At 44.1% G+C, this 110,902-nt stretch overlaps 1 protein-coding gene across 1 annotated transcript; it reads right to left on the reverse strand.

Moving 5' to 3' along the window:
* Positions 1 to 6,563: 6,563 nt before the first annotated feature.
* On the reverse strand, positions 6,564 to 110,125 carry XPR1 (xenotropic and polytropic retrovirus receptor 1). The gene is made up of 15 exons (XM_014874744.2): positions 109,954 to 110,125; positions 102,987 to 103,038; positions 43,215 to 43,316; positions 36,735 to 36,958; positions 33,037 to 33,186; positions 32,408 to 32,491; positions 31,841 to 31,922; positions 28,820 to 29,007; positions 28,411 to 28,590; positions 24,413 to 24,578; positions 22,532 to 22,723; positions 10,393 to 10,559; positions 9,983 to 10,122; positions 9,056 to 9,277; positions 6,564 to 7,415 (listed from the first exon to the last, which is right to left on the reverse strand). Exons 1-15 carry the CDS (start codon positions 110,020 to 110,022, stop codon positions 7,355 to 7,357), a joined length of 2,079 nt encoding a protein of 692 aa, XP_014730230.1. The 5' UTR covers positions 110,023 to 110,125; the 3' UTR covers positions 6,564 to 7,354.
* Between the last annotated feature and the right edge of the window lie 777 nt (positions 110,126 to 110,902).

Genomic DNA, 110,902 nt, shown 5'->3' on the forward strand with positions numbered 1-110,902 from the left:
GGCGGGATACGAGGGCTGTCCTTACCCCCGGAGCAGCATCGGGAGAGGGCTGGGAAGAAGGAGAAGAAAGCGGAAGAAGGGAAGGAAGCAGGGGAGGGAAAAAAAGAAATTAAAAAAAAAAAACGGCCAAACCAGCAAATCCCGGCCCCTCCAGCCGAGCCCGAGCTCAGCCGCTTGGCTGGGCTGTGGGGCCGTGGCTGGCCCTGCCTCCCGTCCCGGCCTCCTCCTCCTCCTCCTCCTCCTCCTCCTGCTCTCCGCGCACCCCACGCCGGGGCACCCGGCCAAAGCCGGCCCCGGACCGCCCGGTCCCCGCACTGGGGACAGGGGGTGACCCCGCGCTGCCACCCAGGGAACTCCGCAGGAGGGGAACCCAGCAGCCCGGGACAGAGGGATCCCTTGGCCGTCTCTCGTTCCAAAGGAATGTCCTTTGTCTGGGCTGCGGGTTGGGAAGGCGGCGGAGCGAGGCCGGGCCGCCTCCCCGGTGCCGAGGGGGCTGCGCCGCACCCGCGGGATGGGGCCGGTGCTCCCGGGGCCGGGGGGATTTCTCCAGCAGCAAAGCCCGCCGGCTCTCGGCACCTTCCTGTGAGCATCACACGTTTGCAGCTGTGCTGAATTCTCCTGCTTTCCGGATGCCAAATCCCGCTTGGACCCACGGCGAGCCAGGGCCGTGCCATCTCCAGGCAGCAGGGCGGTGGGAGCCGAGCTCGGTGCATCCATCCACATCCCTACCCCTAAACCCGGCATGCGACACGTGCCTGCTCACCACGCACCCCATCCTAACCCCCCTCCCTCCCCCCGAGGCCCCACCACGCAGGAGGAGGGTCCCGGGTGGGCAGTGCTTACCTAGAGGTGCCAGGGCTGCCGTCCCCAGGGGCACCAGGGGTCTGAGGGGGCCCGGGGAGTCCCGGCCCCGCTCCGGCTGCCGCTTTAAGCTGTGGCTTTTGATATTCGTGATTGGTTTCATAATCCCGATCAAAAGGAAATCACCAGGATTATGAAATTGTTTTAATCCTTCTGGCTCTGGCCGCACCGGCCCCTGCCAGCACGAGCAGCAAGAAATCACTTTTATCTTCTTAAAATGTCCCCGGCCCTGGGTGGCCCTGGGGCCCTCATCAGAGCCAAACCTGAGCCCAAGGGCTTCCCACTCCACAGAGGTGACTCCATGCGGGACAGACCGAGCATCTTCCCTTGGCTGCTTCCAGGCAGGAAGGGCCAGCTGAGAGCTTTGTGTGGAAGAGCCCAGGGGAGAGGAACCATCCTCACCCTGTCCCCCAGCACTGTGACAACCAGGACCCATCCTTACCTGCAGGCCATTCCAGAAAGGGATCCTGGCTCCTTTGCCTGGGCTGTGGAGGTGACACACACCTGAGAGACGTCCCTATCGAGCTGGGGTGAGGTGCCAAAGCAAGGAGGGCTCCTGCCACCAGCCCGGGAATGCCAGCAGGGAGCCGTGGCTGGGATTAAACCTCCGGGAAGCGGCTGCTGTGAGCAGCAACAGGCTTAGAGTGATTTCAAGGCACTGGGCTCTCTTCTGGAGGGAGATTGATTGCAAGAGGCAATGAAGAGATTTAAAGAGCAAAATAAAAGCACAGACCCCAAACAACCCCAGGCTGGGCTGCTCAGCCTCAGGTCACCCACTGTGCTGGCAGGACACCACCTCGGACTGGAGATGGGCTGGAGAGAGGCAACCAAGGGCTCCCAAAAGGACCATGAGCCTTTGGCCAGCACAGCACAGTCTGGGCAGGAGGTTTTTTCCCGTGGCATGTTGGGTGTGAGCCCCTCCTGCCCACCTCCAACCCTCCTCAGACATCTCCCTCCTCCAAGCACCTCTGCCTCCTCCCAGGACATGGATGTCCTCCACCTCCAGCCACCAGCGACATCCCACAGCTCCCAAGACAGCAAGAGCAGCAGGAGCCAATGCTCCGTGGGTGAATGCGGCACAGGGGTGGGACTTGGGAAGACACACACACAGACCAGGGACAAAAGAGCCGTCAGATCATTGGAAAACAAAGAGCTTGTAATAATGAAAAAAGGACAGATTTTGTAACCAATCACTTTTTCCTTTGAAAAAACACAATCACAGTAACTTTGCTTTATACAACCACCTAGAAACTATGAAACAGTATCACATTGTGCAGTATTTTTTTTAAACCTACTTATCAAGAAGGGAATTCCACACTTCAAAAATTATATCCATTTGGGGAGGAAGGAGGAGACAGCTAATAGCGCAGTCACAGATACATCATGAGTCCAAGCAAGCAGCAATTCTTTGTCCTCACCTTTTCCACTGAGCCAAAACAGAAGAGTGGAGAAGGGGATAGCAAAAGAGAAAGGAGGGGGGAAGAAAGAAAGCACCCACAGAGGACTAATCACACTCCATAATTACTTTTGACATCTACAGGGCTTCATAAAGATCATTTAGACCAACACAGCAGGGAGGGGGAGAGGAAGGCGGCAGCGGGACCTGGGGGGAACTTTGGCATTTCCACCCTGGGCCCCTTCCAAGCGCCGATCCTTCGCCACGAGGACCTACGGGGTGGAGAGGTCATCGCGAGTTCTACCAGGATGCCCAATTTCTCCTCTGGAGTGAAGAGTTTGCAATTTGGTTTACAGAGCTTGAGGGACTGTCAGGCAGCAGGGCACCTTGCCAGGCAGGGCCAGTGCCTCTTGCCCACTGAGCCATGGCTGTGCCAGGGCCGGGGCAGCCTTGGGCTCCCACTGGGAGCAGGGCTGGGGTGTCAGCATCGGGGTGCTCCTCATGTTGTGTCCCTTTCCCGGGGTGTTGCAGCAGGGATCGAAGCCCCCAGGGATGGTGACACACCAGTTTAGCCCACGGTGGCAGCAGGGGACACTTGCCCCAAGGTGCAGAGTTTGGGGCTGGGGTCATGTAAAGGAGGCAAGGTTTGATGAGGTGACAGCCACTGAGCCCAGCCGTGACTGCTGCAGAGGTACCACAGGGATTTCCCACTCTTCCCCCAGGAGCCCCAGCCCCTCTTTTCCAAGGAGACAAAACAATCCATTTGCCTTCTGGAATAAAAATGTAAATTAAAAAAAAAAACAAACAATGTTTAAGGCAGAAGATCACCTTGCCCCTGCTAGTGCAAAGCAGAAGGGCAGAAGAGAGAAGGGAGGACATGGAGCTGGGATGCAGCATGTGAGCAAAGTGGCTTTTGTGTCCCCAACTTGCCAAGCCATATCCCAGCCCTGGGACACTTCCCAGCACATGGCTTGACACTGGGGACACAGCCCCCAAAGCCCAGAGAGCAGAGCATGGCAGCATCCCTGCAGGACAAGGCCAAATCTACTTGGCCGTTCAAAACACAGCAAAGGCTTCACACTGTCTCCACTGCTCGTTGGAAGTAAAATCCCCAGGGATTGTTATCTCCTGAACCAGGAACATGCTTTCCCTCCCTGTCTGCCACACTGGCCTTGGAGCTGAGTGCCAGCACAGAGGCAGAACAAACAGCACAAGCGTTTTTGGGGAAGTAGGAACAGCAGGATCCAACTCTGCTGAGATTTCCACCAGAGATCTCTCCCATTCCAAGATATTTGTGCTGAAGGCTGCTGCCGGTTGACCCCTTTTATTGGAATCAAACAGCAAAGACACTTGAGAGAATGAGGAGGGCCAGGAGCAGGGTTAGGAAAGGTGCTGGATGAACACTTTTTTTAGTTGACTTTGGGAATGCACCTGATGAGAGAGGTAGGAGCTCGTTGGATACATACAGGCTGCAGCCAGGAGTGCTGCAAATGCATTTCTTTTAAAATGTGGTGGGACAGCATTGGTTCTCATTGGAGAAGCTCCCACTCCTGCTTGCCAAGTCCAAAGATCCCAATCCTGCCCTGCTGTCCTATCAGGAACACACCCATGGCACATGGCATTGCCCAGCCCCAGCACAGGGACCTGGTGTTTCTGGTGACACCATCCCAAAGCCACATGGGGAAGCCAGCCAGCAAATAAACTCTGGATGCTGCAACACCTCACCCCCTGCAACCCCCAAATCCCCAGAGGAGCGGCAGGATGGAAAGCAGGAGGGAATCAGCATGGAGAAGCAAGTTCAAAGGGAACCTCCAAAAGTCACAAATGCCACAGTGTGGCATCTCCTCTCAGACTGCACCATCCTAATGGGTTTCACCAGACCAAAACAGCTCCACACCATCCTCGGAGCTGTCAAACTCAACCTCTACTGAATCACGAGGCACAGCCCAACACCTGAAAGCCAGAGCTTGAAGACCTTCCTCAGCTTCCCCTTCCCATCCAGCTGCATCCCAACAACTAAAGCCCTGGATAAACCCCTCACCCTCAGCTCCTTTTAAGGCTGCTCTGTCCTTCTGGAATGCCACCACGCTGCTCTCCCTACAGGAGTGTTTTCAAGCACCCATGAGCAAAGCCCAGTTCAGGAAATGAAGCCAGCCTGGGAATGTCCCCACTCCCCTCGCTCCTGCTGCTCCCAAGGAGCGACAGGGCTATTTTCTCTCACCATCTGTTCTGTTTCATTAGGTCTCCCTTTATTGGCCAGATGTTCTCGTAGATGTGGAGCCATCCTGGCTTTAGTGCTCGCTCTCAGGAGGAATCTGCATGCCCGGTTTCTCAGAAATCTCTGGGAGGGAGGGAACAGGCAGACCCAGGGCTGGGAGCTAGGAGCCTTTAAAAGCCACACTTCTGGGAATTCAGGCTGCTTTCCCCTGAGACAGCATCTTCAGTGCCAAAACGGACAATGTTTTATTTTAGGAGATAATGTTTGCTCGTCATAGTATGCCACCTCCTTTTTTTTTTTTCCCCCTTACTTCTCCTGCCAGCAAAGACAGAAAAAGGGAAAGAGCAGAGCAAGGAACAGAGCAGATGGACACACTGAATTCTTGCTTCCCATAAGGATTTGGGTAAACTACAGAATAAGAATTTACTCACTTGCACCCCAACCCTCCCCAGCATGTTGGGAAGCAGAGGGTTGGACGGTGCAGCAGCAGGATGGACAGATGGACACAGGCCACCCAGCCATGCCCTGCCCTCCCCAGCCCAGCTGTGGAAGGCAGAGTGCTCCCAGGGAACAGCATCACTTCCAAATCACAGAACCATGGAATGGTTTGGCTTGGAAGACACCTTAAGGATGATATAGTTCCAACCCCTTGCCAAGGGCAGGGACACCCTCCATTAAACCAAATTGCTCACCATGTCTCTCTGTATTTTTAATTTCCCTCTGAAAAGAGGATAATTACCAGTAAAGCTCAGATTCTTTGCATAAAAAACCCACTTGCTTAAGTAACACCCAGTGATGTTACTTGATTTGAATGAATCCAAATAATTTTGGACTGCCTCCCTTCCAGTGCAGCTGCCCTCCCCTAACCTCCCCAGGCAGGGATGGCTCCATTCCCCACTGCTGGAAATACTTCCACATGGTTTGGACATGGCACCAATGCAAATTAGGAACCTGAAATACTTTAAGGGGCTTTATAACCCAGACTCCACTTCCATGCGAATGGGAATGCTCCATTTTAAGTATGAACTGACCTAAGGGAGGTAAAGACAGGAATCCAGGGGAGATGGAGAGCACAGTCCTAGCTCATCTGGCTCTGCTCCCATCAGAGCAGCTCCACACAGAGGAAGATGAGAGGAGCAGCACCACAACGGGGCTTTAATCTATTTCCAATTAAATGAAGAGAACCAAGTTGCCTTCTTCAGCAAGAGCAAGAGGCACAGCAGGCAAACTGAGGAAATGCAACACACCAGCCATGGGAGACACTGTGCTGGTTAAGGGAAACAACCACCAAACAGCCACTGAGGAGAGATTCCTGCAATTCCATTGCCAAAACTGTCACCAGCCAGGGGAGGCTCCTCCTTCGGGAGTTTGACCCTTCCCTTGCAGACCCACAGGAACAAGGTGTGCCAAGGGAAGGATGAGAGGGCTCTGAGGCCTCCATGGCTCCCTCCCAGGAGGGAGGGGAGACCAACAAGGCCATTGAATTCACATCTCCCTTCCAACATAACTTGCTCAGTTGTCTACTTAAGTCTGCTCGAATATCCTGAACTGGGAGAATGAGATGAGCCAAGGGGCAGACCACCAGGACAGTGCCCAACAGAGGCTTTCTGCTAAACCAGAAACCACAGAAGAGCAGTTCTCCATCTCACCTTCCCCATCAGATGGGCACACAGTTCTTTCCATGCTCCGTGAAACACACCCTACTATTCCTAAGCCCCAGCCTGATGAACGCCCTGTGCCATGAGAATTGTCACCTCCTCGCCTTGTCCCACTTTGCTGGGCTGCTGGAGAACTCAAAAGCTCCTTGCTCGGACTGAGATGCCCTCATGACACATCTAAGGCTTGGAAAAGTACTTTTTGATCTGGAGACTGAAGTTCCAAAGCCTTTGTTCACGCAGTGTTTTATGCTGTTGGTGGGAACCAACTCTCCTCTCCTTAGGATCATCTGCACTACTTTCACACGTGGAGAAGTTGGCTTTGAACCAGCACAAGAGACATGCCCAGAAGCAGTAGCAGCAACTAAAAAAATATCAGAAAGAGTAACTTTGGTTTAAAATAAAATTGAAAAGAAGTAAAAGAGAGAGAAGGTACACACAGGTGCAAGTTGTCTCACAAGAGGGGTATTTGCAGGGGCATCACCCCACAACCCTGGAGTTGGAGATCTACATTCCCCACTTTGTTTTACCATTACAACCTTCATTGCACAGGACTCAAAATCACTCTCATATGGTTGTTAACTTTCATAAATAATGTGAAAACTATATGCAACAGATACATCATATTTCCAAAAAATTATAAGAAAAGTTACATCAAATTAAAAAGTAGCTTCATGAATGAAGATACTGCTCTAAGTGCACTTTCCCTGCAAGTGCAGCCAGTGCCTCAGCGCTGGATATGAAGGAAAAAAACAACTGGAAAAAAAAAACAAAACCAACCAAAACAAATCCGATTTAAAAAGTCCGGTTTCAACCAGTCAAAACCGGGCCAAGCAGAAACCGAGCGTGCTCTCGGCACTGTCCCATGAGGGAGTCCCTACGATGCTTCGTTATCCAGATAAGGTTTGTATGTCCTTGTTGAGACTGTAAACAATCCTTCTTTCCTGAACTGTCCTCTTTATTGGCAAAAGAAAGTAAAATATTTTATTTTTTTGTTTGTTTGTTTGTTTGTTTAAAATAGAACATTAAAATTAACCCAGAAGAAAAGAAACAAAACACAGTGAGCTTGTTGGAGTCCATAGGATCTGGTCTGGAAGAGCTCGGAAAACGTGTTCAGTGTTTTCTCCTGTTTTCAGCTGGATCTGTACCAGAGCTCGGGTTACTTGGGGAAGAGGGAAACAGAAGGAGAAAACAAAGGATGTGGAATAAGAGAACGTGGCCATCTCATGTGTTCACTTCGTTTGCTAGGTCCTCTATCAATACCTTTGTGTCAGAAGCCTTGGACCTGGAAAAAAACAAAACACAGAACACTTACTGGGGAGAAGGAATTCCTGGAATGACAGCAGACAAACCCACAGTGAAAAAAGGGAAAAAATGCCTTTCTTATGCAGAGGGGGAATAAACAACCTACTGGAACTGTTTCACACCCTCCCACTCTCCCTGACAATAGCAGAGCCTTGTAAAGATGCCCCAGCTGTCCCTGAGCATCCTCCTGTGGCACTGCCCACTGCACACCATGCTGGGCACACTCTGCCCATGGCCAGTGTCACCTGCCAGGCTGGGACACGGCTGAGGACACAGCACTGCCGGGTGTGGAGCAGCCGCCCAGCCCTCCCCACACAACTCCACCAAACCCTTGCAGGATCCAGAGGAATGTTCCTGCCCCACCTCCCGCTGGGCTGCAGGAAGAACAGGAAGTTCTTTAGGGATATGCCTGGCACATCTCCACTGACTGCATGGCTGAGGGGTAAATGGGCATGGCTGGAGGGAATTCCACCAGGCTTTGGCCCACATTCCCTTTGTATAACATTTTTCAGTCTCTAGCAGCCACCCCAAGGCTGTTGGTATTGGTCCCATCCGTGCAGGCATAAGAGCCAAGCACAGCCCTGGGGCCAGAGCACACCCTCCTCCTCCCACCCCTCCCATGCAGTGCTGCAGGGATTGCACAACACTCCTGACCCGCTGTGCCTCAGCATCCCTGAGGAGCCTGGGCTTGTTCCCTGGCCAAAGGGCAGGAGGGACACACACAGGCACTGCAGGGAAAACACACAGTGGGCAGGTTCAGGGGCTGGGGTGCAGGACGGGGAAACGTCTGGGGTGCAAGAATGACGGGTGGGAAGAAAAAGTGCAGGGGTTTGGATTTGAGAGAGGAAGGAGTCTGAGATCTTATGTATGAACCTTAACCAAAGAAAAACTGGAATCATACAGAATCATAGAATAGTTTGGGTTGGAAGGGACCTTAAAGATCATCTGGTTCCAACCCTCTTGCCACAGGCAGGGATACCACTCACTAGACTTCACTGCTCAGGGCCAAATCCAGCCTGGCCTTGAACACTTCCAGGGATGGGGCAGCCACAACTTCCCTGGGCAACCTGTGCCAGGGCCTCATCACCTTCACAGAGAAGAATTTCTTCTTAATATCTAATCTAACCCTGTCCTTTGTCAGTTTAAAACCATTGCCCCTTCTGTCACTGCGAGGTATAAAGAGTCCCTCTCCCCCTTTTTCACAAGAGGGAGATTTTTTCACAAAATGTGTGGTTGAGGGGAACCTCTCCTCCAGTTTGCATTTATAACCTCTGTCAGACTATTTCTGCAGGAGGAGAAGCTTGTAAAAAGGGAACTCCCTTTTCTGATGGTTTATCAGAACCCCAATATGTGTAAATTAGTGGGGTTAATGGATTAATCCTGTGGCAGAGAGAGGCACTCGTTTACTAATTGGACCTGTCCTCGCTTTGAAGACTGGGCTGAAATATTTGCAGGATTCCCAGTGCACGGTTCCCAGTGCAGGAATCCCAGTGCAGGAATCCCAGTGCAGGGGTCCCAGTGCAGGGGTCCCAGTGCAGGAATCCCAGTGCATGGATCCCAGTGCAGCGTTCCCAGCAGGCACGAAGAGCAGCAGCAGCAGGGCAGGGTTTGTGAACGTACTGTGAGGCGAGGCGAGGCCTGCGCAGGGACACGCTCAGGCTGCGCTTCCACTGCTTGTTCTTGCGGCGGTTCCGGACGCCGTCCTCCTGGTCCATCATCTGGTCCAGGAGCGTCAGGTCGTCGGCGTTGAGCGGAGCCACCGAGATGTCCCTGACGGCGCGGAACTCGCCGCAGTTGTTCAGGTGCTCGTTCTCCAGACGGAAGAAGTTCCACACAAACCGCCTGCACGGAGAGGAAAAGGGGGAATTTCCAACCGAGCTCACCTTGTACAGGCATTTCCTGCGCTGGGCAAAGCACTGGGGTCTGCACCTGGAGGAACAGCCAGTGACCAACGGCAGCACCTGCTGCAACATCTGGAGAACAACATTCCCTATCCTAATGCTGACAGCCCTAATATGGACAGCACGGAGGTACCAAGCATTACGAGCCGAAGGCCACCTCCAGGATCTATGTGAGTGAGGGTCAGCTTCAAGTTCTTCCCAGGAAGCTGTGAGGGTGGGTTTCCAGCTACAGAAAAGGTGTTTAAAGGTCCTGGAACCTTGAAGGATCCAAATCGATGATGCAAGAATACAAATTAGCATTTGGAAAAGAAGCAGAGGTTTGAAAATCGGAAACTTGAGGATCTGGAAATTTCAAGGAGAAATTTGGTAAAAAACTAACCCCTCAAGATTATGTCACAGTTCAGAAAGAACTGCAAACTCAATGTGAAGGACTCAGCTCCACACTGTGGCAGAGCCCCCTACCCCCTTTCTTTACTCAGCACCCCGTTTGGATTAAATATTCCTGTTAATCCTGGTCTCCTTGAAATAAAAACCAGCATATTCCTCATCCAAGGATCCAGGCGCTTCCCCCTCCATGCTGATGGTACAGCAGAAAAATGTGAAAATAAATCCAAGAGAAATGAGCTGCTCAGCCCAGCAGTCTTACCGGAACACCTCGAGTGGGGCAAACACAGTAGAAATTATGTCCGCAGCGTAGGGAAAGATCTGCATGGAAGTGAGGGAGATCTGGATGGTCCACGCAAAACGCAGGATGACGTCCTCTACAATGGCACAATAGTAGTATGCCTGAGGAGCAACAAGAACAAAACAGCTCAACAAACATCTTCTGCACCAAAAAGACCTCATCAGGTCTTTGGGAAGCTACAGAATCTGCTGCTCAAATGCAAGCAAAACCAACAGAAATTATGCTTGGAAACAAATCAGCTCTACTGCTGGAAAATCCCAGCCTGTAGCTTTGGAATGCTCTGGTGGCCAACTGCAAAATGCTCTGAACTCAGCAAGTTTGGTTAGAATGTCACAAGCCTGTCCTAAGGGAAGAGCAGGCTGCATACGCACTTTCTGTGGGTAGACAATTCCTTCTCGGAGAAAGGTATTTTCACCAGCATTTTTGTCAAAGAGACCCCAGTCCATCTTCAGGTCCCAAATGAGGGTATAGCAAGAGCTGATGAAACAGAAGATAATCCACAGGTAGAAGAACACTTGGGTGTCACTGTGGTTTTTAGCTGGAAAAGAGAAGAACAACATACTTCTGTAGAACTGAGAGCACATCCCTTCTTAAAACAGCTACAAGCTGCCTCATTTGAGCAGTGGAAATCACCTGTTTTCTCCAAGTTCTGGGAATATACATTAAATACTAATCTGAGCCAAACCAAAAGCCTTAGCAGGACCTGCTTTATATTGTTATACAAATTCCACTTTCATCTCATTCAACTTTCAGCACTTGGCATTGAAATTTACATTAACATTTGGAACAGGCTCCCAGGGAAGTGGTCACAGTCCCAAGCCTGCCAGAGCTCAGGAAGCGTTTGGGGAACACCCTGAGGCACATGGGGATTCTTGGGGATGGTCCTGTGCCGGGCCAGGAGCCGGACTCGAGGATCCCTTGTGGGTTCCAACCCAGCGTGTTCCATGATTTTAATTTCCCTGGACTTGTGGCAGGGCTGCCGTTCTGGCTCTGAACAGCAGGTGGAAGCTGAGGGCCACATTTCGCAAAGGACGTGGGCTTGTACAAAGGATACAGCACTGAGAGCTCAGATAGGAGGGTTTGGTAAGAAAATATTTGCGTTTGTATTAACACAACAACTGCGAATTAGTGCACTAAAAGCCTGAAGAGCATGGGCAGTACAGGAATTACCACCAGCCATTTCAGAGCTTGTGGTGGGGCAAGGGAAAAGGCAGCAGTACATTAAAATGTACAAATCCTAAAGCAGGCTCTGTATGGAGTTTTAAATACCCATATAGAGCTCTTCTTCCAAAACAGGAAACTGTGGGCCCACCATCTGCTCACCTGGGGATAGGTTTTTCCAACCAAATTGTTTCCCACTCCCCCCGAAAGGTTATACTGCTCTCAATTCGGCTACAGTTCCCTACATCAGCTGGCTGGGGAAAAACAAACAGAGCTGGTAAGTTCTGTTTGCTTTTGAAAAGCTGGCTCAAAAAATTCATGCAAATAAAACACATGATGATGCTTCGGAAGGCTGAGACATTTTGCACTTGGCTGGTAGCAGGAATCTCTCCTTTCTGTGCAGTCTCAGCAATTGCTCATTCACCGATTCCCTCTAACAAAGCAAAGAACATTTCCAGTACAAAAAGATGTTTTCAGCCCGAGCCCAACACCATACCACATGACAGCACCTTTTCCTATACATGTAGCTTTAAAACAACGGAATCCCCGTAGCTGATCAGCCAGGGAGCAACAGGACAATTTGCCCTCTCCTTCCTTCTGTATTTCTAGCAATTACGATCTAAATGTAACGCGGCAATCCGATAAAATTAATGGAGGTGAAAATGAGAGTACATTCCTCCCATTACGCCTTTCAGGCTTCCTGGACATGATGTGCAGGATATAGGTCAAACCCACACGCTCCTTCCCCTCTCGAAACACCCCCCTAAGGCAAACCTCTGAACGCCACTCATGCAGCAAAGCCTGTTTCGCACCTGCTGCTGCAGGAAAAGGACACGGGATCGCTGCAGCTCCCAGGTCCGAGCAGCTTCCTCGCTTTGGGGCAAGGCTGGAAGCCTCTGAGCACAGCCCACACCCTGAGCGTGACCAAGACACGGGTCTAACATCGCATTCCTGGTCCCTGCAGAGCCGTGACGTCAGCCGGGAGCAGCGCTCACGGATGCCCAGGTACCTCAAACGCTGCTGCTGCCTGGAAACAGCCTCTCCCGGGCTATTTTTAACGTGCAGCTGCCCACAGAAAGGGACACAGGTGAGGATTTTGGAGCTTAGCGATGAGGGCTGCACTGCCAGGTTTTCAGTCCCCCCACCGCAGCTCCTCCAAAGCCTCCACAACATTATTTCAGGAAGAAAAGGCAGATAGTGACATTCGGTGACTCATGAGACACTAAGCCTGTTATTTCCAGCATTATTTTTAGCTCATTAGATCTCCATGTTTAGTTCCCATTACCAGACCCTAAAGGAAAATTCAGAGGCAGCTCAAGGGTTGTATGTGCTTTCAAAGCACCTAAAATGCTTCAAAACACCCTGTGAGGCTGCAGTGCTTCCTCTCACCTTAGGCTTGAAAGTTACATCATGCTGCTTTGGGTTGGGCTCCTTTTTTTTTTTCCCTTAAGGACAGAATTAAAATAAACTGAGTATTATTCCACACCTTCGTGGTGAAGGCAGTGCAGCCAGCACCATCCATTGCACCCCTGGCCTGAGTCATGTCCTGCAGGAGCAGGCAGAAGTGCAGGGAAACATTGCTTTGGGCAAAGGGCAGCTCCTTTGGAGTTCTGTGGTCATGGAGGGGCTGGTCTGTCCCCTGATTATCATCTCCAAGCACACAAGGGTGAACAAAACTCTATCTTAAGTTGGCAATTACAGAGGAAAGAAAGGGACTTCAAAGGTTCTGACTGCTTAAACCTAAATCCCAGAATGTTCAGGTTGGAAGGGACACTTGGTCCAAACTCTCTGCTCAAGCAGGGCCATCCCAGAGCACGTGGCACAGGTTCTTGTCAGCAATTCCAGAAAGGAGAACTGGGAAGGAAAAGGCCCAAGTCAGAAATTTAATCTCACCAATCTCAAAAGGATGTGCTTGCTTTCAGTTAAGTTATCCCGGGCTCAGTTCCCCTCTCCCTGCCTCTGTCTTTGCAGCAGCCTTTTTCAGTGGCACCTGGGGTCAACACTGCTGGCCCCTTGCTCCTGCTCCCTTTCTCACCAACCAGCTCTGCAATGCATTCAGCTCATGGAAAAATTCATTAAAAATCCAAATCGCTCCCTGGTAAAATGCCCTAATCAGAACTGGCCTATTGTCTTCATTCTTGGCCTCCAAGTCTTCCTTTAATCACTTATCCTCCTTTTCCTCCTGCCTGCAGTTCTGTTTGATACCTTCCTTCCTTCTGTCCTCATTGGTATTCAGCTGGTGTGCAGAAATATGTTACTGCTCCAGGCAAGCAATTATAGCTGGGTCTCTCCTGGCTGGTCCTAGCAGCCCTCTTCACTGCTGCTCAGGGGGAGAGAAAATCAAGGCATTCATATTCTGCCCAGAGGCTCCATCAACTCCTGGCCTGCCGGTTTTCCAGGAGCAATACAGAGCTCTGCATATTTATGATGATGTCAGGGTCTATTTAAGCAGGAACTGTTTCATCCTATGTGTTTTTTCTTTGTTTAATGAGGTGCTAGGAAACACCAAAAACCATGAGAGAGGGAGAGAGTCTCTGGATGAGAGCAGCACTCTGGACACCTGGCAGATCTCAACCTCTCCAGGAAGGAAAAAAAGAGGAAGTTTTCAATGCCCCATGGCACCAGTGACATCCCCCCAACACAGGCACAAAGGACCTTCCTATTCCATGCTCCAAAGGGCACCACCACGGAACAACTTCCTGAGCTGCTGTTATTCAAAGCAGCACGTGCAGGACCAAACAGCACCAGCAAAAAACCTCTGAAGCTGCAGGTGCAGCTCTAAGCCTGAGGATGGGCTGATTTCAGTGCTCACATTGCCATGTCTGCAGCTTGGAGGTGTGCAGTTATGTCAGAGGCTGAGTCCACAATTCCTGGCTGCCTCCACTTGCCACAAAGCCTGTGGGAAGCAGTTTGCAGCCTTCACCACAGAATTTCCATTAGCATCCTCAGTTTACCCTATAATATGCAATTCCAGCAGATCCTCTGCACAAATACACCTCAAATTGCTCCAGAAGGTCAACTAGATAAATAATGGATGGCTTCCACCTTTGAACTGAAGCTGTGAATAGCCACAGTCCCAGAAAAACAGCCAAAGGCACCTGAAGCAGCAGAATTTACTGCCTGCAAAAACTGCTGATAGGCAATATCCTGGATCCCCAAACCAGCCCCAGGGCCACAGCATCTGACTGGCATTGTAAGGGAACACTGCTCTGCAGAATTTACAGCCCCTTCGAAGCACAGGCAGGAGAAAAGGTTGCTTTCCATCAAAGAGAGACAGCGAGTGCTCTCCCGAAAGCTGTTAATATTGACTTTACCTCCAAAGAATACTATCTGTTTACCCTGCTGAATTATTCTGGGGAATGTAAACACTATATAGTATTCAACACAGCAAAAATCAATGCCATGTATTATTGAAGGGCTAGATAAGAGCACAATGGCCCTCGATAAGCATTCCTGGCGTGCCACCCACCGTGGGTTGTGCGGATTGGGAGTGCTCTGATAAAAGCTGGAGGAAGCAGGAGGTTATCAGGCAACACAGCCAGGTAAGCCCTGCTACACAGAACACTGACTACTCTGCCAACCAGCTCTCGGTCCAGGCTTGCCAAAGCCAGCCTCCATCACAGATTTAAGCAGAAGCAAAGCACAAATGTATTTAGTGTGCAAGGCAGGCACGGCTCTGAGCAGGCCTAGGGATGGTGTGTGCCCATTAACTCCATCCCAGCACACCACAGAGCAGGGTGACAGCCAGAAGTGACTTATCTACATAAGGACTGCCATCAGAGTGACATCCCCAAGCATTTGTCTAACACCTCAGTGCTCGAAGCACAGCATTACCTTTCCCCTCAGTAATTAGATATCTTAATGAGCGGGTAGCGCTGCCTTTCTGCCCAGCCAGCACGTCCTGCTGTTTAGCACTGATCAATGGCAGAGCCAGGACATGACAGGGGACTTAATGCAGTTAAAAGGCAAAAATAACCCACAGGAGGACACGCAGGACTCGCCATCATGTGCTGATGGGCTCTGCTGAACACCTCCATAAGAACCTTCCCTTGGATTGTGCAAACCTCTGCAATCGCCTCCAGGCACAATTTAAACAAACCAGCAGCAAAGAACTGCCAAGAGGCAACATCTCATACCTTCTTCTAGCTAAAAGTCTACATTGGTACAGTAGGGAAATCCCCAAATCGTGTTTGGATTAAAAACTCTCTGCAGGTTTGCGTTGGTTTATGTCTAATTTCAAGACACGGCAGCAAGCTCCTGGCTTGTACCTCACAAACTGACAAGTGTGATTTAACTGCAAACAGGAGGAAGCATATCAGTTGTGGCTGAGATTTGAGCTGGTTCTTTTCTGGTGCCTTCTGCAGCTTTTGAGAAGTGTTCTTACGGAAAGTTTAATTGCTACCTTGAGAAGGATGGGGTTTCCAATCAAAGCATTTGCCAGAAGTCTCACTAATAAGAATATCAGGATTCACAATCAGAAATTAATAGCATGGTAATCAGGGCCTTTGACGGACAGTTTGGGGATGGAGTCACAATGTCATCTGCTACCTCTATAGTGCTTTGACATCCAACAGCAGATTCTTACCAAATTTACTTCTTTCAAAAGCAAAAGAGAAAAACTGTTAGATTATTACATCTCCTACATTTCTGCACTACCACAGACTCCAGACCTGTATGTATCTGACAGGAATACTGCTTGTAATGAAGCCACTTGCTTCTCTTAAAACGTTCCATTAAAAAAAGGTCAGACTTCCCCCCCTTAAGTGCTTGTGAAATCAAGTATCAGTAGGTCACCCTTTTTACTTACACCTCCTTCATTAGCATTCCCATTTCCCCAGCCACCTTTAACACAAAGGCATAATAAGTGACACAACAGTACTCTTGGTCCAGTTCCCAAATCCCAGCAATTAATCCCCATCTCCTCTCAGCTGAGAAAGCAAACCACGGATCAGGGAGCCGTGGGGTGCTGAGGTCACCACCATGTCCCACTTGACATCTGCAGACCTACAAAGCACGGCAAGGCTTCCCAGTGGGATTTTATGCCTCATTTGAGCACAGGGAGTTGCCGAAATCACTCTGAATTCCCATTCCCGGGCTCCCCACCGAGCAGGGGCTGCTGTCTCTGCTTTCCCTCCCCGCTCACTTACCGGCACCTCCGCCCTGGCCAGGCTGCTCCTGCCGCAGCATCCCCGGGATGCTCCTCGCTCCTCCCGGCTCCACCCCAAGCACCATCCCTGGGATGGGTGTCAGCAACCAGCTGAGCTAACAGGAAACCTGGAGAAACCAGGGAGCCACAGAGCCCCACGTCAAAGCCGTGAGGAGGTCAGAGGGCAGGATAAGAAATGTTTGCCCACGGCAATGCCTCCCCAATTCCTCACTAATGACACTGCTGCCGCTCTGATGGAAAGGATCAGAAAGACTGCCTAATGAACACAACTCATTACTGGAGGCCTCCTGGGCACGGCATGACAGGGTTTCAGACAAAAACTCATCCTAGCTCACAGCGATGTGACAGACGGTGCATGTTTTGGCTCTGAATAATCATCCTGGTGGAGCTGCCAGCGTACTGTGCTAAGGGAAGGCATGTGAAAACGGCAAGTATTAAGAAAGAAGCCAGTTAATCCCATTACAAAGTTTGTTTTACTTCAAGAGGTCAACCCAAGCACTCTATAAGGCTCTTGTGACACCTAAATCAAATGCTGACAGCTCTTTCGGCGCTGAGGCAGAAGGGGAAAGACAGGAGGTCCTGTACCAACACAGAAGTGAGGGAATAGGATCTCACAAATGCTACTTGTTTCATTCTTTTGTGTTTTTTTTTTTTAATTTTGTGCTTACAGAAATTCCACATGTTCGCTTATTTTGCTCTGCCTCACCCCTAAAAATGAAATAATCTCAGCTGGGGGACTATACACTCTTGCACTGATGTCATTTTAGGTCTCACATCACCTCATTGTCTCCTGCTGCAAGCATGTAGGATCACAGTGCTTTATTGTCCCACCTACCAGCAGCCTCACTGCACGGGGGCTGCAACCTGCAGCTTCTAACACAGGAATGACAAGAGCTAAGTGACACAACCCACCGCCCACAGAGCTCAGGTGCAGCCAGGTACCTCCTAGGGGCACAGCAGGATGTCACCCCAGCCTGTGCCCCATCCTGCTGTGCATCTCCATCCCTCCCCTGGAAGGCAGAGCCCTCCCCAGGGCCCTGCATGGGAGAAACAGTAATCTGCTCCAGTCTGATGTGGTGTCACTGCTCTGGTCACCGTGATTAACGAGGAGTGGGTGGCAGGTAGGAGACCTGGGAATCTGCATGTTCCAAAAGCAGCACATTTCCCATTCATCTTCCTCTGGTCACACCTGGTTGAACGTCTCTATCAATAAGGGATGGTCCAACACCTTCCTGCAAAAGCCATGAATCGCAGGATGGCTCTTGCCTTGACACTCCACATCTCTATTCCTTGGCCCTTTTCTCTTAGGGCTGCCTTTAAAAATCGTAAATTAGACATTACTGCAGAGAAGCCTGCTTCTGAAGTGATGGGGAGAGCACAGACAGAAGCACAGCTCTTCAGAGACAGCCCTATGTAGTTAACTTCCATATTTTTAATTACTGTCAATTTCCTGGGCTGTTTACTGAGAAAGTGTATGGCAGTTCCATTATCTTAGACTGACCTAGGGTTCTCCAGGGCACCCCAAGCCAATGACAATTGGTGTTCAGCAGGGTCATTTGGAGTACCTGGAAAAATCATGGGAGCAGGATGGAAGAGGAGATGCTTACTCAAGTTTCCAGGCTACATGGATTAACTCTGGAATAACTCAGAGGTTAATAAATAGCAGGATACTATTCAGACCATAAGGATTTAATTGAATAAGGTGTGTGAATCAAACTGACAATGTCCATAAACCATCCTGCCTTTCAGTTAAAGGATAAAATTCCACACAGCCAATAGCAAGCTAAAAAAAAAAAAAAAAAAAACAAACAGAAAAAACAGTCACACTAAACCAGTAAATCCCAAAAAACCAAGAAAATTATGAAAGAAAGGCACTCAACAATCTCAGTTCTTCAAGCACAAAAGCCAAATCTGTATTTTGGTATTTCCAATGACACCATGTGAGTAAGCTGCATCGAGGTGAGAGAAAACTGTCAGCAGCAAAACCACAATGTCTCATTTTAAAACGTAAAAAGTTGGAGCATAAATCATGACTAAAGCTTTGTAAGCGACCAGCACTCCTTGATTAATACAACAGTTTCTTAGAAGAGCTGAACACCTAAATATAACAACTCTATTCTACACAGCCTGAGCCAGGTCTGAGTGAGGAGTGAAACCAAAGCTGGCTATTCCAGAGATGCCAGTGTGCCTTCTTTAATGCAAGCACAATTTAGACAAGTAGGGATGCCCTTCTCTGGGATCCCCTTGGTGTAAGGAGGACAGGGACCTGCTGGAGTGAGTCCAGGGGAGGCCATGAAGATGCTCAGGGATATGAAGCACTCTGCTGTGGGGACAGACAGAGAGCTGGGAGCGTTCAGCTTGGTAAGGTATCCAGATGGCTCTGGTGAAACCTTAGAGACCCTTCCAGTGCCTGAAGGGACTCAAAGAGAGCTGTAGAGGAACTTTGGACAAGGGTCCAGAGTGACAGGACAAAGGGGATACGGCTCCAAACTGACAGAGGGTAGGATTAGATTAGATGTTATGAAGAAGTTCCTCCCTGTGAGGGTAGTGAGACCCTGGAACAGGTTGTCCAGAGAAGCTGTGGAACACGCCCCTAGAAGTGTTCAGGGCCAGGCTGGAGGGGTTTGGAGCAACCTGGGATAGTGTAAAGTATCCCTGCCCATGGCACGGGGTTGGAACTCCATCATCTTTAAAGGTCTCTTCCAAGCCGAACCACTCTATGATTCTACAAATGCTGTGATAAGCTGGACTGAAGTGGGAGCTGCTTTACTGGTGCACCCGTCCAGCAAAGCACATCTGCTTTTGGCAGAGTGAAAACACAGCAGAAAGCAGCTGCGTGTCAAAACAACGCCACACTCGAGGTGAATATTCCACAGCAGGCTTGGGCTTAATCATCTGCTTCCCCAGCAGCATGCAGGTTTCCGTAGGGATTAAATAAGGCAATGTAATACTCTGTTGGCTGGCTCTGGGGAAAGCTACTCAGCACTGGCAGGGAACTTAATGCCAGCACTGAGCTCCTTAGTGCAAGGCAAGGCTGGGGAGGAAGGGGACAGAGCGGGGCAGCACCCCGCTTGCCAGGCAGCTTCAAGTTACAGCCATGCCTCATTTGCCTGAGCAAATGCACCCCGCAGCACTATATTTACAGAGCACGGCCTTTGCTTCCCATTCCTTTGGGACAGATAAAAATACTGAGAATTCCTCCTCTGGGAACTCAGCAACAGTTGTCCTTGTGTTGTTGCTGTCATCCCTGAAACGTGGCTGTGTTTGTGAGCTGTGCTGGAGTCTGCACTCGTCTATGCCACCACTGCTTGCTCCAGTGTTAAGTTCTGGGGTAGCTCCTCTCCAATTTGCTTCACTAGTCCCAATGATACCTGAATATCAAGATGACAGCTTGGAGTTACCCCTGTAAAGCTGGTCTGGTCCCAGACCAACAGCATTGCAAGTTTTGGAGCAAAAACCTAACAGAATTCACTTTGCTGTCTTAGCAGTCTGACATCCAAACAGCAATTAGCAGAGAAAATTGCAGCCTGCATCTAAATCCAAGGGAAGGAAAGTAAAGAAATGGCTTCTCTGAGGGAAGAAAGACTCGGAATTATGCACTGCCTGAGCAATATGAATTATTAAACAGGGAGACTTCAGGGAAACAGACACTTGCCAAGACCCCACAGTACATGGTGCTACTGGGGGGGGATCCTTCACTACAGGAGGTTTGGAGTAGGGAATACCATGCAAGACTAGAACAGAAACATCACTTAAACATAAAAAGGTGGCATTTGTACACTTGTTTAGTTTGAGTTGTTTTCCAGCAGCATTCACAGGAAAACACAGAGTGCTGTCAGTGCACTGTGTATGGATTAGCTGCTTTCCACACCAGCAAACCCTCCCAGCCACACAGTCCATCTTCACACTGCTGGCAGGCACCAGCTAAAACAGAGCAGCTACACACGATCCAGTGTTCAAATGAAGGGAGGAAGATGAGACTTCTCAGAGGGCTGTGATGTCCCAGGCCTCCCGAGTAGAGAACAGGCACTGGTGTCCATTACCTGACATCCCAAGGAAAGGACAGGGATTGCCCTCTTCTCGTGGCAGCCAAAAGCTGTCATTCCAGAGGCTAAGTCATAGGCTTGCAAGCACAGGCATGGAAGACAGTTTAAATAAAACTCTTGATACCACAGCAATTAATAGGTTCGTTACTGAAATTTGGAGCAGGTCTGAGGAGAAAGGATCTTGACCAGTTTGACACCTGTTTTGGGCAGCACTTTCTTTGGAACACAGCTCCTCTCAACAGATGTTTAGGAGGTAAGAGAGGGGTGTTTGCTATCTTTGGGCAGACACAGAGAAGGTGTGGGTGAGCAGCACATCTATTTTCAACAGTAGCATCACAACAGCTTGATGACAGACCATCTGATTCCAAGTTCCAAACAAACTGGCAATCTATGCAAAGCACTTCGATAAAATTGGCTTCTTAACAGGTACAGCACACTAGAAAGTGTGCTTATGGCAGGATAGGAACAGGCCTACAGGCCTGAGGGAACATACCCAGGGCTTTAGGCAGCCCTCTGAAAAGCCCAGCACAGTGATATTTACAAATCTGTGCTAACGTGTAATTTCCAAAGGCCACGAAGCCTCCAAAATTTTTTTTTTATGCCATTGACAAAACTAGACAGACAAAAGCTGGGAGTCAAGAACGTCTCACAGCAACTGGAACAAGGCTCATAAACACCTCATTACAGCCCACTCCGTGCCAGACTGGGAAAGGGGACACCAGTTATGTGTGGCAGCAACCAGAACCGGGGTAGCAACATCGGTGCAGATCAAAAACTTCAAGGGCGGTGGGAAGAGGTCAAACTCTTCAACAGGACATTTTGACAGAGGTTGGTTTTCCTCCTGCCTCCAACCCTAGCCCAGCTGAAGGCTCTGGCAATGTGTCCCCCCCGAGGGAGGCAGAAGCATTAGTCAGCCTCCCCAGCGCAGCTCCGGCTACAGAAGATGTAAGCAGTGACTCTGGAGCCAGGCACTCTGCCCGTGCCTCGTCTCAGGCTCTGGCAGTGGTGACTAACTGGACTGCAGGGCTGCAGAATGTCACTGAGCAAACAACTTACAACAGCAACGAGCTTCAGGGACGTGGCAGCAGGGAGGAGATGCACAGGGGATGCTCCCAGAGGATGTTCCCACACCGGCTCTCTGTGCAGCCCTGGACACAGAGCCCAAATCCCAGCCTTCAGCCAGCTTGGGCCACTGCCCCTCCCTGCCATTAAAATGCAAGGCCTGACAAACATCATCAGTGTGACTCCGGGCTACTACGTCAAAACAGACATTTCTTGGCCATGGGAAGGCTCCTAACAACCCTGCCACCCCTCCAAAAAGCCCAGCATGTTAACTAGAATCATGCCTTCAACACTTCTCCCTGCCTCACCACGGGAATATTCCAGGCTAAGTAATTGCTCACGACTGTGTGTGGTTGCTAATTCCTGGATATATAGAAGTGAGATATTCTCAAACGAAAGAATACAGCTTTTACAGCTTCAGAACAATGAAAGGCAGGGCGACTGCCTGAAGTGCAGAAACTAAAAGCTTTTTCCTTCAGAACAAGAGTAGAATCGAGTAATTGTCGTTTCCAGGGAGATGAGAAACTTCAGGGATCAGAGCTCAATCTGCAGTTAAATGGATTGGAAACAACTCCTTACCAGCTGCAGAAAAAACATGGATAGAATCACACAGGAAAATCAGAGAGAGCATTTTTTCCTGGCACTGTGCACATGCCTTCACATTAAGGAATGATGGACCGATTATTTAGATGATCCAGGTTAAATATTCATTAATGTTAAGGGAGAAGTATTTGCTGTGCTATCCCTTTCCTCATATATCTTCCTCCCATTCACTTCCCTTCACAGTAAAACCTGACAGGTATTCCAGCTTTCAAAAGAGAAACCTAAAAATTCCCTCCCCTGCTCCCTAAGTGCAATTCTAAGCAGATCAAGGATGTGAAAACCACCTAAAATAAGATCTTAAAACACTCTTTACAAGCTGGGCAGGCCCCTGCCTTTCCCCAGAGATGTCTCCCAGGTGCCAAAACACAAGAAGCTCACGCTTCAACGGGACTGAAGCCAGACTCTGAGCTTCTCTCACGTAAAAAAAGCAAACTCCAGGAGCTGCAAAGGATTCTCCAAAATCACCAGTACCTTTGTGAGTGCTGTAGAGGGCTGCAAATGTCACCACGAAGAAGGTGGTGGAATATTTTCCAGCGTTAACCAGATGAAAGGCCCGTTTGTTATCGCGGTAACGGCGCAGGCACTGGATGAATCGCAACCAAGCAGGGATGCACTGGACAACTGCTCTCACTCCGTAGGAGTAGCTGTTACAAATCTGATTATCTGCAAGAAAAACAGGAGTTGAAGCTGTTATGGCAAAGAGTCACTAAGTTTAAGAACTACTATTTTTTTCCTGTCTGCAATATCATTTTATGGTTCCCCATCAACAGCTGGTACTGAGGCACACAAACAGCAAGAAGCCCAAAGTATCCTGAAGCTCAATATTCCATTTTGGAAGTGTTCAGGTGACACGACATCAGTAACACATCCAGACAGATCACAATCTAACTCCCTCAGTCCTGCCAGTATAACTAAGATGCAAGATTAGAAATCATCTATTTTTAAATGTGCTCAGTGCTGTTGGCGGTACTGTGAATAATCAAATTAAGGATGGAATTACAAAAGGTCTTTGACGCCGGATTTTTGTGCATAAATGGGAGAGCACTTAGAAACCCTGCAGGACAACTCTAAAAGATTACTTTGCCCAAGACGCCCTCGACCCGTTTTCCTTGTGCATTGTAATAGGGAAAAACATATTTCAGTATAGGACTGGGTTTGGCATTTTTTGCTCTGTTTTTTAAAAAGCAAAGCCAAGGCACAGTCTGGCTTCAAAAACTGGAATGAGAAGCAACCACACCATGCCATTGTGTTCCCTCCTCCATGTTTGAAAGTCTTCTTTTTATTAAGGCAGCGACCAGAAAACCCTCAGCTTTTCCTGGAACTCCCCAAGAACTCCATATTCTTCTGCTGTCTCACTCAGCACATCTAAACCGAACACCCTGTTGCCTAACGTTCATTTGTTTCTTATTCACACTAAGGGAGACACATTATTAGCTGATAATTACCCCAAGACACCGTGTTATCATTCCACTGCTCATACTGGAAGAGGACAAATTGTTATGCACACAGTTGCTTTATGTATTTGAATTTTATTTTTAATAAGTAAATATTTGGCTGCTCGCAACGCTGTCTTTTAAAATGAAGGGAAAGATCAGACAGATTGGAAGAACAAAGTGAACACTGATGCTTATTGAAGCATACAGCAAATTCTCTCAGCAAGTGTCAAAACCATCAGACAATGCAATTTGCCAAAAGTCACTGCTTAAAATGGAAAGTCAACAGCCCCATCCGTGAGGAGACAGGTACTGCTTTGCCACTGGGAAGGCCAAAGTCAAAATTCACATTCCAGCTCTGTGTTCCTTCTGGCTAGAAAAGACGACAGACTCTGGACAACCCTGGCAGAGCAGCATCAACTCAAATCGAATAAGAGGTGGCCCTAAGGAGCTTCTCCATCCTCTCTTGCTTCAGGGTACTGTGATGGAGCCTGTAAGACCCAGGATACAGCAGAGAAAGCTGTGCTTAACAAGCTCAGGAGTCTCATGATGAGCAACAGGAAGAGGCTAATATAAGAAGCAAATACATGCTTAAACTACTATGAAATAAAACAACAATGCCAGGAAAATGGGTTTCTCTTTCCAATCAGGAGCGCTGTGTCTAAATTCTTTGATGGATATTCACATCAGGCCAAATGACTGGATTAGGAAATGAACACTGATGTGAAATTCCATTTCTCTGGATGGAAGTAAGAAAGAGGAGACTCTCTCTAATGCCATGTTTACAAGAAATGCCAATTATTTTAGTTTCCTGTACTATTAATAATCCTACTTAAAACAGACAATTAGGAAGTTGCTTGGCTCAGTGCTTCTCAGGTCATTTTGACCACATTCCCAGGGCTCATCAGCATTACTCTACCTGTATCTGCCAGAAGTCCAGCATTGTCCTCCCACTGAACCTCAAAGCTGTAGAAGCAGATCATGTATTCCAAATCCATAAGTATCATGACCAGGCTGTTGAGCTGATCAGCCAGCCAGAAATCTGCGAAGCCTACCTTGTGGAAGGGAGCAGTGAATACCCGAAACTGTCAGGAAAAACAAAGCAGGAATAATTCATGGCTGTGTCAAAGGTATCCAAATGCAGTGGCAGCACATCACAGAACTGAACAAATATGGAAATAACAGAAACACTTGAAGATTTATTGCTGACCTTTTGCTCCTGCTGACAAAAAAGGATAACTGTCTCCTCACTTTCAGTACAAAGAACATTCCTGCTTTCCTGCTCCTGTATGCATACATGCCTGTGCCCACCCAGCATTTTGTTTTTTACTGGCAGAACAGCCCAGTCTCCTACAACCAAGCTCTTTCCCAGAAAGTCCCAGTCTCCATTTAAGAGCTCTACACAGCTCCATTTCTCTCGTTGCCCCTCACTTTGATCAGCACTTTCTTTCAGCACTTACATCCTGTCTATTGACATCTTCCACACTTACCTTTCCCCTCACGCTTAATGTCACTTGGATTTAGACTCTCAGACTTGGTTTACTTAACCTCACGAGCAGTTCTTTGGTGTTAGAAGTTGTGGCCAGTGAGGATTGTTACCGAGTCTGCCAATGCCTCCAGCAGGGAAAGGGTTAAAGAAAGGGCAGAGGAAATCCTATTGCCTGTCAGCTGGACTCCTCCTCAATCCCAGTCCACTTTCCCTCTAAGCCTGAACAGCAGTTTGCTCCTTCCAAAGCAGACAGTTTTCTGCTCCATTACCTTTGATTACCCCCTCCCTACCCGGTTAGTTATAGTTACTAATGGCCAATTTCTCACAGAGACAGCACCAGCGCCATCCGGTCATTCCAGGATTTATGAACCTTTAAATTAATGAAAGCACAAGCTAACACTGATCTTTTATACTGTTCTCCTTATTAACCTGAGGGGTGCACAGCTTCAGAAGCCCAGGAAAGGACTGACACATTGCCATCAGCCTGTAATGCAGATTTAAGGCTCTGCTCCTAAAATTTCAAAGCCAAATAGGGGATTAAGAGTTAGTGCCATGAAGCAGATATGGATCTTGACCCAGAATGCTCCATGCTCATGTTGGATGGCACTTATTCCCAAGGATCAAACAAGGCCAGCCTTTAGGGAGGACCGTCTTCAAAGATGCCCAACTGCAGAACAGCTTCTGCAGAGGTCAAAGACCACACACCAGCCTTCCCTTGCAAAAGCTCTTTCCTCCCTTTTCCCAACACTCCCTGATACTATCTTTATCTGTTTCATCGTACACCATTGTTTTGTCCATGAACAAAGACTAGCTAAGCAAATGAAATGTGAAAACAGATTTACAGACAGATGTCCCTGAAAAGAAAAACAGATCAGAAAACAAGAAATAATAATATTCTTGTTATTTAATTTAAGAAGAGGTATTTCAGCACTGCCAGGTGACAGCATCAAACTTTTAAGAGAGGAGAAGTTTTCCACCTACAGGTTACAGCTGAGGAGGAGGCAGCAGATAGATCCACGACATCCACTGGCATCTGAGTCAGCCTTCCTTCAGAAGCTGAGCCACCATCTGAACCCTCCCAGTGCCATGTGCCAGGCACTGTGGCTTCTGCCTGCTGCCCAGGCACAGCTGGAGCAGCAGCCCCGATTCCAGGGGGTGCTGGCAGTGGAGGTACCACAGCCACCTCCTCGCTTACCAGCTGAGAAGTGTCTGCAACATCCTCCAGATAAGGAGAAAGTCATAAAACACCAGAAGCTGGAGCTGCACTCACTTTCAATAACCAGCTGCAATTCTCTATTAACAATTCCACAGCCTGAGCGCAGACTTCCTGGTGCTGATCCCTGCACTTTTAATTCATGCTGAGATGCCAGATATCTGAGCTGAACACTTCCTAGCTTGTCACCTCTCAGAGCCGGGCTCCCTGCTCTCGTGTGGCCACTCAGCTCCTGCAGAGAGCGTGGGCACAGGGACATTCCCTGTGCTCGGATCCCATTCCTCCCGGCAAGCTGCTCTCCCCAGCCTACACAGGGGCACTCAGGGGCTTCTCATCTGGCAGCAAAGGCACAAAGAATGCTCACCTAAGCACACAGGCAAGAAAGCAGAGCCTGGCAGGGGAATTAGACTTTACTACATGCTAAATAACTTCTCACTCAGAGGAAGATCAATTCTGGTGCCAATTGCCATCCCTCAGGGATTAGCACAAGAGATCCCACCCTCAACAAGCAGTTGATCACAGGAGGAGGCAGGAAGCCTCCTAGATCCATGAGGAAATGCTACAACTCAAGAATACCCTTGATTTGGTTCCAGAAAAATGGAAAGTGCCAGTAATACTCTGCTACACCTGATATGTCAGATTTTGTTTGGGCTGGAAATGAAACATATGAAGCATGTGAAGAAAAATGCTCAAACATAATTTTGTGTGAGGAGCACAGTTCTCAGGTTTGGTAGAAAGTGTTTACAAGGGCATTTAGTGACAGGATAAGGGGGAATGGCTTAAAACTGATAGAGAGTAGGTTTAGATTAGATATTAGGAAGAAATTCTTCCCTGTGAGGGTGGTAAGGCCCTGGACCAGAGAAGCTGTGGCTGCCCCATCCCTGGAGTGTCCAAGGCCAGGTTGGACGGGGCTCAGAGCAACGTGGGGATCATGGAAAATGTCCCTGCCTTTGGCAGAGGGGTTGGAACTCAATGATCTTTAAGGTCCCTTCCAACACAGGCCATTCCATGATCCTACAACTCTACCTCAGACTGCAGCATAGTCTGGAGATCACTGGGACAGGGCAGGAGCTGCAAACAACCTAGCAGCTCTGTGGAGGCTGAGAATCTCACCCTGGTGAGATATTAAGGTAAATTAGCACAGATATTGCTCATGTTGCTAAAGCACATCCAATGCTTCCCCTCGCACCTGGGGACAGCAGTCAGACTAATGAGGCTTGGGACTAAAGGCACCTCTGTGAGGGATGGCTGAATGCTGGAAGGCACAAAAGAAGAAGCTGTGGTAGCAGCAAGCCAGCAAATCAAATAACAGAGGTGAGCACACAGAGGTTAATTCACTGTGTGTATACCTGCACGCACGGCCTCAAAGCATGACGCTGTGTCTCATCTTTGCCGTGTTCCAGATAAAGTTAATTGTTTTAATTGGCATTAAAATTATTCTATGAAGAAAACCAGCCAGCCAAACCCTCTTCTGCCCAAAGCTCTCCGAGCAGTGCCAGCAAGAAGAAGGTATCAGGGGAAGCAGCTTGATTAAAGCCAATTTAAAAGGGTGCACAGGGTGGGGAAGAGCATATGAAACAGCCATTTGGGAACAAACTCATGAGTCACCCAGCAAGTCTGAAAAGTGTTCTTTCAGAGCTCCCACCTATAACTGGAACACTGAAGGAGCACACATATTTACATTGAATTTACCAGACTTATCTTACAGGAAAATAAAGAGCTCAGTCTCAAAGAGTTGGTTTAAGAGCGCAAACGAAAAACCCCACCCATGAACATAATTTTATAGGCAGTAACATTTCCCAAGGCTCTCTCTCCATCAGTTAACCCTCTCAACGTTGGCACTATCCCAAATGTGCTGAGGAGCATCCATGCAGCCTTGCCTTAGAGCACTGGACCTCTAATCAACCTGCTTCACTAGGTTAAGGAATAAACAGCAAAGACATCCAAGGTTTTCCACACGTGCAAAGTTTGTAAGCAGCTATCTATAGGACAGTTAACTGGTACAGGAGGCAGAATATGCCTCTGCAAACCCATCCTCAAAAACTATCTGCAGTCAACACCTGATCAGGTCTGCTCTGTGAATCACCATGGTATAAGCATCCCCCAGCATCCCTTTTTCCTGAGGGTTAGTGACACTTGTATACACTTCACAGCTACTGCTCAGCCACAACATTTAAAAAAAAAAATATTTATTTCAACCACCTTTGACACTTACCAATAGTTTGAGCAGCCAAAAACGGGACTTGTAATATAAGGTTTTTGTAGGGTTGATGAGAAAAAGCAACATGAAGCCGTACAAGATGAGTGGGTTCACCTGCATGGGGATGTAGGTGAATTTACCATATATACATGCCAGCAGGCTCAGGCACCACAAAACGCCCAGGAAACCAGCAATCTGCAGGAAAAAAAAAAACCACACAGACACCTAATGAAAACACAGCCCTGAAACCTACAATGTGTTCTCATTAGAAGGAAAGGGAGAGCAGTGCTCAATCCTGTAATCTAATCAGACTTCAGCAACTTCCTCTTCTAATTGTATTAGGAGTCCTTGCCAGGAAACGGCGCAGGATTTATCCTGCTGATCCCCAGCATGGCTCAGCCACTCTAAAACCCCTCCTGTTCACCTCAAAGAGATGTTGATGGGACAAGTTGCTGCGGGGATTGAGTTCAAAGATGAGGACGTGGTTGACTCCAGCCTGTCTCCAGCCATACGTGTTGATACCCAGGAGAAAGAGGAATTCTATCAGGAGAAAGCCACCTCGATAGATTCTCACCAGTGGCCACACATTTGGTCCATCTATAAAAGCCACACCTGGCAAAGACAAAAAAAAAAGAGGAAGGATTTTAGGGACAACAGAGGTCGTCTCACAAAGCAAGGTTTCATCTTGGTTCTCAGATGTTTGGCTGTACCCTGAGAAAACAGGGTACACGTGTACACAACTGCATGTTCCAGCAAGTGGAGGACTTTGTGCCTAGCCTGTCATAAGATTTAGGAGTATTCTAGGGAAAATTCCCTTTCCAGCTGCTGTAATCGAGTCATTAACAGCGTCCCTGCCTCACACTACAGGCACAAGGGACAGCACCAGCATAAATCTGACTAGAGGCACTTAAATATTCAGTTATACAGAGATGAAATCCCAACAGACAGATACACAAACACTTCAGTTCCCCACAAAACCAAGAGGAACCATTTACAGCATTTAAAACAATGCTAAACCCTCCTAATCACCCAACTCAGTACAATGGTAATGCAATACATATTCATGGCCAGCATTACAACACCCAGCCCCACCCAAACAGAAATCCCAGCACCAGGCAGCAGCGCTGGAAAGTCTGTTGCTTCCTTTTCAGGGCTTTGGAAACAACTGTGCTTCATTTCAAACAATGAAGATCCTTATCCAGCAGCAGCTTTCTCCAGCATAAACCTCTTTGCAAAGGACTGTCTCACCTGGTCACTAGACACAGGTTCGATGAGAAAAGCATAAATAAAATACAGTTATTCAACCCTCAGTTTTAGTTTCATTGAGTTTCTCACCCACACGCTTTCTAAGAGGGGTAAAAGAAAGAACGTGCACTTTATAGAATTGAGGCTGAGAATTTATTCCCACAGATCTGCCTAAATTACAGCCCCAAGTTTTTCAAACTTTTTCTCAGAGAAAGCAAATCCACAGGGAATTTCATGTGTTCAGCATCTACACTTTATACTATATAACTTACACAGAAAAAGCTGTGCAAGAAACAATGACTCCAGAACTGCTGCTTTAAATTTAAAACTTAAGACTCTTGGATTCAGGCAAAACAGAGTCAACTTTTAGACAGAAATGACACACCCCAAAAAAAGCTGAAAGAAATGAGTCTTAAATGTGGAATTGTAAGAAAATATTTTCAAATTTTTACCTGAAAACCAAGGGAAATTACAAAATGGGTAAGGTTGGAATGAACCACAAAGGGTCATCTGGTCAAAACTCCAAACAGGGCAGAGTAGCCCCAAAAATACTGACTAAGAAGTGAAAATATCCCTGGTGACAAGTCTAATGGCAGCCTAAATCTCAAACAAGAGCAGGACCACAGTAAGGGCATGAGATTTTGCATGAAACATTGCAGGTTTCTGGTTAATAAAGTGAATGCACATTTCTGTGAAATTCCAACCTCACTTATACACTAGCTTGACACCTAAGGAAGCCCATAGAGAATTTGTCCTCTTTAGGGTGACACCCTCCTGGGATCCACTTGTAGCTTTGCAGCCTTTAACAGACCCCAAGTGATGATGAACTCATCTCTGTAAAATGATGCTGTGGTTTTCAAATCAGGCAGTGCAGCACTGGGTTACTGACAGAAGCCATGTTCTGTTTCACAAATTCTCCTCATAGAACACTAAAATCCTATCTTAGCTGATCAGATCACAGAAACAATTCGGCAACAGCAGCCAAGAGGCTAGCAAAGCATGAGCCAATTAAAAACACCCACTTTGCACTTGGAATCCAGGTTTTTGCCCAGTATCTGCAGTAACGTTCAGCTATCAGATCATGCTTGCTGACATAACACACCTATTACCCACACTGGGTTACCCACACCTGCTTTAGAGATATAATCATTTTTATTAATTCCTTCTCACAACTGCGTCACTTTTTCATTCTTAGCACCGAGAGGGAAAGCAAACACAACTGGCTTCAATCATATTTGCATCTCACACAGAGATCAAACGTTTAAGCAACAGAAACGATGAATAAAGAACAGTTTCTACATATTAAACAACCCCTTCATGCAGACAGGTCAACTTCATGCCTCTACCATGGGAAGACCAAACGGGGAACACTGCAATCAGCTCCTCAAACAGAGGCATTTTATCCCAAGAGATGGCTGGATCCAATTACAGAAACATCAGATTAAAAATTCTTTTAAGTCATAAAAACACAGACATGGGCTTTCCCTAACATAAGAGCTCGTAAGTTGATTTGTTAAGCCTTTTCCTTTGTACTGCTTAAGCAAGTTACAACACTCCAGAAATCACACACACAATTAGTAAAGCTGCTTGTGATTAAGCTCTGTGTCTGGATCTGCAGCACTAACGTGGCTCTTACTCTAATCAGGGGCCAAACTCAGAAGGCACAAATCAGAATAAAGCCAGGGCCTGAGAGATGCACCCATTAATTGTAGCTTTTAAACAATTTTACAAACAACTGCCAATAAGAAAAAGCCAGTTAATTCCATTAGCAGATTCCAGTGTTGAAATCCTAGGAATGTCCATATGAATTCCCGATTTCCATCCCGAGTGGCATCTGGTCACATGGCTCTGTGTCTGGTGGTCTTTTCTTTAGGGAGTCAATACCATGCAAAGCTCAAGTTCTACAAGCACCTATTTCAAGGTGGGCACGGGTTGTGTGTTCCCAGAATGACAACAAAAATCTGTTTTTACACATAGACGTTGCACCCTCAGAATATCCCTCCAAAGATAAGGAGGAAATCAGAAGAAAAGGATTTTTGTGCTCAAAATTCACATATACAACAAGAAAAAAACCACAACCTACTGCTGAGCAGAAGTAGTAGCTCACACCAATGTGATATGGCTCTGATTTAACCCAGAGCATCCAGGCCCTCCCTAAGTGAGGAGAATACACCAAACCAAGGCATGGCAGGACACCTACCTGAAAGTATGACTGTGACATTCAGTGCAATGAACAACCCGCAGAACAATCCAACCCTGAATGTAGTCCAGGCTGGTACAGGCTGTGAACAAAGCCATGGCAGAATTAAGGTGAGGTAAACAGGTTATCAGCACAGTCAGATTAATGTGCAGAGCAAACTTAAAATCAGAAACACAAGCTCCTGATCCCTGATTCTGATTGCACTCTTGCTCTTGAAGTGAGTTTCTTTTAAAACTGAAAATGCTGTGTAATATTCTTGGCATCTTGAAACAGAGCTTGGGCATCTCAGTGCCCCCTGAAAAATATTCCAGACCACACAAACACTAAGCATATGCTTTTATTAGCACAAATTTCCTTTTACCATTATCTCCTCCCTTCATTACCTTGTCTGTATGCATTAGGAGTAGTAACCTATTTCCAAACCTTCCGGAACTAAAGCAGATTATCTGGCCCTGCCCCATGCATGCTCACATCAATTATTTCCCCTGTTTTGTTCAGATGTTGAATCTGATTTGGCACCCTGACAAGTTGGAGGAGCAGCTTTGCTCCACAGCCCTCATGTCTCACCTGAGCTGCTCCTAAGGGTGGAACACGCAAACGTTTCATTGCCTTCTGTCTGTCTCCATCTTCCAACTCGTTGGTCACCACTTCCTAAGGAGACAGAGACACTGAAGTTCATCTGAAGGATGAGCACGTGGTAAAACCAAAACTAAAGGCTGGTTTCCATGTAATAGGTGAGCCCTGGCCCAGTGCTCTTTTAATACAAAGACATGAAAAGCTGACCATGCTGCACCGAGTTCCTTCATGGCAGAAGTTAAGGTTCCACTAGGCTTTGCCAAGGGAAAAACGACCAGCTGAAGAGAACATACCTATATTTATGTAAGCAGTGCCAGAAGTCAGTGGCATTTCAAAATCAATTATTAGCCATCTTGGTTGTAAATACAAGCTATAGAGAGGGCAAAACACTATGGAAATCACAGTGTCATAGAATAGTTTGGGCTGGAAGGGACCTAAAGATCTTGTTCCAGCCCCCTGCCATGAGCAGGGGCACTTTCCTCTAGAACAAGTTTGCTCAGAGCTCCATCCAACCTGGGCTCCAACACTTCCAGAAACCAGCAGTGACTAAAATCCCGTTTTTTGTTGGGTTTTTTTTTCTGCTAGTTGAAGAGGAGCAGTGCCCAGGCCAGCCTTTTCACCTCTGTTTCGGAGATAAGCTGGTTGATCTTCTTGCAGGTGTAGAAAGGAGCCACCTCCACCTCGGCCACCCTCCACTCCGCCCCCCGCGCCGTCTCCAGGTTCTTGTCATGCTTCTTCAGGATCTTGCGGAAGCCGGTGAAGTTCAGGTTCTGCAGACAAGGGAAAAAACAGGCTGGCTTTTAAACCCCAGCCATCTCCCAGCAAAGAGAAATGGGTCTCTCTTCAGTGCTAGTGAGGAAGGAATCGTTAATAAGAATCAAAATGATTGCATTTGTTGTTAGGAGGTTTCTGGGTTTTTCCTTTACTATAAGGAATATATAATCCTAGGGAAAAAAAAAAAAAAAAAAGTAGGCCTCCAGGGCATAAAAAGGGAGCTACCTTTTATAAAAATAAACCTTTTTATCTTCTGAAAAGCCAAATCACTTCCACCTTCCTCCTTTATGCAAGAAGTGACCTGATGCTACCTTGAAGACAAAGAACCCTTAAGGGGTTTTCCCTCCTGAAGAATCTGAGCTACTGACTTCTTTAAACTACACTGGTTTCAAATCAAATTCTCCAGTTAAATTCATTACAGAAGGGAAATCTTTGTATGAAAGTTGTCAGTGCTGCAGATTATAATCCAGACAAGTGCATGTTTTTTTCACAGAGTATGATGTATAATGACTGCAAAACCAGCTTAGGCTGGAGATGTAACTCTCCAGTCCGGAGAGACAAGCACACAATGCTTAAAACAAGAATCAACTGTTGATTTCCAAGTTATAGGTGATCCCTGATTCAACACCTATGCACAGTACCTAAGACAGGCAAAGCTCATCACACAGCAGCAATTGCTGTGGCATGATGCATTTGCAATCCTGCATTTTATTGTGCAGGAAGTGCCACCTAAAAAACTCAATGTTTCATTCAAGCAACAGCAGAAACACAGAGAAACCGTGGCAAGACTCACTTCAGAAAAAAGCTTAGAGAGCAGCTTGTAAAGAAAACCAGAAAAAACGGCAAAATCCAATGCCCTGGGGAGAGGCACCAACTACTCATTGAAATTATTTTCAATGTAATTATGCTTCGAGTGATTTAATGCCAGACCCTCCCATCCAGGTGGGAAATGAGGCTGGGGAAAGAGGAGCAGGAAGCCAAAGCTTTAATGACCTGCCTTATTGCAGACAAGAGACTTTAATTACTTTCTATTGGAAAAGCCTGAATTCCACCCCAAGGACAGCAGAAATTTCATGTGAAAAACTGTAACAAAAGGATGATTTTGGTCAGGGATCTTTCTGTGGCCTGAAATAACATCCCTTCATCTGCCATGGGTACAATCCCAGCCTAAATCTTGGGTGCCCTGGGTGGTTGGGACATATTTATACCAGATATCCTAAAACCTCTCCAGTGGCATTTCATCTTCTGGCTGCAAAAATTCTGCAACCTCCAAGTGCATGATAAAAAGCACTGTTGGTCATAGTGATGCTTCTGACAAGGAACACACAGTGATGGGACTGTGGAACAGAACAGACATCATTTATGCAGTCTGATATTTTGCTATTCTTGCTGCTTTTATTTGGCAAGGGGCCTTCTCCAAGGTTGACCTCCATTTCTGCTGTATTTTGTGGAATAAAAAAACCAAAACCTCCCACAAACAGCAAAGAGTGCAACTTAGGCAATAATGTAATGCAACATCAAGTAGAATCAAACGGTGGATTCAAAAATCTTTCCTCATATATGTCAGGAAATGCACCAGCAAGGTAATTTAATGAAACTGGTTCAGCCTCTATTTTCACCCAATAAATGCACTATATTATATACACAATAACTTACTAAATGTTATATGCTTAATTTCTCAGCATTTGTTTGTCCTAAAACACAGCATTTCAAATAAACAGATTATTTTGTGTATATACACACTCTAGAATAATACATTGCTGGTAACAATAAATTAATTTTATCAGAAGTTGATAATCATTGATAAGTTAAACATGTAAGAGCTGACCTAGAGACTGCTTATAGTTTTATTTGATGTTTGGTTTGTGTAACTCAGGAATGAATGCATTTGTTCAGCCCTAAGAGACTGAGGAATTTGCTTCAGGTGCTCTTTCCTTCCTCAGTAACCCAACTCAAGGCATCAGGATTTCATTAAAGCCAGTTTGATATTTATAATGCTGCTGCTGATTTCATTCTATCTCCTACATGAAGGGCTCAGGCACATATTCCTCCACCAAGTTATTTTTTCTTCTCTTCAAAACTGTAAGAGCTTGAATATTCCTCATTGTTATATTCTAAGCTCAAGAGTGATTAACAACAGTAGTACTCTGGGATTTAGTTTTATGTCTGTTTTTGTGTTTGTATTCCTTGGTATTCCTCAACTTCAATACCAATTTGAAGGAATTTTTCTCATTCTCTCTCTGGAGTTATGCTGTAGAAATAAGCTCTGCTGCCTCTGCAAAGTGTGAAAGCTATCAAAACCAGATGGGATTTAGATCAATATTTAGTAGACTTACAGTGAGTCTAGACTCCTGGTAGCAAAAAGCAAAAATATCAGTGTGCAACCTGCCTTTCCTCACCAAGGAATAGTAGGAAAAGACTTCCCAAAGGAATGACCCACGACAGTTTCTATTTAAATTCTTCATCAAGCCTCAGAATTGATTTTTTGTAATTAAACGTATAGCTGTCTTCTGTTAAAAAAGAAAATAAATATAAGTGAAGAAATCACAGCAGGTGATGCTGCTTCACTCCGTTCCTAAAAGGATGCACATAATCCACCTTTCCCAGGAATTTGAATTGGAAACTACCACTCATAGTTTAAAAGCTTTATTAAGAAACTCATCGTTTCCAGACACATGCTCAAAGATAATATCAATGTAGGAGAGGTACAAGTAGTCAGAATTTTAGGAGAATAAGTTCTGTCCTTAGAGCAGAGTGGTATTCCATTTATTCTGACTGTGAATTTTGTTTAGTAAAATTCTGCAGTAAAAATCTGTCAAAGATCTAAATACAGATGTAGTCAATTTAAGCTCCAACATTCTTATTTAACAAGCTAAAACCCCTCACAGTAAAACACTTAAAAGCATTTCAGAGCATTTAACTCCAGAAGAGGTAGCCCAGCCAAAAATATATTAGCAGCTACAGATATTTATTTCAGGATTTTTGGAACAAGATCAGCATCTGCAATATTTACCAAGCCAAAAATCCAAGTACAACTAAAGATTTATTTGTTTTCATACCTCAAGGCAAATGAGCCTGTATCCTGCAGAAATCAAAATATATATTTTTTTTAATTGATGTTTTTGCAAGAAGTTCTGATACAGCAAGGTCACAGCCACTACCATGGTAACGCCAAGAGGAAACAGTACATTGGGATTTCAAGTTTCAAGATAAATATTAGATAAAAGAGCTTCTTCTCCCCCAGCCTGCCCTGCATAGAACAACACTCCATGGAAGGAAGAGGTCCTGCCTGGACAGAGGTGCTGGGGTCAGCCAGCCCAGAAAAGGAAGGAGGAAAAGTCCTTCTGCAGGTCAGCTTTGCTTTTAATTGAGTTAGAAGTGCTATCAGGCGTACACTGCTGCCTGCCTTTTCTTTACAAGTGTTTAGGGGCCCCCCGAAAAAGGAAGAAATAGGTGAAAAACCCAGTGAGGCAACTCAAAGACGCACAGAGCGCGGAGAGCTTTGCGGAGGGGGCCCTGCGGCAGCGCCGCTCTCGGCGGGTACCTGGTAGTTCTGCAGCAGGATGAGGCTGAGGTAGAGCTCACTGAAGGCCAGTTTCAGGTCTCTGATGTTCCTGTGCTGGACACGCTCCTCGTGGGACAGGTGGAAGACGGGCTTTCGGCGGCGCGGCAGCGCGGAGGCGCCGCTGGCCTCCTTCTGCGCGTCCAAGGTGGATTGCAGCTCGGTGCGCAGGGTCGTGAAGCGGCGCTGCGCCTCCGCCAGCTTCTCTGCGGGCACGGAGAGGGAACAGTGACACCGGGGACGGTCACACACGGCACACCCCAACGCCTTCATCGGGCTTTTACGCTTCCCGGATTCTGCCCTGCAGTGACTCTGCACTTCATACAAAGTGTTAGGAGTTCTCCTCACAGCTCAGGCACACAAAACAATCCTTTTCCAGCCCCACAACCAAGGACACCCCTGAACCTTCAGGCCCAAAAAGTGCAAACAACGGGGAATCTGGGAGGATGGGACTTCATAACCTGGAGCTGGAATTGGACAATGAACCCCAATATGGAAATGGACCAAAACTTATAAAAGTGTGAAAACTCATGACTTCAAGTCCATCCTGCACAGAGCCATGGTGGGGCTCTTGTACTGCCCAAGGTGAATCATTTGAAGGCCTTTTAATAAATCCCTACTTTATTCCTTTAATATTGTTCAGCCTCTGTTCCAGATAGCCTCTGGAGGCATCAGGCCAGCCCTAAAAACACTGCACTTGTTCCTCAAGTAACGTGCCTATGTACTGCATGGCCTTCCCCCATCGCGTATTAAACTCAACAGATCTGCACATTTCTCTTTTCCCAGGAGGGAATCACAGACTGGTTTGAGTTAAAGGCCTTCTCATTTCAACCCCCTGCCATTAGCAGGGACACCTCCCACCTGTTCCTTGCTCAACCTGGCCTTGGACACTCCCAAGGATTGGGCAGCCATGCCTTCTCTGGGCTAGGGTCTCAGCACCCTCACAGGGAAGAATTTCTTCTTCGTGTCTAATTCAAACCTGCCCTCTGTCACTGTGAAGCCATTCCCCCTTGTCCTGTCACTCCAAGTCCTTGCCCAAAGTCCCTCTCCAGCTCTCTAACACCCTTTAGGCACAGGAAGGGGCTGTAAGGTCTCTCTGGAGCCTTCTCTTCTCCAGGCTGAACAGCCCCAGCTTTTCCAGCCCAGATCTGAGCAGAGGTGCTCCAGTCCTCTGGACCCTCTCTAATGGGCCCATGTAGTTCTTGTGCTGTAAGCCCTGGACCTGGATGCAGAACTCCAGATGTGGGCAGAGTAGAGGAGGAAGCTTTCCTCATTAAACCTACATAGAACACACAAGTTCTCAAGAAAAAAAACAAAAACTAATAGGGTCAAAATCAAGGAGCTGCCTTTTTAGCACAGACTAAAGCAGCAGTAGCCAGGAATTGAGACCTCTCAACTTCCATCCCACCTTTGATCTCTAGAGGATGCTCAGTCCAGCAGCACACAAATACCTGCTAGGGATGGAAGAGGCCCAGCCAGTACCTGGAGACAGCAAACCAGCACAAGGACAGCGGGGCAGGTGTCCCCACACTGGCTGGAGGCAGCAGGCAGGCAGAGAGGGTCTCATCCAAATACCAAAGCACTGACCACATGTCTGCTCTGAGCACAACAGAAAAGCTGCTCCTCTTTCCCAATAAATCAAGTGCACCAGAAGCATTAGAGAAAAATCCTGTTAGACAATATTATGAAACATGACAGTGAGTAAGCAAAGCGTTTTTCAGATCTGTGCACCCACTACTGACTACATGTTTACTATCTTTTCATGTGACAGTAGGGAAATCAAAGAAGACAAACCCCACACTTCAAATGTGACACTGAATTTTGTTACTCAGAGAGCAGCACGGCCCCTCTGCCAAGCTCCCAGCGACAGACAAACACAGCTCTGCTTTGATCAGGAGTTACAACACTGCTGGCTGCTGTACACGATCCACTGTAATAATTTATCCCTCTTTTCCTCACTTTAGAAGCATTGCCTCGTTATTTACTGGTTAAAGAGGCCACCAGCCTGCACTTAAATGTCATTTTGATGTGTTTACAGAACAAGTCTCTCTCTCTCTTCCTCATACCTCAAGTACGAAGAAGGTGTTCCTTTAAACATGCTGCTTTATGTGCTCTCAGAAAATAATATTTTTGGCTAAATAACAATCTTTTAAAGCTAAAACCAGCATAGTTAAGACTGTTATCGTTTTCTTTGTTCTGTACAACTGGTTCCTTACAGGCTTTTTTTCCCCCTGATAGGCTTCAGTCACAACTTTGGCATCTCTGTTGATAAGCAGGGTCACAGACCATGGGTGTTGGTGTTGGCCAGGAAGATGCTGACCAGGTTCACAGTGCTGGAGCCACCTCCACCCAGCAGGACACCCAGCACAGAAATCACAGAGACACAAGGTCCCTCTACTACACAAAGCTGTGCCCCAACAGCCCCCTGGATGTCGATGTGATTCTCTTCATTAGTATCTTACATAACAACCCAGTGATAATTCTCAATTGTTCCCCACTCAGATGTAAGATTTACTTTTCCTTTGTCTCACTCAATTCTGCTTAATTTTAAGAGCAAAACTACTCTATAAATAAATTTACAGTGCAGAAGGTGTTTGCCAGAAGGAGAATGCCTTTCCAAAGAGAAAATGGGGATCAGTACAGGAAATCAAGTTCAGAGGAGCCTGAAACTCTGAATTTCTTGCTTATAAACTTTAATAAAGGAAGGAGATTTAAAATGCAGGAAAGGGCAATTCCTCTCTGACAACTCCCACAGCTGCCTGGACTCCACCAAACAGAGGCAATGCAGCCCACAGTGAGAATTGTCTGCCCACAGCCTGCAACCACATAATATTTACCACAAGATCAGACTGCAAAAATAATATCCCTGCCCACTTCGGAAAGAAGGAACAGATATCTGTTCAAATCAAAAGCCTCCATATAAATAAAGCTCATAAGTTCACTCTCTATTATTGACAACATCTATTAAACCATCTTTGGTACACTGAGAATTCTTTTCAATCAAATCAGTAGACATGGAAGAGTTTAAACTTATATTTTCAGTTGAAAGCATTGTTCCATTGTCCCTATGTCCAGAAAAATCCTAACATCCATCAGCCATCCTAACATCCAACACAATAACACAATATTTAAAGAAAATACGATGCTTTGAAATATTTATGACTACAGCTATCAATAAAAAATGCCACTCCTGAGAAACAGCCATCCTGTCACCACCTTCTCTCTCCTGCACTGACTCCAGCTATGCCATCCACAAATCATTTCATCTTATTAAAGATGATTTTTTTACCATGAAGACTCAATGCAGAAGTAAAACAAAACAAAATGTGTGCTGCTGTTCTGAAAACCTCCTAGGGAATTGCTCAGGGAAACAGCAAAGCAGGATAGAAATTAATTTCTCAGTTTGCAGCATACTCCAAAATCATTGAAAAGTTATATACCACTATCACTAATTTAGCACTATCCATCGCTAATTTAACATTCTGAAAAGTGACTTTAAAAATATGTTGCTCAATAGAGTTAGAAAAAAGCTTAGAAACTGGAACCACTCTTGTGTTGCAGCGTTTTGAATGATTTGATGCCCACAGAGCCCTCAGCTTGAGTGTAATTTCATGGCAAAGAGTAAGGAGAAATCCAAAACCAACAGCAGCAGAATTTAACAAAAGTGCTTGCCAGAAAGCAGCAGCTTTGCCCAAAAAATGCTGCTAGATCCTCACTAAAAGAGTCTAAAGAGTTATCACCTCAACTATGCAGTTCCAAGCTGGCTTTTGACTTAATTTTCCAAGTTTAAATGAAAGCTCACACAATAAGGATGATGGAAAAAAAGACTATTGCACTAAAGACCCAGGAAAATTACCCCAAAAATTCCAGTTTACATGGGCATGGGTGTGATCAAAGCCTTTTTCACCAGACAGGAGGTGATCAACAGCCTGAACCTCCTGCCAGCTACACATTTTAAGCAGCCCCTTTTAGCATTCCTTCCCTTCCCTACTTGTACATATTATGTTCAATATTTTGCTTAGCAATTTAAAGCCAGGGTTTCCTACAAATAACAAAACCATTCCTAAATTAACCACGGAAATGTTGCTGGCTACTGTTTAGCCAAATCCTGATGATGGTGAATTAAAACATAACAAACCTGTCATCTAGAAAATCCCAAACACAAACCAAAACTGGCCACAGATAAAACTTTAGCACTTGAATAGGCATTCCTCTGCTGGAACCATCTGAAGATTTTACTGCAATTCTTTTTTCTTTCAGATGGGGATAGATCTTCTTGAGCATAGTAAAAAAAACTGGAAATTGTTTATCAGATCTGATTTAGTTAATGGCAGTTTTCCTTTCCACTGAGCTGGGATAATGGGCTAGGGAATTAAGGCAATGTTTGAAGGGAGCACACAGGGAAGGGCAAAGAAAGGCTTTTGCAGCAGCCACTCCAGCTCTGAGGGCTCTGTGGAGGAACTGGGGATCAGGACCAGGCCATCCCAAGAGGATAAGGCTGTTTGTGCTGCTGTGCCAATCCTGGGTCATGCTCACTGAGGAGCCTTCAGCCTCGGGAAAGATGATGAGGAAATGAAGCAGAGATCAACAGCAAACTCGATTTTCATGAAAATGAACAATATTTACTGTAGTAAAGACAGGGGTGTAATAGGCTGTGTAATAAACCTGTAATAAATAGGATGTGCCAGGTCATAATCCAAGCCAACACATGCCTGGAGTTACAATAGGGTCCAATGTGACAAATTTCTGACACAATCAAGGGTAGGAACCACTGATGGAACATTTCTTGCTGTAGCTCAGTGCTAATAACCCTAATAACAGGTTTCCATTCTATGAAAGTCACGTCGCTCTTCTGCAAATAAAAGACTTATTTTAATCTTATCACAGGAGATTTTCAAATTACATGTATTCTCTTCTGGAACTTTTTGAAATGACAGCTAGCTGGGGAAAAAAACCAACCCTATCCTATGTTATTAATGCCATTTAAGCAATGCTGGAATGGGTGCATACATGTGGGTGCACGTGTGGCAGCAGGTCCTCATTAGGGAAAATTATAACCTGCACTGTGCATCTAAATTGACAGAATTTCCTGCACACAGTCTACCTCACAGTGCACAGGATCTGATACAGCTCAGAAAGGAAGTTTCTGAGCATAAAACCCTCAGATCTGGGATAGAAACACAAAATCTTTCCCAGGGAAACATCACAGAGCAGTGCTCTGACTTAGGTACGTATGAACTGTGTGCAGAAAAATGCCTATAAAGTGCAAAACCCAGCTGGCCTAATAAAAAATATAAATTTTACCTAAAAACCTGCCTCTTGTCCTGACACTCACTCAGCTCCAGGAAGATGGGAGAGCAGGCACAGCCAGCCCAAAGGAGATTTACTTCCCTAGATGGAAGCTGAACAGAGGGAAGCTGCATTGCTTAGCCACTGCATCTATCATGCTTTCAGCTTTCCTCAAGTTCACAACCCAGATCCTGGCTGGCAGCAAAAGAGCCAGCAATAAAGTCATCACCCAATGGTTATGAAAATATTTTGCACAATTCAACTGTGCCTTTGTTACCAGATTAAAATCAGAACTAGAAAAGGCTACCATATTGTGCTGCAAATCCTGTTTATAGCACTAAGTTAATAAATCAACACGTTAAGAGGAAGCATAGAAGCCAATGCATTGCTGCAGCTACATTTAAATGCTTTTCTAGTTGAAATGCCACTTTAAACCTCACCAAAAGAGGCTGAAAATCATCTGAAGTGTAATGGCAGGAGGAGTCAGAGCACACCAAGCCTTTTGTAGCAGTTTTACAGAGTAAGTTTCCAATTAACCCGTTCTAAAGTTGTTTTCAAAACACAGGATGAGAAGGCAACTTTCTCAGAGGAAACAACAAAAAGCACCACTTGGTATATGACACCTAAAAATCCCTACTCTTACCATCACAACATTTTTACTCAAAATATACAGCCCATGGCAATTGCTGCTGGTTTTTGTAGTCCAGAAAGCTGCAGGGGTTTCAGTAAGAGCTCAGTGTTTAAAAACTTGTTGCACCCATTAAGATGATCAAGCTCCCCTACACAGGCAAGCCCACGAGAGCTATTCCTGCAGAAGCTCAGGGAACACCAGCCAGGAGGCTCAGCACACCTAAAACCTGGCCAGGAGACTGTCAGCATGGATGAGCTGAGACTGTGCCCTTTAGTTTTAAGAGTATCTCCATAAAGTTCAGCAGGATACCTTGAAAGTTCAAAGAAATGAAATCACCTGCCCTTAATTCTCCCTCCAGCCAAATACCAGGGTTTAGCTCCAGACCTGTGATTAAACCAGAGCAGTTTTCCAAACAAACCCGCCCTCTAATTACCTGATGGTAGACCTGCATCACCACTGTGGTTATCCTGAAAGTTTGGGACCTTCAGGCCCTTTTTCTGTTGTTGACTTTTCCACAAATACACACAAAATAAGCACCTTACCTGAATAGAAAATGTTGATTTTGGCAAGTTCTTTCTCACAGGTTTGGAAGAATTTCTCTTCAAACGTGGCAAAACATCTTTTCACCGTGTCCTCATCTGTGTCTACAAAACAAAATAGAAAAACAAAGAAGTTGTAACAGAAGAACATAGGAACAATTTAACAAGTGGCCATGGAAATAGTTCTTCAGAGTAAATCCAAGCATCTTTGCCATGCAGAGGAAGAAGAACAGCCAAGTCCAAAGGGCTCGAGGGAACACATATTTGCTTGTAAAAGGAATTGCTCCAAGACAGAGAGGGACACACTGGTATCAACAGCACCCTGACCAAAGCTCCCAGCATGTTTTTTGATCCTTCCAGTGCTATTTCACATCTCACAACTCCATTTTCCATTTCGAGACCAAAGCTGACCACAAGTGTTCACTCCAGCTTAGCAACATTTGTATTCAGAAGGAAAGCACCAAGTCTTTAAATGAAGCTTCCCCTGATCTTCCAGGAGGACTCAGTGGCTTCAGCCACCATTCCCACTTTCTCATCAGGGTAACCCTTCAAATACAAACAGAGCATCACAGCAAACTAAATAAAATCCATTCAGAAATCCATATGGAAAACTGTGTGGTCTCTTCCCTCCTGGAAAATACAAACTTTTCTCATAAGCAAAGCTGAAAGGAAAAGGCCTAAATTATGGTGATTGTGATCAGAGCCACATCTCTCCTTCACCCCACTGCTCTGGAACTGTTTTAATTCTTTTGCAAGAACTACATACAATTCCGTAATTAAAGTCAAAACTCGGAGTTAAAGCAGCAATTCAGTCACCTTGTTATAAAAAATACAGTGCAGAATCTTGAAGACAGAATGCGTTTTCTAGTAATTAAGAAATTAGTTTAATGAGTAAAAAAAAAAAAAAAAAAAAATCAAGACAGGCTATAATTACTAATTTCAGAACTGTCAAAAACCAAATGTTCCTAATGCTGAAGCAAAGCACTCTTCATACCCTCCCATAGTTACAGCCCCTGAATCTTCCTGCACTCTCACAGATTGCAAGGGTTAGTGTTAACACAAACAGGAGAATTAGGACTTCATTATGGTCTCAACAACGCTGAGAAATACACCACAGAACCACAGAGTTGCTTCAGGTTGGATTAAGATGAGTGAATCCAATCATTGCCAAGCCCACCACTAAACCATGTCTCCAAGTGACACATCCACACGTTTTTTGGACACTTCCAGGGAAGGTGATTCTACCAGATTCAAACAGATGTTGAAATGCACATTATTAAATTGAGAAGACAAAGGACTACATGGAAGTTTCATTCACTATCAGATAACACACATTGGACTGTCATAATCAAGAAATATTTTTCTTTTGGCACTAATTTCTAGGTAAAACCAACCTCAAGAGAATATTTAAATACAACATCTCAACATTTAGATTTTTTTGATTTTTTTTTTGTTTTGGCTCTGATATTAAGCAGCACAAACCTACACACATGTCACTACCATTTGTAAGGGATGCTATGGAAAGAATAAAGAAAACAACACAAAACTGCAGTGCAGGAACAAGCTTGGAAGAAGTCTGTCTTCTTTTGGAGTTTGATGATGCTTTAAAGAGTAAACAGAGAGAAAATAACCAGTTCTGCATAGATACCTGGTATTCACAACTCCACCACCCAAGGGCTTGTAGAGAAGGGCTCCAAACCTACTATAAACTCCAAGCTGTGACTCCCAGGGTTCCTTTCTTATCCAATCATTATTCTTGCAGCTCTGTGGCTACTCCCGAGGATGAGGAGCAAACAAACCCTGGAATGGCAGCCCCGAGGGGTCATTCCAGCCCTGCTCGGGGGTTCTGCACCAAGGATGAGCAATCCCACTGCACAGGGAGCTCCCACACGGATCCCTCCTCGGGGGCAGCCTGAGCACTGCTCAGGGACATTGCAGGGACAGAAAATAACTCAGCTTCAGGGCTGGTGACTGCCAGCAGCAGAGTCACTCCAGTTGCAGCATCCCAGCCTGGGGCCCTCTCAGTAAGGCTGATCTGAACTTGCCTCCAAGACTTCCAAATCCTCGACCCAACAGCAAAGCACAAACAGGGGAGGGGGGTGAAGCAGCAGAAATTACTAAGCAATACTCAAAAATGCAGAGATTTTGTTCACTAGATGCCTGAAAATTTGGAAATAATATTAATCAGGAGGTACCAAACCAGAGTTGACTCTTAAGGATGGACCTGAAAGGCAAATTCTCTGCCACAAAGACTTTACCCATGTCCAGCAGAAAAGTTTCTCTTGAGGTGCTTTCTGACATGGGGGAACTGTCATTTCCTACACTTAAAAATAAGTCAAAGAAATAAAAGCACACAGGCTCACTGCTTTCCTCCTGTGGAAACACCAAACCTCTTCCACCATTGCTTCTTTTTATGTTTCAGTACATTCACAAAATAACAGTAAGAACAAGCAAATTTTTAAACTTCAGGCACTGGAACTACCAAAAGATAAAAAAAAAATTTGAAAAATCTCTTTAAGCATGGAATATACTTTTTTGTCCATAAAGTCATGCATTAATATTTCTGTGCAAGCAAAAGAGCACCTTCTAAGACACCAAAAAGCTCAGTAAAGCAACAGAGGTAAACTAACATAATCAATGCCAAATAACACAATGAATATCTTGTTTTGTAAATTATTGACCAGTTCAAGAAATTACAAATAGGTGTGTTGAACAGTTTGACCATAATCTAAAGTTTAGAAGAGGAAAATGAGGTTTGAACACTAATCAGCCCTTCCAAAACCCTTGAGATTAGGAATTCAGGTCTCTATCTCAACCTCAAAACATTGCTGACTCAGAGGAAAGCCTGTTCTACATGAACTATTCAAGATCCTTCTCCAAATGTCAAATGCCACCTTATAAGAGATATTTTGCAGACCTGGGTAGATGCCAGACTTCAAAAAAAATTTAAAAAAAACCAAACAAACTAGGAATCTCTGTGAAGAAAAAGTTTCCCTTTGGTCCTGGTCTCACTCTGTTCAGTCACTGAGCTGCAATAATAGACAAGTGCTGCCAAGGCTACTGCCTGCATTTATTCCCCCCCAAGGCTAGGACAGGCCAACGCTGTTTTGCCATGAGAAAATCACGGTGCCAGAGCCCGGCCTTGGGTTCGGGAGCTCCATGACAACAGGGGCTGCTTCTAAAAGGCATCCAGCCAGCACTGCTGCCAAGGAGGGCTGGCCTAACCTTCCCTTTGTTCTTTTTCTATAGCCTCAATACTCCATTTACCCTCAGCTCCATGAACAGACTGATCAATACTGCACCTTCCAGACCTCATCCTCCTATGGATTCCCTGTCCTGAATAAAAAGATAAACAACAGAACACAGGAAGCCTGCAATTCTCTTGCTTTTACTTGCAGAGCCCAAACCAGCAGCAATCTAGATGTAGCCCCTCGCCACATTTTCAGGTTTGCAGAGAGCTCAGATGTTGGCACACCTAAAATAGAACCTGAAGTTGAAAAATTAGCATCCAAATTACATTCCTGAGCTGTCCCAAGCATCCCTTTCTCAGTGCTCTTCTCCTTAAACTGTTCATTTAATTTCTCATTTGCTGCAGCTGTAGTATATAAACAAATGATTAGCATCCTGGGTTGCTCTGCTCACTCACTCCCTTGCAAGAACACTCCAGTAAAAATTTACTTTGTTAGAACAGTGCCCTTTAAAAGTAATCATTTTTATAAGTCTTCTACTCTTTATCATGCTGAATTTTAAAGGGCATTTAATTCAAAAAGATTAATTAGCTTTGTTATGAGATCAGCACAGGTGTAGTTCTCTGAATCACCTGTTTGCCACAAAACAGCTTTATCTGAGTAATGTTATTTCAACACTTTAGCTACAGAGGAGGCAATTTGATTTATGAGGAGGGATCTGAAATCTAGTCAGTGAAAAAAAAAAAAAAAAAATCAAGCTCAACATTGGCATTAAACACATCAAATAATACTGAACAGGTGATCACAAGTTCAACATCACTTTGAATAGACTAATTTTTAAAATTTTTCCACACCTTGAAACCAGCACTCAACTAGGACGACAACAACAGAACTGTGTTATGAAAAACTAACAAGATGTAAAAGATAGTTTTCTGTACTTTCTTATACTTCTAGGCCCAGTGACACACTAGAAAAAAAAAGAAAAATTCACTTTTATTGCTACTCAAAACACTAAAAAGTGGGTCACTACAATGAAAACATGGATGTCTCCAAAATCCCAACAGCTTTGTCTGTCTACTCAACCATCACAATTCTGTCATACCCTTGACAGATCTACAGCACCAAGATTCTCATTTGCCCAACCTTTTTACACAGCACAGTGAAATTCTTCAGATAAAAAAAATCAGACTGTGAAATCCCTTAATGCAAGGACAGAGATTATTATCTTTACACCCCTGATGTGTCATCCTGGTGTTTATCAGGGTATTTTTCCAAAGGAAAGGTCTTTCCACAAGGCAACTCCCTTTCTCACAACAGAAGGCCACACATGGGTCAGCTGCAAATTGGACCATTCCCTGAAACTTTCAGTAAATTAATTACTCACCTTGAACTTCTATGTCTCATCTTGGGGCAAATAAAAGTTTGCTTGTACAGACTATTATGTGCCTTTTAAATACAGCTGCAGAAATTTCTTCCTAGGACTTATTCTTGCTGTAGGAAGAAGGAAGAAGACAACTCTGCTTGAAAATAAAGGAACATTTGTGTTCATGCTATTCCACCCTAAAATCTGAGCTACAAACTGCACATGTAATGGTGTGCATCACTTCTGTAATTTGTTCCATCCACCAAAGGTGGACTTCGAATTAAAATACTGTAAAATCATCAGGGAAAAAGCTTCATGAGCTAGTTGATATCAAAAATAATGGCAAGAAAATTCAAAGCAGGCTATATCTGCTTGTCTGAGCCATCATAGATGAGCTGGTCAGCTCTCCACTTAAGAAATCCTTTAGCCCAAATGAGATCTGGTTATTAAATTATTGCCTTAAATCTAGCAATACAAAATGACCACTCAGGTAGCAAATGAGGCTGGCACTGCCTGTACATGCAAGGCTTTTTATGTGAGCAGGGGAAGGAGGGACAAGAACTGCTGCTCATCACCAACACAAGTTCTCTCAGGTTTTGCTTCACCATTTGGTTGTTTTTACCAATTAACTCAGAGTGAACAAAATCTATTTCAAAATACCTTTAGAAATGACCATTTTCAGATTGATAAAAATCCTGCTTCCTTAGTTTTTAGACCGTATCACTGAAATCTTACAAGGAAACCAGCCAGCTTCTTACAGATGGTTTGTTTAGCTGGAAAGAAAAAGCAACCTCCACAACATGCCTACAAGCTAGACATCCAACCAAGTGTCTACTATAAATTATTTCTATTTGTGACTCTGTAAACACAGATTCTAAAGCAATGACAGCGTCCTGGTATGAACTTCAGGTGCAGAAAAACCAGGCAAAAAGGTAAGCTACGTGTGAGAAGCCAGCTGCAAGTGTCAGGTTTTGCATTTTACAGGGCACAGCTGTTCTACAGGTGCTCTTCTTCAAACAAGCATCCAGCACTCATAATCAGTCCTTCTGCAAGCAAGGAAGGCAGTGCTAGTCTTTGTCAGCTATTCCAGGAGAGTCACTAATGCTTCACTTCTGTACCATTAAGAGATTCACTACTCCCAGTAGAATTATAAAACTGAGGCTATGAGGTAGCTCAGATTTGAAGGGCAGCTAGGCAGAAACTTGTGATAGGGGAAAAAAAATTTTAAAAATAATAAATTAAAGAAAAGCAGCACAAATGCCCAGTAGTATTTCAAAACCTACCATAAAAATACTGATAATATAGGATGGCAGACTGGGATGCCAGGAGACATCATACAGGAACAGCACTCAATACCTGCTTTCCCTGGCTAACAACCACCCTGAAATTCCTCTCCTTTCAAGAAAGAAAGTGAAGATTTATGTGTGTTTTTGCAGAAGTCTCCCAATAAGCTAGACCAGAAATACTGCCACACACCCCAGGGAGAAGGAAAGACAGTCAACAGGAACTCAGAGTCAAATTTCACGTTGACCTTTACTCCAAGACAAAGAATGGAGAACACCAGGCTTGAGTTACTCAGCTGGTACATACCAGAACCTGTCCAGGCCACGTCTGCTGGGTTGTGACAAGCAGCCAGCGATGCCAACAGAGATCCTACAGCTTTGTGAGATTACCAGGATCACACTGGGACATTCCCAGCTTACATAACACACCTGCACCTTCCTCCTGCTTCTCACCTGCTGCCTCCAGTTCTGGCTTTCATTGAAACAAGACAAGACAGCAGCAATCATGGCTGTGCAAAAACCCCACAGCACAGTTTACACAGCAGAGGTTAAGGAAAGCAGAGATATTCATTCCAGCCTCTTACAGACCAGATCTGAAGGGGCCCCTGCACCTCTGGCCAATGCTACATGAGACAACAGTTCAGCCATCACTCCCTCTTAATCAGCCTTTAATCTCAGCAGTGTTGCGTCCAAGGTGATATTTTTTTCATTTTCATGAATGACAGGGCCACCAAACTAAAACTTGTACTTGTTCATGCTTTTAAGATCCACTGGATGGACCTGAAGTAAATAAGCACAGCTGTGTTTTATGCAGCTACAAACCTGCCTGAAAAAAACCTTCCTTCTCCTAAAACACGTGGATGGAAATAAGGACACTTCACTAAGTTGCCCAGTTTGGTCCTTAAACCAAGAAGACAAATTTAAAAGAAAAGCACACAGAAGCATGGAAAACCAAGACCAGAATTGTTGATATCAAATCAGGTGCTCAGAGTTCAAACCCAAGTTTTTCTCTCTAGTCACCTTCCCCACCTCTCCCTTCAAGCCCTGCAAAACTCAGTGGATTCAGCAAATCCTCTGCTGATTATCAGGACAAGTCACCCAACCTTTCAGCCAAGCAACAATTAAATATAAATGTAGGATCCAGGAAAGGTAAGGCAAAATCACCCCAAGTGGTGGAGTTTTGGGCCAGCCTCCAAAGCAGGGATGGAATATTTTAAAATATTTTAAACAAGGATAAAATGTTTCTGCCAGGAAATAAAGCTTCATAATAAAATGACTGTTTATGCTCCTTTTATCGAGCCTCCAGCTTTCACAGTTTTACTTCCAGAATTTTACTGAGCAGCAACAATTACCGTCTCATTAAAACTGCACAAAAACTGTCAGAGCATCTGACATAACCAAAAAGAAGAGACGAATTAAAACAAAGCTGAGATTACAGTCAGTTAAAGGAACGTTGATACAATGCACTTTTAAGTCTTGTATGTGTTAAGTTTTTCCTATGAAAACCACATGCAGAAGGAGTCATGGGGAATTTTAGCAGTAGTTAAGGCTGTCTTTTGTGCCCTCTCTTCCACAAACACGCTATGCCCTTTTCCTTGCTCTGGTGCTGCTGCTTATCCAAGAGCACACTGAATCAGTTCAGGAAGTTAATCTGGTATTTAAAGAACTAGGCAGCATTAAAACTGAAAGGCATTAAAAACTAAACTGATCAATAAAGTTGTTTCCTGTGGTTTAGCCCTCTGAAAGAACTCCTTGCACCCAGGGAGGGGGTGGTGAGAGTGAGATTGCTCCTCTGGCAGCAGCAACCAGTTAGACTGATTTAACTGGAATATCACATCAGCTGCCTGGACTCCAGTGATGGGAGATGACTCAAGGCACTACCCCACAGCTCAGCTGACAAGGAGATGTTGGAGAAGCCAACACAACTCACTGCAGTTGGATTCACATGCCCATATCCTTGATATGAACAGGGGAAATGTCTGGATTACTGAATTAAAACACATTGAACACATCCAAGCTTTGGTCTCTCTCTCTCTGCAGCACCTCCCCTCCTGCCAAGGCTCCAGCACCACATGTGCCTCCAGCCCTGCCTTCTCCAACTCTCTCATGACACCTTCATGAGAAAAGCCATCCCCATCCTGGATGCAAACTGGCTGGTTCTGTGTATTCCAGCACAACTGATGCTCAAGCGTTTTTGAGATATTTCAGTCTGCTTTAAGTTATTTTACATAGAAATAAAAATCACAGAATCGCAGAATGATTTGGGTTGGAGGGGACATTTTAAAGGCCACCTAGGCCAACCCCCCTGCAATGAACAGGGACACCTTCAACATTCTAAAATTCTATTCATCAAATACTTGTTGTGGTGTAAAAATGTAAAATGCACAAAAGAAGAAATAAGTTGGAAAACAAAGTAAACTGAGCATTCACTGCGTGGCGTTACACAAGTGATTGCAGCAACATTTCGTTATGCAAGCTGGACCTTTGGAATGGGCCATGCCTTGATCAAAGTACTCTTGGACCAGATGGCCACTGTCCCCTCCACAGATATCCCTCCAGGTATGTCTTCTGCTGGGTCTGATGACAGGCTCGAACTGTCACCCACACATCTGATGAACAAGATAAACGCAGGGCAGAATCATCTTGAAATAAGAGTTTTAGTCCTGTTCTTTCCGTGCTTTCTCCCCCACTTTCTTTCCCTCTCTCCTTCCACCAAATACACTCTGCAGAGTATATGTATATATGTACATTTGATTTTTCTTTTTAAATTGCTGGCAAAAATCAGGTGCACGAGCAAATGCAACAAGAAAAGTGCTAATTTATGCTGAAACAAGAGGCCCAGATCCTATCAGCATTTTCCCAGTGATAAAGCCATCCCTGCAAATGCAGCCTGACAAGCAGATCACCTGTGCTGCACCACCAGCCACTGCATCCTGGCCACACTCATCCAAACTGAGACTGGGAATTCTCTGCTCTTCATCATGACTTGCAGGTGGCCACCAGCAGGATAAACACTCAGAGCTTTAAGAAATGCCATATTTCAGCATTAAAGCCATGCCCTGTCCAAGCCCTTTGTGCATGCTGTAGGACCAAGCCCAGCTCGCTTTTCTTGGGGAGGGCTTAAATAGCTGCAGAAACTGGACCCACCTTTCCTGACAGATGAGTAACACAGAAGTAGAGGCATCAAATTGAATTTTACAAAACCCTGCTCTGGACTAAAGCACTTCTTTGTGTCCTTGCACCCAGCAAACACATAATGATGTGCTGGAAAAGATGAGTCTCAACCTCCTCAGTTCCTTGCTGGATTCTGTCAGGCAGGGAGTAATGAATTAGGGGCCAAGATAAGGCCTAAAACAAGCAGCGAGGTCATTTTGAGGCAGAATAGGAAGAAAAGTATACTTCAACTACAGAGGAAGTGTTTAGAGGGCTTCAAAATATTTCTTTTGAGAGATGCAGGTATTTAAACAGAGTTACTTCATCCTGCTGCAGACAATTCAGTGATTCATTGGCAAGCCAGAGTTAGCTCTGTTTTGAAGACGGGAATCTTTTCCATACTAGGCAGAAGGCAAGGACCTCTTCTCTGCATTACCCAAGCAAACACCATCCACATCCACAATTCTTTTGCAATAAAGCCTCCATACAACAACTCTTGCTGTCAGGAAACTCCTCTGCTTTCTCCTTGCTCTCCTCTGTCACTGTACATCATCATCATGGAATGGTTTGGGTTGGAAAGGACCTTAAAGACCATCTCATTCCAACCCCTTGCCATTGGCAGGGACATCTTCCACCAGACAGGGAGGTGGTGACCTCAGAGCCACAATCACCTCAAGGCTTACAGGAACATTTTGGTCAGTTCTCAACAGATGTTCTGTGCAAAGACACCACAAAAACTGCCCTTCCACATTTAGCCATCAGCCCATCTACCAAAACATCCCCCTTTGGTAGGTACCAGAACTGTAAAAAGCACTTTATTACCTGCTATGGCTCTGCACAGCAAGGGATAAGCATCACAGTTCAGGGCGTTTCTATTGCTGATGGCAAAACTGAGGGATTCTAAAGATGGAGTGAATATCTCCTCCTTTAATACACTGAAAACTTTGAGGGAAACGGTGTGGTTAAGAGTATTTTAACTTGTGAAAAACAAAAGGAGTAGCAGAGTGTGCTTCCCAATCCTAAGGTTGTGATCTGGAAGGGGAAAGGCTGCTCCAGCAAAGCACACCAGTGTCCCTGGAGAGACCCTGCTCAGCTCCTGTGTTTGAGGGGAAGCAGGGAAGGGAATTACAGCTAATTGAAAACATTTTGCATAATTGGAGCTGATAAGAGACATATACCCATCACTCCAGGAAACTGTTTGCATCCTTATAACAATTACAGCACATATAAAATTCAGACGCTAAGCAAACAATTAGAAACACTAGCAGTGGTGGGAAAAAAAAACCCAAACAGGTGAATAAATGGACCATCACCATTAAAAAAGCAACAACAATGCTACTTTTAGAGCTCTTTTCAGACACAGGAGAGCATGTTCATTGGAGATATTGAGGGCAGGAAGAGGAGGGAAATGACAAAAGGAAGATTAACAGAACTGTCTTGGGAAAGACTTCAATTAATATTAAGAACAACCAGAAAGACAAAACAAATGATGCAGAAACAACAACAGGCCCCCTGTATGGAGTGCAGCAAGCACATGGTACAAAGACAAACCTACTTCAAACGTGCTCTCAATGGTTTAATTTCCCCTCAGGGAGCCAACACTACTCAAATTCATTTTTCCTCTTTTATTTTACTAGCTAGTAAAGACAAACAGTTGGCAAGAAGATAATAACCAAGCAGTTATCAGATGAAGAAAAATACATTTTTGAGGTATCTCAGAGCAATGACACAAGGCTCGAGAGTGGCTCTGTGCAAGATTTTACCAGAGGGCCTTACAGTCAGACCATGTTCAGGAACAGAACAGATTGTTAGCTCTCATAAATGTTTGCAACAGCACCTTCCTAAACATTTTGTGCAATTTAAATCAATATTTTTCTTTTTAAATTATGTAGTTCTAGCTAAAACACCAGCAAATTAACATTAAGGTAGCTGCTTCTCCACTCAGGGCAGTCATTCTTCTGCTTTAATTCTTACATTATTACAGCAACAGATGTTGTAGGATCCTCTCCACAACACTACAAAGCCTACCCAAGGTTATATTCCTCCTTGCTCACGCAGTGCACAGCCACCCAGCTGAGCCCTACCCTGCTGGATTAATTAAAACACATGGATTGAAGCATGCCCGGAGACACTGTGGTAAATTCAAGATAAGCAGAAGCTCTCCAGTGCAGGTCCCCACAAGTTTGGAGTTGTTTTCTTCTAAACACATGCTCAGGTAGCATCCTTTGCCTTCCCTTCTTCTCAACCCTGCACTTAAAGGGTTTGTTGAAATCCAATTCAAGCGAAAGCAGCATTCCTCAGATGCCACTTTGCTGTGATTTAAGCACATGGAAGGAATAAGCTCCAGTTCCAATGTCCTTCCTTCAAGGGGAGAGAAGATAGTCTTTCAAAGGGATTGATTTGGAAGTCTATGCCAGCTTCAACTCCTCAACAGAGCTACTGTGCTCCAGGGGTAATTTTAGTTTAAGATTAAAATGCAGTAGAGACCAGGACTGCACTTGTTTGTTTGTCTGTTTTCCAAGTTAATCTCTTTCATTTTGCACAGCACAAGTCCCTAGCCAGAAACCACATGGGCTGGGTATCTCCTCTTGGAGCATCCCTGCCAGACTGGAACTGGAATGAATCCTTCTGAAAAGGATTTTTACACCCCAAATGAGAAGATTGAGAGGCATGTGATTCCCCCCCAACATTTCCCCAGGCTCAATGCACAGTGCTGCTGGCACTTGCTAAATAAAAAGGCAAAAGGAACTATTCAGTAATTCCTATTACTTCCCGAACAAAACCTGGTGGGAAGGGAATACACAAACTGCAGAAGTAACTGCCAACAGAAAGGTTTTGCATCCAAACACAAACACGAAGTATGCTGAGGGTAAAAAACTCAATGGCCCAACTTCCTAAGTCACTTCTTATTTACAGTTCAAAGGACGTGTTACAGAGCCACCACATTTAATTCTATTTTACCCCTATTCGTGACAGTGGCAAAAAGCCTAAATTCAAGTCCCAGTTGCAGTATCAGCTGTGCAAACGAACAGAACGACAGGACTTTCAATAAACTCGAATAAATCATCTATGGGTACCTTCCCAAAGAAACCTGTGTGCTGTACACAGCAACTTTGCCAGGCAGCAGTTAACCAGACACTGCCCACTTTGAAGCTGTGGTTGACTGGAAACCTTCTACTTTGTAAAACCTGTCAAATTAAAGGCTGATCCGTGTTGGAAGCATGGGTGATCCAACTAGAACGGGAGAGACAAGCACTCCAAACTGCAGCTGCAGGAATCAGGAAGGAGCTGGGAGTCTTGCTCACCAAAGCTTGGAAAGCTTTTGCCGTGCTCCAGGAAACCTGGAGCCAGCGAATGAGCATTCCAGCCCAACTCCCCAGAGCAGCAAAGCCCAAAATGGTTATCCCCGCTGTCCTAGCCATGCTCTGAGCTTTGTGGTTGTGTCCCCACAGAAGAATTTTATCACAACAGATGACCGCAGCATCCAGAAGCACTGCTCATGTAGCCGGCATGCTGCTAATCAACAGCCAGAGCAGATGGAATGCAAATCTCCCAGCGAGGGGGGACCAGGGGGCTGTCACCAGCCTGCTCCCACCACGTAAATGAGCTATTATCAATTAGGAGCTAAATTCAGACAGGATTTTGGTGAAAGGCAACACTTCAAGGTGTTTACGGGGGAAATCCATCTGCACCGTCTAAAAAAATCCACCATGTGCTGCAAGGTTATTCTGTGCTGGTTTGTTCGTGCATCAGTACAAGTGGCTGTCGTCCTGATTTCAAGTCCTGCAAGGATTTTAATTTAAGCTTAGGCAAAATAATCCATCAAGTATGGTGAGGATGGCCTTAACAAAGGTAACATTTTTCTTCTCACCAGAATAATTTTTTTTTGGCCAGTATTTCAGAGGCTGGAATCAGCTCCTTTTCAGCAAAAGAGAGGGGAGTAGAAAAAGCATCATCTAAAAGTCACACAGAAATGAAGTTTTGTTACATCCATATCAGTCTATACTAACAAGGCACAAAGAACCAACCTCAACATATTTGTGGGTTTTGCATATAAGGTTTGGGGATTGGTCCTTCAGCAAATTCAACACAAGAAGAACCGAAGCTGCCCCAGTTCATTCACTCAATTGATTCACCAACTGTTCTGAAACATGAATAAATATATAAGTGGCTACTCTGCTCTAATTAGTGACATTCAGTGAATCTAACCAGAGAGCCTGGACCTCCAAGCCCTTGCATTTAGCTCTCAGTGCCTCTCCCCTGGGAACTGAATAGCAATCAGGTATGTAATGCAGGGATGGTTGCTTTTTTCCCTTCACATTTAGGGTGGAAAATAAGGGGGTGGGGCACAGGGATGGAAAAATAGAATTAAATCCTTAAATCCGGGTCAAAGGTCTAAACATGCTTAAAGAACTGTTTTAAGGGGGAAAAGAATTAGAGAAGAAGAAAAAGCAATAAAGGAAAAATCAAACCGAGTGCAATTGCAGAAAACATGAAGCAGATGATGCATTTCCTATGTGATAGCTTAAACAAGTCCCAAGGCACACCTCCTCAGTCCATCAAACACCACATTTACATAAAATCATTAATTCATTACAGTCATGAAAGAACACAGAGATGGGTTAGGAGGGACAGGATGGAATGAATGAAGTGGAAATATAAGCCAGAGACACAAGTAAAATGTCCATAGAGCTTCCTGAAGAACAAAGCTCACAACTAAGCTCAAAGAAACATCTCAAACTGAAAAACCTTCACGTTTGCCCACACTAAACCACCCTGGTTTCCAATATACAGACAAATGTACACATGATGGTGATGGTGCTTGTGTGCCTGCCCTCTGTGGCTCTCGGGAGGGAAGCTGCTGATGCTGCACTTGGTCCTGCTGCCAACAAGAGTTATTTGCTTCTGGTTTGGTCTCCATTTCCCTGGATTAGAAACACAGCCTCTACTCCTGCTAAACAAGGTCTCAGCCACCTCTTTTGACCCACTGGAGTAAACTTAGCTTCTCATGAAGCTTCTTGCCCTTCCTCTGAAATAATGGTAATTTTTAACCAAAAAGTAGTCCAAAAGATTAAAGCCCCAGCACCCAGCAAACTTACACAGAACATATGAATTAATTTTCAGGTTTCCTGGCTGTTTTATCACTTGATTCACACACACAGAGCCCGAAACTGCAATTCTGTAGCTATCAATCTGCCTCCAAAGACAGTGTTAGCACGGCAATCCCCCCACACAACACAAGTGGTCTTACAGACGGCAGCACTATTTTTAAAACAGAACATGGATGTATTTTCCTCTCCTTTGCCAAACAAGTATATGAAATGTGCCACATGGCAGGTAGCATGCAGATGACAAAACAGTCAGAATTCAGCAGAAATACAAGATGGGGTTGCCAGAAGGATTCCAACAACTCTTTCTCAAATTAAAAAAAAAAGCCCCAAACCATACTGATAGGTGCTCCACCAAAAGCTTTGTCACATCTTTGCTCTCCAGAGGTGAGAACTTCCACTGCTGTTGCCATCTCAACAGCTGGAACAAAGGAAAACTGCATTTAACACCAAAGGAGTGTCTTGGGACTGGGATGTAAACTTAACCACGTATCTGCTGTTGTTTCTGCATTAAACTCTGAGACAGGGAAAGAAGTCATCCTGACTTTAGAGACTATTCCAAGAGGAACTGCTGGCACAAAGGAAATAACCTGCACCAGAGGCCAAGACAGAGTGTTTTCTGTTAGGGACAGATCAGGAAGAATGAACACAGTTCATTCTGGGGAAAGAGTTTTCAACTTTGGAGCTCACCTGACAAGCACTTGCAGGCTGCCACACACACCTAACACTGGACACAGCAGAAGCAAGTCTGAAAAAACCTCTCTGGAATGAAATACATTTTTCATAGAGACAGGGAGTCTAAATAACATTTGAAATTTGTAACCAGGACCGAGCTGAGCATTTGCTATAATCAGCCTGACATCTGAAAGGTCCATTTGGTTTTAATATACCCAACCTATGAGGTTTGTATAGCACGAAGCACAAGAGAACACAAGGTACCAAAGGCAGCAAGGAAAAACTGGTACAGAATAAAATGCAAATACATTTGAAGGGAACTGTAATCATTGATTGGGGGAAAAAAGCAGGTTTCCCTTTCTCAGGGATGTATGGATCCCTGGAGCAGCCCCAGAACAGAGAAGCTGGGCTCAGCTATCGGTTACCAGGGATTGTTTGGAGGGGCACGAGGACACCCACAAGGCACAGAACACAATGGCACACTGGCAGCCTCCACACAAGAGTCACTGAACATTAAATCAGTCTTGCTTTTTAAGAACAAGCTTGAAAAGACCAAGCTGAGCGAGCGGCTGTTGAACTAATGGATATCATTTTTGCTTATTGTAAAAGAGCAAATTTAGGGAATTTATAGCAAGTGACGTTTTACATGAAAGCATTTTTGCAGCTAACAGCAAAGAATTTTATCATTTTGGGTTTGCTTCTGCTGTTTGCAATTAAAGACCCACCACCACATCCACCTAGCATGCCTTATTAGCATGTTGTTTAATACTGCTTAAGAAATGACCTGTGAATTGTTCTTTGGATACTCAGGAACTATGCATCTCTTCTCATTAGCAGCTTCATTAGCACTGGAAGATGAAAAATAAACTCTTTCCCTGCAAATACATGCCATCTCTACAACTAGCACCAAAGACTCAACAGCAACAGCCTGAGTTTAAAATATTCACAACAAAGTTTCGAGTAGGCAACTCTAACAAGAATTAAACTACGTTCCATAGAGGTGATGGTGTACTCAGACACATTCAGGAACACTGCCAGTACTTAAAATAAGGTTTGCAAAATTGTGCAGAAGCGACGTTATAATTTTAAATAATTGCTTTTTATTTTGAGTGGTAAAATGTTTGCCAAAGCAAGTGTTTTTATGAAACATAGCCTACTGCCCTAGATTCCTCTCTGAAAATTGCAATTATTTTATTATAGTAAAATAGTTACATCATTTTCAGAGCCTGAAATGGTAATGCTGTCAAAAGACATATGCTGATAGATATTCCAGTGCCACTAGCAATGAAACCTGACTTCCTTTAACAAGTCTTTAACAAAGTATTAATGAACCAACTTGTGCCTCACTGCAGTGCTCATTAATGAGCTGAGGTGAGCTCCCTCCAACGCTGCTGAAACACAAAAAGCTCTGAGCAGCTGTGGTGGGAGTGTTTGCATCCGTGTGTGCTGCTACCCACAAACCTATGGGTAACCACAGAGCTCACACAACTCCCATCCCTTATTTCACCAGAGGTCAGGAAAAGAGCCAGCAGAGCAGGCAATGAAACGATGGAGGAACTGGAAAACAGAACCCACTGCTGGCTTCACCTGACAGGCTGCTGCCAGAGGCCAGCAGCAGATGGATTCAGAGGCACCTGGATCTCTCTGCTACCTGGGAACCCCTCACTGCTGCTATCCATGGACACAAAATCTATGTGGGAACTAAACTGCAGAAAAACCATGAATAAGAACCAAGAAATGTGTTTTACATCAGACTGAGCATTACAGCCTCACAATGTTGTGTCCTAGTCTGAGAGGAACACCAAACAAAGAGACATACAAACCTAACCTCAAATATTTATCGTGGCACACTGTTCTGCAGAGAGATGAGGCAAACCCCCTCCACTTCTGTGCTAAGTGGAGGATGGAGAGACCTTGGGAGACCTTTCCCAAGCAGTGGGAAGGAAAAGTTGTGGAGGTGGATCTTTTATTTACAGGAGTTAAAAATAAGCTCCAGAGAGAAATGAGCTTTTAAAAACCAGAAAGAGTCTCACTTTCCAACACCCAGAAAAAAGGTCCTTGCAAACTCTCCTGTTTTTTTTTCTTCTTACTTTGCATATGCAGCTCATTAATGGATTCTCCATCTGCACTCACAATTGCTCTTAACATTTGCACAGCCCAAGACAAAGATGTTCTGGGCAAGCCACAGCGTCTTCTGACAACTGTCACAAATGAAACGCCAAATCAGTCTGGTGACATCTTTGACCCATGACAACACTGCGGCTTCTTGGAAGGAAATTCCTGGAAGAAATCGATATGGCACTATAAAACCCTGTCAGTTCTGCTACTGCTCAACAGAAGGACTGCATCAGCAAGACAAAGGCGACAGAAAATGCATTCCCAGGATATGGGGTAGGATGGAAAAGGCTGGGCTGTTCTGGCTGCATGAATGGTGGTGGCTTCATCAATACAACCCCAGGGGCACCAGCAGGGAATGTACAGCAAGAGGAGACTGCAAGGCAAGCTCTGCTCCTGGATCTCCTGAATTCCCACTGCTGGGAAACTGGAAAAGCCTTCCTTTGGAAACACCATGCTGTAATCTATAAATAAATAAACATATCATGTCAAAAGCCACTCTCCTCTCTTATTTTACCCGCTCGCTGCCGAGCTCCTACACATCCTGCCACTGATGATGAATAATTCCCTTTTAAAACCAGGGCTTTTAAAAGCAGGGATGGTGAATGCAGAAGACTTTCTAACAAAGAACACTCTCCCATCCATGTGGGATGGGGATGCTTTACTATCATCTCCATCAGCACAATACACTCAGTGCTACAGGATGTCCCCGTGGGCTGCACTGGACTCACGCAAAGATGCTCAGCACGCACGGCAGCCACGCAGCCCAAGAGCCCTGGTAGAGCACATTCCCCTCTTTTCCCTTTCCATCTTAATCCACACTGGCACTTCCTGACTTCTGTCAGTTTGGGGAAACTGCTCATAGTTTTTATGAGACATGGTTAGGAGGGCTACAGGCACCCTCCCTGCGCTAGCAGCAGCACGACGCGTTCGCACTCCTCCAATGCTCGCTATTGTCTCTGCTCCCACTTGTTTAAAATTCCTACAGGATACTGACATATCTCAATAGGGCTTTAATAATAGCCTAATAATTGCTCCAGACAATAACTTACATTGTATTGAGTGCTCGCCTGTTGGGGGGTGGGTAGAAGGGTTGCCTTGGTAACAACGAAAAAATCATATGGCAAATAGAGACATGAAAGGACACAAGCTGATCCATTTGCTCCCTGCTCAAAAATCCATGGGAAACGGTGACATTGGCACGAAAGTAAGGCTCTTCTGGTCAGAATGTGCAAATAGCACTAAAACCCAACTTATCTGGAGGTTTAATTAAGGCTTAGGTAAAGAAGATGTTATGAATTATGCAGTAAGGGCTAGAGGTAGCAGACACGACAATTTCAGTGTGCTGTCAAAGCCAATTCTCAGTTTCACGAAGATGGAATTTTGTCATCTAAACAGCTTAATTTAAAGTGCTGGAGATAAGGTAATGAGGTCAGTAAACTCGAATGCTCTGAGCTTGTGTTTTGTCTTTGCTCTGCTTTGATCAGTTTTCTCTGGCAGCTTTCTTTGAAAGATATCAATATTGTAATACATAGCAACTAAAGAGTCCATTTCTAAAACATGTGCATGTGCCTGAAAATAAACATGCACAGACTACATATTCCCACATTTGTCCTACAGAGCAGGGAAAAATACGTCCTGCAAGCACAATCCACCTGGCTCATCCCTCCCTTCTACCCTCCAAGCCTGCAGAAACAGTAGCTGCACACCAGGAAAAAGCACTCAAAGAGGCCTTTTTGGCTATTAGTGGCATAATGGCTCACAGGTTCATGCTCCACGTCAGGAAGTGACAGCAGCAGACAGCAGCCAGCAGCTCACTCCATCCAAGAGGAGTCACATTAATGGATATATTAAGAGCAACCTGCCCAGCAAATGGCAGAGGCACAGTCTCAGCAAAGCCGCCGCAGGAAAGGCTCCCCTACAACTTTTTCATTAGTTATCTCAAATTAAATTAATTTTCCAAAGCACAAGAACAATGATAACTAATAAAATTCCAGTCCCATGATGCCATTTAATGCCCATCTGTTTCTGAGGAACTAGAGATTGCTGGACATGCTCACATGCACCATCAACATCTACTGGGGAAGCTGTGAGTTCACAAAGATCTTTGTCATGGAATCATAGAATTGTTTAGACTGGAAAAGCCCTGCAAAACCATTGAGCCCAGTCATTAACCCAGCAGTGCCAAGGCCAACACTAAACCATGTCCCCAAGTGCCACATCTATCTATCTTTTAAATCCCTTCAGGGCTGGTGATTCTTCACTTCTCTGGGCAGTCTCTTCCAATATTTGACAACCTTTCCAGCAGTCTTTTCCCTAATATCCAAACAAAACATCAACTTGAGATCGTTTCCCCTCATCCTGTCACTTATTACCCGGGAGGAAAGGACTTCCCCCATCTGCCTACAACCTTCAGGTGATTGTAGAGAGCAAAAAGCAGCTCATTTTCTCCAGGCTGAGCCTCTCCAGCCACTTCTCATCAGTCATGTGCTCCAGACCCTTCCCCAGCTCCATTCCTTTCTCTGTCCTTCTTGTCACACAGGTCCCAACCTGGTGGTCACCCATAAGATCACTGGTCAGTCAGGGCTGACAAAAGACATTCAGGGACATGGTTTCTATGCTGGTGATGATGGCAAAGATGCCCCATCCCTGTGGATGAGGAGGCTCTGGACACTGAACAGCAGGGATGGAGAGCAGGCAGGAGCAGGGAACGCTCTCCTGTGCCAGGAGGGAGCTACAGGTGACATGTCACCCCTGTGGAAAGGCCACCCCAGCCCAGCACTAACAAGGCAGCTCAGGGAGGGACACAAAAGGCAAGAAACCTCACTCTGCTTGTAGGAGGCTCTCAGAAAGGCAAAGGACAAAGAGCTCCTCTTCAAAGAAAAAGGGCACAAGCTGATAAGATGGATTCCTTCCAGCACGGCATTTTTTCCCCAGCAGCCAAGTAAAGGGGTTGGGCTTTCTTACTATTGCCTTTGGAAACGGGATCAGAATACAGATATTTAAAAGCATGTTCTGGCACAAGCTCAGTTTCCTTGCCAGCAAGATTTTCAACCTTTAACACCACGCAAAATCCTACTAATTGCAGAATTGTTCTTTCTTCAAAGAGTCGTTCCAACAAAGCTTTACAAAACCAATGACAGCAGATGAGGCCAGTACTACTTGTTTATTCTGCAAAACATTTCATGGCAGAAATTTAAACCTACAGGGATGAGAAAAGAAGCAACATTCTGTACTAACTCCAGAGACCTCTTTTCACTTTGAATTTTAGATTTCAAGCTGCCTGCAGAAAGCTGGAAGAGAAGCTGTTCACTTCCACCACGAGCTGGAAACAAAGCAGCGACAGGAGAAAAAATGGGGATTGGAAAAAGGCTGGAAAGGTGAAAATCCTCTGTGACATCCTGATCATGTTTTGCTGTGTATCACAGGATACCAGGACACCTCAAAAATGGAAGTGACAGCCTCCTCTGCTATAAGGAGCATTTATCCCATGCATTCTCAAACCTGGGAAGAAAGCAGACTGATGATAGTGCAATTTATTTCAGCCATCCAAACTGACAAACCAAGTCTACACATATGACTAAAAAGCCTGGTTTATCTACAGCAAGTATGTGCAGAATTTTTCCTGCCAGAAAACATAAGGGAAACTCTACAACAGTCTTTGTTATCCATGTTCCTAGATAAGTACTTAAGCCAGTTGTCTCTATCTTTGACACTTGTATCCCTAAATTACAGATGCAAGAGCAAGGGTCCCAGAGGAAACAGGCATTTCTTCAGTTAAATGGTTTTATTTCAAAATAAGCTAAATAATCTTCTCAATACCTTTGAATATCCTTTTGGTATCCCAATCAAGAAAACTTACGAGGAGTAAAAGATCACTTGGAATAAATCCCTAAAGACAGACAGATGCACACACAGACATAAAACTTTTTTTTTTCTAATTAAAAACTCTGAAAATGCTTTAGACCAATCCTCAAAGGAAGAGAAGAGATGAGAGGTAACAGGGCTGTGAAACAGCATCGTGGATACTGAGCATATACTGACATCACAGTGAGGGGAGAAAAGGTTAAAAACAAAGCAACACAATCTTTTAATAGGTTCAAGGCTAAGTTGACATTAGTAAGCACATTAAACAATAAAAAACCAATACATTAGACTACAGGAATGTAAGGGCAGGATTAACCAATTATGATGCTTTTGCAAGAAAAAAAAGCATGCTTCAAGGCAGTGTGAAGCAAAACCAGGACCCCCTAGGAAGCAAGAGCAGTTTCTTGAATATTAAGCAATGGAGAAAAATAGACACAGGGACAGAAAAGCTTGTTTAGGAAGGGATTTATGCTAGAGTAGGTCTTTTCCATAGCAGTGCTATAAATGGAAAAATTATGAACAACCAGCATCCAATTGATTCAGTTATGAAATTTAACAAGATTTGCCCTGGGGGGTTGTTTTTGTTTTCTTAAAACAATATTATTTAAGGCGAGGTGCTCAAAAAAATTAAGATCTAGCTTAAAAATTAAAAAGAAAAAAAAATTATGTACTCTCAGCTCTTAAACATACCATGAGCAAATATTAGAATTCCCACACCTTGTTTGCAAATAAACTTGTGTTATAAAAAAGTCTAGGCAAACATAATTAACAACAGAACTGGCAAGGAGCTCTGGGTTAGTTCTGAGGATATAACCATTACAGCTGTTAAAATCACCTTTTTGACCTTCCTGCCTCTGTGCCTGAGGTCTTTGCCTCAGTTCTACTCCTTCCAGTCCAGTATCTGCCTGGGTTATTTCAGCCCAACTATTTGCAAGGCTGAGCTGTGAATGGGAAAAGTGTTGCCCTGATCCCAAATAAATAAATAAATAAATAAGCTCCATCTGCCAGGGGAAAATAAAGAAGACATTTTGGGTGTTCAATACTGTGACTCTACTTCTCAAAGACACATTAATATACATTTAAAATCTACAAAGTCTAAAAGAAAAATTGTATTTAAAATCTGTCTGAATATACAAAGAACATCTTCCTCTTAGAGCAGAGCTTTACTTCTAACTGTACAGACTGAATGCAGGGTCAATACTCAACTGTTTTGGATACAAACCACCTGTCTGGGAGGTCAATGAGCTCCTCTTGAACTGGACTTATTTACAAATGAAACAAGACAAGGTAACTGATGTCTGCAAAGGAAACCTGTTGATATTTGTAATGTGAAACAAGAAAGGGAAGTCCCAGCAGTCTTTCCAAAATTGGTACTTTTCCAGTGGATGTTTCCTTTCATCTCAAAAAGCAAGAAAGCAGCTGAAAGGCTCAAAGACCTCTAGATCATCTGCATCTCTTACAAAAACATCCAGTATAGCCAAGCTCAGACAGCCTAAGAAGACCAGGTTTATTCAGCATGGAGATTATCATATACTTCTCTTTTTCCCCAATCTCCCCTGCACAGTAGATTCTCTATATGCTGTAGAACCTGCAGGAAGAAAAGCAGGAAACCACCTTCCAAATGCCATTCTGCTTATCCAGAAAAGGATCTGGAGTACTGCTGTAGTCATGAACAAGATGTTGTTCTTTTCAAAGTTAAATTGCCTTTACTTGACTTCAAAAGTGCTTTACCCAAATACGGGAATACTGCAGGGGATGAAAAATCCCTTCATTTGGAAGCAAAACTTGCAGCTCAGAAATCTAAACTGAAGGTTTTAAGTGATAACCAGTCTAATGATAAAGAATGTTTATTTACATCATAAAAAAAAAAAAAGCCAGTGTTAGCCAGAGCTGAGGGCAGAGAACTTGCCCCTGCTCCTGGCAAGGCTGAATTCCCACTGCCTGCAGGATCTCCAGGACAGAAAGGCTTTGCCATGACACTGAAATAACACACGTGGTGTTGAGATGAGCATGCATGGAACAGGACAGGCTTCACCAGCCTCCCTGCAAGGCTGTGCAGAGTCACAATCCAATTGCTTTAATTCGCAGAAATCAACTCCCCCTGTATATTTTAAAGTATTACCTAGAGAAAGATCATGAAATACATTATTATCCTTAGGCCAGCATTTATAGTACTTTTTAAGACAGTATGTGTGGCAGTCCTGGCAAAGTCCATCTCTCAAACCCCAAAATTAGAGCCCTGTCTCTGCCCAGGACTGCAGTACACAGTTCAGAGTATGCCTGGGTAAATATGAACTTGGGTAAATATGAACCCACTGCTGCAGACAGAGCTCTGATCCAGCTCAGCACATCATACCCATCTCCATCTGAAACTTCCTTCTCCAAGTTATTTTTCCATTAGACAATGAGGGTGACTAGGGATAATCTGATTTATGAATTGAAATGCTGGGTCAAGTCCCATGGGCAGAGGAGAGTGTGAGGAGTATCTCTCTCTCCCTTTAGCTTGGGGCTACCCAAAAGTGACAGGTGCCTCCAAAAAACTCCTCCACTTCCATCTACAATTGAGAGCAGCAGGTGAATCCACATTCTGGAAGCAGGCAAAGCCACCTGCCTGGCAGGACTCCAAAGCTGTGCTTTCAAGCTGGGTGTCAGCACTGTTCCAGCACTATGGGTGCCACAAGCAATAGCCCTGGAGTTGCTGCCAGCTCCACACTACCATTGAGGGAAATGAAGACTCTTTTTCCAAGCTAGAGGGTCACTGGTGAAAGCCAGGAAAAGCAGGAAATCTACTCTCTGACCTTGCTTTTGGAAAAAGCAAGTCTGAGTAGCAACATGTTTGATTAAAAACCTATAAATCAACATTCACTGGTCCCAAACTTGATTAGTCTTCTGCAAGTTCCTTGACATTTCCCATTCCCAAAGCAATCCATATATTGGGCATTTCAATGCATTTGTTACCCTGTCGTGATGAACTGCTCTGCTGGTGGCATTTCCAGACTGCAAATAGCAACCAGGCACCAATCCTGAGGGCTGGAGGCTTTTGGGGGCAGAATGAAATGCACTCAAATCATCCAGTGCCTACAAAGCCACAGCCAAAGAGCAGACTGACAATTGAATTTGTAACACAAGACAAGCACTTGCACCTCCTGGCCACTGTGTCACCTCCATCTGCACCCTACCACAGAAAAAATGCTCCACACTTCTACTTGGAAAACCGAGGCATTTCTGAAGGTAATTTTTACATCTTCAATCCATGCAGTCTTTACTTTTTAGGGAAAAAAAATTGTATCCCCTTTACAGAAAGGTGAGGTGGAAGGAAAGAAGCAGAGTTGAGTAGAGGGCCTCCTTCATGGTGAAGACATCTCCAGAGATTGCTGAAGGAGAAAAAAAAACTATGACCAGGCAAGTAGAAATGCAAGAAGTGCATTTCTTGTGAATTCCTAAAGCAAGAACTATTAATCCCTCGTGATAACAAGGCACAACAAGGCTACAAAAACGGAATATAAACCCCCAACATTTTAATGTGTGAGAAGAGCAGCAGTAAAGGTCTGGACTGCAAGCAGAGGAAACTCTGCCAAAGAATTCATGTGCCATATGAAGGCTGTAACACCAATAGCCTCTAAAAATCACAAAGGAAAATGGGAAGGAGAAGGTTTAGCCAAAGCAGCACATTTTAAAGCTGTCATCTTATCATCACTATGCCATGAGCTGGAACAATATATGTGTTTGAGACATACTGGAAACTATGAGTTTAATTAAATATATTTATGGAGGATACTTCTGAGTTTTCCAGAGTACTTTTTATAGTCCTAATGCTGTTGACAAGACACGAAGTGAGATTCATATCAAAGACTGCACCTCAAACACAAACACCAAATTCAGTGTGTGTGTTTGAACCATAGAATGACTCTGGTGAGGAGTCAAAATAGAAGAAAGAATCAGAATTCATATAGAGGAAAGAGGAAGGACAAAAAGAGAAAAAAAAAAAAGTCCAAAGCTTAGATACAAGAAGCAAGATAAAGGCTAGGGTCCTCCTAGGAATGTAAAGGTCACCACCACGTCCTCACCTGCCATTGGTTTGATTGCTTTGGCCTTTGACTCAAACCTGCAATAGTTTTACTAAGCATTGCTGCTCTTTAATCATAAAATCATGAAGTGGTTTGGGAAAGCTCATCTCATTCCAATCCCCTGCCATGGGCAGGGACACCTTCCACTGTCCCAGGCTGCTCCAAGCCCCATCCACCCTGACCTTGGACACTTCCAGGGATCCAGGGGCAGCCACAGCTTCTCTGGGCCACCTGCTCATCTCCAAATTAGTGCTGGCACCCAATAATTCTCCCTAATACTGAGAAGAGAGTGCAAGACTGGGAGAATCTTGGAAATTTAAGTTATACAAGCCAACTAAGCCATCACCTAAGTGATAAGAGAAAAGTTTACCAGTTAAAATACCTGCTCTCACATCAAAAAGATGCAACCCAAAAAAAGAGAATTAAATAACTGGGTACAGAGGTTGTTCCAAAAATAATTCTATACTGAGAGTGAGCAGAAACATCTTACTTCACATTTTGTTATAAGAGTATAGAATGCAAAACTGGGCCTAGTTATCAAGGCAAAATCTATTAAACCCTGAATGTCCACAAACTCACATTACAAACACATATAATAATTCAGCAAACAGAGCACCATAATGGTGTGAACTGGGAAATATACCAAGCTAGTCTGGCATTTCTCTAAAACAAACAAAAATAGTTTAAGAAGGGTACTGGTAAAAGATGTTCCCACATCCTTAACTATGCAGCACGTGGGGTCTTCTACCAGCTCCAGAAAGGGAAAAGAGCTTTAAAAATGAGTCATCTCACAGGAAAAATTCTGATTAGCCTAAAAGATGGGCTTACTTGTGATACTAAGGAGAGTAAACTGTTTGAATACATAGTGACATTGCTGTTTAAGTGTTTACAATTACATCCTAAAGACTAAAATACTACAGCTTTGATTTCTTCAAACTTATTTTCTAAGGCAAGCATCCAGTTCCCAGGGTGAGTTGTGTTTATTTTGATTAAAACTGCCACATGGAGTCAATACTACAAAACCACCACATCAGTTGAGATTCTCAATTGGCAAGCCACAACTTTCTGTTGAGTTTCCACTTCTTCAGAACCAAAGCTAATGCTGAACTGGGGCCAAAAAAGGAGGAAATCAGTCAGAAAAGGACACTGAATGCTGCTTCTGTAGGAAAAAGACAAATATTTTCCAAGAAGTGGCAAGTTACATGCTTGTTAGGACACACATAACAGTCACAGCATTAATGTTCAGGCAGTAGTTCCTCATCACCTCTTAACCAAACATTTATACATTTTTCTTTTTTACTGGATTCGTTTCAAGGTAAGGAAGTTACAACCAAGAAACAACTCCAACAACTCAGCTCCTGTAAAAGTCTATAGCAACTTGGATCTTGGGTTATTTCTGAGTATACCAAGTCTTTACTTGTGCCATTCATCTTTTAGATGAATTAAATGTCACTTGCTCTGCATCTTTTGTATAACAGCATACAATTCAGGGGGAAAAGCACAAGCAGAATTTTAACAGCTGTTGGAAATATCACCAGTTTAATACTTAGTTGGAAATTTAAGACTAAACAAACATCTTGAGGGTGCCATGTTACCTAAATACCAGTTCCTGAGAACTCTTATAGGGGAGAAGAGCAAATGCATCAAAGCGAGCAAGCACAAATCACTGGCAGTAGCAAAGAGCTATCTAACAGAGAGGAAAAAACCATATACATTAACATTTCAAAATGTCCCCTGGGCTTAGCTAATTGCTATGATCAATTCTAGTTTGCTCACAAAAGCCTGGACAGCTAGCCAGAGGGGGCAAGGAGGGAACTAGGAATGGGAGATGCAACTTTAATGAGCTTTTAAACAGTAAGACAACATCCCAGTCCCCATGGACATGCAGGTGCAGTGCAGCCCTGGGGACCATCCTCATGGAACACAGCTTCCCTCCCACCTGACAAGCAGCTGCCAAGGGCTGTGAGCACGCATTAATCTCCCTGTGCCAGCACTGCTGAATTAGAACTACCTCATTTCTATCAGTCAGCATCAAAACAGGCTCTCCCCAAAGCCTGCACCCCTCCCTGATTGCAGTCAGCCTCTGAACAAGTGGCTGATTAGACAAGCCAGCAGTACCCAGGCTTACAGCATTAAAATAATCATCAGGCTGTTCAGGACAAACTTGAATATTTAAAGCCAGGCATCCCATCTCACCTACGTTAAGCCCAACACATTAAGAGAGAGCTTTTGTATCATCAGATGTCTGTAATCAGAGCAGACAAAGACTATCAGCAGCCCTTGGATGTTCAGCATCTCACCAAGAGGGACAACTGGCTGGGGAGACCTGCTCTGGGGATGGGAAGGAGCTGGAGAAGATAACAGTGCTACATCAAGTGAAGGACAGGGTCTCATTAGCAGATGTTGTATAGTAATATGAGAAGTCACCATTCTCCAGAAAGAAAGAATTTCCAAGAGCATGTATTGAACAACTCCTAAAATACTGGGATTTATTTGAGGAAATGGCTCACAAAGACTGCTAAATTTCCTTTGTCCATAGGCAGGAAGGCTTGCCATGTCAAGTGACACAGTTTTTACAGTATTTAACATACCTTTTTAAAGATGTCATTTCTTGCTTCTGATTGCAGAAGACACACTAAATGCAAGCCACAAACCAGCCCAGAGTAAACCTCACCATGCCTGCAGATAGATCCCATGCCCTTACAGCACTTGGCTGCCTTGCCAAAAGACAGAGTAAAATTAATGCACCATTCCCAGACACAGGGACTGACATCTGCCCCACCATATCCCTCTTTAATTTAAAGCAAGCAGAGGGGGTGTAACAGTCCCACCCTTTTCATTAATAACTTCCAGTAGCTCTAACAGACATCTGCCTACATAATTATTTTTCCTGTTTTATACAAACAGATGCAGTCAAATCCCTTTTTGAGATGTCAAAGGAAGACTGCACATGAAATGTGCAAAAAGGGATACCTTCAGAGGTTTGCATTGCCAGAACATTCTAGTAACTCTAATTCCTACATGCTCTCATACAGCAACAGGAGCACTGATGAAGCAACCAAAACATCAAACTAAATGCATAAAGATTGCTGCAAGTCATCTCACAATAATTAATAAAGACTTCTTACAACTGTTATGCTTTGACTTGAGAAAGATGCAATTACAAAGAAACTGTGTAAATGAAGCTTCCTCTAAATGACCTCTCCAGAAGTAGCTATTTATGGTCAAGCGACTTCCAGAGCTTAAATATTAAATATATATCTGTGTCCAATAGAATTTGCTGAATCCCTTTTTGATCTCACAGACTCCTCCTAACATCCTCTACACCTGCAACAGAATTAGTTACTCCTTTTCTCTGCATCTGGCAGCTGCTCCTTCCATTTGATGTCCCCTAGATGTTTCAGAAGAAAGAGCAAACCTCTCATCTTTTTAATCACACAGACCTCTCTCAGTTCTCTTATTCAAGGCTGAATAAGCACTAATGAACACAATCACACCAAAGCCATTCCTCATTCATCCTCACTGTCCTCCTTTGCACCTTTCCCAGCTTTGTCCAAGACTCTTGAAGCAGGATATGCAGGTGGGGAAGAAGAGCAACACCTGAACTACACACAACTGATAAAAAATACCATCTTTTTCCAGCAGCCTTGCTTTCACATTTTCACTTTTCCAACCCCTCAACCAGCTGTGTCTCTCTCAAGTACAAAGGACTGTGCATTAAGGCCAGCTCCTACTCAGAGTTCAGGTGCATTTACACACACATTCACCCATCACGGTGCATTTACACACTTCACTGCAACCCTACATGCAGCACAATGCCCAAGAAGAAACACACTGATATTCAACACAAAATGCTGACAGACAAAGAAAAAAATAAGACCAGCTGTAGATAAAACCAGGAAGGGCTTATTTGGTACCCGTTCTTGTCATGTTATGAGTCTCTAAGGGTCTCAATCAATCATTTGAGTGTGCTGTCCTCGATAAAACATCAGCCAAAACTGTGAAAATAATATGCAAGAAAGTTGCTATCGTTTCTTGATCTTAATTTCCACAGTTGGGTAACTATTATAGTAACATTTTGTTCCTTCATGGGGATGCGAGAGACAACTTGCATAAAATTCAGCTCAGTAAGATTAATAATCAAAGTGATAAATCAACACAGAGCAAGAAGACAGAATGCTGAACCCACTTTGAGTCCTCCTGTTCAGTCAATCAAAAGAAAATTAAGCACACAGGTTTTGTTAATTATTCACAGGCTCCCCATACACACACCTTGAACATTCAGCACAAAGCACTTAGGCATTACAAAGCTGTAGCATCCTCCCAGGTCTAACATTACACTTCCAAGCGGAATTCTTGTCTTTCCTGGAACAGTTTAGTCTGGCATATAAAATGAACAGCATTCAGAAATATTAAAGAAAATATGTATTCAAGTAACCAGCACAGCACAACATTAAGTGAGACTCCACCAAACACGTTCCCATGTCTCAAGTGCAAAAAGCCTGAATCTTTCCATAAGGTGTTGCTGGTGCATTCAGAAAGCAAGGAGAATTCAAGGACAGAGGCAGGCTCAGGGGTGGGAGGCAATGCACAAGTCTGCAGTCAGCTCACTGTAAAGTTCAAGGAATAGAAAAAAAAAAATATATATATATAAACACAATCTCAAAGATGAAAAAGATGCAGCAGCAACTGGTACATTTAATGCATGGTTAGTACAAGGAAAGTATATTCCTTTTCAGGTGTTTACTAGCTATACAGTCAAGCAACTCTCCCAGTCCCTAATAAGCTTTTCCTTTTCCTAAAACCTGCTCCTCTGTTACTTCTGTAACTGCTGTTCCAATTCCTCAGTTTCCAGGGAGATGAGAGCAGATCTGTAACAGAAGACACATCAAAAACAAAAATAAACTCCAATTTCAGCCCACACAAATGTCATCCTCACCATCTACCTGTACCTGGAATCCAGCTGCCATGAAAAGATTCCCTACCTCCTCTTTCTTAAGGATTGATTAACAAGAAGAGTGCAGTGAATGGTTTCACATTTTGCTTGCAAAAACAAAACTGAAGGGACAAAGTCAGGACACTAAGTCAATCCTTTGCTGCAAAACAGGAAATCCGAACACTTAGCACACTTCTTAATGATTAAGAGATTTTTGCTCCTATGTCAATTCTTACAAGACTGCTGTCCTAGCAGATCGTTTTCCTGCAAGTATTCATGTGGAAAAACTCTCTGAAAGGCATTTGTGGCTACAAAGGACAAGACTACTCAAACCTCTGCCTAATTCCTTTAATAAAGCTATCTCCAGTATCATGACCAGTTCTTGGAATTATGAGCATCACAAAACCAAAGAATCCTAGAACGGTTTGTGTTGGAAGGGACCCTAAAGACCATCAGCTTTCAGCCTCCAGCCATGGGCAGGGACATCTCTGCCAGGGCCTCAGCACCCTCACAGGGAACAATTCCTTCCCAATATCCAGCCTAACCCTGCCATGTGGCAGTTTGAAGCCATTCCCCCATGTCCTGGTGTTCCAGGCCCATTTCCAAAGTCCCTCTCCAGCTCTCCTGGAGCCCCTTTAGGCACTGCAAGGAGCTCTGAGGTGTCCCCTGAGCCTTCTCTTCTCCAGCTGAAGATCCTCAGCTCTCCCAGTCCCCAGGGCAGAGGTGCTCCTGCCCTCAGGTGTCCTTCTCCTCTCACTGACACAGGGTTCACATGCCAGTCTGTAACACAGCACAGCTTATTTCCCTCATCCCCTCTCTTGGGTTATCAACTGCAAAATTTTACCACATCTGAAGTCAGAGTTGAAGTCTCTTCGCTCTACAGCATTAATTGCTTTTGGTTGCTGGAGTAGTTAGATGCAGTAACTCTCTTCTACAACCAGTAATAAAACAAACAGGAAGCTCTGTGGCCATAAGCAGTCATCCAATGTGATCTGTTTTCCTACCTCCCAGCAGGGAGAAAAACTCAAAAAAAGGCATGCAAAGTTCCTATCTTCCAAACCAAAAGACATTAAAAGTATGAAGTGACAGAAAAGCAACAATTGTATTAGATCCATTTTATTTCTTTTAAACACCTCCTACTCCAGCTATTCTGAACCTTTCAGCCAGCTCTCAGTGAGCACACCCAAAAAACACACTAGAATGCAAGTCTCAGTCTTGAATCCTCATGCCAGGTATATGAAAAAAAGGGACTGTCTTCTGACAAATCCAAGTTTTCCTGTTATTTGGGTTTATCCTTGGCTACCCTTCTGCCCTCTGACAATATCAGAGTTTATACACCAAGGACATAGATCACATCCTCACAGACATGAACACACACTTTCTTCCAAAGAATGCAATGGGTTAAATCTTTAAACATATTTAAACCTACAGCTAAGGTCATCCCTGCTATGCCTTCACCAACAAAGTCTGCATTTTCTAGGAACACATCCAAACAGAAGGATATGTTCTTTCATTGTTTTCCAATAGTTCTTAGAAAGGTGTTTCCCTCTTTCTGAAGGTGGCTTTCACAAAATCTCTCCTATTCTGACTGTGGTTTTTGTTGACAAGTATTTGGAAAACACAATCACCCTGAAATAATAACTAATGGTGACGCTTGCTAGCATGGGGCAGACTGGTTTCTTAAGGTATTTCCTTTGTTTCTTTTCCCAGTGAAAGTTACTCACTCCATTGGGAATTCCCCATTCCCAGCCTCTTCCGGTATTCTGGAGCTAAAAGAAGGTGATCCAGAAATGAGCTTTGTTTGCACAGATCTAGGAGGCATCCTGTAGGTATTGATTTCACATCTGCCTCTACATGAGGTTTGGGTAACAACTGTATCAACAGCGACAGAATATCCTGGCCATGGATATTTTACAATTACATGTAACACGTTTTTCTGAGAATGTCACTTTTCCAGGTCAAGAGGAGAGCTGACAGTTTTAACTAAAGATCCCCTCTGTCGAGTTCAGGCTACCTGAAGTTGTTCCAAAGGCCATCAATCACCAGTAGGATGTTTCAGAAACTCTCCACAACACACATAGAAACATGCCATGCTTCCCAGGGCATTCTCCCCTCCACCCCAGAAAACCTGTCCAAGTAGAGTGAGGATTCATTTGTCCAGGAGCTGCAGCCAAACATGTAGGATGCTTCCCACAAATGCTGAACTCACCACTTGTTTTACTGCCCACGTGCACTGATGATATACAGAAGATCTGATGCATCTTGAACAAGCAAATCCTGAAGTTCTGGATACAAATGTGGATACTCATTTCTGGCTTGAATTACATCAGCCAGAGCAGAGGTAGGAGAAGCTGGAAGAAGTTCTTATCTAAACTGAGGAAATCCTAAAGCAAGTGGGAAAACACACTTTTTCTCAGGATAAATCAGACAGTATCTGTGCTAGATCCCATCTCCAACATCACTGCATCCTGCATTTCTGGGAACATATTTAAATGATGCAAGTCCATCACGATACTCCCAAAGGTGATTTCAAAAGAAAAAAGACTAGGAAATGCTGAGCACTCTCTTCCATGCCCTGTGGAAACCTTCAGGAGCTTGATCTGAGCCCCTTTACCTTACACTCTACTAAAAGATATTTATGAAGAAATGCCTGGTGAAGGTCTGTCCCCAAAGGTCACAGTCTAACGCTGTTTCTGGATATCCCTTAACCTTTCCTCCCCAGTTTTGAGAGTAAAAAGTCTTTTTATGTCAAGATATTGGTATCTCAGCCTTGTCAAAATCACTTAAAGATCCTCCAAGTCACCTCCTCACTGCCTACCCATCAAACCTGTGTGTCAGGCACAATCTGCAACGGGAACTGGGCCTACTGTAAAACATAATAATAATCAAAAACCCACAGGGTTTTGAAAAACTGCACACTCTGAAGGGTCTACACCTACATCCTTTCCAGTCCTCACACCACCACATGGCTCCATGTAGCCCACAGACACTGAGATGATGTAAATAACAGCTCTGGTCTCAGTAAATTCCACCATGAATAAGACCCAGTGACTCAAGGCTGAGCAGCACTCGATTCAGTAGTCATGGGGAAACAGAACAAGAAGTGAGACATGGCTTTTCCATCTGTATCTAAAAACTGTGCCCCTCATCTGTCCACAAAGGACAGCTGAAGGATAGCAAAATCTGCTGCCAGAGCCTCATTACAGACAAATCCCTTGGACATTCCATCTGTCTTGGACATTCCATCTCCATCTCTCCAGTCTCACAGATTTAATAAACTCAAACTTAGGAAGTTCCTTTTAGCAGCTATATTCTCTTGTTGCTAAAGATCTAAAAGCTTTTAAGGAAATCTTTTCCACAGCCATAAACAGTCAGGATGTGCTTCAAGGACACAGCTCATCCTAACTCACCAGAGTACAAAAACTATAGAATTTTTTTTAAATTGCTGTTTCCCCAAGGAGCTGTACCCATGACCACTGTAACAATGTGCATAAGAACCAACAGCATTCCCACAACAGCCACAACCCATCTCCACTCCAGTGGAATCACAGAAGCCAGGAATGGTTTGGATTGGAAGGGAACTTAAAGATCGTCTTGTTCCATGGGCAAGGACACCTTCCACTAGACCAGGGTGCTCTTGCAAGCCCCATCCAACCTGGTCTTGGACACTTCCAGGGGTGGGGCAGCCACAGCTTCTCTGGGCAACCTGTGCCAGGGCCTCACCACCCTTACAGGGAAGAATTTCTTCCTAAGACCTAAGGACTAAATACTTTCAGTTCTCAAAGCCTCCTGCCTCAATTTTCTTCTAGCACAGTAGCAAAGACTGACTCAGGTATTCCCGAATCCCTAGATCACAGGATAGGCACCAACAAGCCAGAACAATGAGACACACCATTACCAGGACATCTCAAATATCAATTTCCAACTGCATTATAAACACAAGCATTGTTAACTTCTGATCCATTTCTGTGCTGAATGCTGTAATTTACCTTCATTTTGGTTATGGAGGTGAGCCAGGCAGCCACAACAGCATTACAAAATTACATAACTAGCCAAAGCCAGTCTCAGTAATAGCTGTGTCGAAGCTGAGGGCTACAAGACAAACAGCCTGCCTAGAGCTCTTCACATTTAGTGGCTCATAAAAGGCATGCTTATACCTGCTACATGCTCCTATTTTTGCATGTGGAACTTGGGAATATTATCCCTCCAGTTACTACATGAAAGAGTAACTCAGGGTAATGGTATTCTGGAGAAGCAGTGCCTCCCTGGCTGGCTGTGCCAGCACTTCTGCAGACCAAAGACACAAAGAGGATAAAAAACACCCCAAAACAAAGCTGCAAACGGCATTCAATACTCAATCTATCATGAAAAGTACAAGTAGAGCAACTAACTCCATTGCAGCTGTGAGCAAAACAACCTTAAACAACAGAAATTAAGGCAGCAACTCTCATCCTCTATCAATGTATTTTTTACATTTCCACAAATGTTTTTACCTATGTCCACAGTGCCTCTACAACACCTGAATGTTAAGAATGCCCTAAAGAAACTCCTGTGTCATAAACACCAAGGGCTCAAGACACAAAGATGATAAGAACAGAGCAGGTAAACTCGAAGAACAGCACTGCTTGGTTAAAGTACACAGATCTGGGCTCCAGGTGATCATGGTTCAGAACCAAAACTCACCAACACCTTTCACACTTGCTGTATGCAGGTTTTGTGGCTGAAAAACACATTGTGCTGCCAAGTCTCAAGGCAACACCTTGGTTCCTGGCCCCAGCATTAACACAGGTGCAATCTCCATTTAGCTTCACAGCTGATAGAAAGAACCACAACTTCGATCCGTGGAAGAACACAAAGCTCCTTGTGACGAGCTTTGTAACTTATAAAGCACAGTGGTATTTTACTTCTGACAAAATTTACTATAATTAAAGTAAATAAGACTAAAATATAGAGAACTTTTACTCTGTTCTGTCAATTAAGAGAAGCCAAATTACTAGCTGGGAGGCTTAGGTGGATAAACTGGGCAGTTACAGTTTTGAAGCTGGCACCAGAGACAAGACGACAACATTACAGGGCCAGAGATGTTCAGAAGTTAAAGACCACATCAGTCCAGGGAAGCAACTTTGCAATAAACACACCAGCAATGATCTCTGCTCTCTATTCACTCAGCCTGGAATTTCACCAGCTGCTTCTCAGAAAGATGCACACAGATTTCCTAAAGTAGCTCAGCTCACACTACATCATTGAAAGCAAAAGGAAAATTACCCTCTCCACTTTTATTTCACAAGTGTTTAAGAAAAATCCTCTAACATTATAAGGGGAATATCAAGACAAGACAGTTAAATACTGACCAACAAACAGTTCTTGGTTGAAATATTGCCTTTATTATTACTCATGGTAACTTGGTTCCTAGAGGACCTTCAGAAAAAACAGAAGTGTGTGTGCATATCTTGACATGAGTCTAGAAGGTCGCCAACTTCTAAGGGGTAACAATTACAAAATACCATCTAGAGTTTTGCAGCACCAGCCAGATGTCCTCAGGATTTGTAAGAAGAAAAACTTCACTAAGCCAGGAGAGCTGCTCCACATCAGCAACTTTCTGATAGCATCTGGTCTCACAGCATCAGTTCAGAACTGCTGTGTCAGAAACCTCAGCAAAACTGGGGGAAAAGCTTTAAGTTTTCTTAATATGCTGCACCCTAATAATTCTACATTGTGCTGTACTACACACAAAACCACAATTTAACAAAAAAATTCTGAGTTTTCATTATGGATGCCCATCATCTGAACATCACTTTGTTGCTTTAGTGCATGTTGCATTCACTGACCTTTCATTGTACGGGTCAGGGCTATTACCTTGAAAATCCACATCTGATTAAGAGGGAATGTTTTCTCACCATCATCTGAGGTAGATTCACAACTTGTATCAGATACAGGTCTGGCTTGGGAAGTTACTTCTTAAAGGAGTCACGGCAGAATTAACAGCCAGTGCTTCAAAAGGGGAGAAATGTCTACAAAATGTTTGATTAATCAGCTCAAGCAAAGTTTCTACAAGTTATTTGTTCTTTACTCTTCTCCTGAGTGAATTGTTTTAAAATCCTGACTGCTAGCACTATTCTATGCCTAGATGTGGTTTTTAAAGAAAGCCACAACTTTGTACCCAAATCCTATTGCATCCTCCAAGTCACACCAGTTCCTGGAGAATGCACTGCTGCCTCAGATTGCTCTGTTTAGTGTTTTTAAAAGCACGAGTGGCCAGCATAAATGAGGTCAGGCTCCAGTGACCCATCAGGAAAGCAGGAGACAAATCTGAGTGAGGCTCACTCATCTGTGTCAGCTCTTTCAAGAAAGAATTCCCCTTGTAAAACACAGGTACTTTTATTCTGTGAGAACATTTGTAAGGTTGGGACAAGAAAAATAAAGAAAACGCTGAAGATGAAATAAATGGGGGAGATGGAAAACTTCAGATGACCCTAATAATCCTCTTACAAAATGTCTGGATTCTCTACTTCAGAGACCTCTTTTTAACTACTACAGGAAAATCAACTTCACAGAATAATCCAAACTCCACTTCATTGCATCTAAAGTTGTTTATTATGTTACTTGTGTTAGACCTGAAAAAGAAATGCTTGCAAAAATATCTTACAGAATCATCTGCTATGTAAAAAAACTAAAACGGGATCTTCCTGAAAAAATCCTCACTGGGCAGATTTCTCCAAATGAGGTCTTTTTTTTTGACAAACCCAAACCTAACTGAGCAATTATCACTAAGTTACAACACACTAATGACATCCCCTTAGGGAAATGTAGGAATCTATAGGTGGTGACCGTGTACCAATGCTTAACCTTTGGCAAGGCTCAATTTCAACAAGCCATTTCCTTGCTAATGAAGCTGCTCCAGCTCTGTGCTGTTAGAAATCAATCAGTGCAGCAACTAGCAAGTCAGGTGTAGGTAAGAGGAAGGCAGACAAATCCGAAGATAAGGAGTATGTGGTTACTGAACAAATCAGCTCTTCAAGGGTCTGAATGAGACATGGTTTAAGCTCAGAATGTGTGACCATTTCAGCCCAGTTCCTGCACATCTGCCTTCCAGTAATACCTCTCTCACCCCTTACCCCAAAGTTTTATCAGCACCTTCCTCAAATAAGGAAGTACGGTAGACAGGAGAGAATGAAACTCCCTGGAAGCCTGTTCAGACATGTTTCTGCCTTAAAGGCACTTGTAAAGAAAAAACTTGGGTGTGAGCTTGTACTGGTCTCAGACATCAAAATCACCACTTGAGAAAAATGGGAGAAAAAGAACAAAACTCATTTCCAGAACTCAGGAAACAGCTCACTCCCAAAACAGTGATTTTTAATTTTTTTTTTTAATTTTTTTAAGAGTTATGTAGTAATCTATCAATATTTAGAGGCTGGAGAATAATGGGTATATGGGCCAGATTCAAACACACATATTCCATTGTGTGACAGCTGCACACGAAGGCCACCCAAACCCTACTGAGACAGCAACAGCTGAAGCTCAAGTACATCAGCAATTCATTACCATCAGCCTAGCCAGCTCCTAGGTTTTGCTAATAAAACACCCAGAGTGACTCGACTTCAGGAAAGGCAGCATAAGGCACCAAAGGCACAGGGAAGTGGAAATAATCGTTCATGACAAGACAGCATAGCTGAAAGCCATGAGTCAGGTAGGTTTCCATGATGGATTAAGGCTATCAGATAACAGGGGTGGTGACCAAGCCAGAATACTAAAATAAGACACCAAGGCTCCAAAACAGATTTCAGATCCTTATCTCTTAGCACCTGAGAAATATGAAATGCTGAACCTCCAGCAGACAATCCAAAGCTTTTTACAATGTCTGAACAAAGGTGTGCAAAGAGTTGAGAGAAATTATTGTCTATTTCTTCTCAGATACATGGCATCTTAATGCTATCAAATAATCTCAAAAATGGCAGTAGAGGTGAAACTTAGGGTAGATCTTCATACCACAGCACAGGTTTTCCCCTCTTCCCTTTCTTTCACTCCAGTTAACATCAGTATTTCCTACCTAGAACAGCAATTTTCTCTCCAAGTAGGATGGCTAAGGCAAAGACATCTCTTGTATTTCAACAGTATTTGGCACAATTGTTTCTTCATTTTCTAGAAGTTACTGAAGAATGTGCTTTGCTGATGACCAGAGAAGATACCTCAAGCACCAGAATTATTCAGACTAGAAAAAGGCTAGAAGAGACCAATTTTCAAATAATCCTTTTTGACAGAAATACATTTCAAGCCATCTTGCATTACCCACCCAATCCAAATGATCAACCAAGTAGAGAGGTTTCGTTTAAAAAGAGTTATGAGGTTTCACTACCTTGTGCAATATTGTATGGATGCTAAAAACCCATTACTTCAGATGTTATAAAAGAGAGGATATGTTCTCATTATTTCAGCAGCTCTTAAGTCTCAGATGAGCACAGAGATTAACTGCAGATCATGTCAGCAGCTTTCCTTGACTACACATAGATAAAACAGCTGATTGCTCACTGCCGTGGACCTGAAATAAATCACCAGCTATAAATGCTAAATAAATACTGGCTCAATTCCTTCTATTTTTCAATGAATAGCAATCTGTTTTTCTCTCACCATTCTAATTTAAGATTTTCCAGTTTCTGATGTCCCAAAAAAACCATCAAACAATACAGTTAAAGAAAGAGCATCCCATTTAATTATGATGTTGTGGCAGTGTGAGCTTCAAAACAGAAAGAGGAGTGACCTCAGGAGATGTTCCTCTAAAATAAGATGAAAGTTGTTGTGAGAATACATTTCAGCTTCTAAAGATGTCTAATTTCTATGTAGGAATCAAATTTAGATTTAAAGTTCCTTGTGTTTGAAACTGCAACTAAATAACAAGTCCCAAACTCTCATGTGATGAAAAGCCTGTGGATCTGCCTTCACCAGACCTATTACCAAATACTCCTCTTTGAGCAAGGTTTTTGGTTATTTTTAACTCATCTTTCAGTGAAAGATGACCCAATTGCTAGTAGAAAATTAACAGTTTCACTGTTTTATCACAAGGAATTCTCCCATGGTCTAAACTTTCAGAAAGTTAGAGATTCCTGGGCTCTCTTGTGAGTACAAGTCATGTTTTTGAAGCATGAACAAAGTCCCTTCAGTTGTAATTGTGCAGAGTACAGAAAAAATCCCACATTTTTCTGGGCTGGGAAGGAGTCTATGCATTCCTCAAGTAACATTTTTATGGAAGCCAAACAATTTTTTTTAATGCCACACAAAACCTTTCAGGCTGCCATTGACTCCACTTCCCTCCTTCCTCTCACGTTACATGACAAGCAAGGAGTTCAACTTGTTTGCAAATGTACAACAGAAGTACCTCGGAGGGCTTTTGCCAAAAAACTGACCACAACACTAACAGAAACCTCGTTTCATGTCAATCTGAAAGCATCTTAAAAGACCTGACATCCTCTTCTCAAGGGTAACATGAATTCCAAAAAACTCAGTTTGCAAGAGTGGTGCTAAGACAAAAACCTCACCATTTGCGGGGCCCACACTCACCCATGTGAAGCTGCTGGAACCCTGGAGAAATCAGCTTCCTTTCCACCAGGCCCAGTTTATAACCAGCCTGCCTAAAAGCCATGGGCAACCAGTGATTTGAGGAAAGGGAACCCTGGAATTAATGTATTTATATTATTGAATATATGTAACGAACATGCAGTTCCCTCCTAACAACTGAGTAGAGTGTTCTGGGGATATAAACAGGAATTTTTTCTCCTAGGAGTACTCTTTTCAGTGTGCACACATTCTAGGGATGGAGAAGTACCAGCACAGGGTGAAACTGGCACTGAATGGGCCAAGCTATAGTTGCAGAGGTCCAAAGAACTGAACCATTTGACTTGCTCATAGCCCATGTCACAAAACCACAGCCCCACTCTTCAGCTAGATTCAAGTGGCATAAGAATGCCAGCATTTGTGACAAAATTCAGTTTCTCACAATTCAGTCTGTTAAAATGCATAGTTTTAAGCAGTTTTATAGTAGTAACAAAGTTTAACAGAAGAAATGCAAAAATAACCAATAATTGAGATAACAGTACTTCTAACCCTCAAACCTATCCCCTTCACATCCCAAAACACCAGGTCTGTAAGTGAATCCTCAAGCCTGGATTGCAGAGATAAGAAACTTGGGAAAATGGATGAACATCACAAAATTAACTTGTTTGAAGACAGTAAAGCAAAAAACCACAGGACTGAGGGAAGCATTTTTCTTTCTTTGAATGCTGCTGTCTGAAGGCTGCTGAAACAGATAACAGATGGTTTGCATTGGACAAATGATATTTAATATCTACTGAAGCTGGAGCTCTGTAAGAAAGTTTTAAAAAGTTTCCTGGAAGCTGAGAGACCAAAAGCATCCCAGGAACATCAGAGAGTTTCAAACAGAGGATTGTAAAGCAGCATCAAGCTTGCTGCTGCCACAGCAAGAGAAGATCTCTGTCCTTGTGGATGTCCAAGCATTTACAGTACTGACAGCACCAGCAGCACTTCGAGGAGAGATTTATTGAGTCTTGAAGTAACTCAGAGCTTTGCCATTACCCTAATGAGAATTCACCACTACTGCACACCCTAAATAGCATCTCCTATAAAACAAAGTCTTCCCACAGTAAATGATTTTTAAAAGTTAATCTACAAATCCTTTTGTCTAAACCTGACACGTTATATCAGTGAGGGTTTGTGTTTGGTGGGGTTTTGTTTGGTTTGTTGGCTGTTTTGGTGTTTTTTTAGCTGAATCTTAAGTTCATGTTGATTTTTTTTTAAGAGAAGGTCAATGTCTTGCTCTCAATTGACTCAAATGAAAACATACTGAGACTGAGAGTAAATGTTGCCAGAAATCTTTCTCCCCTGATTAGTTCCTACAATCAACTGAACAGCATCAAGAATACCCTGCAGATTTAAACTAGAAACATCAATTTATGAGACGTAAACAACCTCTTTTGATACAATTAGGAATGTGACAATAATCACATACATCTCCAACCAAAATGCATGGGATCTTATCCATCATTTTGGAGATCAGCATTGCCTTACATCAATATTTTGGTCACTGCAATCATCTTAACCTTCAGTATTAGTCTCCATAAAGTTCAAGCACTGTCTATCATTTCTAAGACCTTTAAGTTAATATTTTAAGTAGGTATTCATGTTACTCCTGTAAAAGAGTGGTGGAAAAGAGGTTCTGCAGAATTTGTCTGTAGCTCTCACTGACATTTTGCCTAGGTTTTGAAAGACTGCCCTCAGTTAGCAAGTCCAGCTGGGCACTTATTTCCACTGTAGTGGAGTCACTCAAATCACATGAAACCCGTGGTTCATCTGTGCTGGTTTTTCCCTCATCTTTATTTTCCAAACACAATGAACTGTATGTCAAATAGTTTAAATAAACAAGTTTTAAATGAGTTCTCATATGGATCAACCTGACACGAGGCCAAGGTTATACTGGATGATAATGCACCAGTTTTCCCCTTTCCATATCACGCCTTTCTCCCTCCTATTTAATAACTTTAATAGCATTAATGACATACTCTACTTAAGTCAGTCAACAACCAAAGAGCAAGAGATCCAGCATTATTACAAGTTTTATCAATAATTACATATTTTCATAGGTGAGGGAGCCATTCTTACCCTGCTACCAGCCACATGCACCTACCTCAGCACTGAGCTGTTCACAGAGCAGGAGTTTAACAATTAGCACAGGGTCACAGCATGTTAATGGATTTTACTGCAGGCTACATATATTGGTCTTTGGAAAGATTAATGGCTGAAAACTGCATTAATTAATCATCTTAACAAGCCTGATTGTTTCTCTAAAGGAAATGCAAAAAATACAGTTCTTGCCTACAGCTGGAGAATGTGTGCTGTCCTCCACATACCTCTCTGTATTGTTCAAGTATCCCGTGGTTACTGAGACACCAGGAAACATGGTTGGCTCCAGAATCCTACAGCAGCGTTTTTCCTGGGAACACTCTGCCTTTGTGAGAAATGTCACTGGAGACTTCCCCTCCCAGGGTGGCAAGAGGAAAGAAAGCAACAGAAATATAAGGCACGAGTGGTGGTGGTTCAGTTTAGTTCTCAGATCTGATCTGCTTGTACAGCTCTAATTTCCTACTAATTCCAACGGGACAGGCTCTGTTACTCCCTGTGGAGAATTCCAGGCTCCAAATGATCACTTCCAGACACAGTAACAGAAAATTACTTTTAGGCTCAATTTTAGGTTTCTTTTCAGTTTACAACTGTATCAACAAGATAACCTCTCCCTCCTCACTTAGACACAAAAGGCAACTTTCCTACAAGCACTTTCATGAGACATGCTCGATGCTACAATTAATTTATAACAGACACTAAAACTCCATTTGGGCAAATCTAAACAAACTCGGTGGTGCCAGCGTGCCTTTCTTTCAGCAGTCAGTGACAAAGCACAGGTGAAGCCAATTACCAGCCAAGTCTAAGAGAATTTACTCCATTGCTCAGTGAAAATCCACAAGCAGCCAAACTCCTTTGACTACAAAGACAAACCAGCAGATAGAACTTCTTTCAAGAAGCTGGTTTTGCTCTGCTCCTGACATTATGGCTTTTGTTAGGTGAACTGCTTCCTTCTACCTTGAAAAACTTAAAATTTGGTTATTCTTGTTTCCAGCTACTGATATTTTATCCCTCCTGAATGCAAAGACACAGGTTGACTGCTCTTTAAAAAACACTTTAAGAAATTACCACCACCTTTTATCATTGCTCAAATTTCCCTCTGTTAATAAAATTAATTCATTTTAGCTCACCTTTTTGACATTAAATGTTGGAAGACGCCTACAGGGCAGCCTTATCTACACATCCACCTCAGAGAAGCCACCTGCAACAGAGATGTCAGAAGCTGCCTGCAGTTTGAATTTCAAATGCCACCCATATCAGCCTACATCAATCACAGGAAAATATAGATCTGTTTGCTTGACTGGGAAAAGATTTTTGCCTTTGTAGGTATAAAAAAAATTCTTAAAAACTGTCTCTATTGATTTTAACAACAGGACACCAACAAACCAAATCCCCTATTAACACTTGGGAGAAAATCCTGTTCCAAGTCTTTTAGCCCTTCAAATAAAAATATACATGCACACTGCCCATGTATCACCATCTGACCTATCACTATATTCTGTTCTTTTTTTTTCCCTAACATTTTTAACAGTCACATCATCTGCCCACATGCATTTAAGGAGAAGCCTTCATTTCTCTTCTCAGTCAGCCTCTTCTTCCAGGTAACAAGTGACAGGACAGGAGAAAAAGGCTCAGCCCGAGGAGGTTTAGACTGGGTATTACAAAAAAAATTCTTCACTGAAAGGGTGGTCAGGCTTTGGACCAGGCTGCCCAAGGAACTGCTGGAATCACCATCACTGGAAGTATTCAAAATATGCGTGGATGTGGCACCTGGGGACATGGTTTAGTGGTGAATATGATTCACAGTTGGACTCAGGGATCTCAGAGGTCCTTTCCAACCTTCATGATTCCATGTTTCTACAATTTAGGCCAGGTATCATGTATTTGTTATTATATCTACTTGCCCTGAGGCACACAGACATGCCTTAGAAGTCACGTAATTAGAACAGTTAATGAATGATTTTAACACTGCAGGTCCTTAAGGGTCCTGAAAACTCGACCAGGTTTCATGAATTTCCAACTAGGTGTGAGGAAGTAATGCAAAAAAAACCCTAGATTATTAAAGTTCCTTCCACAGGATAAATTTACTCATTATAAGAAACTACACTTCCATGTTATTCAAATGAAGTACCAGCATCACCAGGGAACACTCCAACACACTTCCATACACAAACAGCAAGAACAGAGAGAAGTCACAGATTTTTTTTTTAAATCCTCAGGCTTCTACTCTGATAAAGTTCTTAATGCCACACTGCTGATTAAAGCTAAACACCGATTCCAAATCAAACGAACACCACTTTTCCTGCAACAGGAAATGCTTGAAAGATGTAAAATGGAACGTTAAACACGTTAAATATAAAAAATTAAAATGCTAATGCACAGTGCAAAGTCTGAAATTCCATCAGACCCATGGCAGAGCAGGAGGTGCAAAACCTACAGGTCTCACACCTCTGGTGAGGGGCATAAAGCAGCAGAGGACAAACTCCCTCCTGCTCTCTCTAATCAAAACATCAGATCCTTGCTCTCTGCCAGCACCAACTGCTAGGGAAAATTAAAATGAAGTTCATAGTAAGTAAATTTTGACACCAGAACCAGCCACATCAGGGGATCATAGGATGAGGTGCAACCTGGCTGTTATTGAAGAAGTCCTGTGTTCACAGCTGGAACAGGAACGACTGGTCAAGATGCCCACAAAACTAAATTAGTCCAATTGCTACACTGAAAGGATAATTTCAAGGGAAAGGACACAAAGGGGAAAGACACAAAGGAGAGTGAAGCTTGTAGAAAACAGAAAACACACAGTGGCTTAACTGAACAAATGCAACAGAAAGTGATTTTGAAGCAAAAATAATTTGGGAATAAGCTCCAAATTGCTCAGGACCCACCACCAAATCTCTTTGTGCTTCTCAATCGTGACAAACACAAGCCAGTTTTTGCAGCCTTGCTCTGCACTGTTCATGGTTTCTAGGAGAATGTTTGTGGACTCTTTCAGTGGCCATCATTTACAGGCAATGGGATAAGGATGATGTCTAACGAGGCTCACATCAAAGCTTGCCTTGATAATCCTACAGTCATACCCACACTTTCAACAACACTTCCATAAAATTCCACAAAAAACGTTACAAGAAACATCCCATATACCAAACCAGCTAATTTAACCTCAGAGGCAAGGCAAGACAGACCTTACCCCCAGAACTGAGAGTTTTCCACAGGAAATAAGCAAGTCAAGATACATTTAAGTTAGTATGGAAGGCCTGTTTTAACAATACCAAAAAAAAAATGTCCTGTATCAACAATGTAGTGGAGAGCAGTAAAGGCTCTGAGCTAACTCACGTTATCTTACTCTCCTCTGTAACAAAGTGAGTCACAGTTCCAACAATTTTACAAGATTTAGGAACACAAGGAGTGAAAGAGCTCAGGACCATCAATCCTGGTTCTCCCCCTTGTCCAGCACCATGCCTTCTCCAGGAATTCACTCCTTGCCCAGAAAGCAAACCACAGTTTTCTGCTTCTTCCTCTTGCACTCCCCAACAGCAGCACATAATGCAAGTTCAAACACTTGCACTGAAATTTTACAGAATACACAAGTGTCTTCAGCTACCAGCTACTAAATTAGGCACCAAAAAAATAGAAAAGAAATACTATAATCAATAAAAATAAGACACAGTCAGACTCAAAATGAGCTTGTCAAAGATTCAGACACCAAATCCTATTCCAGAGGTAAAATTCTTCACGATGCAGTAAGAAGAAAGCTGTAATAAAAATAAAATGACAAGGAAAAGCTATTACACAAAATCTGCCTTTAAAAATGATCCTGTATCATAAATGCTACTTGTACTTTGTGAATGTAACCAATTTGACAGGAGCAGAAAGTGGAAACAGACTGTAGTAGACACGCTGACGTATTTTTACTCTTGATTTAACAGGGAACTCTGACTTTTTACTGGTTTCTAACCTGAAATAAAACAACAATGAAAGAGAAGAGACAAGAACCTCACTGTGCACAAAGAGGAGGCCACAGCTCATAACAGCTGGCTTAGTTCTTCCACTGGCTCTTCCTGGATAGGGACAGTGGCATTTTCACAGACAGAATTCCAAAAACACTAGACCAAAGTTTGTGCTGTGAATTTACTTTGTTACTAAATGGGTCACCAAAACAGTAAGACTTGCATAAACTTCAATTCAACCTACGAAAACTAGGTTTTTGGAACTAATTTTAAATGCTTAAGTGCAGAACATGAAAAAATTTATTTGTTCTAAAAGCTATTTCTTTTTACATTAAGATGATTATATGGGCTCATATCAAGTACTTACTATGCATAGAGGTGCACTTTGGATGAATAAAACACAGTATTAAAGAGAAAACAAAAGGACTGCCTTGGAAAATGACTACCTAAATAAATGCCACTTAGGTGAGACTATCTGGTGAATTAACAAAGCAGAAATGTCTTGGGGGAAAAAACAACCTGACTTCTCATGTAGAGTTCAAAAGGTAAGTGTAATCCATGACATACTGCCAGTTTCTTCTCCATGTCTGAGATAAACATACTGCTCTATAAAACAGACATAAGAATATCCATGCAGGCTTTAATTCAGGCTATTAATACGTGTGTGTGAACCAAAAACCCTCTTCATAAGCCAAGTGTTTGGAAAACCCACACTCACAAAGGATGCCCTGCATTTCTTACAGCTTGGTGAAGATAAACTCTGCACTGCATATGGAACTGTGAGCAGTGTAGCTTTCCATCACAAGTAACCCAGTTGTTTGGGCTTTGAAGAGCAAATATTCCACTAGAAAGAACACCACCTAAGTTAAAAACCAAACAAAAATACACCAAACCAAATGATTCCCATTATCCTGCTGACAACAAAGCCTGTCAGTCCGAGTAGACCTGCTCCAGAGCTGCTATTTATCCCCTCCTCACCAGTTTAATTCCACAGGAGCAGCCTAATCCTCCTGCTTTGATCAGCTGCAGAATCGCTTGTTTGGAACAGACGGATGCGCGGAGCCGTCACCGCCTGCAGTCACTCATCCCGTGCAGCTCCCAGCCTGCAAGTGAGCACCAGGCAGCACGGAACAGAGCTGCCTCCCTTAATTACAGACCAGGAATATTTGTAAATAAATAGATGTACAGAACGCTTGTTAAATGGGCCATTTCTTGTTAAGATCCGAGCAGATAGTTTTTCTCCCACGCACTGAAGGAAAGCCCAAGAGATGAATTTAAGGTTGTTGGTTAAGATTTTGCCTCCTCTTTTCCTCTCCTCAGAAACAGCTACAGGCTTTTCAACCCAACTGGGACCTTTCCTCCCCACCAACAAAAAGTTCCCCCAAGTGTGGTGTGCAAGAACGGCACCAGATAAAACAGAGAGAACTGGCTCTCAGATGGCACACTCCCTGCTCTGTTTAGATTTCAAATAGCTACTTGAGCCTTTGTTTTCAGTTCAAATAACCTCTTGTCACCCTCCAACAGGGGAAACTGAAGATCTAGATAAATCAACTTTCCAAGGAAGCTCATGGCAATGTTATGCAAAGCAGAAAGAATTAGTGCTGTGCAATCCAAGTGCAAAGCAGCTGTGCTTGCTTCCAACACAGCAGAACTGGAGTCGAACTAAACATCCAGCAGTAAGACTCAGTATTAAAAAATATCAACAATGTCAGTCTTAGAAGATTAAAAACTGAATGATGACCCAACCCAAATCTGTTTCCAGCCCCTTAAAAAGAGAAGTTGTCAACTCTGACCATACTTACGTATGGTCACTCAAACAACTAAGCATTGCACATGAAGCACTTCCTTATTTTTGCTGATTTCTGTAAATAAACGTAAAATTGAAAAACAGAGAGTGACAAAACACAAGTTCCCAAGCAGTCCAAGTATTGCATTAGCCTAGCCTATGGACTGGAAAAAGTACAGACAAAAATGGGAAGAGAACTCACAGTGGCAGTTTTCTCCATTCTGTTACAGCTAACTATTTTCATCTGACAAAAAAATTTAATTAAAATACCACCACCTCTTTGGGTTAGTTACAAGGAACATCTAAAAGACAAAAACTTGTACTGACCTCAGATAATATTCTGAGAGGTTGGGGTTTACTTCCTCTATTTAAAAATCTCGCAACAGCAGAATCACACGAGGACTGCAAGTCTGATAGACATTTACAAAAGAACTTAAGGAAGTTGTGAATTTAGCACTGTGTCTAAATTTCTTCCACCCTTTTTTTTTTAATTTAGGTTATTTCAAGTGGATCTCCTGCAATCAGTATAAAGTGATGATAAAGCAACATTACAGCAACAGAAACTCAACACTTTATTCCCTAGACTATGCTCTCACAAGAAGAACGTTTTCAAACTCCAACATCATCTTGGCTGAAGTAACTGCCAAATATTCAGAGAAAAGGGTGCAAGTAAAAAGTTTCACAAAAGTGTCATCTTTCTGCACGGAATAAATCCCCCTGCAACATTTTAATTTTGCATTCCCAACACAGTTCAGTTAGGAATTAACAAAAGTAAAGCCATTGGGGTACCAGAAAGTTAAGGCAAACTTAAAGCTAAAATTTGGAAGGTATTATTCACTATTAAGAAAAAATAATAATTTGAAAGCCTACAGTAACAACCATTATCTTGAAGTTCTTGTTCCACTTCCCCTTGCTACAGCAGAGAATCACTCATTTATCTGCTACTGCATGTGGTGCTTGTCCAGCAAAGGTAACAGAAAAATTCAGAGTTTGGCCAAGAGCCATAACGGCACCTCCCCAAAGGATCAGCATAGCTGGGAGTTATGCTGGGGAAATTCAGAAGGCAGGAAAAGAATAATGACAGAAGCCTTTTTTAACCACTCTAAAGACAGAAACAGTGCATGTAAGCGAAAATCTCAAATGGATGTTGAGCTAATTATGTACAGAACAGCACACAAAGCTGTAATTCCCCTTCCTTACTTGATAAAGCTTCCAAACATCTCAGAAAATAATTATCACACATGAGACCAGCCACCATGAGCCACATGCTATTGCTGAATGCAAAACAAGAGAAGAAAAATAAACCAAACCAAAACAAAACGAGAATCATGGCCAAGGTGGTAAGAGGGTGACAGAGCAGAAACATTTCTTCCTAAACTCGCCCCACTGTGACCCATATACCTCAGTAACCATGAAATCACTCCCAGAACACATGGGGATGGCAAAACCCTCTGGCACGCCCTGCTGACCACACAAAAATGATTCAATAAAATTGCCTCACATGTAGAAGAGAGCAGAGTTGCTAAAATAAAGGTTTGTTGCCTTCGGTTTCAAAACAGCCAGTTAACATATCCCTGTAGGTTAGGTAAAGACACCACAGACTCTCCATGAAGGACTGGTGTTGCTACTGAAATACCAAACTAAAGGATTTGGCAACTGAGCCCCCATATATTGTATTACCAACAGTGGGGGGAACCTTCTCAGCTGGTGAAGAATTCCTGCATCAGCAATCCCTGACTGACAGCTGGGCTGTACCAGCCTCCCTCTCCGTGTCCCCAGGGCAGTGAATTCTCTGCCTGATGACTAACTCACTACTCGGATTTGTGCTTAGGCAAGTCCAAGCCCAGATCAGGCTCCTTCCAATGCTGGATTCCTCCTGAGCTGGAAGAACATCTGCTCCATCTCGAGTGCTACCACCACATGAACCCTGCTCAACCCACTGAGAACAACACCTGGAACTCAACCTGGAGGAGCTGCCTGAAAGCAGAAGAAATTGAAAAGGAAACTGGTACAGGTCAATGCTATCTGAGCTGCATTTGGATCTCCAAAATGGGAGGGGAAGATTTGAAAGCTCTTTTGTCAGGACTTTGAGGCTTGAGTTCAAAGTCTCATTTAACACCAGCAGTAGCAAACTCATCTTCCCCTCCAAGACATGGGTGCAGATAACACCAGAGCCAGAGGCACCAGCTGGGGCAGAACAGTGCCCTCGTGCCCATGGAAAAGTGAGCCAGGCAGCAGGATTTGAGCCCTGACCAGCTCCTGGCAGGTTGGCTGCACACAGATGAGCCCTCCACTTCTCCCCTCACCTCCCTCCTCGCTCCTTCCCTTTCCAAGGCCTCACCACAAAAATGACATCTGCTGAAGGGAACAGCAATAAAGCTGTGGCAGGCTCCCTGTTGCTGATATATTGCTAAAACTCACACCTGATGCATGGGGTATTTTTGCAGGATCTGAAGTGCTGACCAGAACCAGCAGTCACTTTTCAGCAGGATCAGGACAGCAGATGGGGCTGATCAGGTGTGCTGAGCCCTTCAACCTCAGCATCCTGTCTCTATCCTCTCTGCCTCCAACTGCTCAAAATTTCATTCACAATCTATATTTTACTGGCTTGTCCTTTGAAACATGAAGCTTTAATAAACTACTCTTATTGATGTCGTATTAATTAAAGCCACACCATAAGTGATTGTCAAAATCATCACCTCCAGCATCCAAAATGCAATCTCTATAAAGCACAATTTAATCCAGTTTGACCACAGACAAGCAAAAAGTATTTTGATTTTTCCTTTCCTTTGTCCTCCCTGGGAAGTTTTCTTGTCTCCAGATGATAGTGAACTACAATCTCCTAAGAGCTTCAGAAGCACATGAAACTTCCAAAACTTGTTTTCCTGCACCTCTGTTCACCAAGGTGCAAGCAGAACTAAGCCAAGGTGCAGCCCCAACCAAGGCTTCTAATGGAGAAGTGTGTTCTCCTGTGGCTGGCAGGGGAGAAAGTGGACCTTTGCCTTGGAGTGCTGCAGAGCTCAAGGACCATGAAATAACATGGAATGCCCTATCAGACTCTCAGATTATTTCTCACCTTGCTTTCTGATTGCTACTTCTGATTAAAGAAGACAAAGTCACACCAAAACACTGAAGTACAAGCCAAATTCCATTAAGGTATCTATAGAATTCACTTTATAGATCAATCAGCCAATTCTGCTCATTAATACCCCATTTTACTGCCTCACCTGTGACTCACTCCTACAGCTGAGCCCATAAAGGACCTGGGTTCACTCTCAGCAACCACACTGTACATGCTGCTGATGCCCTGACACACAGCATTCAAAACAAATAAATTAATAACAAACTCATACAAACGATCAATCAGCTGGAACAGGAGAGAATTAAAATTTAAAAATGGGGTTTTAGACCAGCAGTGCCCATTTTTCCCCTATAGCTGACTCCTGATAAGACTGACAAGAAGAGAGGCTGGCACTGAACTCTCTGCCTCGGCAGAGCTGTGCAGGGATGGGATCCCAGCAAGGAGGTTCCAGAATAGCAGCCTTGGCCACATGTCAGAACAAGTCTGCAACTGTGGGACAAGACAGATCCCAAGTTATCTGCTCACCCACACTGATCTTTGCAGCTCCTCTGCACTTTGCCCCACAAAGACATTAGGAGCATTTATAAAAGCATGCAAAAGCAATTACAGTAAAAATAAAACCAAGGTTATAAACACAGTCTGGATGTCAAATTTGCCTCTTTTTCTATTTAGAGCTGGCATTTCAGCATGCAGAAAATTTTTCACTCCCCCTCTAAAACGTGTGCCTGGGGCTATATAGCACATGCAAAATAAATTGCATTTATATTGGTATTTATATTCCCCTCTTCTCAACCACACTGCCTTGCCTCTCTTGTTTAGTCAAATAGCCTGCCAGCTTCTCATCAAGAAGTAGAAATTGGTTTTCCATCTCCTAGGAGATAAACAAGGCTTCCCCCTTGCAGAAGGGAAGTCGAGCTGCTGAGTGCACAATTTGAGAAGTCAGTGCCCAGAAAGGCTTTGCACCATTCCAGTGATGTCTGTGCCCTCTGTGATCCTAGTCGCCACCCCGGACAGAGAAAAACCACTTTAAAAAGTAAATTTATGTATTTTCAGACAGTTTTCTTTGTGATTTTTAGTTAAACATAGACAACTCTGACTCATGGTGCTGCTGCCTTACAACTAAGGAATTTTATGTACTCTTGTCATACCAGAGGTTAGTAAAATATGCTTTATACCTCTCCATGGTTTTCCCTTCTCAGTTCCCAAAAGAACTGAACTATAGGATCAGGCTTTTGCAACTAGGCTGTACCAATTCAGGGAAAAAGGTTACCACACTCAACAAAGGCAACATAAAACAATCTAAAATATCTTAGCTGCATGGCTGTGTAATAAATAGAATAATATAGAAATTTTGAAGTAATTTTTTAACAGTGGCTTTGTAAAATCAAGATGGTGTAGTTTTGCAGTTTTAAGCTGTAACTAAAGTTAAAGATTATGTATTTACAAAAAGCAGTGACATTTTTAAATGAATCCATTATCTGCTGGATGTCAAGCTGTAAGGCTACAGATATTGTTAAAAAAAACCCCCACACAGGTGAAATACGCCAGTAGCTTTCATTTTTACTTCAGAAATCAGGAAAGACACGTCAGCAGGACTGGGTTGACTCTTTGCCACATTGTTGCTAACTGCTAAAATTACTTAATCAAACAGACAGACCTTCTCATGTTGAGAGACTGATTGTGCAATAGTCTCTTCATGGCGTGGCCTTACAGTAGATTAAGAGAACACAAAGGACCACTCTGGGAAGAGGGACAGCCTTTGGTCCTCCACCACATCACACAGAGACGTCACCACTCCATGGCCACTGACATGATGGCAATCTTTCTGAAGCATCTCACAAGCAGCTATGATGTAGAAGAAGGAAATCTCCTTCCAGGGACACTCTGCTCATTCCCTTGCCCACAGCATGCATTTTTAAAGAGAGAGAAACCAATCAAGCTTAATTCATGTTGCATTATTCACTGAGTAGCTACAGTCCCATCCAAAAATCTTAATTGTGTAATAATTCAAGTCACCTATATCAAACACAGCACCAAAGGAATGACTAGAAAGCCAGAGGCTGCCTCACACATACACACTAAATCTTGTGGTTAAGATGTCTAGTGAAGCCTTTTTTTGAAACAAAGCAATAAATACTGGCCTCTTGCATAAACATGTGCAGTGGTCTTCATGTGTACAGCCACTCTGCTGCCTGATATATCACTGCTGTCTCAGGAGGGCTGGCTGCCAATCTTCCAGCATTGCAAATCTGCTTTCCAACCCTTGAGTTTTGACCATTAACATGAAACCTGGCATATTCCAGCTAAATTATAAGCACTGTTAATTCCTCTAACCACAGACTGGCATCTTAATATATGGGAAAGCAAATGCAGGAAGGAAGAAAAAAAAAAAAAGAAAACGGCACAGCTGAGCATTTCTGTTGTTGCTGTTACCCTACACACATCATTAAGGAATCTTCTACACCTATTCGGTAGCAGAAGGTTTGCAAACCTGCCAGAGAAACCTGGACTGCCAGGTCCAGCTTTCACTTTACCTCCTGTACCAGCTCTTGGATTATCCTGGGTTTAACACCTCTTAGCACTCCCTACACCAAAAGATGCTGAAGTAAAGAAAAAAAGGGTACAGGACTAAAATTACAGAGCAAAATGGTGAAGGGTGTAGAAGGGAAACTATATGAAGAGAGGCTGAGGTCACTGGGTTTGTTGAGCCTGGAGAAAAGGAGACTCAGCAGAGTCTACAACTTCCTCATGAGGGGAAGGAGAGGGGCAGGCACTGATCTCTGCCCTCTGGTGCCCAGTGACAGGGAGGGAATGGCCTGAAGCTGTGTCACGGGAGGTTTAGGGTGGATATTAGGCAAAGGGTGTTCATCCAGAGGGTGGCTGGGCACTGGAACAGGCTCCCCAGAGAAGTGGTCACAGCACTAATGCCTGACAGAGCTCAAGGAGCATTTGGACAGTGCTCAGGCACATGGAGTGACTCTTGGGGATGGTCCTTTGCAGGGATAAGAGCTGGGACTCCACGATCTTTGCAGATCCCTTCCAACTCAGAATCTTCTAAGATTCCATTAACTGCCTGTTCCTAAGCCTTGAGCCTGTTCTTTGGCACACTTAGGACTCGTGTTCTTCATGCAGCATGAATGCATCAGAGCAACCTCAGCTGCTGCTGAAGTCACACAGAACACAGGACAAAGCAGAGGAAAAGGCAGAAGGCTTGCTCAGCAGCAACACAAGTTTCCAGGCTTGTCCACACAGATGAAGCAGAGAATCAGCCATGGGCTGGCCACGGGGCAAATGGAAAGGGTGAGGAAGTCCAGCATTTCTACTGACTGCAATCACAAGCTTCCTTCATAAAGAAATGGTGATCAACCTGCTAAACCACCTACCCCCCATGACCTTCTTGGTTACCCCTGCATGGTCACACACCACCACGAGAGCCCCAGGGAGGCTCCCACTGGCTCCAGGAGACTTTCTGAAACAAGTGGTTTATAGGAAGTGAAAGAGTTTACAGCATCTGCCAGCAGGACAGGACCCTGAGCACACCAGCATGCCCTGAACATACTCTCAGACCACAGCTTGAGAACCTGTGGTCTAAGGGACAGTAATGACATCAAACTTCGTATTGGCTAGTTGTCTCCACAATCAACAGGTCATTTTCAATCACTACTCAGCCTGAGGACAGGCTTTCTGACAGAGACTGCTGTGTTAGGACAGGGTGTAATGGTTTTAATCTGAAAGAGGGTCAGTTTAGATTATGCATACACAAGATGGGTTTTTCACAGTGAGGGTGGTAAGGCCTTGGCACAGATTGCCCACAGAAGCTGTGGCTACCCCATCCCAGAAAGTGTTCAAGGTTGGGCACAGCTTGGAGCAATGTGGTCTAGTGGAAGGCATCTCTGCCCATGGCAGGAGGGCTGGACTAGATGACCTTCATAGGTCCCTTCCAACCCAAACCACTCTCTGGTTCCATTCTGTGACTCCAGCTCTGTGCCTAACCTGACCTTTACTCCACATCCACGTTACACTCATTACTAGTTAAGCACAATCCAGCCTCTTGCTGCTCATCACCTCAGAGGGAGTCACTGTACCAGCAGTGTGCTCTGAAGGCACACAAAGTGGAAGGGCTTGGTACAAAGTCTCTGTGCTGACTTGCTGTGAGCACTGAACCGCTTCTGACAGCAAAATGACTTCTACATGAACACACGGTACTCCACATTTTCACACAGGCATCTGTGCTCCAAATATTTTAGTGAGCATCCAGCTGTTCTCCCTGGACCCTACTCCAACCATATGCACTGTTTACCTTTCAAATTTTATTGCTCCAAGGGAAGAGAAACCAGACATCATCTCCTTCTCTGAATGCTGGTATGCTGCCAAGTTCTCCTCCTGTCCACTGCTTGCACACACTGGGAGATAACGTTTTCCACAAGCCCAATAACCTATTTTTCTACAGCTAATCCAATACCTGGCATCAGGTCTCCAACTGAGAAGAGGATTGTTATGGGATTAGTATTTTTTTTTTGTTAGTTTACATACTAATTATAAATACAGAGGCCTACAGACTGAATTACAGCCTAGACAGAATCAAAGACCTGCATCTGGGGTGCAGGACACCAACCCCCATGTCCTCATGGGTGTGTGACAACACGCTGAAATAAAGACAAAGCATTAATCTCTTTGTGGCTGCTTCTGATGTGCAGCACTTCTCTTGAAGACTCTTTTAAGCCTTAAGCATTCCCATGTAAACAAAACCTCAAGCCGCTACACAGTAAGCTTGTGCAATTGGAAATAAATGTTTATTTTGAAATAAAAAGACGACATCTGCATATACACAGACAAATCATAAGTCTTTGATCAACCCTACAATGCATGTCTGCATATAACAAAAACTGCCAGGCTCATAGCTTCCTCTGGAAAGAAAAAGAATGTGATGTCCCACACCCTACTTACTCACCAAGAATATTTATCCCCCTGAAGAATACTATTTTGTTTATTCAGATAACACAAATAAATCCAAACTAAAGATCTGTAGCTGTCAATTAACCGGGCAAGTGCTTTACAAATGAAAGCAGAAACAATGGTGGAATAACATGGGACATGCTGCCAGTGCTGGCACTCTCAGAATTTCCCAAACTTGCACCTCTTGCTTTCCTAATCCATCACAAGTAAACAGGTGACCACAAAGATTACAGGTACCAGTGGAGGATATCTATCACCACTAAAGCTTTTCCTCTACCAATTAATGTTGTTTTAACACCACCTCTTACTTTTGGGTTTGAATTCTATCCTAGAGCACCAGCACTCCCCACTCCTGCCCCAATACACTATTCCATCCCCACAGAACCAGTGTGATCCTTGTTTGAAAGGTGCCACTGGAATTTGGGATTGGGGTAAGTAATCTCCATAATAAGAGGATGTTACAGGATGGTCTTGTACCAACTGATATTACAACAACGATATCTGTTTACACAAGTATTAAAGGGAGGATAAATTTAAATACCTGAAAGGCAAATATTCTAGGAAATAATATTTAGAGCCCCTGTCCATTCGAGCAGATAATGAGGATGAATAATTTACAGCTGCACTTTGGTGCCCACTGCAGCCGAGGAGAGGAGCATCGTGAGGAGCTTGGGGAGATGCCGACACATCTGCTCACCAAGTGGAATAATCAGGAGCACTCCGAGTAAGAGTGGTCCAGTAACCTGTTTTACTTAGGTGACAAATGGAACAGGAAGCAGTGGGAGGACAAGGAATATCAACAAAAAAAAAAAAAAATCATCCTCCCAGTGAGGTCAAAATTTCATGTTTTTGCAGTACTGCACATTCTGCCTCAGGAGAACAGAGCTATGCTCAGGTTTCATCTCTAAACCATCACAGATTCCTGCTATAGGTATCTCAGGGTCAAAAAAGAGTGCCTGGTCTGGAACACTTGCATTCAGTGCCACAGGCACTCAGGAGCCATGAATGATATCGTGGGAGCAGCATCCACTCATCCCCCTGTTCCAGTAACAGCAAACAGAATGCAACAGCTAACAAAGCAAACACGCTCCTAAGAACTCTCCAGAAAGTCAAGGAAGTCTCATGGTACAGCTGGGAATCCAGCATCATTCGATACCTTTTCCAGTGATGTGCACAGGATTGAATTAACAGATTGAACACTAATTTAGTACAGATGTTGCTCAGGTAGAAGGATGGTGCAGGTTTCATCAGGGGATTGCCTTGTAAAAAGATGAGGAGCATCTGGAGGAATAACACTGGCATATAAAAACTGTCATTACAAAGGAGACAGATGGATGAATAAAATGTATCTTTGAACAGATTAAAGAAATCTATGTGTACAGCTAGGAACTGCCAGAAAAGACATGCCACGATCTGGAAAAACTCTCACAAAACACAGGGAGCCACAGCACCCTACAATTGTGTGAGGGGACAGCTATAAACAACCTCCTCCTACCATACAGCCTTGATAGGTTTTGCTTATCCACCTCTACAAGGTTTTTTTGTTAAAATCAGTCCATTTATTACCCAAAACCATGAAAAAGCAGATAGACATAGGTGTGATTCAATGTAGCACAGTGAGAAGGGTCACCATATATCCACAGAATAAACTGAACAATTTAGAGCCAAGATCCTCTTTCCAGCAGCATTTTGTCCACTAAAGTAGCACAGGCAACTGCTCCTCGAATAACTTAAGAGTATCTCTGAAGTTAGGTTTGTTTACCCACCCACAAACAGAAAATGCCTGAATACAAACCCAAAGAAAGCTATTCATGATGGATGGCCCACCTATTGCCTGTTATTTACAACAGGCCTCGTTGGGTAACACTTCTTTTCGTTGTTTTAAAGAACTTCCAAAGTGCTTTCAGCATTCTACTAAGCAGTAGGAAGCATTTCTGTCTATACACAAATTTTACTGACATAGTAAGCAGCCTGCAGCAGAAATCTAAGAAATTCATTCACAAATGCCAGATCACACATCCAGCCGAGCAGAATAAGAACCAGGAACAGCCTCAGCTTTGCTGTACAAAACTCCCTTGTCTTCACAATCCAATATATTATCCCAAGATTAGCTTACAATTCATGCAAGGTAAATCAAAGCCAACTCTGGAGCTCTGCAGCGTGTCTGTGATCAACGAGATCAATTAGCAAATGGATTTTAGTTAGACCAGTCTAAAATGAGATTACATTAGGCTCATACTGGGAGGCTGGGTTTCAGTAGCACAGCCCTGCAGTTTCTGTGCTAACTTAAAATAACATAGAAGTATCCATTGCAAAATCCATATTAAACTGGAAACATGCAGGCCAACAGCCAGCCCCTGACAAGAGCTACTACATTCCCTCTCAAAATGCAAGGAACTTGCTCATCTCCTCTGATAGGGACTAGAGAAGTGGTTGGTGTGAAGTCACCTACTAAACCTGGCCTAAAGTTTCTATGAACAAAGGCAGAAGGGCTTAAAAAAGAGAAGGATGTAAGCAACAGGGGTGGGAAAAAGGTGTTGATTCATTTCCAGCACAAAAGGTGAAGGAATTAGTGTAAGTGCTCTCCACTTACGGGCAGGTCAGGCAGACAGACTAAATAGCTCGGATTATATTCTCTATAGTACAGAGGAAAAGATCCAACCCCTCCAAAAATGAACAGAACATTTTTCTACTAATGGAAACTGTCTTAAGTCATTGCTTTTCTTTTGCAGAGGTTCTTAAAGCATCAAAGGAGGCAGAAGTACAAGTTAAAATTCTAACAGTGTTTAAAAGAGTATAAATATAATATCATTTTATTCTTCACCTCCTCTTGCTTTGCCAAATATGTTTACACACAAACATTACAGAACACCACTATAACACAAGCACTAAAAATAAATCAAAATGCTGAATTATAACACTTTACAACAAGCAACTCAAGCCCACCTTGAAATCCTAGATAGCCCTAGCCAAGCCCAGGAAGTCACATTCCAACATCAGACTACAAAGTTCCATTAGCACAGACACCATTTGCTCACACTGTCACTAATAAACCAATGACAGAAGAGAGGGGGGAAAAAGTCTTATAATTGCTCATCTCCCATAAAAATATTGCTGGGTTTTCAATAACAGTAAGTTGTCTTTAAAAGTTACTATAGTCAGTTTGGCCTACACAGAAAACTTCACTTCCTCTTAGTCTTATGTTGCTGGGGTGAAAGGTTTGTGAGTGGGTTTTATGCAATTCTGCCAGTTTAAAATAACAAAGCAAGACTTTCCTCTTTGCCAATGTATGCTGAGTTTTCCAAACATAATCCATAGATTTTGCAGTCTAGGACCATAACCTTCAGAAACCTAGTTCTAGGGGTACTGCACTTTAGAGAAAAGTGTGATTTTTTTAAAAACAAAATCAGAAGGATGAGTTGAGTGAGCTACTAAGACTCAGGTTAAATCTAAAATTACACCGGCCTGAGCATTGCTTCCACAAAGTTTTCAGCTTGGAATGCACCTTTGAAGAATTTAAGGACAGACTGCCCCATCCCACACACACTCTCAAACTATTCATTATTGCAGCTCTGGTTTTAAAATTCTAATCTAAGTGCAAGTGGAGTTGAATTAAATTTTTTTTTAAACCCCACATTGTATAAACTACATCACACCTCATTTCCCAGTTCTAATCAACAAAAGGAAAATAATTAATGAGCTAACATGAAGAGTAACCAGCATTACTGATGTTAGACAACTGACTACATCAGGAGCAGCACTTGTTCTCCTGCTCTATAATCATACAAGAAGCCCAGAGCCATGTTCAGAAATCAGTAACATTAAGTCTGCAAACAAAGTGAAAATAATAAAGGTAAAATTATAAAGCAGTAGGAAATTCACATGAAGGGCAAGAAAGAAAGGAGTGAAGCAACACAGAGGCAAAAACTCTTCAGGACTTTAAAGACAACAAAATGAAGAAAGATATAGAAAGTAAAAGGCTTCATTAAGACATATGGCACAGATCATCACTTAATTAAACAAACTATTTAAAATGCACTGAGCTTAAAACAAAACACCTTACTAGAATAATCTAGAGTAGTCAGAGACAATAAACACATGCAAACAAGAAGATATACTCATGTCCTCATGTGAGAGGCAGCACAGCATTCAGGGAGGATACAGAACAAAAAGATGAGACTCTTCCAGCCCAAATCACCAGTAACAAACCAGGAACCAGTGTCTCTCCAGCACAGCTATCTCCCAGAGTGGCTGTCTCTCACAGGAAAACAAAGCTCTATTCTCTAGCAGTGAAGAAAATACTTCCACCACTGAATGACCTTATAAGCAAGAGCAATCCAGCTGTTGCTGTCTCAAACTATACAAAGACATTTATTGTCCTAATGAAAGAGGACAAAGAGTTCTAACAATCAAAAATAGCATGCAGGCTGTCAAAGGCCAGGCTTTTGCCCATCAGGATATTAAGTTTACCAATTTAGGAAGACTGAGGACAGAAAAGTAGCAGGACTACGTGTCCAGCAGCCAGTGCTAAGAAAAACAAAACTGTGGGTTACAATTCGCTTACCTTCTATAGAAGGGGCCTGGTCCACAGCTGCATATAGCATCTCTTTCAAAGCCTGCAAGGGAGAGGCAGAGAACAAGGAATACAGTTAGTATTAAAAGAGAAAAAAATTACACTGTTTTGATATGCCTGTTTGAAAACAAAAGCAATTAAAGCCCTTTTATCCTGCAGACTGGCACAGAAAGCTATGGTATGTGATGTCAAGGCTATCACACGTATTTCTGTTCACAAGTGAAACAGGTTCATGTTTACTGACTGCTTTGTCTAAAGCCTGTTATCTTACTAATCTATAAAATTTATTCCAACTGTACATTTCAACATCTTCCTTCGGAAAAATGTTTCCCAGCTGGTAGGGATGCTAAAGCCTTTACATTAAAAAAAAAATGAAGAAATAACAAAACCTGAAGTATTGCGTGACACAGAGGAGTTTGTCAAGGCAAATGGAGGAAAAGCAGCCTCAGGGATTTCTCATCACTGTTATACAGGAATTACAGGAGCACAAAAAAACCATACATTCTAAAAGCTGAAGACTACATGATGAAGGAGATCTGGGAACCAAGGGTGACAAGCCTTGTCTAGAGGTGGGAACTGAAGGGCAACATTAACACTAGCCAGAGTTAATTAATTAATCAGGTTTCAGGTTTTGGAGGCACCATGAGCTGCCTTGCAGCTCCTTTTTCTGGAAGGTCTCATTCCAGGCAGTTGTTAAGGTGCTGGTATTACTCCAGGCACAGATCAAAGATCTGCTCACTCACATCCACAGAAACTGAATTCAGATCAATGACTAAAGGAATGAGGAGAGTTCAGGGAGGGTCACAGTGATGATCAGAGGGTTGGACAAGGTGAGAGAGCTGAGGGTGTTCAGCTGCAGAAGAAAACGCTCCAGGGAGCCCTTAGAGCCCCTTCCAGTGCCTGAAGGGGCTCCAAGAGAGCTAGGGAAGGATTTTGGACAATGGCCAGGAATGACAGGACAAGAGGGAATGGATTCAAACTGACAGAGGACAGGTGTGAATAGAGTATTAGGGAAAAAAATCTTCCCTGTGAGGATGGTGAGGCCCTGGCACAGGTTGCCTAGAGAAGCTGTGGCTGCCCCATCCCTGGAATTGTTCAAGGCCAGGTTGGACAGAACTTGGAACAACCTGGTTGGGTGGAAAGTGTCCCTGCCCGTGGCAGGGAGTTGGAACGAAATGATCTTAAATGTCCCTTCCAACCTAAAATATTCTAGGATTTTATGAACAACCTGAACCATAATTTTCAAACTAGAAGCCACAGGGAAGGACCCATTCCTACTGCCAAGTGATTTGCTTATACACATACCTCACATCTTAATGCCCATACTGAACGTAAGAATCCTCCACCACCACAAAAAACTGATCTTATTCCCTCACTTTTGAGCCCACAGAAATCTAACACAAAAAAGTCATTCAGGTCTTCTTAGTTCCTATCTATTCTGCCTGATTCTCAACATATCCCATACTTCTATAATCCTGAAAGATAGCATAAGCAGAGGTTTGTGTCATACTGCCCCAGGACAAAACTTCCCAGCCTAAACAACAAATCCCCAAAACACCCTCGAGGTAAAAACCACCAGCTCAGCAGCTGGGGACTGAGTGCTGTTGTAACACGGTGGTTATGATCCTGTTGGGTAAATACAAGGTCTAAAGGACAAGTCTGTTTACCACAAGATACCCAAGGTGGCTGCTTACACCGGCAGCTCTGGCATCTCTCAAAGGTCTGGCTCCTGAGTCCACAGAGGTCTCAACAAAGGTCACTTGCATAATTGTTTTCCCAACTGAGCCACTGCTGGATGATCCTCATTCCAGCAGCACAGCTCTCCTCTACTCTTGGATCTTTTCTAAAATTCCTCGGGAACACTGGCCACTTCAGTCTTTCCCCCCATGACTCACTGGTCAGCAGCACATGATCTGCCTCTGCACACCAAGTAGTCTTCCTCCTTTTCCACCCCAGTCGTCATCCTCACCTACCTGTAACATTTTCCATGAACCACAACGTGACACAGGATAAACAAACCAGAAGAGACAGCACATTGAAAGTCACTGTAGTAACAACTCATCTCTTAACCCAGAGGTAAACCCAGTGTAATTCCTATCTCTGGTTTTATCTGTCATTAAAAAAAAAAAAAAAACAAATTAAAAAGGACAACACTGACAGTCCTGCACTAAACAATCTTGAAAGCCGAAGGTGTCAGTCGTCCCACAGACCTCGCCCCATGCAGACTGACACAGTACAATCTGGCAGCTGCAGGGCAGCAGATTTTGTTACTGCTTTCCTGACCTATATAAGTAAACCAATAACCTCAAAGTGAAAGACTCACTGCTCCTTCACGCCTAAACTATTTAGTCCTCTAGATTACAGAATTTTAGAACGACCGTTTACAAAAGTTATCCATCACTGTCAATGTGAAACACTTAAGAATTACTCTTTCTGCCCTCAAACTAAACAAAATGAGTTATTTCACTGCTTTAGACTGTGCCAGTGCTATTATACCTTGCACCATCAGTAAACTTGTGCAAATACATATGAGAAAACAAAAAAAAAAGGCAAAAAGAAAGCACTTGAAAATGCAACCATCAGACCTTAACAATGAACAAAAACAAGGACGATAACCTTAAAACACTCAAAAAACCACAGTTTTAAAGGAGTCTTTCAAACCACTTAAGCTCCTCTAAGCTCCTGCGCTAACAGCCCGAAGGACAAATAGTGAAATAGCACAACAGATTTGTGTCAGGAGGTGGCAAGTCTGGGTGTGAACTGCCTATCATGAAGCTGGGTTTGACGAGCAGAATTGGCCACCTCCCAAAAACTGAAAGCCTGTTTCTGCAAGAGAGACTCTGAAGACAAGCAGGCAACCTCAGCTATGAGTTTCCTCTCCCCCCACCTACTTCCTGCTGCAGGTGGTGTCTGGGAGAAATGATGCCTAAAACTTAGCAACCTGTCACTCTTCTGCAACAGCAAAAGGACTTAAAACCTGGGATCTCCCTCAAAGGGAATGGAGGTCACGCCTTTACCCATTTCTCCCATGAACTTTGCACCTGTAATAACTGTTCTGCTCCTCCTCCATCCCCAGTTGCTGCGATTTCAAAGGTATTATGTGCTTTTTCTATAAAAATACCATCAGACTTCTGCAGAGAAACAAATTCAGGCCAGATTAACTGCAAACCAAATAGCCATCTGGCAACTGTACAAGTGAGATGTACAGTTCCATCAGCTGGACGTGCAGACACACACTTACATTTAGAAGTCTGAGCACAGAGCAGTGCTCTCCTCCTGAAAGCAATCCAAAGAGGGACACAAGAACAAAGGAACCCAGGAGGATTTGTAGATAAACAGAGGAGTAACTACCCCAATACTTCGCTGCATCAAAAATGAGCATTATATGCAGCAGAGCACACTCTCAGCCAAAAAAAGCATCTGCTGAAATGCATGCAAGAGTTACCTGAATTTGTACAGTACTGACTATGTGGAAACGAGAATTCAGTCATCTGACACAAAAGGTTGAGACTGTGTTTGTTTACATGTTGTTCTTGTTTTCATTTTTCCTGTTTTCATATTTTTCCAAAGGAACTGAAGGATAAATGAATGGTCCAAAACTTTTAAGGCAAAATGTGCACTGAAGCAGTGCATACCACAGCTGTAGTTTAACAGGCTAGGAAAATGTGACTCACTTTACAGAAGAAAATACACTGCCAGAGCCCCTAAAACAAGGTGAGCAAACCCTTTCATTGCTGCTGCCAGGGCGAGGCACATCCACATCATTTCATGCAATCTTTAGAAGGGAAATTTGGAACGGAAAGCCAAATCAAGTCAGTCAAGGTTTGTGTAAAGCTCCACATTATTGTTGGCTCAGTCATGGTAAATGTCTTTGGGAAAAGCTGAATGAAACAGAATAGCATTCATTGCCATTTTCCCTCTTTTCTGTAAGCCAAGTGCTCCTTCTCAAAAAGCAGTTGTACACTAATAGTCACTGAGCTTTTGCTGAAAGGAAATAAGAATCTAAGTCACACTTATCAAAACATATCTTACTTTTGCCTGTTTAAAGAAAATTAATGGATTTTTCTCTCCCTAAAGCTCTCACCCTGACCACCAGCCCTAAACTTGGGCAACTTCCATACTTCCTGCAAGCACACTCAGAATACTTAAACTAATTATTTTTGGAGGGAAAGAGCATGTTAATGGTAAGAAATTTTGAAGACTGTCAATTGGTACTACAGTGAAAATATATTTTTAGGTACTGAAAACACAACAATCTCTTTCCTCTTTCTGACGTTATCACCTACAGATTACACCTGGTCTGACAGGCAAAGCTCCCACAGGCACACTCACTCCAAATCCCATCCAAGGATCTCCCAGTTTACCTGGGTCCTGCCACACTCCAGGAATCACCTGCTTTCCAATGGAAATAACTACAAATACCAGAGTAGAAAATTAAGATGAGTGTATGTAAGCTTTATGATACTGAACAACTTAGAGAAAGCAATTTCTGCATCATCTTTTAGCCCTTTCATGGGGAACCGCTTCAAACTGAAAGACAGCAGGGTTAAATCAGATATTAGGTAAAAAATCTTCCCTGAGGGTGTAAGGCCCTGGCACAGGTTGCCCAGAGAAGCTGTGGCTGCCCCATCCCTGGAAGTGTCCAAGGCCAGGTTGGACACGGCTGGGAGCAGCCTGGGACAGTGAAAGGTGTCCCTGCCCATGGCAGGGGATGGGACAAGATGGGCTTGCAGGGCCCTTCCAACCCAAACCATTCCAGAATTCTGTGATCTTGAATGTGACATCCTGAAAACGGGAAGAATCTTTTCAGAGTTGAAAACCTACCCAAGGAGATCTCTCACTCTGACAGGGTGGCTCCTGCTTTAATCAAGAAGGAAAATATTTAAATTGTGAGCTGAAGAAACATTATAACACTATTAAATATACAAATAATGTTTTAAAATGTTACTGTGACACCTTCTGTAAGCAGCACTGCACACAAGTAACGCAGGCAAAGTTTAACCTCCCATTTGCTAATCAACACCTGGGAATTTTTCTGGACAAAGGAGGGCTGAGTGCTTTTTGCCTCAAGTATAATCAACAAGTAAACGGAGGTAGTGCAGGGCTTTTATGCACCGCACCCACACGACCACCAGTTACTGAATAATAAATGCCAGGCTATTCCATCACTGTAATATGCATGAGCAGGAGGTTGACTCACATCCAGCCAGCTGCAACAAGGCAAACAAAGAGTTTGAAAGTTATTACTGAAAGGGAGGGTGAGGTTTGTGTTTTCCTTCACTCCACATTAAGCTGTCTATCCAAGGCGGAGATTACTTGTGATTAGAAAGAGTAACAACCTGAAGGAAGTTGTTACTGAAATCTACATTTTAAACTGGCATGGAGGAAGGGAGAATGACATAATAATAGTGCCCTAGTTAAAACAGCTGAAAATTAACCTCCCATAATGAAAACAGTGGCCGACAAGCAGCAGAGCTCTTCACACATTAATCGAGGTGTCGTAGTTCACTGGGTCTCCTCACCCTCTCTCCACAGCTGTTTGCTCAGCACGCAGCCAGATCTTTCACCCTTTTATTTCCCCCTTGCCTTCCCCTCCGACCCACCTCCAAAGCTGCTCTTAGGAAGATATCCAAGTTTTCTGTTTCCAGGAACAGAAGTCAACTCTCACAGGGATAACCCATCGGAGACGTGATGCAGAACTAAGCTGGCCCTTTATTTTATCAAGACAATGGTTTTCCTCCTCCTCAAAGACTGATGGCATTATTTGGCCATCTAGCTCTCTGCATAATTCAAGGAGATCATAATACTGTTGTAAAGCCAAATCCAACTGCAGTTTTTATTTAAACATCCGTTCCTCTGCAGTCAGGTAAAGGAAAACAAAGGAAGAGTGAAAAGGGCAGATATAAACTTTTCAAGCTCGACATTATAACAAAGCAAGCTAAGATAAACGTGTTTTTCCTTGCAAATGCAGACAGATTAATAGGGATAGTATAAATAAATTGGTATTATAGTCCTAGGGAGAAAATACAGGCCCTCAAACAATAACAAATGTTGCATGGTTTTAACTGAGTCAATCAGTCAAGAAGTTTTGCTGATCACGGCTGTCCCTATAATCAGCTTTCCGTTGTCTAGATTTAATTATTACTTGTGGAAAAAGACATCGCTGGCACCTGACACTTTTACTGCTGACGCTGGAATAGGAAATGGATTTACAATAAATAACCACCTCCAGCTCTGTCCAGTTCAACCCAAGCCCAGAACCGGTGTGATAAATCTGAAACGAAGCAATCAGCGTGACCTTTAGCAGGCTGGCGCGATAAAGCCCAAAAAAGCTGTATTCTGCAGATAATTCACGATTAATGCAGCAGAACTTGGTGCAAACAGTGCTCATGAACGCCCCGACTCGCGTGTGAAACAGCGAGATGCAGAGCCTTAGTTAAGAATGATCATAAACCGGGAGTTGATGGGGGTTCGGTGCCTTGTTTTGGGGGGCTCGGGGAAGTTGGTGCGGGTTTGGTGCCCGGCTTTGGGGGGCTCGGGGAAGCCGAGAGCGGTACCGGCGGCCCCCGGCAGGGCAGGGAGGGCGACGGGAGCTGCCCAGCCCAGCGGGATCGCCCTTGGGAGGCCGGGAGCCTCTCAAAGTCACCGCTCTGAACCGGGAACCGGCGCTGGTGCCGAAGCCCGTCAGGGCTGCGGCGGGGCCGGGGCTGCCCGGTGCCGAGCGCCGCACCGCGCGTGTGCCCCGACCTCTGTCCGCCGGCAAGAGGTTACAGGCGGTAATTAACTCATCAGTTAATGAACCGGACGGCCGAGGGGTGCCCGGCGCCGCAGCGGACACCCACACACCAACACACACACGCTGCCTCTCCATCAGCAGCGCCCCGCGGCACGGCGGGCACCGGGAGGCGCGGGGGGCCGGGGCCGGTGCCCGCAGCCCTGCCCGGGGCCGGGGCCGTACCTCATACTGGATGTACTGCTTCCGCCACTCGGGGGTGATGTGCGCCGCGAGGTGCTCGGCGAACTTCATCCTGCCGCCGCCGCCGGCGGGCCGGGGCCGCGCTCGCTCCGCGCCCGCAGAGCCGCCTCGGCGGCGCCTGGCTGCGAACGGGCGTCGGTAGTGGGGGGCGGGGGGGGTCCGCCGCCACCGCACATGGGCCCCCGCCCGCCCGCCCCGCCACTCCTCAGCCCGCCTCGGGCCTCCTCAGCGCCGCCCCGCCGCTGCCGCCGCCTCCTCGGCCGCCGCCGCCGCCATGTTCGCCACCGCCTCCCGCCGTCACCGCCCGCAGCCAACCGGCACCGGCACCGCGCGTCCCCGGCACCGCCGCCCGCCCACCGCCGCGGGGCGGGGCCTGCGCCCGGCACCGCCCCGGGCCCGCCCGCCCCCGGCACGGCCGCCCCGGGGCGGGGCCCCCGCCCGGCACGGCCCCGGCACCGCCCCGGTACCGCCCCGCGGGGACGCGCCGTTCCCGCGCTCGCCGCCGGGGGGCGCCGCGGCTCGCGCGGGTTTGGGGTCGGGTTCGGGGCGCGGGAGCGGCACCAGCGACCCCCGGGATGGGCGCGACAGCCCCCGGGAAAGGGCGGCGCTGTCTGGGGAGAGATGGGAATGGGATGGGGAGGGGATGAGAATGGGGCTGGGGATGAGAATGGGGCTGGGATGGGATGAGACGGGATGGGATGAGACGGGATGGGACGGGACGGGACGGGACGGGATGGGATGGGATGGGATGGGAATGTGGATGGGAATGACATGGGAATGGGATGGGGAAGAGATGGGGATGGGAATGACACGGGAATGGGATGGGGGTGAGATGGGAGTGGGATGGGGGTGAGACGGGAATGGGATGGGGATGGGAAAAGGATGGACGGGGAAGAGAATGGGATTGGAAAAGGAGCAGGGTGGGATAAGA

This window comes from Sturnus vulgaris, chromosome 9 (genome assembly GCF_052056855.1).
Source record: "Sturnus vulgaris isolate bStuVul1 chromosome 9, bStuVul1.hap1, whole genome shotgun sequence".
In the NCBI taxonomy this organism is placed as follows: Eukaryota; Metazoa; Chordata; class Aves; order Passeriformes; family Sturnidae; genus Sturnus; species Sturnus vulgaris.

Coding starts and splice junctions, on each gene's coding strand:
- XPR1 (XM_014874744.2), bottom strand. CDS start 110,022: ATGAAGTTCGCCGAGCACCTCGCGGCGCACATCACCCCCGAGTGGCGG. Junction 32,492..33,036: donor AGCTTATCTCCGAAACAGAG/GTGAAAAGGCTG, acceptor CTGTCTCCTTAG/GAAGTGGTGACCAACGAGTT. Junction 10,560..22,531: donor CCTCTACAGCACTCACAAAG/GTACTGGTGATT, acceptor TCTCTTTTCCAG/CTAAAAACCACAGTGACACC.